Raw genomic sequence first — 144,179 nt, 5'->3', positions numbered from 1 at the left:
TTCTACTTACATTGTAGCTGTAGTGGTTTTTTTTTTGTTGTTGTTGTTGTTGTTTTACAATAAACTGTATTACTTCTATAGTGAAAAAAATCATCACTTTATTCCATTATGAAATGGAATTTACACAGAAAAAGAAAGTCACTGAAAAGTTTAAGAACCTACGTTTCTGGCTCACTTCAAAGACATCCAGAAACCCAGGGACTTTCTAAAACTATTCCAAATGGTTCTTCAGTTCACGCAGTGGCAGGGCTGAAGTGGCCAAAGATTTATCCTGAGCTGTCAGATCGTAAGGTCAGCTGAACACTCTCAGCCTTCCCAGGTCCCATCGGACAGTCACGGCCAACGCTTAGAAAATCCCATGGTCAGGGCAGTGCTCTGGAGGACGGGCAGAGCTCGGTGCTAGAGCACATACTTGTCATGTACAAGGTCCTGGGTTCAATCCCCAGCATCTCCATTGGGAAAAAAAAAAAAAAAAAAAAACCCCACCCCACAGTGCCTTTCTTTTTCTTTTTGATGGAGGTGCTGGGGATTGGACCCAGGACCTTGTGCATGACAAGCATTCGCACTATCACTGAGCTACACCCTCCCCCTAGAAAGATGCCACGCTAACTGCTCTGCTTGTATTAATGTATTTAATATTCAGAAGAACCCTTTTAAGAATTATTGTCTTCTCTATTTCACGGGGCAGGAAGTGAAGGCACAGAAAAGTTAAGTAAATTGCCGTAGGTTCCAATCGCTGGCCGTCGTGCCGCCAAGGTTAAAACAATGACTGATTCCACAGTCCTGTTCCCAGCTGTACCTGATACAAGACATCGGCCAGGATTAACTGAGCATCAGAGGATTGAAACGGAGAAATATGGGAGGATTTGCAGGTCTGCATGTACCCTGAAAACTCCAACCACCCAATGCGTCTCCCTTGTCCGCGGAGTCAAACTTCAGACTTTGTGCCGTCAAGATGTTCTTCCCTTGCTTCAAAATGGGAGTGCGTCCTGATCTGAAGGAGTCACTCTGCGAGAAAAAGCCCCTTCTCGTGATGGACCGCCCCTTGCCCCCCTCAGTTCTGTGACCGGAATCAGCCGGAACAAGCTCCACTTGCCTCTCAGGACACAGTGGTGCTGTTTTGGTTCTGTCTCATCCTTCACCTTTAAACCTCAGTGTCTCACAGCCGTCATTAGTCCTCTTCCCTTTTCTAGCCACCTTCTCTCCCCCAGTGATGCTCACCAGTTCTCTGCCTAAAAACAAACAAACAAACAAAAAACCTGCGTGCCGAACTGCAAACCCACAAACCCAACTTCCTACCTGACACTTCCTTCAAAGTGTCCAGCAAGCATCTCCAACCTGACGCGTCCACGTCTGAGTTGCTGACCATCCCTTCCAAACCAGCTCCTCAAACATTCTCTCCCGTTTCAGGAAAGGGACTCATCCTTGTTTCAGTTACTCAGCCCAAATTCTTCAAGTCGTCTCTGACTCCTTCCCCCTCTGTTACATTGCACATGTGAAGCCTCTTAGCTCCATCTCTGATACATCTCTAGAATCTGAGACTTCCAGCTACCCACACTGCCACCACGTGGTCCAGGCCACCGTAATGTCTTCACTGATTTATTGCGATAACCTCCTAATGGCCTCCAGAGTCCTGCACTCGGTCAACTTTATGTCCCCTCCCCCCAAGCCCAAAACACACACTAGTCTCATAAGAGCAGCCAGGAGAGTCCTGATAGATGTGAATCATATCACATCACTCTGCTGCTGAAAACCTTGCCTACAGCTCCCCATCTCAAGCAGAACATAAGCCAAAGTTCTTACTAAGACTTCCAAGGCCCTACACGATCTGGTCCCCATTACCTTTCAGACTTCATTCTGCTTAAAGCACATTGGCCTATTTAATGTTCCCCTAATTTACAGGTGTACTCCCACCCCAGGGCCTTTGCACTTGACCATCCCTCTACTATATATATATATATATATATATAATAAATAAAAACTAAATACTTGGCAGCTGGGGAAGAGGTAATCTTACTCCTTTAGCTGGAATGCCAACTGATAAACGTAGGAGAAATGGTAGAGTTAGAAAATCACCATTTTGCAACCATTATGATAAAAATTTATTTAAGCAAACATTACCCATGAATGCTTGGAGTCCATGAAAGTTTGGGGAATGAAGAATATTTATGTAGCCTTAAAATATTTATTTGCAAACTACTTACTAATTGTTGAAGTGGAAACGGCGACTTCACCCTGGAGAAACCTGGCAGCAGCATCAGTCACGGCCAGATGGTTACATCTGACGTCACCAGTAACGAGACAAACAACGTCAGGTGCCTTCTAGTGCGGTGCCCTGAGGAGGACGCGATGTTACTTCTGTTTTCCTATCTGACGCATGACCTGAATCCAATTGGAGGAAACCTCAGGTGAACTCCCATGGATGGACATTCTACAGGATCACAGGTGCTCTTTAAAACCGCCCACTTGCGAGAGAGAAAGGAAGACTGATGAGTGTTATTCCAGATCAAAGGACACTCGAGACACACGACAGCTACGTGTGATTCATAACCCTGGATATCGTATGCTAAGAAAAAAGCAGTTAACTCTATAGGATGGTATTGGGACAGTGGGTGAAATTCACACATGGGCTCTGTTCAGGACAGCATGCTTGTATCAATGTTGTACTTTCTGATGTTGGTCATTCCACTGGCTACATAAGAGAACATCTTTGTTCTTAAGAAAAACACACTTGGGTATTTAGCCGCGAGGAGGTGTGATGTCTACAACTACTTGCCAAAGATACGAAAAAGTAAAGACAGCAAATGATGGAGCAACTGAAGGAAAAGAATTACCAGCTGATGATTCTGAGTAAAGAAGACATGGACCTTTTTTTGTGCTATTCTGACAAATTCTCTGTGAACTTGAAATTGTATCAAAATAAAATGCTTAAAATTTCTCACCCTATGTCATTCAGAATAGAAAATTCTGACATTTTGCTTTTGCTTTTTTAAAAAATATTAACCCCCAAATCTAGGTAACTGGAAACAGAAATTTATAAAGTTTCCCCACATCAAACTATTTCTAGGTAAATCAATCTTTTGCATTTAAGCCCAATTAATTAAGCCAAAAAAATATGACATGTATCTTTCTTAAAATGTTGTGTGGATTTTAGATCAATTAAGTTCCAATATTGCCAAAATGTTTACAACAACAGTGCAGCAAAATTACAAACTAACACTTTTGAGTCTTTGCATGATTTTCATTATTGAAGTTTTATATTTGCTAAAATACCTCTTTTTATCGATCCATCTGGTATTTGTGGATACACCCGCATCGTGTTCTTTAGTTTATTAGTCCAAAAATAAAGCGATAATGAACATAAATTGAGCATCTACTTATGCCAAGCATGATGCTAGAAAAGTTACATACCATCTTATTTTTTGATCTTAAAAGGCCTGACAGGTTTAATTATTCCTTTATCCATTTGTAAATGAGAGAGAGAGGTGCAGAGAGGATGAAGGACTTGCTGACTTCACACAGTGTGTAGCTTGCAGAGGTAAGCTTCAAACCCTGGTTAAGCAGACTGGGGAGCTAGTCTGTTTTCTAGTACCCCATGCAGTATATGGTTTTTCTAGCACAACTAATAACTCTAAGGAGAAATTATTCAAAATGATCAATTACTAAATAAATTTTCCTAGACTGAGTTCTTGGAATAGTGAGAATGTTCTGCTTACTGCTCAGTCCTGTTACCTCTGTGCTGGGAAATGTCTTGGCATTAAGAGAACTGTTTATTAAAAAAATAATTTCAAAATATACTTTTATTATCCTAGAAGGGTCTACAATGCAGGGAATCCAGAAGTAGATAAGAGTAATTCACTTTGAAAAATTAAAAGGCTGGACTGGGGCAGAGAAACAAAAACCCAAATACTATGTATTTGATTTTGAAGTTGAGGTTTTCATTCTAGTTTAATGGAAAAAAAAAAAAAACTCACAACAAAGTTCAAAGATCCAGAAATCAAATCCTTGTAAGCGTTCTTTGTTTTGAGGTTCTGTACAGTTGATTTTTGTTACTAGGCCATCAGTAAGATAAGGAGCTGCATTGGCCTCAGATACAGGAGCTCTGTTCACGTGCCCACTGCCAGCCGGTGAGTCACAGAGTCAGACTGTGACATGCCCGTAGCTTGTTTCATTATTTAGATCATCACTTCAGGAAACACACGAGGGAAAACACACTCTCTGCGAGCCAGTCGTTTCAGCACGCACAGTGAATTTCACAGAACAGAAAAAGGTGCGTTTCTTAAGCAGCCTGGATAGCAAATCCAGTGGTTCTAGGCACGTCTGGAACACGTTTTTGAAAGAAACACTTGCAGAAACGGTGCTTCTCCTTTACTCCGAGTCTGAAAAAGCTGGCTGACGGCCAAACCAGAAATTCTGAAAACTGGAAATGTGATTAGTGACATTTGTATTGTGATCCTTGGCAAGTGTGCCCGTGGCCATGCTGGTGATTCTCAGAGAACACCGTGAATCACAGTTAAAACTGGAAAAGTAGCTATTGATTAAATACGATTTGATCAAATGCAAAAATCACATTTTAGCAACAGGGTGTTGCCCTCTCCCTAATGTACCTTCCCTTTCTCCCTCCTCCTGCTCGGCCACTCTTTCCTGCTTTTCTTTTCTGGGAAAGCTCACATTGGTCTCAGATTTCAGCCAGTATTTGAGAGGAAAACATTGCACACCTTGAGAAAAGCTTTTGCCACGTTACCAGTGATTTCAAGGCAACTTTAGATAAGAATCCAAAATTAAGCATGACTAACGGGTGTTGTGACTTTCATCTGGAAAAAAAATGCAAACGTAGAAGTGTTTTGACAGGTCTCACCACTTTATAAAAATCTAGACACTTCTCATTTGTCAGAGATGGAGGACTATTAAAAGCATTTGTCTAAATTACAGAAAGGACCGATTTAGTGGTTTTGTTAAAAAAGAAAAGAAGATAATTATGTTAAAATAAACTCAAACTCTTCCATCATTCTTTTTTATTTTTTTTTAATTACACTTCTCTCCTAAAATGAAGCAATTGTTTTGCTTTCTTTCTTCTCCAAAGGTTGGGTTTAGTTGAGGTTCTGGAAAAAACTTAGTGGTTTACCTGCGACTAAATAAGTTGAAAATTCACTAAATGTCAGCATAAAATCTTTTAACAAAATATTTTGCATAGGAACATATTTCCAGTTTCCATAAATCTAATCTACTAAAATCTAAAAGCCAGCTCAGAATTTTTCTTGGCAGATTAGTACAAAGAAAAATGAAAGCCATGGGTTTGTTTTCTTGCATGTCTATAAATGCACCATCTCTGCAGAGAGCCTGGTGAAGCCTGTTCCATCCACACATGAGAAAGAAATACAATTAGTAATTGTAATGGCTTTTACGTATGATGGAATTAAAAATACAGGTCAGCGTATCATGAAATGATCTAAGTGAATTCATGTGCACACAGCTAATTGTGTCTATGAAGCGAGTCAAACATGAGAAACGAGATCTCCTTGTTCTGGAAGACTAGATGGAAGATAAATCAACACAGAACAAGTAAAAAGTCATTAAAAACTTCCTCATTTGAGATGAATATATAACAAGAAATATAAAAAGAAAACAATATGCAAGAAAAATACTTCTTTATTCAACCATGTCCTCCAGCAACGTTGTGAGAAATTTCCCCGCTAAACCCAAGGAAAAGACTGAAGAAAGTAAAGTCTTAATGCCCCACTTCCTATATGTCGACTCAATAAATGTTTATTAAATTCAACCCAAAGTTGAAAATGACACAATCGCTGCGTTCCTGGAGTTCTCACGATGCAGGGGAAAGACACGCTCACACGTAACACACCGGCGTGTAAGGACCACCCTGAGGTGCTGTCCGAGTCCAGTGGGACCACCAAAGTGGCAATCATGTCATGCCTGGAGATGTCACAGAACATTTCATGAAGGAGGTACATTTTAGCTGAGTAACAAATGATTCCAAGGAACTGCCTAGACAGTTCTGGGGGAAAACACTTGCAAAGGTATGGAAGAGAGAAAGAGAAATACCGTATTTTGGAAAAATACATGTTTCTGCAGGGCCAGTGTATAAAAGGGAGAAAATAACAATTTACCCATTATATGATGGGTAGTGAGGAATCACTGAAATATTTTTATTGATGTTTTGCCGACAGTACATCAATTCACTGCTCATCAATAAACGTTTTTAAATGGAGAAAACATAAAGAAGAAAATTAAACCTGCTTTACATCCTATCAGTAAATCTGTGTTCTGCAAAGCCCTGCTTTGAACAGCCTTGTGTGCTATTGGTCCGAGCCCAGGGGCAGTGAATACTGTCCCCAGTCCTCCTGCAATCAATCACACACCCTCCACTTCCCGCCAGAATTTTCTCCACTTATTTTACACAATTTCCAGAGGAAAATGGATCAGAAATGTGGCTTTAAAATCCAGCCCTAGAAGGATATAAATGACTTTTTAATAAAACCATGTAAACATCCTGGCAGCCTACCCAGCAAAACAATTTCTATCACATCACTAGGTACCGGCCTGGCTGGAGGGCTAATAAGAAAGGCTTTATGAACAAAATAAATTGCCAGTGATTTAGAATTTTGACGTTGATTAACTCTGGTAATCAAACTGAGTGACTGCCAGTATATTCTTAGGAACCATTCTACATTAAAATTTTACTTTCTTTGTTCTTGTTCCCAAGTTTTTCAAATATAATTAGCAAGTCAGACATTTGACTTGCTTTTTGTTTAAAGGAAAAAAAGAAAGAAAATGAGAACGTAGATAAGAATATGTAAAATCAGACCCATATAAGTCAATATTCCTTTTACTGATGACTTATTTCAAGTCAAATCAGCTGCATCAGAAAAAGCATCATGAAAACGGGTTTCAGTGCAACCAAGACTCCAAATGGCACTGGATGCAGTGGGCCCTCCATCCTTTGTGGTACCCCGAGACTTCACTTAGATGCTTTTATGAACATTTCCCGTGTTAAAAATTATTTACCTACAATACCATTCAATGGCTATAAGCAGAGCATTTAATGTAGACACTCTAATTTCTTTAACTAAGTCATTTGGAGATTTTTTCATGTTTATTTATTATAAATATTTCTTTGTGTTGTATATTGTATATTTAAAGATTTGGCTGTAACCTTAATAATTTATTTACAGTGATCTTGAAATGAAGGAATTGTTAGGGCAAAGTGTATTTTTAAAGCCTTTGATACCTATTTTTTGCCTAAGAACAGGTAATAGACATTAATCAAACTTCCCTTATCAAATTCCAAGATCACCTACCACAGAAAAAATTTCTGAGAAGGGTGGAAATGAGAGAGCCAGCCCCTGTTTGACAGAACAAGTAATAGGAAATAGCATTCTAGTTTTTATTTAGAGAGTTTTAATTTAATATCACTTCTACCAAGTAGACAAAAGCCACCTCAATACACACCATGTTTTCTTCCCCTACATTTGTTTCCTTCCTTATAAAGAAATTGCCCCTTGATGAGAGCAAGGGAATAAGGAATAATGAAACTCATTTGATTTGATTTGCTTTTAAGCCCTTTAAATGTCAAGTCTATGAGTTATTTGACAAGGGATTAAAATGATATTAAAGTTGGAAATATTTTCATTGGAAGTGCATTTGACCTTATGAATTGATGCCTTCTTAAGCCTTTTTACTGCCACTCTTTATCTTACATACTCAGCGTTCTCCACTGAAATCAGAGAAGGCTGATTTAGAGCTAGGTCTTCAGTCTCATATGCACAATTATAAATTAAACCTTTTGCATTTGCCATTTGCTTCAGCATATTTTCATAGGCAAGGAGAAAGAGGAACCTATGGAAAGATAATTTTAAAAAATTTAACTGACTCCCTGAACTAGAGAGCTGGCAAACTCTTTTTTCCCTAAAGAGCCTAACAGTCAATATTTTCAGCTTTGTAGTCCTTAAGGTCTCTGCTACAAGCACTAAACTCGGCCCCAGCCATAGCCAAGACAGAAGCAGATGAGTGAAGCTGTGTTCTAATAAAACTTTATTAACAAAAACAGGTAGTGGGTCCATTTGTTTACCCTTTCCGCACTGAACTCTTGTTCCATTTCAAACTTTCCAAAAACTTAATCGCAACACTTTCTATGGACTAATGACCAACATTTGCATTTCCCATTTTGTTTTCTGGAATGATGCCCCCAATGTCATTTATAGGAAGAAAAAAAGAAAGGGTGGAGGAAAGGAAAGTAGCATTCAACTCTTTTTTTCCTTTCCAAACTCATAAGACTTTTCCTCCACTTTTACCCAAGTTGTATCAGAACAAATTAGTGTTTCCTCATGTGGAAAGTCTTCACCAACTGCATGTCCTGGTGGAATTTGTCGTCTTATGAGATCTTCAGTAGGTAGCCCCAGACTTTCCAGTCTGAACCTCTAGATAGTTCCAAAGTCTCCGAGTTGGAGAGTCATTGAGGTTTCCACTCTGGTCCCACTGGGAGGCAGGGTCTGTCAGAGCACAGAGCATTACTTGCCCTTTCTAGGTTTCACAGTGATACCCGTCCTTGCTCTGGTGCAACACTCTGTGTGTGGTAGAGAATATCTCTCGTATTTTTCTAGACCCACCAGAAATATGTCAAGACTTAATAGTGCAACATTTCTGACTAGTTTATACCACAAACATTTTTACTTTACCCAGAACAAGAAATTTGCCTAGCTTTGCGCCCTTAGGCACCCTAACACTCAAAGCTGTTACTCAGCTAGCTGAAGACTTTCATCACGAAATTTGTACCAAATGGATGGATATGCTCCAAAATGTCCCATTTCAAACATCTTGTAAACAATAAAATCCAAACTAAGTTTATATTAAGGAAATTACGAGCCGAAATAAATTTTGTGCCTAACTTAAATGTTCTACAATGTTTGACAGATAATGGAAACTGCATGAAAATAGAATGTTGTAATACTTAGCATAATTTCCTGATATTTGATTTTACCCACTTATTAAAAAATCATACTTCTTTCAGCACGTAAAGATTTTTTTAAATTGAAGTATAGTCAGTTACAATGTGTCAGTTTCTGATGCACAGCATCCTGTTTCAGTCATACATACACATACATTCATTTTTGTATTCTTTTCCATTAAAGGTTATTACAAGATACCAAACATAGTTCCGAAGTACCAAACTATATAGAAGAAATTTGTTTTTTATCTATTTTTATATATAGTAGTTAATATTTACAAATCTCGAACTCCCAAATTTATCCCTGCCCACCCCCATTTCCCCACCGATAACCACAAGATTGTTTACTATGTCTGAGAGCCTGTTTCTCTTTTGTAGATGAGGTCATTAATATCTTCTTTTTTCTTTTTTTAGATTCCACATGAGTGAGATCATGTCGTATGTAATGATTTGAACATTTTCCTCAGTTATGTTGGTACCTTCAACCACTCATTTTCTACTGATTGTTTGAGCATCTACTACTTAAAAAACAAAAACAAAACCAAAAAACTGCCAAGTGCACATTCCCTTTAGCTATCTGCCTACCTCTCTTGCTCTTCAACTAAGCATCTTGTAAAAGTTATCTGTTTTAACTTCCATCCTCTCGTATCCCATTGCAGTCCAGCTTTCTCTACTAGGACCACTACTGTCGGGGTGATTGGAGAATTTCTTTGTATTAGGTCTGCTTGGGACTTGTCACCACTTGTTGGTCATTCCTTTCTTGAAATACTTTCTTCTGCTGACTTCCACAAGTCTAACCTCTTTTCCTCTCAGATATCTTTAAAGTTCCTCTCCTTCTGCTTGCCCTTTAAATCTGAATATTTCTCTGAGGTTTAGTCTTACCTAGGCCATCTGCTTCTCTCACACATGCACTACTGGTGATTTTATCAACTCCCATCACTACAAATCTCAAATCTTTGTGCCAGATTTCTCTGCGATGCCCCAGACTTGTGTGCATGCCTGCCTATTAGACATTCCTACTCTGATGGCTTCTGGGCATCTTCAGCTCAGTGTATCCAGAACAGAACTCATCATCTTCACCTCTCTTCCAACCAGCTTCTCCCTGCATCTTCCCTCACTGGTCATGCCAGAAACTTCAGAGTTTCCTTTGATGCTTTTCTCTCCTTTATTGCCCACATTTGGTGAAAAATCAAGTCTCATTTAACCTACTTACTAATAATTTTTAGATTTTTCTCTTTTCCCAATCGCCCTACCCCTGTCCTCTTCCAAGTCACCCTAGTTACTCCCTCTGGTTAAGGACAATGTCTTCTAGCTCACTTACCTCCATCCTTTCCCCCAGGTCATTCTCTACAAAGAAGACCAAGAGCATGAATGGGTCTCTGTGATTTTCTGAATCCTTGTTCATAACATTTCAGTGGCTTTCTAATGCTCTTAAGAGCTCAGGGATGGCTCACAACATCTTTGCTATCTGTCTACCCTCCAGTTATTGCCATGCACCTCACACACACCAAGCACCATCCACATGGACCATGTCACAAGCATCCATAGCATAATTCTTTGACCATCTCTCCCCTCCTTCAGAAACATCCTTAGCTCTCTTCATCGCCTGCTTAGCTTTTGTTCATCTTTTAAGTTTCAGTTTATGTATCATATACACCAGAAATTCTTTTCTGACCTGACCCAGTCCCTTGGATCGGCTACATTTTCCTGTTGTGCTTTCCCAGGGCATTGCTTTCTCTAAAATTGCACATCCTACTTTATGCTATTACCTGTTTGGTTTTTAAAAAAACTTTTCCTGTTAAACTGTCAGGGCCATGTGGTCAAGAAACACTTTTGTCTTGTTCATGATGTATGAATACAAAATAATGAATGGATAAACTATCATATCATGGTCTCTGTTCTCATAAAGCTAATAGTTCAACAGAAGCAACAGATATAAGCAAATAAAGAAATAAATTAAATAAATAATAAACTCTTGATTAAGGAGAGATCTATCAAGTAAAACTGAGTGCTTTGAAATACAGAGTCCTGGAACCACTGAAGCATTTAATCAGGGGAGTGGTGTGACATGACACCATTTAAAACCTTTTTAAGTCATTTCTTTCTGCTACATGAAGAACAAAAGGACATAACAGTGGAAATAAGATCAGCAGACAAAAGGCTGCTGCATTACTCCAGGTGGTAGGCGATGGAAATAGGCAGTTATGTAACATTTCATATTTTACAATTTGGAATAGAAAAAAAAAACTGAAATAAGTAAGGTAAGGATCTTGGTTTTTAATTTAAAATAAAAAGAAAAATATAACTTTAATTTAACATAAAGAGAAAATATAAATATATATTTAACTTAAAATAAAAAAGAAAATGAAAAAAGAAAAATATAAATAATAATTTAAAACAAATATAAAAAATATAACTCTCGGGAAATCTTTGAATACCTGACAATGTCAGTTTTAGAGTAGTTAGTTCCATTCCAAGTTTTCTTGTTCCTGGAATCCAAAATTCTATCTTTAAAGCTAAAAACCAAGCTATGATTTATTTTTGCTTATTTTCCATTTTCTTTCACGTAGGATCAAATTTTTGGTGCTTATGGTGTTTCTGGAAAAGCCCCATGGAAGGGCTGCCTTCCCCAGTTGACAAGGCAGACCTCAAAGCCACAGCAGCCCAGGGCTGGGTACAATGACCCCCTGCAAACATACATAGCAACAGGCAACATTTGCTGTCTGTGACACCCTGGTTGTAAACATTCGTTTAGAATTGGAAGGGAAAGAGATCTGAGAAAATGTGTGACCATCAAAGTAACCCCTTGGAAATAAAAGAGGAACAAAGAGTAAAAAAGAAGACAGAAAAGAGAAAAATGAAGTAGTTTTTATTTGCACTATCTGCTTGCCATCAATGGAATGAATAACAGATAAGATACAGATACAAGATGCTTGGGGAAGAGCAGCACCTGTAGCCTTCACATCAGGCATTACAATATTAGGCTGTGACGCCCCCATTTTTTCAATGCCTTCTATGTAATAGAGTAGTACAAAAAACTAGTTCTGTACACAGAAGAAGCTGTACTAAAGAGCATCTTGCCTATTATTACACGAACCAGCATCCTAACCATTTCAGTTATGTAATATATGAATAGCCAACTTCTAATTAACTTGCACCATGTTGAGGTTATTCAATCCTAAAAAGAATATTTTCCTGATGCACATTTTCTTCCTGGCTCTGTGGAATGACCAAAGTAACTGCCATGACCAGGAGTTACAGGGTGAGTGGAAACACTCAAGGATTTAGAGGATTCACTGCCCATGTCTTCAATATTCACTTAAGGCAACCAGCAAGATTGCGTATCCCTTCACCAGCATGGTGGCCTGGAGTTGTTGACTGGGTGTAGCAGCTGATGCCTAACTGACCAGATCATTTAAAGATGGCATCTTGTCAGGAAATTCATTCCCAACATCCGAGCCCATTTCTTGTTGAAGAATTCTAGACATACTCCTTGGAAGTTCAAGTTCACTTGAATAAGAATCTTTCCCATCTCTCCCTTGAGATCCTCCTTGGCTAAATGAGTGGACTGATCTTCCTCCAGTCTGTAATGTCCACTGACTCATCAGCACCACCTCCACAATCCGATTTCTGGTCGGGGTGAAGGCGTGAATGAGTTCCTTCTGCCCTAACTGAATGGCAGGTGATGTCTCTGTCCCACCTATACGGTGCTTGTTGGAAAGTCTTCTTCTTGAATATCCGGTGTTCAAGGTGGGAGTTGGTTTGGTTTTTGCATTCTCCCTTTAATAAGGTTGTTCAGCCTCAGATATTTATCCCATTTTCTTTTCTCTCCTCATTCTCTTCTAATTCACAGGGAGGCAGCCAACACATTAGACTTCTCAACTGTCATCCTAACACACAGCAGATGAGCAAGGATTAGAGACTTTCCTGCAGGGGCTGAGAGCACTTATATTACCCAACACCAAACTGACCATTCTTTATAACCTTCTGGCATAGTCACCAGCTAGTAGAAATGATCGGTCCAATTTCACTAGAAATAGGGCTTGAAAAATTATAATCTCGATTCCTAATTATGTTTGGGTAGGAACTCATCTTAGACAATGTGGCCTTTATGTTGTTTGTAAGAACATCTTGAAGAGAGTAATCTGCCTGATAAATTAAACTTTCTTAGCTGAACTTCTACAACCCAATAAGTAAATGACTATAGAAGCCCCAGGGAGTTTTATCAAATAACACCGTCACTCACACCCTGGTGTCTGAGGTTTGTCTTTGCCTTGGATTATAAATTTCCTCATAGTCTATTGCAAATTGTTCATTTGTCAGAATGATAAAGTAAACAGGGCTTTCTTGCAGTGAATTTAATTTTACAATTTGCTCCTGGGATTAATCATTGATTAAAAGGCTTGCTGTGATCTTTGTGAGCTTTTTACATTTTATTATTATAGAAACCGAATAAACGTTTATCAAAGAGTTCTTGTGCTTTAGGAATAATTCCATATCGGGTTTGAATATGTCAATAATGCCTTTTAAAAAAAGTTTACAATCTTACAGCAAACAAACAACTGGTGTTGACAATATGCTTCTGCCCTTAACTCCATCCACAACTCCTATGCAACCCAGATCCAAGGTCACCCTCACTCTTGAAGAAATAAACAATCTTGGTGCAAATCCCCAATTTTACAGCCTCATAGTCCACGCTCTTCATCAAAACCTATGAATTCTGCCATTTTTAATCAGACCTTCTTCCTTCTCCCCTCCTGCGTCAGCCCAAGACTTCCCTATTTTTCCCCTACTTCATCACCCACTTCTCCGTGGGTTTCCTTCGTGCTTTCTGCTCTTCCTCCCACACGGTAGATCAAGACCTACCACGAAGCTTAATCACAGACCTCCAGCTCCCTACCAGTTTTCTTGTTCCAGGTTCATTTCTCTTTGGGATTTCCTTGTTCTGGTCAATGGTGCCAGAACTGGCTTAGAAATGTAGGAACTGGCTATTCTAGGCTAGAACGTTTCAGAGTCCCTGGCCCATCGTTTTCTGATGCCCACCTTCAGGATGAATACCCGGCACCAGCATGTTCTTGTAACTGTAGAGAGGAAGTGTTGATCGTAGGGATCTTGAACATTCTCAAAGCTAACACATCTCTCCTTTAGCCGTGATGCTCTCCTGAGTGCATCCGAGGGCTACAGAGTATCAGAGCCAGAAGGGATGTTGGGGGTTACCTTGTGCAACGTTCTCATTTGAGAGGTGAAAAGACAAAACCCACTGTCACCAGAGAACCTGGGATTAGAACCTGGGATTCCTCATGCCTCCTGCATGGCTAAGTCAAAAGTAATAGCCTGGTTCTCACCCCACTTCTATAACTAACTTACATGGTGACATTTGTACAATTATTCAACTTCTCTGAATCTTACCTTCCTCCATCTCTCAAGTAAGAAATTTTAACGCAGTGGCCTCTCAAGTCCCTTTCAACATTACTTTTTCATTGATTTATGTTTCTTTGATACCCACTGCAGGATGTCACCTCGCCATCACAGCCAAGTGGGTAACAGCCAGTGATTCAATGCGGAATAATCAATTGTCATCACTTCTTAGCATCATCCTATTTGGAGGCAAGAATTATATTTAATATTGAAGTGCACGAATGAGTTTTAGCTGTAGTACTGTCTTGCCTAAAAAAAAGATCGTTCAGTGTTCTTTGTGTGATACCGTTAAAGACCTGTGAACTGGTACTGGACTCTCGAATGCCTTACGGTCCCGGGAGCCAACTGATGACTCATGGTCTGTAATAAACAGATGGTACTAACAAAACATCATTTCCTTGGAGTTGTACGTACTGAAGCAACACATGGTCAGAATGAACTAGAATTAAGAATGGGGCGATGGGAATGTGGGTTCACAGCTCCTAGGGAAGCAATGCCAGAGCTGCCCTAACCCAGTTGTCCTTGTGTCTGGCTGAATTTCCAAAGACCCGTATCAGACTTGCAGGGGACTTCAAAGCCGCGGGATGAAAGGCATGTTCTTCAGTGGCTGCAGCGTGAGTAAGATTAACTGGAATTGCTCATGATAGCTAAATACAGCATCAGTATTTACAGTTCCATCAGCGTGGCGGGCAAACACTGGCCTCCCAAAGTTGTCCACATCCTAATCTTTGCAATCCTGGGACCTTTTTATGGTACAGTGCAACGGGAGAGGGGGCCTTAAGGTTGCAGATGGAATTAAGGTTGCTGATAAACTGAGTTTGAGGTGGGAGACTGTCCTGGATTATCTGGGTGGGCCCAATTACAACAAGCATCATTGTAAGTGAAAGAGGGAGTGAGAATTGTGAGCGTCAGTGTGATGTGATGCTGGCTTTGAAGATGCAAGAGTCTGTGAGCCAAAGAACGCAGGTGCTTGTGGAAGCTGGAAAAGGCAAGAGAACAGATTCTCTCCTAAAGCCTCCCGGAAGGAACACAGCCCTTCCAAAACACTGACTCTGGCCCGGTTGAGTCCCACTTTGACATCGGAGCTTTGCAACTGTAGGATTACCACTTGTGATGTTTTCACCCACTCAGTGTGTAGTACTTTGTAAGAGCAACGATAAGAAACTAACACGGTCAGCACACGTGCTAAATCCCTGCGTCCCTCTGTCCAAATGCACGATTTTTTATTTGCTGCTACATTGCAGTTTGACTCAGTTTACACATCCCTCTACAAACATTGCTGCACTGGTTGCAGAACAGGGGCCGTGATTTGGTTTTGTACCCTTAGCAACTAATGCTTATCCTGGATCGCAGAAGTTTAATAAATCGGTGGCTTTTTGCTTTCCCTGCGTGGGCCCTCAGTCAGCTGGTGATCACAGCTCCATCCGTAAGGGACTTGAGAATCTCTACCGGAGAATTTCAGTGTTGTAGTTCATCTCAAGCATTACCTCATTTCTCTTTGGATTTTACTCTCATTACAGAACTTTAGAGCTGGACGTGCTAACCTGTGTTCACTGCCCTCATCTGAGATGAGGTCAGAGAATTGCTCTGTTTATTATCGGCTCTACGTATTATTAGACCATGAGTCGGTCTTCCTTCCAAAGCAAAATGCCGACCCTGTGCATTCAAACTTGTGTTGATTGGCACGTGAGAGCACACTAGGGGGACAGCAAACTGTCAAAGTGACCTAACAGATATGAATGCAAGCACAACCTTGTCATCCAAAAAGAGCAGCCCGTCTGGGGCGGGGGAGGAATCTCATGAGTGCGACACAGGGAAGCGCCACTTGCCTAGGGTGAGGATTTATTTCTCTAGGGAAAGAGTAAGAAGATATTAAGTAGAACTTGGTTATTATATAACAAATCATTCTCCAGGTGCTTTCGTTTAAAACAGATGTACTTTCAAAACTAAACTATTGTGCCACTTTCTTGGGTTCAATCTTCAAGCTGTCGAAAAACAGAAATTATCTTCAAATACCTGTCTGCTTGCCAGTAAAGTATTTGGAAAAGACAACAGGCGGTCTAAACTGCACCATCAAAAAAATACCTTCAAGATGAAGTGTGTCCTGTCATCACGGACCTCAAATAGAACTTTCCCGTAGTGGGTGTTTGCAGTCAATCTTGAATTCAATTTTCTGTTCTGGGGTTGAGTCAGGAAGAACAGAACACATTCACAAGGTGTCTCGTGAGGTCAGAGATTGTTTTCTAAGAAATAAAATGAAAGTGTGCAGCTGGTCTTAGCAAGTAGTCTTCGAGCTGAAATGTGCACACATTCCCCCCCGCCCCCCGTCTTCCCCTCTCATTTTAACTCTCTCCCCCCACTGCAGGCTGCTTCTCTGCCCCTGTCTCCCTTTTTCGTTACTGGCAAAGTCTGAAGAGGGTTGAACTGACAAATGTTGTGCCTTTAACAGTCAGCAAATGCCAAACAAATAAATACCAATTTGACCCTGAAACATGCTAACATGGAAGAGACGGAAGTTTGAGAAATTGCTTTTGTTTCAATGGACGGAGGAAGACTGTCTGGTTTTTACTTATCATAAGATGTTTAGAGACTTTTCCTCTGCTTTTTCACGTCGTCACCGGCAGAACGTCTTCACCTTCTACAGAGACAGCTAGTTATCGTATATAACTTATTTGACTACTAGTTTGGGGCTTTCATATAACAATTAGCTGACACCCAGCAGGGCTGACTTCTCTTTTAAATGAAGCGAACACTATTTTATGGCAATATTTTATTTACATCTATTCACTGTGATCGTTTAATTACCTTATGAGCAAACAAATTCCACCAGAATTCAGAGAGATGATAAATGTATAACTTGTATAAAAATCAAGGGATTCAGAGTCAAATTTGGCAGGGGAAGAGGCAATCCTCAGTTAAAGTTAAAATAAGACAATCATGTTTTGCAGTTGCAGGTGACCATCAAGGTCATCTAATCAAACTACACTGGTTTATAATTAAAAAACAAAAACAAAAAAATGAGGCCCATAAAAGTCAAACGAGGAGCTTAGGGCTACGAAATTAGCTGCAGGCAGGAATGGAACTGAATCCTGTCCCCTTCACTCTCAGCCCAGTGCAGTGTCAATCACAGAATACGGTCTTTGCTGTTGTGAAGCAGAAGCAAGTGTCCTTGGTTACACCGAGCACTGGGAGTGGGAGGACAGAATTCCAGGTCCCCTGTGTGTAACTCCAGGGGATCGTGGTTACAGCCCAGTTCTAGTCAACTTTGGATGTGCCAGCAACCCAGTGAAGTCCCCTGAAATCATCTGAGAGGCATGTGAATTCCACCCTCCATCATGGGAATAAGCTGATAAGAAAAAAAAAAAAATCTATTATCTACATGGCTTCTGGACACTCCCAAATAGGGCCTGGCTAGCTGAAGAACAGAAAATCCAAAAGAAACCAGGGCCAAATAGGAAGGCCACAGAGTTGGTCACTCAATACTGCAAGATTTGAGTTAGAATTTTGTGATGACCCCAGGTGCCATTTCCACGTGAAAAAGAGGCGTTTGAATCCTTCAGTCCTTCTCTGTGCAAGTGCTCAGATGGTAACAGGTGACACTGCCCTGGGGGCATCCCTGTGACCTCCTCCATCTCAAATACCAGACGACATGAGAGATGGGACCTCAAGCTGTGCTCTTGGCTCTGTAGGGACCAGAAGGGAGACCACTTGTACACATTTCATAGAGATGGGAGGACAAGAGGTAGCCACCGGCTCTGAGCCCTGGAGGCCCCGGCACTGGATTCTCTCCCACTGTGTCAGAAAGCAGCGCACATCGCACTTTTTTTCCTGTAAAGAGTCAGTAAATATCCTAGGCTTCGCAGGCTGGATAGTGTCTGTCAGACCCACTTTTAAGTTTATTTCTAGGTATTTTGTTGCTTTTGATGCAATGGAGATGTTTATGTCAGGTATAAAATTCTGGGTTTTGAAGTGAAAACAAAAAAAGTGAATGAAGGGCCACAAATGGCAAAATAGCCTTCTTTCTATGGGCGAGTTGCATCCCATTGCATATACACGCTGCATCTTCTTTATCCGTTCTTCTGCTGATGTGCGTTAGGATGCTTCCACATCTTAGCAATTATAAATAACGTTGCTGTTAATAGCGGGGCGTATGTATCTTTTTGAATTAATTCTTATTTTGTGGTTGGCTTCATTCCTTTGATAACTGCGTAAGTATAAAAAGCTAAAGCTCTAAACGTTCTTAGAAACAACGAACAGTACTTATACGTAATTTTTTTAATGTGCAGCATATTGTGTATATGTACTTACACGCAGTATATTGTATATGTGTAGTCAGATTGTAACAATTCTACCCAATAAAACTGAAAAATGAGAAAAACTATTTTTTAAGATTTCACTTACATAGCACAGAGAACTACATTCAATACCTTGCGATGGCCTATAATGAAAAGAATATGAAGAGGAATATATATACGTATAACTGAATCACTGTGTGGTACACCGGAAACTAACACAACATTGTAAATGGACTATCCTTCAATTAAAATAAATAAATAAATAAATAAATAAATAAATAAATAAATAAATAAATAAATAAATATATGAAATGATTTAACTGCCAACGCAGAGTGGGAACAGCCCTCGACAAGAAGGGACTGAAGGAATGGGACTTTGTGCCAATTAAACTTTATTTAAGGACCCAAAACTTGAATTTCAAATACTTTTCCGGTATCATGAAATGTTGTTGTTTCACGGCTATCAAGCCACGAAAAGACATGGAGGAACTTTACAGGCACAGAACTAAATGAATCTGAAAAGGCTACATACTGTCTGATTCCAGCTATGCGACATTCTGGAAAAGGCAAATCTATGGAGATTAAAAAAAAAAAAAAATCAGTGGTTGCCAGGGGGCTGAGAGTGAGAGGATGAGTGTGTGAGGCACAGAAGATGTTCAGGGCAGCAATACTGCAATGGCGGATACGTGCCCTTATACGTTTGTCTAAACGGATAGAATGTACAACACCAAGAGCGAACCCTAATGCACACCATGAACATAGGGTGATGACGTGTCAGCGTGGGTTCATCATTTGTAACAAGTGTATCACTCTGGTGAGTGGTGGTGAGTGATGTGTATGATGAGGGAGGCTGTGTGCCTGTGTAGAGAGTGTGTAGGGAGTCTCAGTACCTTCTGCTCAGTCGCGCTGTGAACCTAACACTGCTCTAAAAAAAAAAAAAATTCTTAAAAAAAAATTTATTAACCTAGACATCAAAAGTATGAACTACAACCACGCTATCATTTCACATTCATCAGAATAGCAAATGTTGAAAAACCTGACAATGCCAAGTGTTACCAAGGAAAGCGTCTATTGGCAGTGCGTGCGATAGCAGGGAATCTGAAACAAGCTGAATGTTCATGAACAGAAGAATGGGTATCTGTCTTTTGTTTCAACAATGATCCCCTTCGACAATCAAACAAATGACCTAGTTCTACAGGTATGAGTATGGCTGATTCTTACAAACGATTATTGAGTTATAGAAAAATATGGTACAATTTTATTGATACAAAGTTTAAAGATGTGCAAAATGGTTACATATTTTTAGCAATACTTAATATATGTCAGAGTGCAATTGGGAAGGAAAGAGCCACCACAGAGCTGGTAAGTATTGTTCCCTAAGCTGGATGATCCAGACATGAATATTTATTCTGTTATTTTTTATACTGCTTGGCATAATTTACTTCACATTATTGATTTTCTCTATGTTTTATATATATATGTATCTGAAATATGTATATAAGTATTTATATATTTTCATAATATATCTTCTAGATAAATAAATGAAAAATTTAAATGTCAACATCTTGATTTGTTTTAAAAATTACTACTGTATTTTTAAACCAGAGAAGCTTTTTGGCCATGGGAGCTGGAAATACAATCTCCCTTGCCTTTAAATCACACTGCTCATTTTTCTCTATCTTTCCGACTTGGAACCAGAGACAACTCTGGGCATGTAAGTCTTAGCTTTCCACTGTGCACTTGTAATTACTGCCGAACCAAGTATCGTCTCTGACGGGCTCCCAATGCATTGCCTGAAGCTCATGGCTTAGGGGGTTTACTTTCTAAATTGTTCGCTCCAACTGCTTCTCTAAGAATCAAGAACACTTACAGATCTGAAAATGAAACAACCAGGAATTCTCCACTTGAGCGCTTCCAGGGCCAAGCCATCCTTCCCATCTTTCTCTCCCTCTTCCCTGTCCCCCTCCTCTTTTTTCCCTCCCCGATCTCTGTCCCCTTTTCTTCACATAAGAAAAGAGAATACAAGAACACAAGGAGGAGGGCGTAGCTCAGTGGAAGAGCATGTGCTAAGCATGCACGAGGTCCTGGGTTCAATTCGCAGCACCTCCATGAACAACAACAACAAAAAGATGCAAAGGGAACCTGGAAACAGGGACTCCTCACCCCTGGTCTCCGCGCAGCCCTTCTCCGTAGTTTAGGCCATTAGCTCGCCTACCTCAGATTTACTGTCAGGTCTCCAGGAGCTAGCTGGTTACTGGATGCTTTGTGGTCGTTCAACTCAGGATCTCGCCCCCAAATTAAATCACAGTTCACTGCTACGCACAGAGTTGAAAGTTGATATTTTTCCAATAAATTTGCACAAGTTGAGGTTTCTTCTTATTTTTCCAGTTGGTTCAAATGCATTATGGTTCAGTGAGTCATTTGCTCATTAGCGGTCCATGCCCTCCGGGGGGACCTGCGTGGCGGAGCTGCCCTCGCGGACCTCATTAGTGCTGCTGGGAGGCGGAGGATGCACTGGCGCCCAGGAAGCCTGCCCGCTGCATTTTGTCGTATTTTTTCCGCATTTTGTCCTATTTTTCTATGCTGGAGGTAGGAAAGAACTTATGTATTCCACTCTTTTCCATGATCAGGGAAATGGCTCAGGGGCGAATTCTGTTAAGACATTTGAATTTATTGCAAGTTTACCAATGAATCTGAAGGAAATATTTACATATGCAAGCACATAGCTGTTTTCGCAACCTTGTTTGTAAAACTGTGTCGCTGTGTTTGCAACATTTGAAAATAAAAATGGAAAGAATTGGAATTTAGATGCACTCTCTTCTGTATGACCTGTATAATAAAAAGGAAAGTAAAGAAATCTGCTGGATTTAAATCCACTTAAATTAAAATATGGAATGAATGATTCAAGCAGAAATCAAGTTTTGTTTTTTAAAGATGGAGAAGCACTTCAAAAACATTGGCACCTCAATTTTCTTTCGCAATGAATACATGAAAAAAATACTGCTGCTGACAAAAAATTAATCAGTTGATCTAAGAAGGAGATGGAAAATTCTATTTGAGCCAGATTTGAGGATTACCCCCCGCCCAGGAAGAACATCTCAGAATGTGCTTCCACTGGTTAGAAATCAAGAGGCAGTTTTGTACGTTGTTTGAGACAGAGGGCTGCGCATCAAATGACATATTATTGACCATTTACATAATCCAGATGGAAGCGTCATCCTGGTGGGTCACGTGACTCCTTAGAAGATCAAGAAGAAATGTTATCTTTAAGGCGTTGTCTTGCTGGTGCTCGGAGAATGTTGTTCTTTATGGTGGAGCAGGTGTTCCTCCTGATGGGACAGGTTTGGTCAATGTATAAAGCAGACACATAATGCACAGTGGGGGAGAGTGGGGGCCGAGGAGCAGGGAGGAATTTTTTTATGTTTAAATTTTTCTTGAGGGGGAGGGTGTAGTTCAAGTGGTAGAATGCATGCTTAGCATGCACGAGGTCCTGGGTTCAGTCCCCAGCATCTCCTTCTAAAAATAAATAAACCTAATTACCTCCCCTACCATGCCAAAATAAAACAGATAAATAATACAATAATAGAAATAAATAAAATATTTAAAAACTAAATACATTTTTTAAAAGCTATCAAAGTAAAGGGAAAAAATCAGATTCCACATTCAGGGTTTAAATTAAATCAGAACAGAGTCTTCAAAACTTTTCAGTGCTGTACTACTTAGAACAAAACGATCCGTTCTTGAATCTGAGGATGTGTCTGAGAAAATAAAATATGGAAAAATAAAATACCACCTCCACCCCTCGCAAAATCAGGTCATCCTATTGAATCTCCTTGAAAGGGACTCTACCAGGTCTTCCTCACCAACCAGATGGCTGCAGAGGTTCAAGGATTTGAGTCTTGGCTGTGCATCTCACAGCTGAAGGAATTTCCACCTAGTACCTTGTTCTGGACACCAGATGGAGACCTCGAAGTCAAACTGACTAGGAAGAAAAGTAGCCAGCATCCAGGTGGACTGCTTTCTCCCAAGACCCCAGATCAAGACTTCATAGTTTAACCAAACATGGAAACATCTCTTCTCTTTCTTTCCTTTACCTCTGCCATTGGCCTAGAAAGAAAATGCCATGCCTGTATCTCTTAGGCCATCGTGAAAGGGGTAAACTTTCAGACTGCTGGATTGTCTTCAGAAACTCTGATCCGTCCATGATGCTAGAGACCCTCGGTCTGTTTTCCTGCCTCTGGTTAACAACGCCAAGCTTGGTGAACTTCGCCTCCAAGCTTTACAAAAAGAAAAGGACACAAAGCCAAGGAAACTAGAATGAAACTGCCCGTGTGGTCTAAAATCCTCCTGGCATCCACGGCTGTCACTTTTTCAGTCCCAGTGCAAACGGGAATTACCAGGAGGCATTCGTGATTCAGGATTGGCTCCTCTTGGTAGGGCCCTGCTTCCCTGGCCGACACAACCTGCTGCGCATGGAGGGGAAGTTGAAACTCAGTTACATGGGATCACTGAGTGGGGAGGAGTATGGCTTAGTGGTAGAGTGTGTGCTTAGCATGCACGAGGTCCTGGGTTCAATCCCCAGTGCCTCCATTGTAAATAAGTAAATGAATAAACCTCCCACACACATGCCCACCCCACCCCCACCCCCGCCAAAAAGGAAAAGGAACAAAGCTCACTGAGCAAGCCAGCTGGCTTAAAGAGATGACTTAAACGGGGTCTTTGTTTGACTTACTTGATTTTGATTGATTTGAGTCCCAGGAGGCCGTGGCCTTCACGTGCACTCCAGACCTTGGGAATTACCCTGCTCATAACAGTCATTGTCGTCTGCCTGGAATGCTGTGTTCTCTTGTGTGCACGTCCACAGCCACTCACCACCAAGCAAACAGTCTCCCTAAGGCTGGAACATCAAAAAATGAGCAAAGAGAAAGACTGACTTAAAAATTGTGAGCCTGAATCATGGCCTGTGAATATCAAAGAGATGAAGCAAAAAGCATCGCAACCTACGAACACCACCCAAGGGTCCACAAAGCCTGCAGGAACTTCAGAATGGCAGCTGGAAATGGCTGTAATGCCTTACAGTTTAATCACATCTCCCAGTTAAGCTGAGTCTGTTCAAAGAGGGGCAATTGTTCAAAAGAAAAGAAAAAAAAAAAAAAAAAAAAGACAGACAGAAAAGAAGCTCAGAATGGGGTCATTTGCCCCACAACAGCAAACCAAAATTTAATATGCAACCTAATTACACTGTCAGCCTCTCCCAGAAATGTGACCTTTAACCAGTCAATCTGGAATTACCTGATCAGTACCAGCGAGGTCATCTGCATGACAGAGCCCCGCCCTCCCCCCAAAGGAAGGGGACCTTGCCTGGAACAATCCACTCTTTGTTAGAAACTTCCTTTTCCCACCCCTTTCTGCCTATAAAAGCTCCTCAGAACGGCTTTCTGCTTGCTAGTTAGGATGCTGCCTGACTCAGGAATCCTTGAGTAAAGCTAGTTAGATCGTCAAATTTACTCGGTTGAATTTTGTTGTTTTAACACAACAAGTGCCTCAAAACCAGTGCACTGTGTAAAAGGGGCTCATTCACTTCAGGATGAGTCCTGTGATATTTTTTCTTACATCCCAATATCTTTATTCATTCATCTGTCAACAGACACAGAAGTTGTTCCCATATCTTGGCTAATGTGAATGATGCTGCAATGAACATGGTCGTAGAGATGTCTCTTTGAGATACTGATCTTATTTCCTTCGGGTATATGCCCAGAAGGGGAACTGTTGGACCATTTGGTTAGATCCATTTTCCATTTTCTGAGGTTTCTGCACTGTTTCCCGTCATGGCGGTGCCAATTTATATTCCCGCCAACAGGGCACAAGGGTTCCAAAAAGGGCTGTGTCTTGAGGTAGACAAATCAGGCCTCAAAACTGGGTTCTACCTGCTCCTGATGTGAACTAAGTCATCTCACCTTTCTGAATTCCAGTTTCCTCGTGCGTAAAAAGAAATTTTCATCATAGGGTTGTGAAGATTTGATGATTTGATTTGATTTCATTTTACAGTGCCTAGCCCAATGCCAGTCAAGCACTAGTTCTTGAAACAATTTTGGATTTTTCTTTTCCTTTCTTTCTGCCACTTTGCCTGATTTCCACTCGCTCGTGAATTTGGTAGCACAGAGACGTCGACAGAACTTTGGCACAGAGAGCCAAACGCTTCTCAAGGGTCTGGAAACTGGCATATTCTAACTCTGCTTTAATGTTGGCATTAATAAAAATGGAGTAACTACCTCTTGCTATGTTGCTGAGATGCCAGAGGTGAAGTTCAGTGTGATGCTGTTTAAAATCTAATTGCATAGGGGAGGGTATAGCTCAGTGGTAGACTTCCTGCCCAGCACGTGCAAGGTCCTGGGCTCAATCCCCAGCACCTTTATTTAAATAGATAGATACATAGATAGATTGATACGTAGATAGATGATAGATGATAGATAGATAGACCTAATAAATAAAATAAATTAATATATATATAAAAAGACCCAATGGAGGATTTAAAGATGGTTTCCATGTAAACGTCAAGTCGTGGCAATCAGTCACTCTGTGAGCACGCTTGGAAGAGAACGCTCTGACTTATCTGTTACTATTTTAAAGCATAAAGGACTGAAATTTGCAGTAAGATTAGTTCCAAGGAGCCTCCTCTTTACGATGCTCTGGACAATTTCTTTCGCACAAAGATTCAGGCCATTTCTCAGGAATGTGCTGCTTTGGGTTACCACTGCTGAGCACAAGTCAAGCTGACTCCTACAGTGAAACATTAATCTAGTCCCCTGGTGCTTTCCCTAAAAGTATTAAAAAAAACAAGTCACTTAAGAATTGTTGCTAGGAGGTTCTAGAGAGCAACTTCAAGAAACAAAATGCAACTTCCAATCAGCTGAGTAAGGGCAAAGCTTTATTCAACTATGATGATATTTAACCCTGGAAGTTTTGATGTATATTCATCTTCATCAGACCTAGCAGCCAGATCCTGAGCTCCAGAGCCAAATTCTCTAAATGTCTGTTGCTATCTGGATTTACATATATCCTGCAAAAGAGTCACTGGAATCAAGGGTAGATTTTTTTTTAAGTGGAAAAATCACAAGCAAAGAAAAAAAAAAAACAAAAATGCAAGGGTTGAAGGAATTGGAGACAGTAGAGTGAAGAGGATTGAAAAAAATTATCGAGTGCCTTAACCTGTGTCGAGTTTTGGGGGAAAATATAACGGAGGGGAGATAGGATAAACAGTATACACCCTGGAGGATCTGTTCATTACTGACCTCCGTTAGCCTCAGTGGCCCCAGAGAATTTTTTTCAGGAAACTTTCTAATTTCAAAACTCAAGATTGTGCTTGTTATCAAAGCTAAGGAAAAAGTAAAAAACTGACAAACACTGAAGACATTTTAATGATGTCATTATCAAACAATGATAGCCAGCCTACCCATATTATTCATGAGTTAACTATTTTATTACTGACTCACAGAACCACAGAGAAAATAAACAGTCTTGTTCTTCTAGTGAAAAGCAGACCTTGCAGACACACACGTTCCTCAGAAAGCTTGTTTTGCTATTTAAACTGAAGGTGGGTCTGCAGACATACTACCACGTCATGAAAATCAGAATTCTTAAGGCTTGATGATGTGGATAAGGTAAATGAGACAATATCAGATTTTCCCCTCGACTACGGCATTAAGGACATGTCCTTGTTCTCACTCTACTGAGCTAAGAATATGCTGTGAATTAGCACCTACTGAGGTCAGCCACGTTCACAGCAGGTAGGATTCCCTGAGCACCTGCTCTGGGGCGGCAGCAGTGCTAAGCCCTTTCTTCTGTGTCGCTCTCACCCCTCAAACCCCACAGCGGTGCTGCCCTGGGTGCCGTGCCAGCCTCACCGGGGATGTCTCATTACCCACATCTTGGTCCTCTGTCCCTGCCTAGCATCCATAAGGTTTAGACGGCATCGCAGACTAAGAGTTGGACCATGGGTTTGTTCTGATGCCTGACGCATGTGGAACTTTGCTTAACACTTCTGTGAATATTCAGTAGTCAAGATTTTAAATGTGTCTCTCCTTCCTGAAGAGCCCCAGGCATAATTCCCATTGTTTAAGTCCATCTGACTTTAGGACGACATAGAACAGTAACATATGCAAATAAATACCCCAGAAATATCCTTGATGACAATATATAGTTAGAACGAGAGCCATGAACGGGTTAAGTCCATCCATTAACCTCTACAAAGAAAAACACAGGGGCCCTTGAACCTTCGTATTAAGTCAGTGTTTCAATCTGTCCCCAGCAAGGAAATTTCACATCCAATCCAGTAAGGGATGTAGAGATTTTCTCTCAGCTTTTTGTTTGTTTGCCTGTTTGTCTGTTTCCCCTTTTCTTTTTTTTTTTTTCCTGGTGACTTTTCTTTTTTTTTTTTTAATTGAAATACAGTCAGTTACAATATGTCAATTTCTGGTGCACAGCTTCATGTCCCAGTCATGCACATACATACATATATTCATTTTTGTATTCTTTTTCTTTAAAGGTTATTACAAGATATTTAATATAGTTCCTTGTGCTGTACAGAAGAAATTTGCTTTTTTTCTATTTATATATACATGTTGGTTAACCTTTGCAAATCTCAGACTCCCAAATTTATCCCTTCCCACCCCTTCCCGCAGTAACCATCCTCTGAGCTTTAACAAGGTGAAAAGTTATTGAGTGTGTTGAAATGCGGTATCGCACCAACAGCCAAATGTTGCTCCTCTGTCTCATATCCTGGATTGCTTTAATCTGTAAATCTAAAAAAGGAAGGCTTTTTCCCCAGATAAGAAATGAGGAGTAGCTGAGTTTGGTGTAATTATTAGTGGGAGGAGGCAGAAGTAAAAGAGCTACTTAAGATTTCTTAAAGCCGTTTAGATTTTGAACCAGAAAATTTCAATTGCCATCACAGAGCTGCCTGCTAAACTTTTTTTCCCCCTTGAAAATGATCCATTTTCATCCAGACTGTCAGCCCAATGTTTATTTTACGAAGTTTACTCTGCCCAGGGTCTTTCGCAGGTGTGTTATTTATTGCAGATTTTATTTAACTTACAGCAACACTGATTCTTTTTAATGATTGCATTTGCAGCTTCAACCTTGCTAATCATCAATAATGTCTATCATTACAAAATTTTATTTCCTGAAAGCAGAACCAAATTTGTCCTTTATTTTCTCAGCCTTCCCCTACAAAAAGCAGAGAACAAAAGTCCAAACCTCTACTGCCATCTAGTGGTGCCTTTGAATTTTTCAACTAAAACATCTCTCCTGCAGCAAGCCATGACTAGCATTTTAAAGTGTTATTTTTTCTCTTAAATTGCTAGAATGTGTTAATATTTTCATCTGAAGCAACTACAGATGAAAACTTTAAAAAATAAGTATACGATTCTATTATATGTACATTATTGTCAATAATATTTTTACCACTGCAAAAAAAAAAAAAATGAATACAGTAAAAGCCCATTCCAATCTTCCTACGTTGGATATGTGACTTCTTTAACTTTCTGTTATGAAACAGAGATTCACATGAAGTTGCAAAAATAGCATAGAGACGCCCACGGAAAAACTGCCAAACTCTTTTCAGAGCGGTTGTACCATTTTAGATTCCCACTGGCTGTGTGTGAGGCACTCAGTTCCCAGCATCTGGCCTTATTACTGTTATGTATTTCAGCCATTCTGACAGGTGGGTAGCGAAGCCTCGTCGTGGCTCTCAGGTGCGTTGCCCTAATGGCTAATGATGCTGAACGTCTTCCCATGTGCTTACTTGCCATCTACGTCTTCTCTTTGGGAGAATTCCTGTTTTGCCCATTTTCCTTCCTTTTTCTTTCTTTTTTTCTTTGCTGTTGACTTTTGAAAGTTCTTTATGTATTCCGGATGTAATTCCTTTGTCAGATATGGCATTTGAAAATATTGTCTAGCTTGTCTTTTTGTTCTATTAACAGAATCATTCACAGAGCAAAAGTTTTTGTTATTTTGAGGCAGTCCAACTTAATCAAAAAAATTTTTTATGTCTCATGCTTTTGATGTCATGTCCAAGAACTCTGCCTAGCCCTGAGTCCTGAAGATACTCCCCTTTGCTTTTTATCTAAACGTCATATAGTATATAGCACTGTATGTTTAAATTTCTGATCTATTTTGAGTTAATTTTTGAATACGGTGTGAGGTTTAGGTTAAAGCTCCCTTTTTAGGAGGGTCAGTGGCTGTCCTTCGTTCACTGAATTATTTCTATATCTTTGTCAGAAATCCGTCGAAGTGCTTGCGAATAGCATGCCTTTTATCTTGCTTTATATAATTAAATACATTTCATGGCACAGCCCATAGCAGTCTTCTGGTGAGACTAATATAAAATTACTGAGAAGAGATAATTTTCTAAAAATGAAAAGGGAAGTTCAATGACACTAAATGACCTTGGCTAGGAGCACACAAAAAATTATTTAAGATGAGGAACGGAATCTAATGTAATCTTAACCTCAGCAGCTGAATGAAAACCTCATTTTAGAGGGAAAACTGTAAAACAACTCAGCAGAGAGCAGATCTTTGAAATGGTTTCCGTGGTTTAAACCCTGGAGGGATCCTTTACAGAACCTGGAGGCCCCAGCAACTAAACATTTAAATTTCTGCATTTTTCATCTTCAAGATATAAGTAATAACCCATCTCTCTCCTTGTGCTGCTGTGAGGCTGAGTTAATAAATGCAAAATGCTTAAAACAGTGCTTGACATATTAAGAATGTAATAAATGTTAGCTATCATTAATCAAGTCTGACAATTCCAGTGGCAGCATGAATCAAATCTATCATTTGAGATGAGCTACATTCAGCCTAAACCTTAAGCAAGTTCCCTACGCTAAGTCCATATTCCTCCTTATAAGATAGAATGGTTGCAAGGAACAAATGAGCTCAAGTATAAGGAGATTGTATCACTGTGTTCAGTTACCCCTTTAAATTCTAAAATTTAAAATGCTAGGCATCATAGTTTACCATCATCAAGAACAGTAAGTATTATGTCCATCAACAGATGACTGGATAAAGAAGATGTGGTACATATATACAGTGGAATACTACTCACCCATAAAAAAGAATAAAATAATGCCATTTGCAGCTACATGGATGGACCTGAAGACTGTCATTCAAAGTGAAGTGGGCCAGAAAGAGAAAGAAAAATGCCATATGACATCACTTACATGAAGAATCTAAAAAATAATAATAATAATAATAATAAGGACACAAATGAACTAATTATCATTTTGATTTGTTGAATATGTGTGAGCACATCTGACTGTCCTTTACGACTGGATTACTGCATTCTGCTGATTCTTATTTTGCAGCTGGCTTTATTCCTTTGATAACTCTGTAAGTTTAAAAAGCTAAAGATCTAATCTGCTCTTAGAAACAATAATCAGTACATATACGAAAACTAAAAAAAGTGCAGTATACTGTTTATGTGTATTTACATGCAATATAATGCGTATGTGCAGTCAAACTGTAATCATTCTACATAATAAAACTGGAAGAAAAAAAGAAAGACTGAATAGCAAGTGTTTCTGGAGCCCTGATGTGTGTCTGAAGTGCTGTGTTGGCTCGAGGGGTACAAAGCAGTGAAAACCATCGTTGTGCTAGGTTGCACCTTACAGTCCACGAGCAAAAGCAGGCCATTCAGAACAGAGGAGGGAGGGGAGCTGCAGCTGGCGGGGGCTCAGGAGACTAACCAGGGTCAGTATCCATCAAGCCCAAATGTAGCTGGAGTGCTGGGGAGGTTCAAGTCCAGCAACTTTATTGGTTTTTAAAGACGGGCCAACATTGAGCGAACTCCTAAAAATGGAGTTTGCCTGCTATTCGTAAAAGAAAGTAACACACAGTAAGGACATCTTCTGCTCTATCAGCTTAATTAGCATCCGTGAGAATTCATCACCCACAAAGAAAATTCCATATGGTGCGTAAAAGCGCTGTGGACGCGAACTCCTCAAGAAGATGATGATCTGATTCATTCTGCTATTATTTTCCATGTATCATTATTTTGAAAGAAAAGTGGAAGAGGCTGCTAGCCTGCAAGCTGGAGTCTCTGTTAACATCCCAGAGTAAGCCAAATCGCTGCCCAAACCACCACTGCCTCCTGGCAGCTCTCCCATTCTCAGCAAAGAGAGAGAGAGGGACGTCGTGTTGATTCAGCCCACCTCACTGACAGCAAACCCCTCCCTTGTCCAGAGACGCAAGATGACTCAGAGAAGCCCGCTGAACGTGTTGTCAGCAAAGCCACAGCCTGCACAGGGAAGTAGTCGCCGGATCAAAGGCACAAGTGGCTTAGCAAGTTGAAGATGAAATGGGAAAAAAGAAAAAAAGAAAAAAAAAGATCGTGCAAGAAGTAAGTAGATTCAACTTGGAAATCAAAATCTCCTCTTGACTTCGTGACCACGCTCTCCATCCTAGGCTATTAACTTTTGTTGAAAAATAGTAACGACATTGTACTTTCTCATAGGGATTACTTTGTGGTATATTGAATTAAAGACAATAAATCTTACAATTGTAATTTACTTATTTATTTTCAAGTTCATGTCCGTGTCCTTTCAAAAGAAAGCATCCCAGGAACTTAGCCAAGATCTGAATGGCTTCGCTGACGCTGACAGATTTCTGACACAGGAGCAGGAAAGAAAATTCGTTCACTGGAGCATTGCAAACCCTGAACAATTCTGAAACTTCGGGAGTGACCCCACATGCCCACGCATCTGTTTCTTTTGACCAGTGACAGCCTGTCTCTCTTTTTCCTTCGCCCCTAAAGGTAGCCTATGAGCCTGAGGAGGTGTGATCTTTGCTAATCTGGGTGGAGAAAGGACGTAGGAGCGGGGTCCAAGGTTGCTCTTACCTGTGGAATGAAGGAATATTGTTTGTCTTTGGCGTTTTGAAGCTAGCTCATAAAGCAAGAGTGTCTGTACAAAGCCGTGCGGTGAGCAAACTGTTGGCGTGTTGAATTTTACTCTGACAACTTGAGTGTGTTTAGCAAAACTACAGGCACCAGTAAAATTCAATGAATAGTAGGGGTCCAGGTTTGGTTTTCTTCTTTCTGGAGTTCTGAATCATCGTTGAAGCAGAATTGTCAATCTCTCAGGCAATACATGAAGTGATTTTATTCCTGCAAAGAAAGAAAAACAGGTGGAGAAGTATATCAAAGGCAACTGAAGGAGAGCATGTTGCTTGAAGAATTTAGCTATTATTAAAATAAAATCACATTTCTCCAGGATAAAACAAATTCACAAGTGGTGTCAGTGAGAAACAGCGCATTAGACGTCATGAGAAGAGAACACAGCAAGGGGCGTTGATTGGCAAGGTCAAGGTTCAGGAGGGGTAGCACTTAAGTGCTGTCTTGAGAAATGGACTGAATCTGGGAAGTTCAACTGCAAGGAATAAGCAAGGTGCTTCGCATACAGGAGAAGGAAAGCTGGTGTGGGTCACTGCCAGTGAGCCACTTTGAATGTGTGGGATGGTCATGTTTTGGTTTTTTTTTAAACATTTTTTACTGATTTATAATCATTTTACAAAAATTATTTATTTATCTATTTATTGCAGGGAAGAGGTAATTAGGTTCATCATTATTTAGTTTTTTGATGGCGGTGCTGCGGATTGAACCCAGGACCTCATGCACGCTAAGCATGTGCTCTACCACTGAGCTCTACCCTCCCCCCGGGATGGTCATGTTTTGAACAAACAGACATGAAGGTAGTTGAGGCCAGACAGCCAGGGTCCAGAACAAAGGTGAAGGACTCTCATATGATTTATCAGTTTGAAAAAAAAAGAAAATCACTGATGGCTTTTCATTGGAAAGTGATGTCATTAAAGGAAGAGTTTGGGGAAACTAACCTAACATGGATATTCGGGTTTCGGGTTAAATGAGGGTGGGACGAAGCTGGAGACAGGAGGCAAATCCCAGAGGAAACCCCCTGGAGAACTTCAGCTCCCACACACCCTCTGCTGAGGCTGGTCCCTTCTCTGAGGCACGCAAACAAATACTTCTTAGAAATTTAAAAAAAAAAAATTAGCGAACATTTTATTTATACATTGGAAGAAGAATTTCCATAGGAATTTCTAGGGGGCCCTACATTTCAGTCATGAGAACTCAGGCTCCAGTTACTCACACTTGATGGCACAGCCTTCTCCATGCACCTTTTTTTATGGGGAGAGTGAAGCCTCAGACAAAAACATCTTCCCCCGAAGTCAAATTCAAAATAATCAAATGCCCAAGGGGCAGGTTTTAGGTGGCGTGCCCTGATCCTCGTCACAAGTACTGAGACATCTCTTTCCCCACTTTGCAGATGGCACATCTAAGGCAACAAAAAGTTAGAAAATTTTCTCCAGATGACTCTGGAACCATCAGGAACCAGTTTTAAAATGGGGCAGATAAACATTGGAGCAAAATATTTCGAAGCATCATCACTCAGGCTTAACCTTTGGCAAAAAAGCTGTGAGATGCAGTTTTCCACACGGAAGTCAGAAAACCTCGTCTTCCCCTTCCTGTTGTTTGGGGCTTTCCCAGGACTGCCTACGCCAACCCGTCCACCTGGAGCCTAGAGACATCCTTAAGCCCTTCCCTCCATCCTTCTAAGGTATTAGTCAAATAAAGCCATTTAGTTAGTTAAACAGGTTTAAAAAAAAGGCGAAGAAAAGTAGCTTTAAGATAAGAGCTGTAAATATCTAACCACCCCTGATGGTTTATAACGCTATTTTGCTTATCTTTTCTTTTTTTTTCTTCTCTTTTTGGCTGGGAAAAGGGAAATAAAGAAGAGGGAGTGTTTAAGGGAACGCCAGGAATATCACAGCAGCAGTTAACTAGAACATTCTTCGGCTTTTATTGTGTCGATCACAGCCTTCAAACCTGCCATTCCACCGTCCTGCACTTACTGGCTTAGACATCCTCCTCTTCTAGACTGGCGTCTCCTAGTGCAATTGGTTTTTCAAAAACGTATTTGAGGAATCATGAAATAAGCATGTCTGTCCTATTTCAGTGAAATTACGGAAGAAAGTTCCCCAGTTTTCTTCTACAGCTTAATACTCCACCGAAGTAGTTGTTTACTTTGGTTGGATGAATCAGAGTGAGCTGGTCTTGAGTCACGGTTATTAACATCCAGCTCCAAATGGAAGAGGATTTCTAGCTCATAATCTGACATTTGTGTTTCATTAAGGTTTATCAGCTTATCCCCAAAGAATGTGAACCCTCCTCATTTAGTAATAGATTTTCTCTAACAGCCTGTCATGTGCCTCCATTGCCACAAAAACTGTTAAGAGTTGTTTATTTTCCATGATAATTTCCTTGATTGATGTGTAGCCCAGAGAAGCAAAGTGGGCTGCCTAGCTCATCACTATGATTATCAAAATTTTCTAGATTTTCAAGATTTTCTAGAAAGAGCACCCCTGCTGCCAGCCAGAGCACCGGGAACGGAGCTGACGACTGACTAAGGTGCACTGAGTGAATCCTGTTTTTAAGTGCTAAAAATACACACGCTTTTCATTCATTTCAGCCATGGGCTTTATCCTCCCTCCCACAGTGATAAAAATTAGTCAAGGTCAATCAGAAGTCAACCCCAAATCTTTGACCAGTCGTGCAGGTGAGGAACGGGTACTTTTCTGAGTGACTTTTCCCCAAAACAAAGGCCAAAACATCCATTATCTACCTGGGTTTTATTTTTTCCAGATATTTTCACTAGCTCATCCTTTATGATTGCCTCCAGCTTCCTTAATTCGGACTCCAGGCTTCTCATCAGTGAATCCTCGCCAGTAAGTCTCCCTCGTGGGGAGCTTGTGGTTACTGAGTTCCTTCAGAGGAGGGCTGGATTGTCCCCACGGTTCCGCGGGGCACCAAACCCCACCTGGAGCATCCCGATGCACCTGTGGTGGTCCTTACACGTTCACAGGGAGCTCTCTTCTCCAACGCCTCGTTTTCTGAGCTAACACGCAAAGGCTGCAGAGCAAGTGATGCAGATGGAAAGGCTTTTGGTTAGAGCATTCACCTGCACTTCCCAGCATGGGAGGCAGAGCTCAGCCTCTGAGCATCACTGTCGCATCCCGGGAGGCTCCCCCCTTGCTCCTGGGGTGCACTCTGGCCCTGGGAACACACTTCTCCTGGAGGATGACTGGGCGGAAGCCAATCAGAGCAGAATATTACTGGGCTGATGTTGTTTATCACTGAGTTTGATGTGGGAAAAGACAATCACGACCTAAGGCTAAAATAATCTCCTTCCCAGGCCGGCTTGGTCGAAGACAAACTCCCACCCTCTTTCCTTCCTACACAGACAATCTTACAGTCAGCCTCACACTTACATCTATTTTTTAAGGTACAGAATGAGGCTGATTATTCTCCTGCATCAGAAAAATCATAATAGATACACCAACATCATGGGCAAAATTTGGGGCTAACGTTTGGACCTACTCAGCAAAGGCACATTTATGATAGCTGATGAACAACTTCTGACCATTGCGAGAGGCAAAGATGCCCAAGTGAACAGCCCTTTGTGGGATGAGGTTCTGTCTGCCTTTGACAGACGGACGGAAGAGGATGCTTCAGAGTCCACAGGGAAACAAAAGCAGTGTTATCCGGCTCAGGGACCACCACGGCCGACCCAGACATGTGGGCAACTCACTAGCGCCTCCAACCGTCTCCAAATGTACCCTCTTTGCAGATGCTGTGGCTCCGATAGCTTCAGCTGTATGTCCTTCTTTAATAGATCCATTGTTATCTTGAAATGAGACACCAGAAACACATCAGTTTTACGTCCCTCACTCACCTGGAGTTCAAAGTGTTGCAACAGTTCGTTTCTTTTCTGTAAAAGATTGACCCTGAGGTTTCCCTACATGAAGAACGTATGTTGAATAGTCAGGGGTTCTGAAGGTTTAGCTCATGAACGAAGTGTCCATGTTAACTGCTGTGTCGGGCTGGAATCACCTGCCATTGGAAAATAAACCCATACAATAGTTCAGAGTGAATCCTGAGTTTTGTCAAAAATCTGTCCCTTTCAATGACAGTGAGAATGACATTGAAGGAGCCATTCTGCTCCTGGCTTTGCAGCTGTGTTTCCTACATACCCTCTAAAGTGGATCTGTGGAAGTAATCAAGGAAGAGCCAGTCCCCAGTGACGGAATGAAAAGATGACTCAAGAATTATTAGTTTATTTTGTTTGGTTAGCTATTAATCAAAAAAGGGTTCCAACCTGCTTTACTGATAGATCAAAACCATCCGTTTTGACTTAACTCTTTAATTTCATTTCTCGGAAACAAGGCACATGATTCTTTCTGAGGAAGATCACTTACCGGTTGAAACGGCATTAGGTTTTCAAGCTACTGAATTACATTAGGTCCTCTGCTAGAGTGGTTGACTGAACAGTTCAATACCAAGCTTGGGGAACACGGGGACACTTGCAGAGTCAACAGTGCTGGCAAAGCTACCCCCCTCCCCGGCTGATCTGAAAATAGCAAATTGCAGCTCCCATTTTTTGAAAAACAATGTATTTTCACATTTGGAGTAAAGCTTCCACTTATTTTTTTTTCTTTTTCAAATGTTCATCTTAATGAATTAAATCTGAAAAGGGGGGGCTATATTTTAGGGAACAAGGCCATCAAACAGACTCCAAATGCAGGGGTGGGAGGGAGGGGAGGGTATAGCTCAGTGGTAGAGCGCATGCTTAGTATGCACGGGGTCCAGGGTTCAATCCCCAGTACCTCCTCTAAAAATAAATAAGATAAACAACAAGTTTCTACTGCACAGCACAGGGAACTATATTCAATACCTTGTAGTAACCTGTAGTGGAAAAGAATATGAAGAGGAATATATGTATGTACATGGATGACTGAAACATGATGCTGTGCACCAGAGATTGACACAACATTGTAAACTGACTAGACTTCAACTGAAAAATAAACATACAAATAAAATAAAACTCACAACAATCCTAAAAATAAATAAATAAATAAATAAGAAAACAAACCTAATTATGACCCACATACACACACCAAAAAAAAATCCTTTAGAACCAATGGTATAGCTAAGATGAAGCCAGGAATCATTGTAAAGGAAAGGATGAGGGCTCTGAACGTTCAAATACTAACAACTTGCCTTTATTCAAGTTGCACGTTGTGACACATTGTGTAGAGTGCTAGCAAACGCTTCCCATAACGAGCACGATCGATCAGAAACATAGGTACACAAAAAGCACAGATAAGATCGTTGTTATGATCCTGCTTGGGGAAGAGTTGCCTGAAATTAGATTTTGAGCTAGACATCGCTCTATCAAAACGAACCGTAATTTTAGCAGTTGTTATAATAGGCATATATTTTAACACTTATGTATCTGCCTGTATGCATGGAAAACAAAGAAAGAAGTTACAGATGCTTCTCATACCCCCATACGCCTCCTTCACCACCGCCACCCCCCTGACCCCGCCAGCTGCGTTTTTCCGCAGCTCTGTGCACATGGATCTGCACACATCTTCCCTCTGTTAAGCTGTCTCTGAAAAATCAACTATTTTGGTCAGAAAAGGAATCAGAAAAAAAATATATAGATGGAATCAGGGCTATAGACCCATGAGATTACTTAAGCAGATAAATCTGATGTGTGTACAGAAATGAGGCATAAGATGAATTTTCTGTCTTCTAGGATTTGTCCAATGAGGATAAAAGATCAGACGGTGCCTTAGTCTTAGCTGTCACATTCAGTTACGGCTCAACCAACCTATTGTCACTTCTTAACATTCTATGCATTATACAATTATACGTACATAAAATCCAAAGCAAATAGCTAGCACAGAAACCATTGTTTTATGTTATTTTCTGTTCTATGCAGCAAGGTTTAGGCTAGTGATGTCCTCCGATGCATGCATGTGCCTCCCTCCCCCAGCACTCCTGGGGTGCCAGCCTCTTTGAAAAGACATGCCAGGGAGCCGTGCTTTTTAGCCAGCAATCCTGAACTCTATGAGATCACCATTTCATACAGAAACTTTGGAAGAAGTCAATAAAGCTTGGCAGCGTACTGTGGGCTTATTAGAGAAAGCATGCAGTGATTGTGAAGACCTGATGACAATTCTGGGTCCTCCTCTTTGAAGCATCTGTTTTCATTTATTTTCAGTTGTTCATCTGCTCTTCATTCAGGAAGGATTTTTAGTAGCTTAGACTTGTATAAGCAGTTGAATAGTTGAATCTACGTGGACAGTTAATAATATAGTCAATGATCAGAAAAGATTAAGGCAGATACTTATATATATTGCAGTTTCCCCCTTTTAATTGTAGCCTTATCACTTTTATCTGTTCTGGAACTTACTATGAATAATAATGTCAGTTTCCGAGGCAAGCGGCCGTTCAGCTCTCTGATTCTCCACTGCGAGTTCTTATGTTCTGAAGGCGTGCAGTCCTGTGCCACAGAATACACGTGGGCTTTTACCCTGGAGTGTCTGATCAGCTGTCACAAGTAAGGCATTATTTTTATGTGAAGGCAAGCAAGATGACTATTAAGTAGAGCGCTAAATCCATGTTTAAATAAAAGCCTTGGACCACTTCAGGCAATACCCTTAGACCTCTAGGGCCACACTCTGTTCTCAGCCACTTCTCATTCATCCATTCATTCTTGAGCAGAACACCAAAGGCACAAGACATGAAAGAAAGTCATTGGGAAATTGGACTTCGTTAAAACGAAAAATGCTTGCTCTTTGAGGAAACACCATTCAGGAAATAAAAGCAAGTTTTCCCCCAAAACAAGGAGAACATATTCATGACACATAGGTCAGACAAAAAAAATTTGTATCCAGAATATATAAAGAACTCTTACAATTTGATAACAAGAGAAACAACTCAAATGCCAAGCTGTTTCCCGAGGTGGTGTACGACTCATCCCAGGAGCAGATGAGAATCAAGCTACGTTTTAACTGTGTGATCTTTGGCAAGTCACCACACCTCTCTCAGACTCTGAAATAGTGGTAGAATGCAGACACAGTCACAGTGAAGCTCCTTCCAAGACATGGAGTCTTCCCCCCACCCTTTGAAACCTGGCGAGCCTTGTGATTTGCGTGGACCCACAGAACGTACTAGAAAAGACGCTGAGCTCGTTCCAAGCCTGGGCCCCAAGAGGTCTTGGCGTCTCCACGCTGGAGCTCTTGGGGCCCTGTGGGTATCGCGTGAACAAGCCTGGGCTGGTGGACAGAGGAGGAGAGAGGCCTGGGGTCTCAGCGAGGGTCTTTGTAGAGCAGGAAGGCTCCAAATGACTCACAGCTGATGACAAGGTCACAGCCCACCTGGACCAGAACAGGTAGTGAGGCCCCACCCAAGTCACTATCCACAGAACTATGAGCTCCATTCAGAGGTGACAGTTTAAGCCAGTCGTTCTGGAGGTAGCTTGTTAATCACAGTAGGTGACTGGCTGAGATATCTCAGCAGTGAGCTGGTATAAAACAAGTATCTATTGTTTGTTGGGAGATTTAAATGAGATGATATACGCAATCCACTCTGCCCGGTCTGAGTGATCTTACTCAAATGTGAGCAACTATTCGTGTTATTATTGATAAAGATGATCTTGGGGGGGAGGGGGCCTTTTTCAAAAGCCGGGCACTTCACATGGCTAATGTGTTATCTCCAAGCCTACGAAACGGCCCACTTTGAAAAAAATATTTTCATCACGAGTTACAGGGCTACACTGGCTGAAAATTACTTTTTCTGACAAGAAAGGTGGAGGCCCTTCTCCAGACGATGGCTATTCGTGGAAATACGCGGCTGGTGAAGAGAGGAAGAAACATCATGGTTCTTCTCCATCCTAATCTATTGACTCAAATGCTTCTATCATATGAAGTAAGCTTTTTGTCTTGTGTGGCATCAAGTTGGACCAAACAGACGTAAGGGAGGGAAGGAGGAGCGTATGGAAATAATATCGAGACAGAGGTTCCGAGAGGACCACACAGAGCAGCTTGAGCAGAGTCATCTCTGACTGTTGCTTCCACGTTAGCTGGGACTCTTTGCTCCATTCTGTTAAATGTTACCACAAACAATGGTGCTCATTTAATCAAAGATTCACAGTTTTATTTCAATGCCTGTTCTCTTCATGTTCCCAATCCCCTCAAATATAAAATATAAAAATATATATTCTAAAAAATATTCCTAAACATATAAAGACTGATCAAACATAACACTTTTTAAGCTTCCTTTCATTTTTTTTCCACATAATTTTCAAATTTTTTTTACAAAGTCTTTCTAAGCAGTGCATTAACTGTTACACTAACAAGTGTTAATGTAGTTCCTGTCTTTCCCCCAAAGGACTATAAAACTGCAAAGCTTTCAGGATTTAAGGCAAAGATATAAATACTCGACCCAGGTGTTTCTAAGCCACCTTCCACAATCTCCAACGATGCTCTGCTTGAATAGCTCTGGCAAGATGTTTCTGAGCGTCGCCTGTGTTTGTATCAAGTTCTGTTACGTCCAGAATAAATGCATAAAATAAAGCAAAGCCTGCTGACATATTTATTTTCAGGATAGTTCTGTCATACGAACTTTATAATCATATTTGAAAATCCAGCTGTGGAAAGGTATGTGTACTAGATAAATGGCTATTGGGCACTTGCCAGACCACAAAATTGAACTGTATATAGTCAAGCAAAACTCTAAACCGATGTTTGAGCAATTCATCCTTCTGAGTTGAAATCTTCAATTAATCACCCAATTTCTGTCAATATCAATATAACCATTCTTTCTATGCCTATTAAAAATTTTAAAAGATAACATTTTTCTGATATCTCCCTAAAAGCAATTTCTTTTCTGGCTTGTAAAAGTCATCTTAACTAAAGTGTTTCTATAAATATATAATGTCCCCTGTGCCCAGTGTAATCAATTTTTCACTTTCAGTGAATTCCAGAGGACTCTGTCCTCCACACGGAGTCTGACTCGGCATCCTGGGGGACTGTTCCAATCAGCAAATGTTACAGAGACTGTCTCCCTGTGTTGCAGACTCAATTCTGGGAAGGCAACAGGTTCACGCCTCAGGATTTTTTCCCCTCCAATTAGGAACAAAATTGTGTTTATTGCCCCCCAAATACAGTGCTTGAGCCAGACTTTATGGATATGCCCGACTTGAATAATTTTCCCTTTAGGCTGAGACCCACTCTGATTGCAGTCCTGCACACTGGGTCGACATCTGAACCCCAACCCTAAGTGGTCGTAATTACTGCACACATCGCCGGAAGGTTTTGGCAGTTTGAATGTGAAGCCCATAAAATCTCTGCCACTTTGAGACCCAGAACACTTGGGGGGATATTTTCTGCTTGAAATATGGTCATAAAAATGAAAGTGAATTTTATTTGATGAAAATGATGCGGGAAAAAAAAATCTTTGTTAGCAATTTGAAAAACCACTCAGTGGGGTGAATGGGACCAAGACATGCTCTGCGGGGTCTGTGGGAATGTGTTTACAGGGGTGCGTGGTGCCCAGGCTGTGCGCTCAGGGAAGCAGCAAATGGCCTTCCTCCTTACTGTCCCTTCTTCCCACCGCCCCTGCGTCCTCCCACCGCACTGTCGTGTGCGTGCAGCTCAGAACACACCACCCACACGGGAGTAGGGAGCTTAGATACAGAGACGTGATTTGTTTTCTTCTTATTGCCCAAGCTTATGCGGAGCGCTGTGCCTTTAGGCTACCAACCATGCAAAAGAAACCTGCGCTGTGTGCCCTGCCCAGCTCTGTCCCCAGCCCATGTTCACATCTGGCCCTTTCGTTATTCTGGATCCATGACTTGACTTTATCTCCGAGTGGACCAAAGAGATGATGGGAGGAGACTTAGCATGGGCTGCGTTGGTGCTTCCAGAACATCTGAATATTTCTCTAGGGAGCTGGTACTAATTTTGTATTTTTTTCCTTAAGTCAATCCAAGTATTAAAGTTGATGAGCAGGTCTTCTATTTTAAGAAAGCATGTATTTTCCTGCCTTGCACCCCCGTGTACCACGTCAAAGGGTTTGGAAGTTGTAAGCCCATGTGAAGAGGATGGGTGAGGGGCTGTCAGCCGGGGTTCTCACACACTGGTGGGAAGCGGAAATCGGAGGGACAGGTGTCCCGATGCGGCAGGGAGGAAACAGTCCCAGGGAGGGGTACACCCCGCCACAGAGCTGGGGCTGAGGGCGCATCTCTGGGTTCAGGGGATGAGCTCCACTAAAGCATCCAAGTGCAGCAAGAAAAGGGAGAGAAGCGGTCCCAGAAATGCAGACTGAACCCAGGAGAGGGGCCAGGAGAGACCGGGACCAATGGGGTGGAGCAGGCTGAGCGCAGCCGGCCCGGGTTGGAACGAGGGGAAGGGACACTCTATAAGGGAAGGTTCTGGGAAGAAAACACATGGCAGATTAAAGCTGCACATGCACACAGTAGTAGAATGGGCAGATGGGAGCTAGCGTGCTGTTTCTCCCCCTTCCACACTAGGCGGTCCAGAGATAATGCCTAAAGGAGGCCAAACAAACTGAAACTCACCGTGTTCATCCATGCACAGACAGACACCAGAGAAGCGGTCAAGATGGTCAATTTTTCCCCCTGGGAAGTGGGGCTCAGGTGAAGAGCTGCAGGGATAAGAAACTGTGGCAACCGTCTAAATTTTTTTTTTTCCACAGAGGCACTGGGGATTGAAACCAGGACCTCGCACATGTTAAGCATGCACTCTACCACTGAGCTCTACCCTTTCCCATCTTAATCTAATTAAAAAATTAATAATAATAAATATAATGATGAAATAATTTAAGTAGAGATTTTACAAGCTGAATATACTCAATTGTGTATACTTAAAGGCTCCTGGAGAAGAGTATAACTTTTTTGGACATGAAGTCAGAAGTAGATACGAATTCCCTCAGCTGCTGCATCCCCTAAAAACATTTCCTGGGGAAATAACACGTATCATCAAAGAGATACATGTAGAAATGTTTATCGTGGCACTTTTTATATTTAAAAACTTTATAAACCAGCAAAATGCCCAAGAGAAAAATTACTCCAGAGATTACGGCATGATGCTTGGCACATTGAAGGTCAAATGTTTGTTAAACTCCTAGGAGAGAATATTGTGTAGTTATTAAAATTCAGATTTTGCATTTGAAAACATATATAATGACATGGAAAATGCTCATGAGTTCCATGAAAACAATAAAAATTATATCTAAAATATAATCTCCATTTTTTAATAACCCACATAATCCACATAAATATACATATAGACAGAAAAAGAAAAAAAAAGATATACCAAAATAGTAACAAAGGATATTTCTGGGTGCAATGTTCTCTCTGTATTTGCAGAAACTTTCAAAATGAAAATAAAGCAAACCTGTGTTACTTTGAATAGGTTCAACAGTGAACATGTTATGTATTTAGAATAAAAGCAGAAAAGATTCGTATATTTTTACACAGTCATTTTAATAGGATGTGCGACAGCTGAAACTATAACAAGTATTCTTATCTAAAAAATTTAAGTTTACATATTCTCTTTGACCTAAGGGGAGAGGATGTTATTTGTAACTCATCCAAACGCATCTTTTAAAATTTAACAAGACAGTTGAGTAGTCTATTTTTACCATAAATCTATCTTGAGCAAGAATGTTGATAACTTGAAGGTTAACATATATTCATTAGCATTTTTTTTTTTACTAAATCAGAGAACAACATAATCCAAACAGTCTTATCCTTTTTCTAAACCTAAAAAAAAAAAAGAAAAGAAAAGAAAGAAAAGAAAAAAAAACAAAAACAAAAACCCAGGGACTACCTTTTGAACTTTTTCCCTTCAGTTTCTCATAACATAACAGTCTCAGTTCCCAGGAGTGAAGTATATTCTTAGAGCTGTAAAGTGTGAGAACATTATCCTGGAAGCAAAATGTTATTGTTAAACTACCAAATATATTTTAACGTTGACTACTTTATAACTTTTGTAACTTTGAAGATACACCAAAAACAATTTAAAAACACATGTCTCCTTTAACTCTGGCTTTTACAACTTAAAAGCGACTGAAACTGTGCTAAGAGGGGAAGAGTAGCGACTTTTCTGAAAATTCTTATGGCCAATTCTTGTTAAAATGCAATTTTTTCCTGTTTGAGCAAAGTGCTTTCCTGTGTCTTTTCCTACTCATCTCAATTCACTTTCTTAATGAAAAGTATAATTGGCATTACTCTTTATTTGTTTTGTTTTTTTGAGGGCAGAGATAAATTAGGTTTATTTATTCTTTTTTTTTTTTTAATGGAAGCACTGGGGATTGAACCCAGGACCTTGTGCATGCTGAGCATGTGCTCTACCACTGAGCTCTACCCTCCCCGCCATTATTTTTTATATCCGAATTCTAAATGCTAATGATCTGCTGTCAATTTTTCTAGATAATTTCAGATTTTAAAAGCCATTTTAATGTTTTTATTTTTTGATATGTTTTTTTTTTTTTGTTAAGTGATGGTTTGGGCTTGAAAAGCTAAGAACAACTGCTACCTTCTAGCTTGAGTTGTATAACATTTTTTATATGTCAAAGTATGATGGTTTAAAGAAATCATATTTAGTGAATAGTTCTTTGCCATATTTAGTGAATTGTTTGCCATGAGAAAACAATAAATGTTTGTTTTTTCCTAAAAATTACACACAGTTTTCTGGATATAACAGTATACACATAAGACCTCTCTCCTGGCTCATGAAAATGGGAAGTCCACAGGTGACCTGGCTTTGGAAGATGCTTCCTCCAGCATCTCAAACAGTGTCTTGCCACATACGTCCCTCTGTGGGGTCCACATGGCAGCTCTTCACTCAGGCAGACAAGTGTATGAGCTCCAGAGGCACATCCTCATACTGCGCTGCGCACAGTGTGACTCTTCTCCGGTAGCTACTCTCCCAGAAGGCCAAGCTCCTCGCCAACAGCTGGGCTGTCTGCTCGCCTGTCAGTCGGTGTCTAATAAGTAGAATGAGTTATAAGGTGAGTGGGCACATTCCTGAGTTCCTTCGCTTGAAGCTACACGGTCCGGAAAGGGAAGGTGTGGTTGCCTGGGGTAAATACCCCAGGAAGGGAGGTGTGAGAGTGGACAGCAAGTAGGCATCTACTGTATCCATCACCATTAAACAGATTATTCCACAGTAGTCAGTCTTCTGCTTCCTCACTTTTCAGAGAAATCAAACAAAACCAAAAAACCCGATTCTATGAGCTTTAACTCCAAAACCAAAATGAACAATGTTTTTGACACAGAGAAGTTAGGTCTCAGACAGATGAATCCACAAAGGCTGCCTTTTAATATCATTGGGAGAACAGAGAAGACAGGGGAAGTCCCGTGACAGTTCAGACCATGTTGGGTGGTACCTGGACAAAGGGCTGTGTGTGAGTCCTTCAGGAGAGCTCAATAAAACTGCTGCCAGAGACACGCTACCTGGACTCTGCGGGCAGATGTCCTGTGGGATGGTGGGGGGTGGTGGGGCGGGGGGGCACTCACGCCCTAGCTGCTCCTCCTTCACACGCACCGTGGCTGCCCACAATGGCCGTAGCCCCAGCGCCCAATTCCCACTCCCTTCCAGGCTGGGAAGCCTGCATGGCCTCAACTCTCTCCACCACCTCCTCCTCCTCAGTGAGATTTCTGGGCTCAGCTATGTCTGTGGTTCCCTTTACCCATCACATTGATGAGCCTGCAAGTGCCCTTTCATGCTTCAGCCAGTGCAAGGTAAGCCGCTTGTGCAGTAGGTGCAGGATGCTGGGGATGCCCTCCAGGTACCGACAGCCAGCATTTCCATCTGCCTATTTGCTGCCTTCTCCGTTAACACCCAATCCTCAGGAAGCCGCCATCTTCCCAGCCGGTAATTGAAGTATTGTATGTTGAGATTGTTTTTTCTTTTATGGCTTGTGCACTTTGTCTTAAGAACGACCTCCCCACCCCAGTTATAAAAATCATCATCTCTTTGATCAGTGCAGCTCTAATTTAGTTCCCTCCCATTTGATTGCAGTCCTAGAACTTTCTACTGAATAAGCCACCCTTTCCCCACTAGTCGGTGATGCGGTATTCATCACATGTCTTGCTCCGTGCAGTCTGTTAGGAGGCGCCCCACTCTGCTCAAGCAGCCTACTTGCCTGCCCTGCACTCCTGCAAATGCTTACCAGTTATAATTACTATTATAATGACGACAGTTCTATGATAATTTTAAATATCTTGTAAGAAACCTCTTTTAAAAAATAAAGATGTTGAAAGCAAAAATAATGACAATGTCTTGGGGGGCTGTAACCATATGTAGAAGTAAAATGCTTAACAAAAGGCTTGAGGGGGAATGGAAATCTAATGTGACAATGCTCTTAGGCTCTACCTGAGGTGGCGTAATATATAAATAATAACAAATAAAATAAAATAATAAATACTAAACAAAAAGGAAGCCTCCGAGTGAAAGGCAAAGCGTCTTAAAGGATAAGCAGAAATCGGCCAGATGGAAGGGAAAGCCACTCTCAGCAAAAGGAAGTGCGCAAACACACGACTTGAGGCCAGTCCACGGAGACAGTCAAAAGGCACTGAAGGAGCAGACGTAGGAGAATTCTGGTGCGGTCCACACACGACTTTCAGGGTTTCCACGCCAATTGAATTGAAGAGCTCGGCCCCAGGATGTACTGAGTTGATTACACTCCACGTACCCAGCAATTTAAGTGAACCGAAGGGTTACAAGCTAGGACTTACTCCAAAATATCCAGCCCTCCTATCACCCTAATTCCCACTGTTCAGGTTTCCTGGGTAATTGAAACAGGGATTCCCTCCTTTTTCTTCATACCATCCATAATATACAATTCAAATAATGTATACATTTGGGATACTTACTGAATAAGTGCGCTGTTCTTAATTTTAAAATGTTGACTTGAATACTTTGCATTAAATTTCTTTAATAAAAAATTTCTATTAGTGATTTAGTGGACTTCAGAGAAAAATGAGACACACGTACTATCCAGTCCCCATTCCGACAAGTGTTAGACATAAATAAAAGCCATGATAAAATAAATATGGATTTTAAAAAATCCCCTCCGTCCCCAAGAAGTGCGCCCGTTCTCGGTGTTGCTACTGCTGTCTTTCTTCACTCTTGGCGTCAGCAGTATAAGGAACCTGACATTTTCACTAGATGAACCTGGGGATTGTTAAAAAGTATAAATTAAATCTATAATGTTATTTGAGCTCAGAAAGTGTTGTAGTGTGTAAAATTGACAAGGTTCTTTCAGTCTTTAATGCTTCCCCGAGTGCCTGTCAAGGATGTAAAGCTGGGAGTAACGAGCGGCATAAAATGCAGCTCCGAAGTCTTGAAGTTTTATTTTTCAGGGTCTGTATCACATGTTAAAACATGGCATTAAAAATGTTCGAGTAAAACAAACAAACAAATAGAAGGCTTCGCCCAGAACTTCCCCGCAGTTGCCATCACTTCTCATCCCCCTCACGCACCGCCGGCGCCCCCCTGTGATCTCCAGCCAGACGAGGCCCCGCAGCACCGCAGGGGCGGGCCCCACACGCGGCCGCCGCCTTTGAGGCGGAATAATAAATAACTTTCAGTCCGCTTGTGGGAGAGTTCAGGGGATGGAGTTAGTGAGAATTCCAGTAACTGTGGGTTTAATTATGTAGCTCCAAATAATCTCTCCAGGACTCCCCTCCCTCACTTTCCCGAGACCTTCAAGTTAATCAAAAGGGGCTGGTTTATGGTTACAAAATACTTACCAAATTGCTCAAGAGAGAGGACTTTTTCTACTATTTCTAAGAGAGTTGGATTAATAAATAATTTGGCTTCCTCTTCAATAACTTCGACGAAATCAAATTTGCTTTTTTTTTCCCCAAAAGATTACATTGTCGAGGTAGCATAGTGAGAGTCTTTGTAAGCGGAAACGTCTGGTGTTAGGAGTTGCTTTTATTCGTTCCTGCTTAAGTTGTTAGATAACAGTAGGAAAACATTTGGAGTCCAAATTTCCACCTGATAATATAAGTCATCTTTTACGATATTTTCATTAGATACTTATATTTTGCACACTTATGTAAATTAGGAGATTAAAAATGAAATCATATTAACTGTGTGTATATGCACACTACATAAAGGAAAAAGGAGAGGGGGAAAGATAAAGAGAAAAGAAGACTTTTTCTCCTGTCTTGCACAAGAGAACTTCAAAAATGCTTCTTTTTAAAATTGCAATTGAGTTTTTCAAAAGGGAAAATGTGATCCTATGTTTTATGGGAAATCACGTTTTAACAAAAGGTAAAACACAGGCATCTAAACCACAAGGTGGCACTACAATTCCATGCTGATGATGAATTGTTACAAGTTTGACAAGTTTCTTTTATGACTGTAAATATCTATCTTGATTTATAATTTTTTTGTAATTGAAAAAAATAAGGCTAATGGGATTCATCAATTCTAGAAATAGTTACTGAAACTACTAAATTCAAAGTTGTATGCTAACTTCCAAAGTTCATAATTTTAAAGTATGATGACTGCCCCGGACCCGTGTTAGAAAATTAAAGTGCTTTCCCGAGTGTTATTTCTACTTGGTTTTAACTTAGTGTTAGTGTTTCATATGTGACAAATATCAACTTACGTTTACATAATATAAACATATGAATAAGTTATCAGATGATCTAAATAATAATAATTCTCTTTTTTTCCTTCCAAATAATGGAACCAATTTTCTTGAAGATTGCCCGGACTATTATCACATCTTTTATTTATAGTTAAAAAAGGAAATGACCTAGTAATTTAAAATGAATTTCATTTTTCTCACCTAAGACTTTTTCTCTCTCTAGAAAAATACACAGCTTCCCGTCACAAAAAAAACACAAAAACTCACTGTGTATCTTGTAATACTGGGCGGCCACCATCTGTGTCTGAGCTGCTGGTCTTAAAATGTGTGACGGAACAGAGTAAGAAAACACTCAACACAGCCTCACGGCTGTCCAACCTGCTCCCAAGCACAAAAGGAGAAGCGTGCCCTGACGTCCTCGGCGTTAACTGGAAATGTGTTCTGCCTTTTGACTAAGCATGAAATAGTCGTATTTTTGTTTTATTTAAACCTCAATGAGCATTTTGAACTTCTCATTACAACAAATTCATCAGTGCAGATGTCACGATGGTATGCACGAGAGCCTCCCGGGGACAATACGCAAGTCCCAGGTGGAGCGTTTCCAACAGGATGTAAACCGTGGTCCTCAAGCCTTTAAAAAACATGTTACTTAGCACACTGCCAACAAACGTCAACACAAAAACAGTGCTGGAATGACTTCACTCTGTAAAACAAATGTCCTGGCACAGAAGTGTTCCTAAAAAGAGTAAACCAGTATAACCATAGTGCAAAAAATGGAAGCATTTATTCAATACTGAATGAAAAAACTAATATACGAAATGGAATTCAAATGCTAATACAAGTATTACAGTGTCTTAAAACTGCCTAGAGAACTCTTCAAATATACAACATGTACAGTAGCCAGAGTCCTAGAGAAGTTCGTGCAGAAAATTCTATAGTGAGTGATTTGGACATTTCAGTAACTCTGCAGTTTCTTCAAACCTGAAATACAATAAATAAATAATATATTAAGTAAATAACTGATTTGTAATGAGGCATGGAATCTAGGTTGTTGAAATTATGCTTTTGAGCCTAAAATAAATTTCACTGCTTATTTATAGGCACAGTTACTGTGAATGATGAGTATTCTATAGCCACATTCTATAGTCAGAAAGTTATGAGTTAATTCGTGGAGCATAAGTTATTTCAGTACATCTCAAATTTCAAAAACAAAATTATAGTTTTTAAAGTAGTAGGCTGCATGATAATCCTATGCCATTTCATGTCTTATTTCCTTTCAACTGCTTTTGAGACAAATCATGTAATTTCACGTTTTTGTTAGATCAAAGTTCCATATTTAGTTTTTACCATGCCAATAATTGTCTAAAGGACTGAAAACGTTATAGCAATACTTAAATGTCTCCAAACCACCTATCTACATAATTTATTATTTTCACAAAGTGGGTATCAAAAATAGACAATTTCTTGATGAACTATCAACCAAAAATGTCTCTGCACTCTTTAATCTGCAATTAATTCCATTAACAACGTTTTACATCACTTGCTGGAAACAAAAACAGTGACTCATCTCGCAAACACATAACGGTGGGTGGATTTATCATCCACCGGGGTCCTGAAGGAAATCCCACACCTGACTGAGGGACCTTCAGGGTCTGAAACACGTATGCATGCTCTGTGTGCACTGAAACCTGACACAAGCCCCTACAGAGACGCGGATTTCTGTTGCCCTTTTCTGTTACTTACATTTTTTTCATCCTTTCCATTTTCTGGATTGTTGTTTCCTTTAATTTAAAAAGCAACAAATTTAGGCAATTTCTCAAAGCAAACCATAAAGATGGTCCGTGAACACAGAAAACACAGTCTAAAACAATGCATTAAGTTCTGTTTATTTATTGCAAAGAATCTTTATGGGATTAAGATTTACAGTTTCACTGTTTTTCTTGCCAGTGGCACCTACGACTGAATCTAATGCCTGCTCGGCCTCCCGACCTCGGAGGGGGAATCATCTATGTCGGCGCCAGTTCCTCTTACCTCGGAAATCTCTCTCAAACCACAGTAGTTAACGGTGGAGGCCCGGGGAGTTGAATCCGACGACACTGTGCTGTAGCCAGAGGACAGAGGGACGCCTGCTTGCCTCTCCCCTTTGCTTTTTCTGTCTGCGGAGAAATTAACTTGTAGATTACCTTGTCCTTTCACAGTGGAGTCAAGTGTCTAACACTTTATGTATAGAGGGCAGAAAACCAAACATCATCTCGATATAAAATGGAAACTGGTGTAGGAGGTCCAGATGAGTTTTTACTATTCTTTCAGGATAATGACCTGCATATGGAGGTCTAGGTATTAAAAACTGGCCAATAAAAATCACAGAAGGTGATATTATCTTCATCATGACAGTAATCAACTTAAGAGGCAGGTTAATGTATTTTTAAATATAAGCTGTTGACCCATGTGTATTCTTGGTGGCAACTATTACTAAAAGTGACTATACGTACTTTTTAAAAATCAAGAAACATTCCACCGAGTTGACATCCATGGAAAAAAATGCTTAAAATTCAGGGTTCACAGACTGACTTTCCTAAAGAACTGAACAACTTTCCATTTCAGGGTCCTGACACTCATTCAACATGACGGCAGTCTTTCCTACAACCACATCAATTACAGAACGTCACAGGTAAGACGACCTCCTGTGCAACCAATCCCATAAGCCCTGTGTTTAGTCACGGTGCATTTGGCTGCAAAAACAAGGCCAAAGAAAAAAAAAAATCAGGCACCCGTTTAAACTGATTTACACAGTTTTACTGTAAGCCTACACAGACAACCTCAACTAGGGAACAAAGTGCAGCCACAGGACTTCCCTCTCTCACGGAGCCACAGTCTCTTCTGTCTACTTCTCTCTCCTGTCTGCTCCATTCCTCCACGTACCCATCAGCGTGAACTGCACAAAACCCATTCCCAATTTACCATGATCCTACAATCAGACTGGTGAATTACTGCTCACGACACCAAAAGAAAGGCGAGCCCTCTGAGTCCAAGCAGCAGTAACAGGTAAGGTGTGATGGGTGAGGCTTTATAAATTTGACTCTTCATTGATCAAGGGCAGGTTATCAATTTTTTGAGACTATTTCCACCTTATTCATAACCTATCATCCATTTCAGATAGTGGTCTCTCTGCTCTTCATCTAAGTGCCAGCACAGTGTCTTAAGCTCGGTGTTTTGTTACAAGTATACTCTGTAATGTGATATTTAAAAAATACTAAGTCCAAACAGGTGAAGTCAAACTTGGAAAAGGCAGTGCTTTGCAGATAGCAGGCATTCAGTATTCTTTCAGTGCATAAAAATTTGATTTCTACCATATACAGGCACTGGGGATGGAAGCACAGACATTATGTTGGACAGACCATAAAATAGTCTTGCTCTCAAGAATCTTAGAGTTGAGCTTTCAAATTTGTTGAGTCATGAATGACAAAAGTAAAAAAGCCAACTAGTACTCAATCTGAAATCTGTAGTCTCTGATAAATTTAGTGCCAGCAATAGCATCCCAAATAATTATATTTAATAACCTAATTATTGAAATTGTTCTCTGGGCAATGAAACTGGCATGTGCATTAAATATGCAGTGGTGAAGGGAACACTTTAAAGCTAATAGGCCTCGACTCAAATCTGTTCCATCATTCAATGGCTGTGTGGCCTTTGGCAGTTATTCAATTTCCCTGCCTCAGTTTCCTCCTCTGTAAAATATGGATAATACCACTTATCTTGTATGGCTGCTTTGAATTTTTTTGTTTTTGTTTTGTTGTTCTTGGATGGCTGCTTTGAGAATTACATTTTTCACTACAGCAGGTAGAAGAGTGCAGGACCACAGTTGGCATTATAATGTGCTGACGTTAAATGGTTATTTATGTAGTAGCTGAAAGACTGAATGATGTTAAACATGCACGAATTTTTAAAATTTAGCTTCATTATGACTTCTCAATTGGACAAAATATCTCAAATATGACTTAATTACAAACACAAGACAAAATTCAGACCTTTGTCTTTCCAGAAAGTGTAAGAACCAAAGAAATAAAAGCTGTCCCTGAAGAGCCAGCCCAGAAAGCCTGTCCCTGCTGCTCAGTCACGGTGAAAACGCCAGGAGCCTAGTGCAGTGAAATGGCATGGAGAAGATGTGCCCTCCTTTTCGGTCCTTCTCATTTCATCATCATCAGCGAACTGCTGAAATGCAAGAGGTCTGTAAAACTTCATAGGTTACTGACAAGTGGGTTTTTCCCTCTTACCTATACTATTTACATATGTGAAAGCTATCACTTAAGTTTGCATCAGAAACTCCGGCGGTCCATTTTTATTATTCTAAAGCATTTTGCAATTAAAGGAGTAAAATACCTCTAAAAGACTGCAGTTTTGTACCCTGGAATTTATTCAACCACTCTGTCACGTAAGATACGTAAGCTGGCTTTTCTAGCAACTCCTGGCTTATAGTCTGTAAATTCAGCATTTCCTTAGTTCCTAGGAGCTTTGCAGTTTCTGAAAAGACAAGGCTTCAGGATATTAAAATGACCAAATATTATAAAAGCCCTTACCATGTCACCAGCGCGCCGAGAACTTACCCAGACTGAGAGCACCCATGTTGCTGCTCAAGGCACAGTCTTCGCTCATTTCATTAAACCGCATGTATTCATCGTTCTGGAATAACACAGTGTAGCATTTAGGATCAAATGCGAAGAAATGTTTCCATTTTATACTCTTACTGCTAAGCATAAAATATAAAGATGACATAATAAATGTTTAAATACTTCTGATTATTTTATTTACAAGCAAAACATAAATATCCCTACGTATAAAAAATGATCTTTTAAATGTAGAAGGAGATAGAAGACTTGAATGTACTAATTCTAGGCAGGAAAGAAAAACTAGGACCGGAAAGCAAAGGGACTGTCTGAAGGCTCGACTTACAAGGCTGTCAGGTGACCTTACCTGCTGAAGGGAAAAGCCAGAGCCACAACCACCAGCACCAAACGGGCCGTGTCTAAACAGGATCTCATTCCATCTAAACGTTTCCCGTAGCCTAGACATTCTCTTATTTAGCCATCCCAGAGAATACACGCATAACGATGAAGAAAAGACATTCTTTGTTGTATCTGAGATCTTCCATAAATGTGGAGGGAAGAAAGTACCTTTTTAGATAAAAGCATTTCTGTTTCAAGAAGAGTGACACGACTTAGAAGATTATTCCAGGTTTTTTCATTCACCATCACTTTGCCTTTCATTTTTTCTTCCAAAGATTCCAATCTGCTCTCTATGCAAGTCAGTTTCTTAAGTTTTTCTTGGCATTCAGCAAGCGTAATCCGCAGCGCGGTGATCTCAGCGCTAACTTTCATATCCTAAAATGATTAGAAACATTAAAAATATTACATAAACTAAAATTCCAATAATTCAGTGTCTCCCATTTCATTGCATTGCTTCAGCAGTTATGGCTGGCAGGACAGCATGAGAGTCAGGGGGCTGCTTCTGGAGGCAGACCACCTGGACACCAACACCAGCTCCTGTGAGACGCCCTGATGACTCAATTTCCTCATCTTCCAAAAAAAAACAGGTGATACGAGTGCCTACTTCATTTGGGGCTTGTAAGATTAAACGAGTTAATGTGCATAAAGCTCTCAGAACAGTGCCAGTCAGTACAAATAAAGCCGTAACTAGCTCCTTGTCACCACACGAGGAGAGAGCCAAGAGGAAACAACCGGGAGGCGGCAGCGCATCCAGCCTGTCCGGTCCGCTGTCAGCAGGAAACAAGCCTCATGGCCATCTGGTGGTTTTTATAAATGCCAACTGTATACAGAGATGTATGGAAGTCACAAGACATAGAAGATAGGAAAAGCAGCTTTAACAGGAGCAGCAGAGACTGGACACTGTAATGGTGTCTGTGGCTATAAAGGAATAAAAATGACATTCTGAGAGAGAGAGAGACAGCACAGAGGACAGCAAGGGCCCAAAAAGGAAACGGAATGACAGTGGTGCCCCCCCCCCGTTCATCAACATGGGGATAGGTGGTGAAGAGCCCTCGCTAAACAAAGTAGCATATCTTTTTTTTTTTAAGAATCAATGTAGGCAGGTTTTATTTCCCCCCGGGCTTCAGCCCAGATCAGAGAAGCCGACTGTGCGGCCATCGGAGAGCAGCTACGAATCACTGCACCCACGGGGGCCCTTGCTCCTGTCACTCCAGGTGTGACACCAAGAGCTCGTCACCGCTTCCCTCCCTCCTGCTCAGATCTTATGTCAACCTCTTCTCAAATGCTCAAGGGAAAGAGCTTTTTATTTAGTCTTTAGTGACAGAGAAGCTCTTTTTGGTGGTTGAGGGAGAGTTGAGAGGAAGAATGGAGGAGATGGTCGGGGACACGTCACTTTCTGTTCTCCAGCGGGTGATGGGCAGTGCTCCGCTGTCTGCGTGGTCACCTTGTAAAGGAGTGTATCTTCATCTCACACGAGGCTGTCAATTCCTTGAAGCCAAGTATTATGTCTTACTCATCACTGCACTGGCCACAACATCCCGCCTAGTGCCCTCGACCTTTAATGACCTTCAGTAACACTTACTGATTCTTGGGTAATAGTAACAAAGGTAGCATGTCGTGATTGATCATTCAGAAGGCTGGAAGTGTTCCAAAGATTAGATGCTGAAATGCTCATGTAAGTCAAAGCGAGAAGTACTGACATCTGCTAAAGAAGTCCACAGTTCTTACCTGCTGCTCACAGTTAATCTCAGAAATCTCTAATTCAGGAATCTCTATTTCAGGAGCCTTTGGGTCACAAGTGTCAAATGCTTCATTAACATGTGTTACTGGACTTGCATCTTCAGGAAGGTTGGCGCTGCCTTCGCTGTACAGGTGGCGGATCACCACGGCTTTCTTCTGCACAGAGACAGACACGTCACAGGGGCGCCCGCGTTCTCCTCACACGGTTGTCTTAAACATACACCGAGCAATTTTTCAAAAGAAACATCCTCTCTCCCGTTTAAGACTTACAGAACTTTCAACTACCACATATGGGAAGCCCAAACAAAAAGCACTGGCTTTATGAGTGGGTCTCATGACCCAGCCCCTCAGCCCCAACACTGAAACAGAAGGCTGCGTTCTTCAGTTTTATCAGCTCAGACTGAGAAAGTCCTTACAATGTATTTAATTCTAAGCACGATGATAAAAAAAATCCCTGTTTATATAAATTCTAGTTGGGAAAGGACACCAGACACAGCCCTCCCTTCCATGTGGCCCTCATGACGTGGAGCCAACAGGCATATTTTTTAAAGTTACTGACATAAGAACCTTTTCCTTACAGTTAAATGTCACTATTTTTTATAAAGGCATAAAGTATGTAGATTCACAGATTCTGTCTATATAACTCATATTTTGACTTGGGGAAAAATAATTCCCTAGGTTTTACTTCAGCCAAAAAACACTCACATCCTCTAATTACACACTGACTATTCATCTGGTAGTCCAGCCTTCAGTCTCAGAGGGTCTGCCCGGGATGGAAGTCAGCTAGAAGTCTATTTGCCATGGTAAAATCATATTTTGGCTTCATTTTCCCTTGGAGAGAGAAATCTGTCCCTAAATACACCTTCAAGCCACAGGTGCTGGGAGCAGACAAGGGCAGGGAAGAGCTCTACCCACAGAGAGAAAGTACTTCACAACCCTAACCCAAAACCAGATTATAGATTTAAGGGCCGTCACTCCTTGGGCAATTCACACTCCCGGTACAGAAACGCGAATGTATGCAAATCATGACCCATCACCGGGAGGGTGCTCCAGGAGACTAGATACTTCATTAAGAGTAAATGTTCATGATCACAACAGGCAGAGTTAGGGGTTACAAATTTAAAGAGAAAGCCTGTTCACTTGTACATTTCTACCCTCTTCTTATACCTTTGGGAATGTTCCCAGACAACACATGACACGCACTGTTAAACCTTACGCGCTAATGTCTGAGCAGAGTGTCGTATCAGATGCTAGTCCGAAAAGCGAACCTTGCACACTGGATCAGTTAGGCGGGCAAATCTGAACACTGCAGGACACATCCTCTTTGTACTGCCCTACCTTTCCTGACGTCATAAACCTGCCAGTGACATCAATGCCAACAGGTTCGGTGGCTGTCTTCTCACCGCTGGTACAAGGTTCTGACTTAATAGAATTGATTTTTTTCCTTTGTTGTGATGGAGTCTGAAAAAAAGGTATTAAGATGTAATAAGCTGTGTGTGACGGCATGAAATTCAAATGTTCGTGTGAAACGTGACTGCCAAATGATGCGAGTCTAACGGGACCACATGTCTTTTGAAAACTAAGAAGTGATGAAAAGGTACCATGTTTGAACTGTTAGTTCAGGACTAGCAGCTCCAAGTCACAAACGTGTAAAAGCAAGTGACTAGCATTTAAAGCAAACATCAGGCACGTCAGGTTACCCAAAGCTGTGAATAACGCAGTATTGCACTGTGCACTTATCTGCTGACTAGGGTACTGGTTTTACACGGTAAAATATAGCCACGCAGTGTAAGTTAAAATCATTAATAAATTTACCTTCTCAACACAACTCAATTCCTTGTGCTTTTTCATCACACAATTCAAAATGTCACAAATAATTTGGATTTTCCATTCTGCAAATCCACACTGGAGAAACTGCTTTTTTGTCAAGATTGGTTTATAATTAAATTGATCGCGAAGAAGCTGTAAAGAGGAAATAGATCAATGTAATAATCGGGAACAATTTCTTTCAAAAATCCAAAATGACAAATGACCACGTGATCAGGGATGTAATGCCATTTTTGAGAGGAGAAGGGGGAGGATGAAGCTGTTAAGTAAGGGCGCTAAAGAGATGTGTAGGCGTAGTGTGGGTCATGACCAGGAAGAACAGGTAGGCAAAAGGTAGCTGGGATGTACGGAGTATGGCTGGCTGTCCAGAGCGATGGAGAAGGATAGCTAATTGTCAGCAAGCTCAAGTATCCTCATAGGTACTGGAAAACCTCAGCTCGCTATAGAAGATCACCACACCAGGTATCAGAAAACCTCAGTTCTGTTTGCTTAGAGAAATCATGACTTGATTTTTAAACAAGTCAGTAGACTACTGAGGTTCAATTTCTCATTTGCAAAATGAGAGAAATAGATTAAACTGGTAATTTTCAGAACTTTCTCTGGAGAACCCGAGGATTTCTTAGACGTGCCTCTCGGGCTTCCAGGGGAGCTTTCCGGGGTGAGAGGCAAAGAGAGGGAAGATGAGACAGACACCACATACAAAAGCTACCATTTCATCAAATGCAGCTTTCTAGTTAAAAAAGAAAAAAATGAGATTTGATTTGGTAAGTGGGCTTTGTATTTTTTTTAAAAAAGTTAAGAAAACCACAGTACTCCAGCAAAAATTAATGATACAAAGTAAGGTTTTCAAAAATCAAATAGGAGATTAAGTTCAGGACACACAGTGCACAAGTGCAGACAGCAGGGTAGACAGTGCGACAGGGCCTCAGACCTTCAGGAGCGTAAGTTGTTCCAACGTAAGTTGTAGTTCCTTCTTAGAAACAACTAAATTACCTCACAACTCTATGAACCACAAACTTGGCTCAATAAAACCACGTTTTTTTTTTTAATAAAACCACATTTCTCCATAACTTCTGCCAATATACCAAATTTTATTAAAACTCGATATAAAAAGGACAAATGACAACCAATGACGAACGTTTACCAGCTGCCATATTTATTAGTGTATGAAACATAAAGCAAACTTGAATTGCATCTTGATTATCGTAGGGATTCTATTTATTTATTTATTATACATTTTTTTTATTGAAGTATAGTCAGTTCACAACGTTGTGTCAGTTTCTGGTGCACAGCACACTGCTTCAGTCACGTAGGAACATACATATGTTCGTTTTCATAGTCTCTTTCACCGTAAGTTAGTACAAAACATTGAATAGAGTTCCCTGTGCTGTAGAGTATGGACTTGTTTATCTATTTTTTATATATTAGTTAGTATCTGCAAATCTTGAACTCCCAATTTATCCCTTCCCACTCCCTTCCCCCCCAGTAGCCACAGGTTTGTTTTCTATGTCTGATAGTTACTGTATTTAAACAAGATAAATGTATATGAAAACACTCTGTCAACTACACATGCTGCATATAGTTCAGGAGTTATGAAAACATGGACCTTAAAAGAAATACTCAGTGACCTGTGAAAGAATGACTGCTCCATGAATTCACAGTACCTTATAGACGGTATCTATAAAGCGCGAGTCATTCTTTGCTATGAGCTCCACGTTGGACTCCAGCAGAAGTTCTGCTACGTAAGGCGAGTACGAGGTGAGGGAATAGCTGATGATGGGCAGGGATGCTGCGGTGTCTCCTTTCACCAAACTGTCAGGAAAAAAAGAAAGAGATGCTTAGCGAGCATAATCCCACCAAGTCAGGTAATCAGGGAAGCGTAAGAAACGCTGTCAAGATGGGCCGCTCCCACCATCATCACTAGGTGGGGCCCAGACCCTTCAGGTCCTACCAGCTGCTCTAAGCCCAGACAGCCACGTTACTGTGAAACAAAGCTTACACTCACTCATTGGTGCCACAAGCCTATTTCCCACAGTATTGGCTGAATTGTCAGAGCCTAGCCTGGCGGGGCCATTTCCTCCTCAAAAGAGAGCAAACGCACTGCCCCCTAGGGCCCAAGGCCACCCCGTGGCTTTGCGAACGCATCTCACCTTCCCTCACCTGCTCTTCACCACAAGCCTGCAAAGGCGAAACACCGCCAGGTCTAAGTTACAGATGAGGAGCGAGGCTGGACCAGGCCTGGACCGTGACGAGCTGGCCAGCTGACCGTCCTCCCGACAGCCGGCACGTGTGAAACTGCACCTTAGCAGCTAATTCCTCCAGCCCACAAAGGCTTCCCCCTCTTCTCTGTCATGTGCCAGCCATTCTTTTTTCTCTTTTTTTTCCAATTTCTACTGCTTTTATTTTTTTGTATTTTTAGTTTTTTTAAAAAAAATTTGGGGGGGAGAGGTACTCAGGTGTTTTAGAAGAGGTACTGGGGTTGAACCCAGGGCCTTGCGTATGCTGAGCATGCGCTCTGCCACTTGAGCTACACCCTCCCCCCGTGCCGTCTGTTCTTTACGAATCAGTCAACTCTCAAGTCTTCCCGGATGCCATTCTCAGCTTCCCGACCCACAAGGACCCCCCCACCGCAACGACTCCCGGGTGCTCAGCACCTGGCACCCCACGCTCTGCCTAGAGCCCGTTTCCAGTCGTCCACACACGTGCACACATTTCTCAGAGTGAAGTGCCCTCACTGATTCTCTCACAACAAGGCCCCAGCGTATTTGTTTAATGGAGGCAATAATGTACTTAAAACATTTGCTTTCCACAAAATTCATACTTGTACGTAAATCTCTCCATCCCCGCTCCATTTTTTTTTAAATAAGGCAGGGGACAACTTTGATGATAACACTATATTTTGGGTTTTTTTTAGGACAAACATAATTGTTTCTCTTTTATGTTGACAGTTATAATTTACCCAGTGAGGAAACTGCTCGGGCAACCTTGTCTATATGTGAGAAGGTTCAAAACAGGAAATGAAAAAACACTTTTTCACAGCAAAATCTGTCCATCTTATGCACAATATGAATAGAAAGCCAGGTCTGCATTTAATACCTCCTATGTTAAATGATCTCAGAACCCTTGGTTATCTAGTTTTTAAGGACTTCACCTAGAAAGAGTAAGAAAAGCAGAATATAAATTGGCACACCAACACAAAAACGAGACGTCAGTAAAAAATTTAAAAATGGGAAAAAATATAAAGAATCAAAATACGTGGAGGGTGTATGTGTATGTGTGTATGTTGGGTCGGGGAGAGGAATCTGGACGTGGCAGCAAGTAGCATTACCTACCTCAGATAAACCCTCAGACATCACTCGGTTATAAGATAATCTAAACTTGTTCTTAATGTGACTCTGGGGTCAATGAGAAAATCAGATGTTTGAATGCTACACTCAGAAGACAGGAGGAAAATCAGTGTATTTTAGAATTATTCCTGTTCAGAATGTCTTTTAAAGTGTTGATGCCTAAGGTGGGAAGAAGAAAACTTGGCTGCTCAGACTGATTAAGGCCCTGCAAGCCTGGGGAGCAGGATTTCCCTGCCCCGAGGAGTCAGGATATGACTGGTACGTCCTCCGGGGATGGACCATGGAAAGCCTTCTGCTGCTCACATATGATGCCTGTAGTAACGGTCGCCAGAGGCAAACGTCCCCTCGTCCTCGCTACCCTTTCACCTGCAGCCTTCCCTTGGCTAGCTCTCCCTAGCACACAGTTCGAATAGCTAGGATTCTACTGGGTAGTTGGTTTAACCCAGTTTCACTCACCACGCGCCTGATCCAGACTTGTCCCTTGACACGTTCATTGAATACATATCTAATTAGCTTCTGAGACGTGCCAGGTACAGTTCTGGATGTGGGGGACACGCAGGGAACTCAACAAAAGCACCAGGCGGCAGGCTGCACTGTAGCGGGAGAAACATTTAATGCCTCACTGATCCCAGGCAGGAAGAAAAGGGGCTATGAAGGAACAGGGGACGACGGGAGCGCCAGATGAGACCGGCAGAGTCACAGAGGAAAGGAATGCTGCTATATCCTACAGAGGCACGTAAGGCATATTTGCAAAGTGGAAACTAAAGGAAAAGGTTCCAAGTGGAGCTATTAAATAAGATAGCATTAAATGAGATAGCTTAATACCATCTTCAAGCATGGAGTAAGTTGTTAAAATAAACCTATTACCTAGAATCTTCTAAATCACAAAGGAATACTATCCAACTGAACGAGAGAGGGTGATAAATTATAGAAATAATGAAATCTATTACACTTCCGAGAGATTCAAATTTGTACAAAGACCACCCCTTATATGCTTCTACTTCTAAAAGTTGTTTTAAATCTCTTGTGTTGGGATTTTTCATTAATTCATACTTAGAAACAAATTCCTAACTGCTTTCTAAAATACCTTCATCTCAAGGAAAACATTTAAAGGACCCAGCTAAAGCCTGAATTTTTATTTAGATGTTCCCCTCATGTCACAGACCACCTCGAATCATTCCTGAAAATAACACAAAGAAGTCTTCTGCTGTGGCTCACCCGACACAGTCCACCTCTCGAGGGTAATTCAGCGAACGAAGCACCTGTTCCAGGTTCCGTAAGCTTCTTTTTAAGTCACCTGTTGCCATTCTTTAACAGTTGATCCAGCTCCAGCTTAGGAAATTAATTTTTCACCTAAAAAAAAAAAATCAATGAAACAGTAAGTCTTTGCTATTTGTTAAGCTTCTCTAATCTCTTTCGTTCATATCTCACACACAGTTACCACAGCTATCTTAGCTATGTCTCCCCTAATTTACCTCCCGTACTGGTCTACTACTGTCTTGTCTTTAGTATCTATTCCTGCGTATCAGGTGTGCTTTTCCCTTAAATATTTTTCATCAGAAAAAAAAGTCTGCCCCTACGTTCATCTTTTTACAACGTGACTAATAGTCTATGACACTCTCCCAAATACTTAATTTTGAATAACAAGGTACCACTTGGGGTGATATCACCATAAAAGACTCTCCATCAATGACTATTTTGGATGCTTATAAAGGCTACACAATAAAATCAGGGAGAAATGGAGACAGAGAAATTTAGCTCAGATTTCATGATTATTCCCAGGGCTCAGAACTTACACAGCTGCAAATCAGATGCTTTGCATAAAAAAATAAAATAGATATTTTTGTAATTAGAGAATATAAACCTAAAATATTACATATTTAAAAAAGAAAAAAAATAGATGAGTTAAAAAATTTTCGGGATTCAGCTGGTTAAATATGGCAGATTATATGCATACTACTTCATTCCCTTTTTCTAAACACCACTAAAATGAAAGCGTCCAGTGGTCAGAGCTGAGATGATTTGAACAGCAAAAACAACAAAATTAGAATAATTTAATACATTGACAAATAATGAAGACAAGCCTTGTGATTATTTCAATACATATAGAATAGGTATTTGATAAAATTCAACATCCCTTCATGCTCTAATTCTTAGGACATCAGCAATAGAAGGGAACTGCCTGAAGTTACCTGCAAAAAATCTACTGTGAACATCATACTTAGTAAGGAAATACTGAAAGCTGTCTTCCTGAGACTGGGAAAAGGCAAGCTTGTCCACTCTCACCATTTCTATTCAACATTGTGCTAGAGATCTCAGTACAAAAATGCAAGAAAAAGAAATGAAAGGAGTAAAGACTAAAAAAGACTAAAAAGGAAGAAATAAAAAAATAATAATGAGGAAGAAATAAAAATGTCATTAGTCACAGATGACATAATTGTATTTGACAAAATCCAAAAGAAACAAGTGAATTTAGCAAGGTTGCTGGATAGAAGGCCAATACACAAAAATCAATTGTATTTCTCTGTATTCCCCAAAGAACCAGAAAATGTTTAAAAATACATATGTATAAATAACTCACTAGCCTCAATAAATATCAAAACATGTGACTAAATCTAAAATAGATGGGTAAAACTGCAAAACAAAAAATAAGTAAATAAATAAAACTTTACTGAGATAAATAAAGAAGCTCTAAATAAGAGGTCTACACCCTGATCAAGGATTTGAAGACTTAGTAAGTTGATCCATAGATTCAATGTATTTCCTCCATCCCATGCCTTCCAAAAACTCCCTACAGTTTAAGATGGAAATTCACAAGCTGATTCCAAAATCTACATAGATATGCAAGAGATAAATGATAAATAACACAATGTGAAAAAGATCAAAACTGGAGGATTTAACCACTGGACAATAAGACTCATTATAAAGTTAAATTTACAATTATTGAAAAGGTGTACAAACAGACCAGTGGAACAGAACAGAGTACAGAAATGGACTGTGTGTACATCAACACTAGATTTATGACAAAGGTAAGGACTTGCCCTGGAGAGCGGATGGTCTTTTCCAATAAATGTTACTGTGTCAAATGAATATCCAGATGGAATAAATAAACCTTGACCCCTTGATGTAAAGGGTACCTCACATCCTTCACAATTAATTCCAGGTTTGTTGAAACTCTAAATGTAAAATGTAAGAGAAACAGGCTTTCTGGAGATCACAGAGTAGAATATTTTTATGATCTTCAGGTAGATAAAGATTTCTTGTCTTATGACGGATAAAATGAAACACATTAAAATCACTAACTTTTGTTATCGAAAGACATCCTAGGAGAGTGGAAAGATAAGCCACTGAGCGGAAGCTGATGCTGTCATTACATAAAACCAACACAAAGATTACCTAAAATATGTAAAGAACTTCCTACAGAGTAACAAGAAAAAAGAAAGACAACTCAATAGAAAAATGGGAAAGAGATTTGAAAGGGAAAGAGACTTGAACAGGAACTCTGCAAAAGAGTAAACCTGAAAAGATACACAATCTCATTAACCATTAAGAAATTACAAAATAAATCCAAAACGGGAGGCTGTAAAGCATCTGTAACAGAACACAATGTTGTGAAAGGGTAAGTTAACACAATTACTTTAGGAAACTTACTGGCAATATCTACTGACATACACCGGGCCCATGAAACAGGAATGTGACTCCAAACAATACAAATAACAGAATATGGCTGTACATTTATGTGCACCCAAAGACAGGAACAAGACTTGAGATTTTAAATAAAATGGCTCATTTTTTTAAATCTCAAAGAAAATAATACCATGGAATTTTATATATATATACAAATATTATATTATATATATATATAAAATGTTTTTTTAGTAGAGGTCCTGGAGATTGAACCCAGGACCCCGTACATGGTCAGCACACACTCTACCACTGAGCTATACTTACCCCCACCACGGAATTATATTTTTTAATGACTCATTTTATTGCATGGGGTAGGACTTTCATTAGATTCTCAAGGGAGGCTATTCCCAAAGGAGGGTCATAAAATAAATGGTTAAGAACTTTTGCTAGAAATAGACAAAAGGCTTCTAAACTGTAAATCTAATCAATCAGCAAGGCACAGCTCAATGACACAATTAAAAATATCTAGTATTTGTAACTATCCATGAAAATTTCATAAGGGGAATAACACACAATACCTTGAGTATTGAATCCTCTGGGATTGAAGCGCCTCTAAAACGAAGTCACTGACATTAAAGACAAAACAGAACAATCCATAAATCAGGACCAGTGGAGTTAGCATGATCTTTTCCCCTAGTCAACATTCCAGCAGTTGCCTGGATACAAATCACCTTCTTACACACCTTCCCTGTATCTATACATAACCAGAGGTAAATCAGGCTGAGGATTTGCGAAGTCCAAACTTTAGTAAGCTTTCTATTTTAAGGCCCTGGCCACCCATTTCTGTATCCTTTCCTCCTCTTAAAGGGCTCCAAGTCTCCTTTCCTTTAGCAACATGGTGAAAAACAGGTTATTGAATATACTTTTAAACACTCACTCATGAGTCTGAGTCAGTAGTTTTCAGCCAGTCAATTACTTCAAAAAAACATTTACATTTTTAGGCAGAGGGAATTTCAGGTAGTGTCAAATGGGAGGGAACTGGAAAAAAGAGGAGGTGATCTTAAAATCACATTCCACAAAATACTGGCCAAGAAGGTAAAGCTTATTTAACATCTTTTAGGATGACTGGGGGGGGGGGGGTGGATGTACATATGGAAGCAGTTAAAGATGACTTCCCAAGACCGGCCTTTATTTTCCTGGGGAAGATGAAGTGGGAACTAATCTAGCTGTTGACTGCAAAAAATATAAATTCTTGGGTGATGCCACTGGCCAATACAGTAGGTCGTAGCTTATTTTAAGTTCCAGACCCATGTATCTTAACACTTCCAGGGGCACCTCTTCTCCTAAGACATTCTATAACTTTAATATAAATTTTATCTCTTCCTGCAGACTTCCTTTAATCTTTCCAGATGTATTTTCCATCTTTGCAGTACATGGAATTTTTGTTTTCTTTAACACTTTACAGTCTCTTTCCATCCTTCCTTTCTCTGAAGTCCTGTAACATATATCAATGTCTAATTATTTCTACCTCTGGTAATGGAATTTCTGACAACAAAGTATGTCCCTGGAACACATCCTCTTCAGTACCAGCAGAATACTTTGAAGAAGAGTAAGATACAAAGTACAGCTGGGATCTGTAGGTGAAGGAGATAAGTGATGAAACAGGATAGAAAAACTAAAGGGATTAAAAAAAATAAAGAGTATTACAGAAAAAAAAATTACAGCTACTGCTCTACATTTTCATGAAAGGCTTTACTATTATACAACTGAAAAACACTAAAAATTAAGACATTAAAAAGCCAATCTAGGACTTACACACATTTTACTACAGTGCTTTTAGAGATGAAAAATGACTTGCTTTTTAAGAAGTCGCTTAACTTTATTGCGTTATAACCCTCACAATAGGAAACTAAAAGGAAAAAAGCACATACTGCTCAGCTTGTAGTGTAGATTCAGCCACTAACATGGCCTCAATAACGCTTCCCAGCTTCCACCAGAGTTCTCTGCTGCCACTTAGATCTGCCCAACTGAACTTACTACAGGAGATAATGGAAAATGATATGAAATAGCAGGTTAAGATTTTTAACCTACTCCAACCTCACTGTTGTTGGAAGTCATTTAAACGATGCCTTCCAATGGAATGCCACTGAACTCTGGTTTTTGTTCAGAATGAAGCAACTAAACCAAACTAGTGTAATGATTACGATCGATGGCTAAGAGTTTGAGACAGCTCAAATAACGCTGGACATCATCAAAACTAGAGGGGGAAAAATGGGGGAAACGGGGAGCAAAGGTCAAGGTCACAACTCTGTGGGATAGCTGTGCTCACATAGAAAACTATTAAAAGGTCTGTGAATAACTTTAGAAAAATTATCTACTATGGCTATAATTCTGGAATCCACATTTCAAGATTGATTTTTTTTTTCCATACTGAGGGAAACACAGGAAAAGTGGAGGAACACTGAAACGCTAGGGAAATGCAAAGGAGAGAAAACATGGGCTACTTTCGTCTCGCCCTTCTAGTCAGTATTTCCGAGGAGCCGGATCGCTCTTCAGCTCAGGGGCTGCAACGGGAGGAAGCAGTCTGTGACTTCCCCACTCTAAGTCACAGCCTAGTCCCAGAGGATGAGGGGCCGCGGTTCTGTGAGTCCTCCCACGCTGTTGTTTATCAAAAGGATATCCCAGTTGGGTCCATGGGCAAGGCACGTCTAGGGCTCTCCTCCCCCGACTTCATTTAAAAGGAGGAAGGGCCGACCTGGTCATTCGCCCCCGCCCGGAGCCTCGGTTAGGGCAGCGGAGAGAGGCGACCCCTGCCCAGCCTGGGTCGCAGCCTCGCCAGCTCCCCCGGGCTCACCCCGCAGCGGCCCAGCAAAGAAGCGGGCTCTGAAGGCCTCCGGATGGCCCCGCGCAACAGGCAGCAGAGGCGGCAGCATGTGCTACCCGAGAGCCCCGGCAGCCCCGGGAGCCCCGGGAGCCCAGGCTCCAGCAGCGAGTCCCTGTGGCCCGACGCCCGCGCCCGGACGCGCTCCTCGCGCCGACCGTTTGTATTGGGAGCCGCGGGTGGAATCCCGCCATGCATCGCGGCAGGCCCCTCCAAGCTGCCGGCTCTTCCGCGCTCCTTGATTCCGCGCTGCAGATTCCACAGCACGTTTGTCCAGACCCCAGGGGAGACTGACCCTGCCGAGGGCCTTCCCGGCGGCCAGTCCGATCCCACTGTGCAGATTCGAGGTCTGTCCAATTTTGAGGCTCTGCGAGGATCGGACTGAGAAGTGAGAAACAGGGGCGCTGTGGCGAATCGGGGGCCAGGGAGATGAAAATACTTCTTCCTGGAGGCTTCGAACCCTAGCGTCACTTCCGGCAACAATAGGAAACGTCAAAAACTCCGCGGCTCCGGCAGCGGCAGCCTCAGGCGTGCGGAGTTCCGAGGGGTTCGGAGCTCTGTCTGGGCTTCTTCCCGCCGTCTCCTCCGCCGGCGTGAACCAGTAAAGTGGGAACCGGCTTCTCCATGGCCTGGGCACCCGTTCCCGGCTGAGCCATTTCTTTTTGGCTAAAAGCCCCCGCCCAGAGGCCGAGTCGTCGCGGCGGCGGTGGGGATCGCAGGTCGCTCAGGTACGCACGCCGCTCTCGGTATTTCAGAGCTCTTGCCTGTCTTCCCCCTACACCCCTACTTTTCTTCTCGGACATAGAGACAAGCCGGTGCTTGCCAGTTGGCAGAAACTTGCCAACCAGCCAGACTTTGGGACCAATGACAGTGCAAAGCATCTTGAGTGACAGCGGTGATGGCTTATGAAAATGAGGGACGCGCGTCAGGAGGCGGGAGTAGGTGTGTTCCTTGCGTTCCTAGGCCACTGGGGTGTGGGTCGGCTGGAGACCCCAGCTGTGACTCGGCTTCGTTCTGAAGTAAAGCCGGGAAACAGCCAGCAGGGCTTTCTTCCAGCCCAGATGTTGCTTTTCCAGTAGAGGGGTGCTTTTTGTTTGTTTGTTTTGTTTGTTTTGGGTGCATGGGCACCGTTTTGGGTTCTTTACCGTACTTTCCAGGAATATGAATGCAAATACATACAGTTAAGGTCAGGGTGGATTGCCAGTTGCTTCAGCTGTTAAACGTTGGTTATAATTTAGCAAATTCTTAATCTGTCGTCACTTGTTTGTTTCTGTGGGACTGGCCTCTAGTTTCTTACGTGGTGGGTGCGCAATTAAATGTCGTTGGATGAAATCACAAATAGATCCCCATCCCCAGTCATGTAAGTATTTTGTTTATTTTTAAGCTCTTTATGTATCTAATAATAATTGAATCTACTTGGTTTACCAGGTGGAATTTTTATTTTCAAGGATCCTAGATATTTCTCTCCAGATCAATATATCACGACCTTTATTACTGCTAAGTGATGCTAATTTATGTTTTCCATTTCAGCTTTTCTTTTTTTTTTTTCTTTTAATGTTTGGAGTTTCATAACCATATTCCTGAGATAGGAGGGATTCCCCTCCTAAGAAAATGGTTTACAAAATTGAGCAGGTATCAGAATGAAAAGTAAATTTTATTCTGTTTTTTAGGTTGAGTAGGAAACTTGCCATTTTTATCCAGTTATCTTGACAGTTTGTCTGAGACGCTGGATGCAGTATGGCAGCTGGCGTTCCCTGGAGTGAGCAGTCTAACAGCACCCAAGACTCTGTAGTCTTTATAACCTAATCTCAAAAGTGGCATTCCCATCCCTGCTGCCATATTGTATTGTCAGAAGTGCGCCAGTAAAATCCAACTCAGAATCATTGTGGAGAGGATTACACAAGGGCGTGAATCCCAGGATGCAGGGGTCTTTGGGAGCCATCGTAGAGGCTGCCTAACACAGATACCCAGGCTGATAGGGGTAGGAATAACTGAGCAAAAATATATCCAAGAGAAACGCCTGATTATAATGAAATAGACAAACTTACACAAGGATTATCTTTCTTGGAAGGTTTTTGGTTTGTTTTTTGGGGTTTTTGTTTGTTTTTGTCTTTTTCTCCCTACTAATTACCTGAAGAAAAGCTTATTATTTTTCTTGGGACACTTTGCTTGAGGGATGATGTGTGTGAGAGGAAGGTTTATGTTTTAGTATCTCCAGGGGCAAAGCATATCACAGCTGGAGGTTGTGTGTTCCTTACTTACTGCTATTTCTTATGGCTGAAATTGTCTCAAAATAAACACGAGCAGAGATAGCTTGTAAGGTGTAAAGGAGTTAGGAAAAGTTACAGGTAAGCCTTTCTGGTGAAGAAAGAATGTGGCAGTCTATGTTGGGAGCAGAGCAAATAGGGGTGGGAAAGGTGTGTCTGAGAACAGAAATGGGTCTTGTGTGTTTGTAAGCATTATCAGATGGCAGGTACCACCTTCTCTCAGCGTGACCTAGACGCACATCACCATCGCAGCTTTAGACAGTGAATCTAATCAGCTTATTGGAAACGAAAGGTACAGGCTTTCGGGTTTACTGTGACACTGTTTTGGCTGTGACCCACTGTAAAAATTGCCTGTGCTTCTTCCAGGTTTGAAAGATGTTGTAAATCCTTCATAAAGTATTATTCAAGTTTATCTTTTATATCTCAGGTGCTTAACACCAGCCTGTGTCCATTCTCAAATTGTTGTTAATTTGGCTTTTAAGTTGGTGCTTCGTATCAGGTTCATGTACTTCATTTATAGTAGGTTACGGCCACTTAGCTAACGTAGTTTGGGCCCCTTCAACATCTGCCAAATTTTAAACAGGTCCTTTTGGAAATAACCCCATTGAAATACTTCCATCCACAAAACATCTTATGGTAATAACTAAATAAGCTAAAGCATATATCATAATTTATTATACATGTGATCAGTTTAATACTGAATGTTTTGTGTGTTTATTGTGCTTTTACATAGATGAAAAGATAGTCATTTTCCTTATTTCACAGTATAAAAACATTGAAGTACCAAGAAATTATCTTTTCTTTGATCACAGCGCACTGAAATTAGTCATTCAAATTTACAGTTTTATAGTTCGTTACTTACCCAGCTGCTGTGTACAACTCTTGTTTTTTTCCCTACGTTTTGATTCAGATTTGGAAACTGGATAGTCCTCTGGCTGACCTGTGATAATGTGTCAAAATCATTAATATGAAGTCTGTGAAATGTACATCTAACTTGTATTACCTTTTCATTGAATTATTTTTAATGTTGTAAAACAATCTACTTCTAGAAATTTATGTTCCCCATTTCTTTATTTTTTCTTCAACATTTTGCTTTTCTGACATTTATTGATGTTGATTCTACAGTAAACTAAAACATCCTTTCTTGAATAAGTTTGATATTCGATTTGGGGCAAGTGCTTTCTGTGATGTAGAGATGAGAAAAGAGATTTGGTTTTAAGTTTAGGCAGCACGTTTGGGGAGCTGAGCCCTGTGATCAGCAATTTGTATTTTTCAAGAGCAGATTGCAGAAGGTTTCATAAGCTATTTGAAAAAAGGAACAAGATTTCAGCCAGTGAGCCAGGCTGGGAGAGCTCGTCTGCTCATGCTGAGTAGTGATTTGTGGAAGCCACGAACATGGGGGAAAAGAGATGCTTAATGCACACATCCATCTCCATCACCTCTCCATTTTAGGTTAATTTTTAGGATTTTCTCATTTTTATAGAATTGAAGAGTTTTATAGCTAAAAGAGACTTTTAGGGATCAAGTTTAAAATCCTTGTTTTCCGAGTGAGGAAACTGGGGGTTTGAAATGTAAGTGACTTGCCCAATACTCCCAACTAGTTACAGAAGGAGCCTGAATCAAGTGTCAGTCTCTTTTCATTGCTAGCTGTTTTCTCATCTCATTATTGACTTTCCTCCCATTTTGGGCTGCCATCAATATTTATTTTATTTTAGTACCTTGTCTGATTTGTTATAAAAGCAATTCAGTGAGAAGTACAGTTTCTGTTTTGTTTTTTAATTCCACAGCCCTCGTAGGAATGGCCACTGTGGTTGGTGGGCACGGAGCGTGGTGGCCCCAAGGAGGGGGGTTGGGATATGCTGCCGTGGCCGCTACTGATTACAGTTGGACTGAGTAAGGAGTGAAGTCAGAGAAACAGCGCGATTAAAAACAATGCTGGTGAGAAGTCTGATTATTTTATTTTAAAGTTAAAGCAGATGGTGGAACATTTCTTGCTAAAGAAACTGAAGAAATTAAAGAAGTGAAATTAAATAAGCCCCAAATTCTCCACTTTCTGGTTACATTTCAAATAACACATCTTAATTTTTACATTTGTTTAGATGCCATTTGGTACCACTCGTTGTAAAATCAAATTAAAGAACAGGAAAAAACCTTCAGGAAACAAAGTAATATTGTAAATCTTTTTGAATTAAAAAAAAAAACACCCTACAAATGGTATGCCTCTTAGTAACAAAAACTGCTCTTGCAGGACCAGATCTTTAAATTTAATGAGTAGGGTTTTTTTTTATGTGTTTAATGTACCCTGTGACCTCTTAGTACTTAGCTATTTCCCCTTTCTCCTCAGAAAGACCTCCTTGTGGACTTACCCTTCCTCCATTTCTCTACGGTTGTTGGCCTTTCAGTGTTAGAAGTGTGATTGGTTATCAGGTTTTTTCTTTTCTTTTCGTCCCCCCTCTGCTCAGTCTGTTCTAAACGACTTTGGTGGTCTGTTCTCTTGGAAGTCGAGAAATAAATGCTAGGCTGCCAATTTGATTATAAGTGTCTCATAGAAAGTATTTTCTCACAGAATGTCCCATGCTCTTGTGCCACTGAATGATATCACAGGATAACACTTGATGTTTTTTTTAAAACCTAAAGTAATCAAAAATCTAGTTGTTACTTTCTAGTTGGAAAACAATTGAAAATTTCCAAGAAAATATAAATGAGTGAACTGCCTCATATTTAAGTCTTAATAGAATTTGCACTTTAGAGATAACGCTCTTGGTACATGTTAGATCTTTATCTGAGAGGGGAAATTTCTTATTCATAAATTCTGCTGTTTAGACACTTAAGAAATACTGAAGAAAAGTAACCATTCATACTGAGTATTTAATTTAGCTTATTCATGTCACTCATCAGTAACCAGTGACTTGACACTGCTTGCTCAGGAAGAGGCTTTGTGGGATCAGTTTGCTTCAAACAAAAGCGTGTAAAGCAGGATGCTTTTTTGAGACCTCCAGACTGCTTTGTGCTCTTCTGGTCATCTGCTGCGTGTCATCCACCCACCTAATTGGTGTATGAACCATTCTTTTTTTTTTTTTTAACTTATACGTTTGTTTGTTTTAATGGAGGTCCCAGGTGCATGCTAACCATGTGCTCTACCACTGAGCTACACCCACCCCTAAACCATTCTTTATTACATATAGTCTTTTCCACAGCATGTGCTATGTGAGTGCTCAGTGCCATAGAATTACTGAAAGCAGTAGTGCGGTATGTTCTCATAGAATAGTACTTCATTTGATGTTTAACTTGCTGCATAGGAATGTTTTGATTAAAGCTACTTAATATATTTTACAGATAATTTTATATTAGATGTACCAACAGCCGTTAATAAAGTAATCTCTGTCATTCTTTTGTGGACATACCTGACTCTTGAAAAGAGAACAAGATACTGCAAGTACCATCAGTCAAAAAACAATTCCATCTCTTTAAGAAATGTAGCCATCTACTGGAAGTAAATAGAAAAGTATTATTCTCATAAGTGTTAATAATGAACTTGATAGAGTTCTTGGTAATTAATCTAATCTGTTCTGCTCTCTGAGGGGAAGTGCCTTTGTGCTAGTTACAACAGATTCATGTCGACTACAACTGTATTTCCTTTTTTAAAAATGAGAAAACTACATCCAAAATCATGTCGGAGAAGTGTAGCCGTCCCTTAGATTTTTGTATTAGAAAGAAGTGAGTGAGTCAGGACAGAGACACTGCTTTACCAGTTAAAATATGCTATCTTCATGAAGGCTCATAGCAGTCCTGTGTAATAGGAGTGATTCCCCCATTTTTTAGGCTGCCGAGGGTCAGAAACCTTGTCTGAAATATCTAATAAGGTAACACATGTGGTGTACTTGAAACTCCAATTTTAGATTCACCCTCCAGAGTAGCAGTGTCAAGAAAACCTACACATTTCTCTCAAGCAGACATCATATAGCCCACATTCTCTAATCTCAGCATAATAAAACTAGAAATTAATTTTAAAAACCAAAAGACCTAAATATTTAGATTTAAAAAGTCTCTCCTAAATTATTCAGTCAGTGTGTAATTAAAGTACTATTATTAATGTTGCTGTCATTTTAATAGAAATAAGAATATATAAGTAGGAGATTTAAACAGCTTACTGTGGTATTTAAGATATTTTTAACAAAGTAGATCATTATTCTTAGACATATTGTAAAATTATTTGAAGCAATCCAAATTAAATCACATTAGTTTATGTATTTGGATTTTTAATGAGTAATTAAACCAATTTTATTTGATATATTTTGCATTTATGCTTTTTTTTTTATTAGACCATGTAAGAGGCATTTATACCTTTTGCATTTTATACTCAATTATTGATACATCCTGGGTAAATAGTCAAGCATTTTTATAGAATTTGTATCTTTAAGGATTTAGTCCTTGATTCTGTCTTCTTTGATCTTTATAGGAAATTCCATGAAGTCAGAGATGATTCAAAGGTGATAGATTTTTAATAGTTGGATTTTCTTGAATCTAAAATAATTACTGTTTGTCAAATGACACTAGACTTGCTGTGTCCTTCGTCACCCTCTTTAGAGTGTTTATATCAGGGCCTTTAATTCTTGAAAGCACTTTATTGAGGTATCATTTACATACCATAAAATTCACCCATTTCAAGTGTACAATACTCTGCCCCTTCCCCCTTTTTTGAGTTAATTGTAGATACATATGCATTTGCAAGAAATATACTGAGAGATCTCTTGTGGTTTGTCTAGTTTCCCTGGGTGGTAACATACTGCAAAAGCACAATATACTATCACAACCAGGTTGTTGACATTAATCCACTGCACCTGTCTTGTTCAGAATTCCGCCCCCCCCTTTTTTTTTACTGACACGTATATCTGCATGGATGAAATTCTGCACAAGTTCACACATCCAGCATCACAGTCAAGACACTGAACAGTTCAAACACCACTGGGATCCCTCATGCTGCTGTTGTATAACTACACCTCCCTCCCTCCCGGGTGGTGAAGCTGAACATCTGTCACGTGCTTCTGGGTCATTTGTACATCCTCTTTGGCAAAATACCTGTTCGTGTCTTATGTTCATTTTTTAATTGCATTGTTTGATTTTTTCTACTGTTGAGTTTGAGAATTATTTATATATTCTAGGTACTAGTCCTTTGTCAGATATGTGGTTTGCAAATATTTTCTTAGTCTGTAGCTTATGTTTTTGTCTTCTTCACATGAGCTTTCAAAGAGCAAAAGTTTTTAATGTTATTGAGGTCTGCTTTATCAGTTTTTATTCTTAGGTATCATGACTTTGATGAACTCTTTTCCTAGACCTAGATCTCTAAGACTTCCTGCTTTGTATTTTTTAAGAGTTTTATCATTTTATGCTTAGCACTTAAGTCTATGATCTATTTTGAGAAAATTTTTGAAAGATGTGAAGTTAAGGTCAAGGTTTATCTAATTCAGTTTTTTCTCATTGTTTACCATTCACCCAGTCAACAGATATTTTCTGAGTACTTCTTAGGTCTAAGGCACTGTGTTTGGTACTGGATTTTTCCATGTAGCCTATTGTGCTGAGCCAGTTCCCCATCTTAGTACTTACAGGCAGTTCTCGCTTTACATGGTACCATGTTAACTGAAGCGTGTGCATAGGAGAACGGTGGTCTTGCTGTGCACAGTCCCGTGGAACTGTTATCCAATAGTGAGCAGGTGTTATATGAGGCAATAAATAATTTTTATTTCTTTTAATAAACAACAATAAAGCACAATATGATAGATGAGTTCCAAAGTTGTTATTGTCTTAATGAACATGTGTTTGAGTAATTCGTGTTTTATAATCAAGAGATATGCTTAAAAATGCAAATTTCAACAATTGTAACGTTGATTTCAAAGATCTGAGAAATTAACATGCTATTCTCCAAGCTCTTTATAATTCGATTTCCTGGGGATGTGAAGATGTCATAAAGATCTATAGAGGAAGTTTCTTCTTGTTAATCAACAGATACATTTTGTAATACTGCCGGAAGGACCTCTGACATGTTGAATCTTCCCACGAAGTCTTGAAGTTTTCATCTCTAGAAACATACAATAGTGATTAAAGTTGACGGTCGTATTTAGCTGCAAAAAATGTGTCTGTGTTATTACTGACTGATGACTAAATACTTGACATTATTTGCCAAACGAAGTGTGTCAATCTAAGGAAACTTGGTTTCTTCTAACTTTGTACGTTTACTAGTTGTTATTTTTTCTCCTAGCAAAGGTAAATGACATCTCTCCAAATTCACAGATCCTAAATTAATGAAATTTAGAATGAGGATTATAGCTACTCAGATAATTAGATTTAGAATAATCAGGTGTACTCTGAAATGGGGGACCCAAAATAAGGCTTATCATCTAAAGGGGGTTGAGTGGGGACTGCAGAACTAGCTGTGGTAGATTACCTGTAGGTTAGATCCTCTCAGTGGTAACCCCTCTAAGCCCCAGGGGAGAAGAGTTATTCGCTGTTATTTTCTGACGGGGATAATGAGGACCACAGACTGCAGGCTAATCAGATTCTGTGCCAGAGTTTGAACCAGATCTTTTTTTTCACATCGAAGCCTGTGTGCTTTCCACATGAACAGCAGCCCGCAAGAGAAGTTGCAGCAGGAGCAACAGAGGAGATGAGAAGCAATGATGGGGGTGAAAGAGTTGAGAGGAGCTAGTGATGGGGGAACAGACGGGAGACTGCCTTTGCCATCTGTGGATTCTGATGGTTCTGGGCATAAGGTTTGGTGTCAAGAATAAAAGCTTGGAGCTCAGAGAGACAGACCTGAGTTTGAATCCGAAAATTTCCATTCGCCAGCTCTGAGACCTTGTGCAAAGTTGTTTAACCTCTCTGGGTCACTATTTCCTTAGCTATAAACTTAGAGTAATATCAACCCATTAAGGTTGTTGTGAGGATTAAAATGGGATAATTAACATATTAATTAACTTCAACAGTGTTTGGCATAGAGTTAGAATTAAATAAATTGTGGTTTATAGTATAAAATAATATTGTTTAATGTTTATGTTATTAAATATTATGTAAACAATATTGTATACATAATATTATGTATGAAAGGAGGGACACATCTGGGAATTCCAAGCCTTAAATCTGCACAAGGGGTATTTTTCTTCTACTTTCTTTAAAAAAATTTTCTCCACCCTTTAAAATAAATATTTCTATCAAAACTGGCAAAAATAATTTTTACTGAGTATTTTGAGGTTTGCTTTGACAGAGATCTCCTACTCTTAAACTGCAGTGCTGAGCACTTAGCTCCTTAGTGATGGTTTTCAGTCTGGGGACACTAAGCATGTAGGACAGTAATTCTTAAACTTAGTGCACATCAAACTCAGACACTTATTTTCAAATTCGCATGCTTGGATTCCTCAACCAGGAGATTTCTGTTTACAGAAAGTTTGTAAGATTAGTAAAAATCACTAGTGTGTACCTTTTACCCAGATTCACCAATGTTAAACATTTTGCCACACTGTATCATTCTTTCTATACAGAGATGGATGTTTCTGGTTTTCAGAACCATTTGAGATGAGGTTGTGTACATTCTGCCTTAATACTTCAGTGTGTTTCCGTGAACAAAAATATACTCTGACAAAGCCTCTGTGCAGTTATCAAATTCAGAAAAGTTCACACTGGAACAGTGTTTCAATCCAGTCCTCAGCCTGTATGTCTAGCTTTTCAATTATCCCAATAATGTTCTTTATAGCTCTTTTTCCCCCCAGTATAAGGGGCAGTCCACATACTGCATTTAGATGTCATGGCTTTTAGTCTCCTTCATTCCGGAATGGCTCCTTTCTTTAGCTTCACAGAATTGGTGATTTTGAAAAAAACAATTCATCTACAGACTCCGTTTGGCTTTCTCTGTTACTCCTCATGATTAGATTCCAGTTACACATTTTTGGCTGGAATCCTGTGTCACTGATGTTATGTCTTCCTCAGGGCACCACTTCCAGAGGCACGTGATGTCCATTTGTGTCTTACTGGTGAATGTTACGTTTGAACATTTGGTTAAGTGATATCTAATTTCTGAATTTCTTTTTGTAATTAATGAGTAATATGTGGGGAGATACCTTGAGACTCTGTAAATCTTCTATTATCAAACTCTAGATTCAGCACCCACTGATAATTCTTGCCTGAATTGTTTTTTCTGTGATGATTGTAAAAGGATGATTTTTCTAACTCTGTTATCCCTTCTGTCTTTATGAGTCAACATTTTCCTGTAAGGAAGAACTCTCCTTTCTTCTTTATATATGTATTTATTATCAGTGTAGATACACACATGGATTCTTTTTGTATGTGATGGATTGTAATCCATTCCTGTCCTTATTTACAACAAACTTTATTGAAAATACAAAACTTTGTGTTTTTTTCAATTCAAAACTCTTTGCATATTCAGTGATTTCATTATGTAGCTCATTTTTTATGACTGAATAATTGGCATGAATGACAAATAACTAAAGGAGATGAAAAATTGTGTCTCTTCGGCAGGAAGAGCGTCAAGATAATTGAAGTATCATCGAGTAAGTTTTACTAAAGTGCTCATTATTTTCACTCTATGAGAATATTGTTTCGTCAAAACAAACTAGCTAACATTATCATTAACTGTGGAGTGAACTTTGTATGCAGTATCTCATTTAATACAACAGCTCTTTGAGGTGTATATATTATTTCGTAATATGCAAATTGTCACCCTAGCAGTGAAGAAGTCAAAGCTCAGAATAGTCAGTAAATCCCCCAGGTGCTGTAAGTGGTGACCAGCGGAGTCAGGACTTGAACTTCAGTGTGTTCAACTTCAGAGGCCACAGCACCGTGCTTCCTCCATGACTTGCTTCACAACTTCTGCAGTGGGTCTCGTGTCCTTTGAAGAGTTTTATCACTTTTCTGGCCGTTCTGCCCACATCCCACACCACTGCTGCCTTAAGGAACATTGGGAGTGTGATGGGACACTGCAGACTTCCTTTCCTTTTTCTAAGGGCTAAACTTACGATATTCATCCTTCTCGAGTGGTTTATCCTAATCTGTTCTTGCCCCGAATCAAGAACTGCTTTAAAGAGAAACGTCCCACAAGGGCAATTTGCAGTGTCATTTAGCAGTAGAAGAATAGAAAATGCGGTTTTCTTTGTTCGAATTATGTGCATATGAGCCTCAAACCCGCACCCTCCCCATCCCTTTTTTTTTTTTTTTTAATCCCAAGAACCAGCTGCCAGCTTTACTTCTTTCTACCCGCTGGATGCTATCTGAATCACATTAGCCAGTGCTCCACTTAAGCGGTCCCTGTTAAAGTCCAGAGCCCAGGGAAATCACCCTGACTCTGTTCCCTAGCAACATCCCTGAGAGGAGCAGCAGCTGCCTGACCATATGCCACTAAAAAGATGTTGCAAGGGAAGTGCATATACACTGATGTTAAATGCCTCGAATCTTGAGACTTCAGCCATCATAGTTTCCATGTTTCAGTATTTACCATTAGTGGTGCAAATCCCAAAGGAAAGTATAATTATCTAAAATGACAACAAGTACTGGATGAGCTTAGCAATCAATTCAATTTCTAGATATTTTCTTGCTAAGATAAACAAAGAAATAGCCATGATAAAAACACCTTTCTTTATGTTTAGTCTTAAATGTTAAAGATTTGTGTCAAAATTAAATCGTGTTTACGTTGTCATGTGATGTGGCATATTTAAACATTAAGCAAACGTAAAACTCCTTACCAATTTTTGTTGGTGTTCTGTATTTTTTTTCTGTGTTAATTTTTACTCTGTAGTTTTGCCTTTTCCAGAATGACATATAATTGGAATCACACTTCATGTAGCCCTTTCTGATCAGCTTCTTTCACTTAGTAGCATGCATTTAAATTTCCTCCATGGCTTTTCATGGTTTGATAGCTTGTTCCTTTTTAGCATTAAATACTCCATTGTCTGGACGTACCACAGTAAATTTATACCTTCTCCTAATGAAGGACAACTTGGTTGCTTTCAAGTTTTGGTAATTATGACTAAAGCTGCAGGTTCACGGGCAGGTTTTTGTGTGGACATAAGTTTTCAACTTATTTGGGTAGGTACCAAGGAGCATGAGGGCTGGATCATACAGTAAAAACATGTTTATTTTTCTAAGAAACTGTCAAACTGTCTTCCAAAGTAACTGTACCATTTTGAATTCTTACATCCTTGTCAGCATTTGGTGGTGTCAGTTTGGGATTTCAGTCATTCTAATAGAAAATAAGAATTTCATTATGAAAATTTAACCACTACTTCACGAACTGCTACAGGTATGCTGAAATGTGTCATAGGTGGGAATCTTTTGTGGTTTCTTAGCAAAAACAGATTTTCCCACATTTAAAAATTATTAATATATTTCTTCTCTTTGTGCCCCCCCCCCATCCCTTTATAGCTTAAGCTGTTGGATTTCCAAGCAGCTCACAGTAAGGAGGAAGCATGAAAAATTATCCTGGACTGTTTTTTCTGTTTTGATCAACAAGTAGCCTGTTACAGTGGCCATTATCCAAGTAATAGCCAATAATTCAGTAAATACACGTGCCTTTTAAAATATGAAAACGTAATCTTTGACATTCTTTAAAATTCTACTCAATTTCAAATCATTTCTAGCTATTTGCAGAATTTCTGGCACCAGTGCATCTAGGGAGGAATTGCTTTTTTATTTCTTTAATGGTTACTCCCTTTTGTAAACAGCCAGATACGACAAAACCATATTTTAAGTTTAGGTCATCCTATGAATTTTATTTTAATGATTTTATATGAAAATCAGTTCTTTCCTCCGAATTTTAAAACCACATGCGTATTAGTAGTCAATTTAGATTTTTAAAACAAGACTATTTGTTTGGAAAAGAGATCATGAAAATGATTATTTGTATTAGTTAAAAGTTCTTCCTGATTTCATCTTTTTTAATGAATTTATTTGCCCAGGAAAAGTTACTTGTTTTCAAAGCCAAGATCAAATAGGAAGTCTTGGCCAGTGGTTTTCTAAATATTTGTACATGAGGAAGTCCAACATTGTAGCAGATAAATGTGGAGCTGCTCAGGTTGGAGGTCAAGTGGAGGTGGAAGAGACTGGAACACAGCCTCTCCTCCAGCCTTTCCCCAGGTACCTCCTGAATCTGTAGGGCTATGTGGAGAAGAACTGGAAAATTCATCTAAATAATGATTTTTACTTAAAGCAGCAGCAAAATCGAGTAGTCACTACTGAGCTCTGTATCATGGAGTTCTAGGTGTCTAATTTATAAGGTTTCTGAATTAGACTTCAGGGCCTACGTTACATTTTATTACAGCCTGCAACTTAAGAGCAGACTGGCAAGAATTAAATGAAAAGCCTGTTTCACAGCTGCCACACATCTGGGAATTTGGTTAAAAGGGGCTAGCTTAGCTCAGCCTGAGTTGTGATAAAAAGCAGGGTGTAGAGGTCTTTTAAGTGAAGTCCTGTGCTCTGATCAGAGTTGTATTTAATACTGGCCCATAAGTCCACATAATTATAATTTGTAAGAGTCTTTAGGATGTCAGTAACTTTTAAATCTTAACCCTGTGAAAAATGATTATGTCACCTGGGGGCTTTAAAAGTGGTTAGCAAACTGGGGTAAAGGTGGTACTCAAACCAAATATCTCTCTGTCCGAGTTTTAGACTTCCGATGGTCCAGCTAGTCTGTGTAACATGCTGCTCCACTTAACCTGCTGTAGTGAAGGATGTCCGTCCTGATAAGTGAATGCTGCAGGTCAGACCTGACCTGCCACAGGGAAAGGCGGATGTCTGTTTTAACGGCGCCTTCTTTCTTCTGGCTCTGTCCCAGGCTTGCAGATGGGTCAGGGGCTGTGGAGAGTGGCCAGAAACCAGCAGCTACAGCAGGAAAGCTACGGAGAGCAAGGCTACCTCAGCAGAGAGCAGAGCAGGAGGATGGCGGCCAGCAGCGTTTCCAGCACCAGTCATCGCAAACAGGTCCAGGGCGGCATTGATATATATCATCTTCTGAAGACAAGGAAATCTAAAGAACAGGAAGGGTTCATTAATTTGGAAATGCTGCCTCCCGAGCTGAGCTTTACCATCTTGTCCTACCTGAATGCTACGGACCTCTGCTTGGCCTCCTGTGTTTGGCAGGACCTGGCGAACGACGAGCTGCTCTGGCAAGGGTGAGTCCGGCTGCCGGGTTTGGTTCAGGTCTCTCTCAACATCGTCTTGCCCAAATGTCTTTTCACCAGTGCTGCTTGTTAGTATACACTTAACAGGTGACTATTTCATCTGCTTCTTTTTCTAATCACTATTTTTCAGTGAAGTGGGCAAATATTAGAAGAGCAAGATCATCATCTGCTTGCTGAAGTGAAGGTGGATTATACGAATTTTAGGAGCTGTTTTACCGGTTTAAAGTTAAGCTGTGAATCTTAGAACGTTTACTGCAGTGAAATCTGTGGAACCAGAATGACTCCTTATGTCATATATATTTGAGTCATGAAAATATTACCAATCACAGAAGAATCATTGAAGCTTGGGTTTTCTAGCATTCTTTACCAAAGCTTATTTGAGTCTCATTATTTTAAAATGAGACTTCCTAACAGTATAAAACAAGTTTTTTGAGGCTTCAAACAATTTCTCAGTGACGATCTATTGAGAGTCAGTTATCTAAATAGCCAAACTTCAGTACAAATGCATTACCAGCGGGACATCCCTACCTCAGGCTTCCCAGTGCTACAGAATTACAGTGTTGACTATATAGTCCATTCTCAGCCTCTAAATAAATAAAAATCATCTGTCTCATCTTGTTTTTCTTTTACTATCTTATCATTCCTTATTTGAACTTTGGGGAAAAAAACTTTAAGCTTTTCTGAACTCAGTCCGAATGTATTCTTCATTTGGGATGTAAATCTGGGAATTGTTCATTTCTGAAAGAAATGCTTCCTTTATTGTTTACCTCATAATTATGCCTGTTTCTGTGGTGCCTGGATTTTTTTCCTTAGCAATACATTGCTTCTATTTAAACTAAAGGCTTATTTTTTTTTTTTAATTTTGGATGTTGAGAGGTTCTGTTGCTTTCACATATTAGGTTAGTAATAAAAGTCAAAAGCCATGTGGCTGAAGAGGCTGGTAAAATAGTGATTAATTTTCTAAAGTCACTAAACTCATTGATTTAAAATCGGTGATTGTATTTGGTTGGTAACAATATTGCAAGGATGTAAATTAACTATTATGAAGATACTCCCATGTGAAAGTACATATTTTACCCACGGTCCTCATAAACTATGTGTTATAGACTGAGGCTGTAACTTTTTCTCGTTTTCCTGTAAGTTGTTTGTGTGTGAGAAAAGACGGAAGTGTGAGCCAAAAATCAATAATGAATATCAGAAAGTGAAACTGTTTTAATGTTTGTCTCAGCAAGTAGGTACTTTTGAGCAAACACACACACACGCAGATTTTGAACAAAAGAGTCATTAAAACTATCAAAATAACAATTTCAGTAGTCTCCGTGTCTCTAGAGAAATGCATTTGTATTGAATTATCTGCAGTATACACCCCACATTTCAAGGCATTGTAATTAGATAAAGCACTAGCTTTCAAATAACCACCAGTAGCTCGTGCCTCTGCACGGAGTTGGAAACAAGTATCCCAACATGTAGAAATAGCGTTTTTTGAGGTGTGAACTGTTAGCACTTTAGTTTTTTAGACTTTTTTAAAATGACCATGTATAGCTGTGAGAGCGAAGACCAGTGTTTTAAAGCCAGATCTTAAAAACAGCTAAGCTTTAAGTCACAGCTTTTGGTTTATATATTGAAGTTATAGCATTGCAGGCAATTTCTCCCTCTGCCCAGCAGTCTTTCCCCCTCATTCAGTTTTATTTTGCAACAAAGCTCATAGTTACTTAATCTTTTTTGAGCTTTTTGGTTAAGATTGTGGGCTCAGGATTAAGCTCCTTCGATTCAAATCCTGCCTCTACACAAATTAGTTTTGACCCTGGGCAGCTTTTTTACAGTGTCTGTTACTTTATCTGTAGCACCAGCATCATAGGATTGTTGTAAAGATTAAGCAAGTTAATACTATTAAAATGCTTTAAATGAGCGCCCGCTATCTAGTAAGCACTTGGTGAATGTCAGTTATCATCAGCAGCATCATTAGTTTATGTTTAACTTCAGGTAGGACTCACAAATATTATTAATCTTGGTGACTCACATTTTTAAGTGCTGTCAGAATTGCTAAATTGAAGACATTTGTCTATCACACTCTAGTAAACAAAAAAAAACAAGTATAAAATTAAACGTTTTAAACTGTAGAGCTGTAACATCCAATTTTATATCATTTCACATCACCATTTTATCACGTGTGTACATGTTTGACTTAGGAAATTCAATATGGTCATGTTTGCTTGTCTGGTTTTATCTTTTACAGGTTGTGTAAATCCACATGGGGTCACTGTTCCATATACAATAAGAACCCGCCTCTGGGATTTTCTTTTAGAAAACTGTACATGCAGCTGGATGAAGGCAGCCTCACCTTTAATGCCAGCCCGGATGAGGTAAGTGAAGAGCGTGAACCTCATTGTTACCTTGCTGCAGCCTTCCCGTGTAACGGACTTGCAAGTAAAATGACAAGTCACTGAACGTGACCTTCCAGTCACTGCTCATTAGCTGGGTATCTGAAGTTACCGCCGTGTGGCTCAGTCATTTCGCTCTCACCTTGTCCTGTTCTGATCTCTACCTGCTCACGCTGTGTGCCAGCTCCCATGACACAGAAGCAGTCCCCTCCCGGACCTGGCTGAGCCACCTACACCACAGGTCCAGAGTGCAGGACGTGCTCAGCAGAGCTCACCTGCAGCATTTCCTTCGTGTTATTGTTTCTGTTTTGTAATGATGCTGATTTTACCAGAGATACAGAGGATTTTCTAGTTGGTGACACATTTAAATAATGCCTTTTTAACAGTCTAATTCCCTGGTGACATAGAAACACATTAAAGATTCTGTTATAAAGTAGAACAATTTTGCATTAAGTATTTAATTCTTTTTTTTAAGATGGTAAGCAAACACAAATGGAGAAAAGGGAGAGTAGGAAAAGCAAAAAGAACTGGTTAAAATTAATTACTTAATGATTTCTTAACACAATATATGCGTTATCAAAGTGTGAAGACAGTTCTTTCACTGAATTCCTCCCCTTCCCCCATTCTTATTTTAATATATTCTGGAATGGTTCAGATTTTCAAAAATCTTATTCTTAGAAATCTAATGGAAATTAGGTAGCACTCAGAACTGTTACTTCTGGGTGGATTATTGCCTCTGGAAAAATTTATTAAATTTTATTTTAACTTAATTTTCAGAAACCAACTTTTTTTCATTTGTTGTGGAGGTATTAAGGACTCCTTAATTACCTTAATACTCCGTAATTAAGTTATTAAATCATGCAGTCAGTTTTTTTAAAAGATCTTAACTTTTGCTGTGTTAGGGAAATGTTTCTCCCGTGCAAAATATTTGACCATTAAACGTAAATACTGGTTTTATAAGTATGAATCATAAATGTATTGCAAATTTTTCCTAATACCTTTTATCATAAAATACATTTGCTTTGACATTATTTTTGGTCAAATCCATGTTTGGTTCCTCCTAAATATGTAGCAAAGTAAGCATGTTTTCATCGTGCACTGGCAGGCCCTGCTCCGTGTAAGTTAACGTAGTTGAAGAATGGTGTGCTTTCAGAGACGTCGTTTTTCTCATTTATTAGAGTTAGACATTACTTGTTGCTCATTAAAACAGTCCGTATGACTAGCGTTTAATAAGATAAACATGTGGCATCAGCATCTTGAGTTAATTGAGTGATGATTACTGGAGAAGAACTGAGGCAGAATAGTGCAGTGTTTCACTGTAGACGCGGAAGAACGGGGAAGGGTGGCCGCCACAGGGCCTGTCTTATTATGCCCAGTCTATCAAGGTGTGCTGGCTCCAGTCATGAATTCTACCCGTGTTGAGTAAAACTGTCATCCTCAATTCATATCACTTGCAAATGTTACATTCTAAGGAAAATGTAACTGGGTAAGTACTGAGTTGTAGGTTTACAAAGTCAGAAACGTTGGGTGTTAACTGCTGACGCTGGTGATGGTAAGTAGTCCGTCCTTGCTAAAGGAGTACCAATTTTTACAATAAATTAAAAAATATCCTTTTTATGCAAAGATGAAACTGTGGACAGGCCCTTATATACTAGAATATGTTATGGAAAATTTTACATACCTAAGTTGGAAAAGATAGATGTTAAAATACATTTCCATCTTTGCAGCTATGTTTATCAAACTATAGATTTCCTGTTATACCTCCTCTAGAATGTTTGGAGGAGGGGGCAGAGAAAAGAGACAAAATTAAAGTCCTCTTTTTATCTGACAAAGAAGTTTTTTAAAAATTAAGTCAAATGTTTACTAAAAGAGGGGCTTCAATTTACTAATTAAAATAAGATTTTTAGATCTTCAGATTTTCACTTATCCATCCTACCTCCCATTGTTATTGAGAGTTGGCTGTATTTCCTTTTTCTTTGCTCCTTGGCCTGACTTAAAGATATCCTGGAGCATTCTAGAAGTGTTGAATTTGCTGTTTTGAAAGGGACACATAGTGCTGCCAGGAGGCATGGAGCTGAACCATCCAAAGTGCCTTGTGGCTCCAGAATTCTGCTCTGTGCTTTTATGAACAACGCTGACCCAGCGGGTTTCACCTGATAACAAAAGAGAACTCTCTCTTTGCCAGAATAAACTTAGGACAGAAATAGGCATGGAGGGACACTGGAATATACTTGTAGGTGCAGGGAAATGAGAAGTATTTTAATGACTATTCCATACTTTCTTTTATTGACTGATAATCAGTGTCAGTTTTGTTGTTTATCCAAGTCAAGCCTTCAAAATTGAAATCATGTAATTGAAAGAGTTATCCTAATAAATGTTTTTATACAGAACTCACCTATATGAGTCATCCTTTGGCCAGGTTTTAGAATGACTCTTGCCATGATGTTTTAGTGCTAGGAATCAGGAAGTACTTTATGGAGGTTGATTTTTTCCCCCCTCACTGGATCACTGTCATCAGATGTGTTATGCTGGGTTCATTGAAGCCTGAGAAGTCAGTTACTTTTGCTGATATGTTTAAATGTAAATGGTGTTTATTGTAAGTATCTGCGATAAGATGTGTATATGATTGTTTAGTATTGTAACAAGTCTACTTTTCCATAATTTCTAGTTCTGTACTTAACATTTTGATAGCAAGCGCCATTAAAATATTATAAAAATAAGAATACTTACAGCCACAGGGAACAAGATTCTCCAAAGGACATCGTTCATGTCACGGATATGGGTAACCACACCCCACAGCAGCTGCTGGCAGTGGCTCATGGGGTGGGGGAGAACTTCCGCTCAGACTGTGGTACGATTGTCTAGCACGCTGCTGTTACATGCATGACATTGTGATCTCAGCTGGATGTAAAGTCTTGACCTGGTGCATGAGCTTGTGTACTTTGTGGCAGGTGACCACATCCTAGTAAAGGAATGTGCTAAAACCCATCTGTTGACATTAGGCTGTATCTCCCCTGCATGCACAAGTTGTGTGTGTGGTCCTATTCCACAGCAGTTTTATAATAAGGTAATTTTACTGATGAACCAGATTTTACCAATCAATGTATAAATTATACATTCCTTGTGCTGCAATTAGTATTAAACATTTTCTTGACATAGTTATTTTTAAATTTAGAGTCTGAAATTGGTAGTGAATATGATTTAGCCTTAATAAATTATAGGCTTATTTTTGTTTGTATAAATATGTTTATGAAAAGTTTTTTTAAATACTATCTTCATTGGGTTTGGGTAAAAGAAGTCTTTTTTTTTTTTTTAAACTATATAAGCACCTTTTCCCTATGTTCATACAGAGAGACCTATTGTATTCATTTTATTAGATTGATCTGGGATAAAATCTATCATGAGAAACACTTTTTAACATTTTAAATTTTACCTGAGCATATATGTTTGAGGGAAATGTGTAAGCAAATTATTTTCAAGATAACATTCTTTTTGTTGTTGGACCAGCAAAAATATAAACAGGAAATTTGTAGAATTTACAGAAAAGAACTCAGGACTTTGTGTTCAATTTTTATAATATCTCATATATTACATCTTCTTGACTTTTTGCTCAAATATACAGCAGCAAAATGTTTATTGCCGTTACTTCATAGCATAGAAACTGTTATGAAAAATAACTGTATTCCTAGAGATAGAAAGCCTTGATATCATCAGAGTGTACACATAAGCATTTCCCAGGTGTATGCTTTGAAATAGTTATTCCACAGGATAATGGACGTTGTCAAAAGATTCCCAAGTCTAATAAGTTTGGCCATGATAGGTTATGATTAATTGGCTCACTTACAGAATAACTTTCCAAAGTCCCTGACATATTGATGCACATTGTGAATAGCTAAGAGGAGGGTGTCCTGTGCTGAATTATGCAAGTTGATTTGACATAGTATCTTTTTTGCAGGGTGGGGTGGGGATAAAGTAGCATTCCAGGGAACACATTCTAAGGAGTGCTCGTATGGATCATCTGTAATCTTAACTGTGTGCAGATAAATATGTGCTCCTAAATGAATAGACAAATCTGGACTGAGTGATTGAAATACCTTGTTCACTGACAGCTGTCTGATGTTGATTTTACCTGTAATCTTCTTTTTATTGAAAGTCTATGGATCTGTATTTATTTGTTCTCTTTTCTTTGGTATTAATTACAAAATAGTATTAATTACAAAAAAATTGGTAAAACTGAGAGCTGAGTCTTGACAAACAGCTTTATTCGTGTCCTGTATCTGATGGTAGTCTTGACATATTAAAGAAAGTGTTAGTTTGGAAAACAAGGGTAGGATGACAAACTTGATAGCAATATTGTATTCAAATAACTACCTGTAGACACTGATTAAGCTTCCACGTCAAATAACTTGGGGCAGGTCGTTCATTGTCATGTCCTTGGTATCTCGTTCTTCACACTAACTTCATCAAACTTCAGTATCTCTTGCCACAGAGGGGTATTGCTAGTGAAGGTTGACAGGCCACTAAAGATGCTTTTTTAATTTGGCAAATGTACTGCCTTTTGAGGTTAGTTCTCTAGGTCTAGAGATTTGACTGTGTCTTTCCACTGCAAGTAGATCAGTCAGTATCTCGGGAATAAACTTAAGCTGTAGGTTGTGGAACCTGAGCCAGGTGGACCATAAGATGCTTGTGCTTTGAGCAATGCCTTGTAGCACAGAGAGAGAGAGAAACTAAAGTTCCTAAATTCTTAGCTAATGTTGTGAGCTGAACTATAATCTAGGAATAACTGGGTCCTCACCGCCCTTCACGGTGCTGCTCCACTCAGCCAGCACGACGTTTTATGACCTCCCTGCAGAACCCGCTTTCCCTGAATGTTTCCTCCAGGGTGTCTGTGGCTTGAAGGAATGGAGAACTTAATATGGCTTAAACCATACACACTTATCTACTTCCCAGGACACCAGGGATAGGTGTCCCAGAGTCACATCAGGGATACAGGGTCTCATCCTGGGACCTCGGTGTGTTGACTTCTGCCTCTCTGGGTAACAAGAGGCTGCCACCGCTCAGGCTTATCGCAGTCTCGTCTGAAAGTCACCCTCAGCACAGAGCAAGGGGACAGACCGACTCTCTCCTCCAATCCCTTATGCATATTAGGCAGAAAAAAAACCCTTTCCAGACCGCTTCAGTGTACTTCTGCTCACTTCATATGAACACAACTGAATCCTGTGAACACCCCTAGACCAACAGAGAACAGACTAGAAAAAATTCTGTGATTGGCTTAGACTTACCATGATTTAGCAACTGTGGCTGAGATGCTAGAAGCAATGAAAGAGAGAAATGGCCTTTGGGCACGTGTTCCGGCATCAGCAGTACTGTTTTCACAAGTGAGCCACTTGGAAGATTTGTGATTTGGCTTCCCTTGTTTTGAGGCTCTGCTGGCTTAGAGATCTTAATTCCCAAACAGGAATATCGACACCAGAGGCACGACAATTCAGATTGCTTGCGGGGACCATCTTCCTGCCATTTTAGGATCAAAAGAAAAACAAACAAACAAATAAAAACGAAGGTAGTAATTATGCTGTGGTTGCAGTGAGTAAGCCTGATTGCCAGAAGGAAATAGTTAATGCCACCTAGTGTGGAAGAACAAAAGGATATATGTGGAACCCAGGAGATATCTTAGAGTTACCTCTAGTACCACTATATCCTGTTGTAAAAGTTATTTTTCAAAAATCACAGTAGCCCTGAATGGGCAGGGTTTAAATCCTATCACTTAGACTCCACACTCTATCAGGAACCTCAGCCTGCCGAGAAGGTGTCACTACTCGTCAAGAGTTAGATATTCATTATTCCAAGCTAGTCACGTTACTTCCATTCCCTTTGGCTTCCGTGACATCCATGTAATCCAGTTCTGACCTCCGAGATTAGAGGAGACTCTGTGCAGAAAGATTAAGTTTTAAAAAGAGACACAGGGAAGTAGTACTGTATCTGTACGTGCACACTTCCGGACATTGGTATCTGAGGATGTAGTGGCAGGAACACCTGCAGCTATCTTGTAGCCGTGTGGTTGGTCTGTAAACACACCGAGAATAGCACATTGGAAGGAAGGAATTGGGTCTGTGATGCCATGTATGAGCCTAACCCGGAGCCATTGTATCTGGAACTTCTTATATAAGGCGGTAAATCCCTGTACATTTTTTAAATTGGAGTTCCTCTTGTTTACAGTCAAAGCATCCTAATGCTACGTCATCATCATCATTACTGCTCTTACCCACACTCGTAGGAGTTTGAGATGTAATCCTGAACAAAAATTCTTTTCATAAAAATAGTTCTCATTAGCAAATTGATTAATTTTATCTCCAGTTTGCTGATGAGAATTTAATTAGAGCAGAAAGAGCTAGTTGACAATGGGAGAAGTTCCCCTCCCAAAGTACAGGTTCTCCTCTAAAAAAGATTATTTACCCAAAGGAGCTAAAATCCTCAAGTTCATTGGCAAAGTCCTTTTCCCTTGATCATCATTAGAGTCAAAGTGCAAAACTGTGCCTCTCAGACACCAAATATTATCCTCTGTCTAGGTGGGTTAGTAACCTTCAACCTGGTACAGCTAGTCAAGTCATACTAAACTGGAGGCCATTCACTTTCTTGAGGGCAACGTGATGTAGGGGTGTGTGTGTGTGTGTGTTTCTGTCTTTTCAGTCTGATTCATCAGGTATTGGTTTTATGGTTAAGAAGACAACTTTATCCTGTGTCTATTAGGTTAAATGTATTTTACACTCTGCCCTGACCCTACAGTATCTTCGCCACCCTCCCTTACCCTTCCTTGTCTCCAAGAGTCATTCCAGCATGTGATTTAGAAGCAGTCCACAGAAGGACATTTGTAGACTCAGTATAGACCTTCCAGAAGCTTCCAGGAGAATCAATTTCCCTGGCCCTTTTCTAGTCTGTATCTAATTGAAACAGATTCAGGTCTAGGGTGTTCCATAGTGTGTTCATCACTCAGCCCACCTGAAGGGTTTTGCTTTCGTTTTCCTCAGTATGTTACGGGAGATAACTTGCTATCTGATTAGTGTGAATTGTCTGCAATAAAAGCAAACTGAAATTAGTGCACATTGTATTGATCTAGGACTTTGAACTAGAGGAAAGAATAAGATGAGAATATTTTAGCATATTCATACTATACATATGAAATGCTAAAGTGAGCAAATGTTTTCCTTTGTTTGAATTTTGTTACCAGTTGAGATCAGTGTACCCAGAGACTTTGCAGTGTTGTATGAATATTTTAAGTACATTTTAAAGAAAAATCTGTTTGCATTTTATTTCCTTATGATACCCTGTCTGACCACCTTGGCACCTCTTACAATGTTCTTCCTTATCTGATGTGACCACAGACTCAGGGAAACTTGACATCACTGCCTAGATTTAAGTTCTCAGCATTAATATCCAAGTTAGTTGTCTCTCCTACATATCTTTCTTGAATTTAAAATAGCTGCTACCAGTGTCACAGTAGATGTCAGTCAAAGACAAGTGCTTTATTAGAAATCGGAAAGACAGTTATTTCTTCAGCTCTTGGCTGTCACCAGTGTATAGCATCCATCAGTGTAACTGCAGCTTTTGCAATATGGAAGTACTGTATTGTAAATACTACATTAAACACAGTTTTTTGACCAACTAATTGTAGTGTACATTTATCCATAAGATTATATAGCTTTCCCCTTTCATATCATAAAGTTTTTAGTGATGCCTTCTTTATAATCAAAGGCTTAAGATCTTTGTGAACCACTTATTAGCAGTTAAATACATCATCAGAATAACATGTTGCTTTTTATTTTCGGAATGGTGACTTCGACTTTGGGAGTTTATAGTGTGAGGCATTTACAGTGTACTGGTCCAACTCACAGGTTTTTGCTATGTTATTTTTTCTTTTGTTACGATTTTCCTCTTTTCCCCCCTATTTGAATTATATAATCCTTACAAGTTTACAGCTTCTCTTCAGCGTCAGCTGGAAGCTTTGTACAGATAGATTGAAACATTCATTCAGCAGATATTTGCTAAGTGTCTGTCTATTACTGGTAACATGACTTTGACCTCTGGCAAATTATTTACACTCTCTGTGCTTCAGTTTCCCCATCTCTAAAATGGGGACAGTAGTGGTACTTATATCATGGTGGTGCTGTGAAGATTAGATTAAATAATATGTGTTAAATGTTTAGTACTTCCAAGTACTCACGAAAATGTAGCTTTTTATTTATACAAGAGGCACAACTGCACACATCACCGTACCTGCAGCCGGGCACTGCTCTAGGCTTGTGGGTTCTTCCTTTCCTGGAACTTCTGGATTGTGGTGGCTAAGTAATTGACACCCGAGTCATGGTCCCTCATGAAGTGTGTATCAGTCACACCAGCATCTTCCTCAGATGGTCATCTGCTTTGCTTTTAATTTTATTTTCTGACATGTGATGAGCAGTCTTTGTATATATAGTACCTTTTTGGTTCAGTGATACTGTTTAGTTTAACCTTTGTGAAGACATTTTAAGCAATTAATAGGGGATCCAAAATTATGTTCAAATTAAAACATGTGTCTTGGCTCAAACAGTGGCAGGACGAACAGACAACCTGGATTCCATGAAGAAGTATGCACATGTGCTGGCAGGGAAACCACCATATACGTCCCAGCTTCTCTCTTGTCTACTATTGTTTAAAAATCTTGTTTAAAAATTGATTCAGAGCTGTTAAAATATATTTATAAATGTACATTCCAGAGTCTAGGTAGTATGATAAAATTGCAATTTTTACATATCAGAGTCGTTAAGTCATTTAAATAGCCGTGTGTGTGTATGTATATATGCACATAGTGCAAACACAGTATTTGCGTGTGATTTTTTTTTATAAAGCAGGGATTCTAAATTAACTAATATTGGTGCTCACATATGTCACTTTATCATTAGTTTGAAGCAGTATTCATCATACCTTAACCTAATAGTTCTATCTCCATATTTTGATTAGAATGTTGTCTTTTTCTGATTTACAGACAGATTAGAGATGGGGCTTTTTCTAGAAGCTTACCTCACCTACCAGCATATTTGTCAATACTAATTACAATAATGGTTGCCATATTTGATTATTATAGTAATTTATCGTTTAGGAAGTGACTTCATCTTCCCATGCGTTGATCCACCCCAGTTACAGGCGTGACTCCTTTCGGGGGACAGCTATTAGAACTCACAGGAGTGGCTCTTTTCTGTTCGCAGTTACTAGAACTAATTAATAGGGACTTTTTATTGTTACTTGAAACCTTAGATAACATGGTTCATGTTATTTTGTCTAATGTCATTGCCTTCTCTTCCTGTGAAAAAGAAGCAGAAAGATCTCTCCTGCGTCTCTCCTCCACTTTCCCTGGAGGTGACTCCATTCGAGGTGAATCTCCGTTTTTCTTTTCATTTTCTTTGAGCTGTCCCTCCTTTATGTGGGTTTCCTGCTGACATCTTACAGCTACAGATAATTTAGGGTTTCTGTGTGACTGTTGTTAGCAATTCCTCAGCATTGTGCCCTTTCATGCACGAAAAGTCCTCCATTAATTGCTCCTGGAAGCTGAAGTCCTTGCCCATTCAAACGAGGTCCGGGAGGAAACTGGCGCCAGCCCATGTATTCCACGCTCGTGCCTTTCCATCATCCTTCAGACAGGGCGTGGTGTTCGGACCAGTGTCAGTGACGAGCCAGAGGGAACTGGCCGCTCTGGCGCTGTCTCTCCTCCTTACAGCTGTCACTTCTCCCCGTGAGCACGGGCAGCGTGTGCTCTGTCCTTCCTGGGGAAGAGGCAAGACTGAAATCTGCAGCTCAGATCTCAACCTGGCATCAACATTACCTTCCCGTTTCTTCCCCAGTATTTATTACCCCCTTTCCTCTTACTTATGAGTCATGTAGAACCTTCCCGTGACCTCAGGGCCCCGCAGTAAGAGGAGGGCACCTTAACCCCTGCTGCTATTTCCAAATCGGACCGCGGGAGTGCTCGTCCGACCTGCAGAGGGCTGCCCTCTGTTGTTTCTAAAAATACCATTTTTTAAGAAATAATTAAGATTTTAAAATAAAAGCTTTTGTAATATATATTGTATCTCCTTATTTTTACATTACTTTTAGTATGAAAATGTTACATTTCAGTTGTTCGTGTCTCTGGTTAAAATGTGGACTTGAGCAGATATAAACTCCTCTACATTAAAATAGATACACAGCAAGGTCCTACTGTCCGGCACAGGGGATATATTTAATATCTTGTAGATAAGCTGTAATGGAAGAGAATACGAAAAAGAATATATTAAAATATTAATTCGGTTCTCATTTTGAAGCAAAAATTAAAAATCTAGATTGAAGTATTTTGTTTTACAAATATTCATTGTTAAAATTTAAGGACTTTTTCCCTGAAAACTTTCAGAGTACACTTCCAAATGTCCTTTGAAAAAGAAAGTTAAATGCAGTGTCCAGTTTGCTTTCTAGTATATAATGTTCAAAGGACAGGTTTTAGTACCTGGAAAGGAGTAGCCACGGTACTGGAGTTTTTACATTTTCTTCAACGGCAAATTTGAACAAAACTAGCTAAAGCAGATGTTTTAGCAAATCTCTGTGCTAAGTTGTTCTTTAGGAAAACACATTAAGGGTGCTCCCTAGTATGTCAGTGTTGTTTTAGTGGTGATTTCTTTTATTGATACCAACTGTTACACGGTATTCCTGCCAAGCGCCTGGGCCCGCCGCCAGTGCTTTCAGTACCAGTAGTCAGCACTTTTTTTTTTTTTTTTTAATTATGACTTCATTATTTAGAGCAGTTTTAGGGTCCCCGCTAAGGGGGGTTTTGCATTTGGCTCTGCATGCCTGGTTTACCAGAATTCACTTTGTTCCCAAATATATTTTTTTCTGGCTCTAAACATATATATAGTAGATTTTGCTTTTGAAGTGTACTATGTATAATAATGATTTGATTCAGAAAAAGTAGGCTTTATTAAAAGAGGAGAGAACACACGAGTATTTATGTAATAGAAGAAAAGAGGGTAGGTGTACCTTACAGCAGGGACTGCTGGCGGGGGGCCTCCTTGACTGTAATCAGAAACTGGAGAGATGCGCTATGTAGGTGGCTGAGCGCCGACACAGCCCTCTCGTCCCTCTGATTCCTTCTTAATATTGGGTTTAGCTCTTTGTGTATATTTTCTTGACTTATTTGTCTGCTACCTAAATGTTACGTCTGAACAGCTTACCACTCTGATTTGATGTTTTAAATCTTGGTGCTATCATTCCCACAACAAATTTTAGTGACATACTCCATGGAGAATGCTTTACAGAATTTCTTGATTTTTTTGTCTTTGAGTCACTGAAAACGTGTTCCATTAAAGAAAACCTCAGCACAGGACGCGATGAGCTCATCTCCATTTCTCCTGGGTTTGCACTCTGCTTGGCACTCCTTTGTTTGCTACTCGTGGGTTCCCTCCGTCCCCTTGCACACTGCCATAGAAATCTTTACCGTTTTCCTCGAGGATCCGAGTCAGCTCTCTTTTCCAACTCTCTCCAGGTGGCTTGTCCTCCCTAAAAAGAAAAGCAACATGCACTCTGTGTTTTCTTTTAATGCACCAGTCTCTGAGCCAGTGCCAGCATCCTGTCCTCCAGGCTTGGAAAGCATGGGAGACTCCTTCTGTGTTTCCAGTCCTCCGCCACCCCCCACCCTCTACCTGGATGCTCCAGTTATCCCCCTCTCTCTTGTCTTTTGCCCTTTAATTTTGCCATTTTTTCCTCCTGTCTACTAATCCATTTTTCAAGTGAGTAGGCTCTACTCAGCCTCCTCACCTTGCTCATTTGTTTGCTTTCTGCTTGGACTTAAGTCCCCATTACTCTGTGTAAAGGGACCTCTTGAAATTCACTGTTTTTTAATTTTCTTAAAGCAAAACTCTTCTACTTCTCAGTGTCTATCACTGAAAACGTGGCAGTGTGCATCATTTTGGGAAAAAGTTCTGTAGCTTCCGTTAGCTTAAGGTCTTCACTCAAACCACACACAATGTCTGTTCCTTTTTCCTTGTGATGCAGAAGATGTCACAAGTTCTCATCTTTCCAGATGTCTTAATGTCTTAATCTTTTCCTCCTTCCCAAATATGTTCACCTTTCCTCATGTGGCATGACTTCTAGTCAGGTCCAGACTTCCTTTATTCAGATAGTTGTAGTTTGTGAATATGCGTCTAAAATGTGACACCCAGAATTGGACATTTTTTAGTGAATCATGTAGATGACAGTGAGCTACAGCCTTTTTCTGGAAAGTATGTTACTGTGGGCTAATATCACTGTCCGCGATTTCTTCTGCTTGTGACACACCACCCCTCCCCACACACACACACACTGCTAAGAGTGCTAGTCCTGTTTAATACTCTGTATGGTCTCATGATCCCTCTGTACCATTCTTCCAAAACTTTATTAAAAATCAAAAAGGAAATGACCAGCAATTGTGTGATGCTTGCGTAAGGTGAATACCACTGTCAATGTATAGCTAATAAGGAGCATCCAATGATACTAAGATGGCATATGTCACATAATTAGAGAATTGTATACTATTTAATGGATCACATTAGTGTTTTTATATTTTGTATAATTTTTAAAATAAATTAGAATTAGTTTTATATCTCTTAAATATTGATTTATATGTAGGCATGAATAAAGGACCTATTAATTACTGCTTAATTGACATCCCTTTGTCTTTGAATCACTTGGATTAAAATTAAGCACTGGAAATACTTCTGTTATGTTGTTACGCTTTTAAATGGAGGAATTTTGGAAGAAGTCCAACTTGACTTAATTTTGCTAAATAGATCAATAAATATACAGTCAACTCTCGATTGTTCAAACTAATGGAGGAAAGGATGGAAGAGGCATTCCAGTTTCCTAGTGCCTGCCCCTCAGACGGCTGCTGAGAGCCCCCTTTCAAACAGATTCTTTGCCTTTCCATCTTGATCATGCTACGTCCTCTGGCCTGGGGTCCAGGATGCGTTCTGGAATATGCTCACCATTGAGCTGACAGAGTTCCACGTTACCATATTCTGTTCTCTGTATGCGTTTTGCAGTCACTGCTTTAGTATACGTATAACTGAAAAATTGTGCTCTACACTGGAATTTGACACAACATGGTAAAATGACTATAACTCAATAAAAAAAGTTAAAAAAATGAAATCACTGCTTTAGGACTGCTTTTGTACTTTTAAAATTCTTATGAGGATTTGATAACATTGCTAATAGGGTATTATCCTAATGGCTCATAAAATTAGTTTTATATAAAAATCTTATCTTTGAAGTACAGTTTACAGATAATTATAAACTTTCCAAAACATACCCTCATGGTACCAAATTGCTTTAGATATTTAATATAAAAATTTTATGAGCAAGGTTTTATCCTGAGAGGTTTTATAACCAACTCATAAAGAGTTTTTACAACTTCCAGCTTCTTGAATTCCTAATATATGCAATATTTCTGAGTACTATGTAAATGTTTGTAAAGGGAAGAAATGCTGAAGGAATTTTTATGTGTGAAAATAGTGTGTTGCGTGTATATGATACGTCATTTTCTCTACCAATTAACTGTACACGTTGTGCTGTTATCCAGACACAAGCATTCATGGGGATGCATGTATCTGGGTAACTGTGTTGAAATAAACACACTTGCCTTTTATTTCAATAACTTCACATTCAAATCCACACAAGGCATTTATGAATGTGACCTTCATATACATGAGAGAACATTAGTTTCAGTGTTTGATTTTTTTGTTGCTGTTTGATTGTCGTTGGTTTAAATCTAAAGTAGAGTGCAACCTTATGGGTAATGCTTCTCTGGAAAACTTTGCATGCAGAGAAAAGGAAATTCAAAGATAAATCCTATGAAAAACATTGAAATTATTTTGTCTTACTGTGTTTAGCTTCAGTGTGTATCGGTGCTAAATTCTGTAAGAATTTAGCTATGCCTAAAGCCAAAATGTGTACAACCCATAAACCAGTCTGGAACTCTGCCCATTTTAAGTTAAATAATTATTTCTTTCCAGAATAAAATCATTAGTCTTTTATGTGAAGAATTCTTTTTTTCTCAAGAAGCTATTTCCTTGGAAAGTGAATTACAGTATGTATCTGAGTTCTGAGAAGTCGTATGTCCCATCAGGCAGCTGAAGTGTCTGTTATAAGGCTTATTTTCAAAGTGTAGATAATAGTCGTCCCCAACCACCTCCACCGATTTGGGTCAGATTTCTGGAGAGGTAGTTTTAGCTGACGTGAGCCAGGACATTGAACTTGGATTTCTTTAGGAGTCTTAACTTTGAATTTCCTACTTTTCATTGCATGTAAACTATCAACCACAAGTAATAGTTTCGGTTCAAGTTCTAGCTTGTACTTTGCATGTTAAAGCTATAAAAGCCTATTAATGCTGGAAAAAGCCTGTAGCTGTTGTTGTGCTGTTGCCTCGTTGTTAAATGTGTAGGTAAAGGCTGATCGTATTTACATAGACTTGTCTCTCTGCCTTAGGGGGTGAACTACCTTATGTCCAAGGGCATCCTAGATGATTCACCAAAGGAGATAGCAAAGTTCATCTTCTGTACAAGGACACTAAACTGGAAAAAACTGAGAATCTATCTTGATGAAAGGTAAAAAAAAAAAAAATTTAATTTTTCATCAGAAATGAGTTAAGTAGTGCTTTTAATGAGTTAAGTTTTACTTTAAAAACTATACCACATGGCAGTCAGCTAGTTAATAAAATTGAGTAGAAACAGGGAAAGGAGTCCTGTATCTTGCAAATTATCTTGTGAGCTTTAACTTGTTGATGAGGAAGTTACCATCGTACAGGTTAAAACAAACAAACAAAAAGGCCCAGGCGAACACAGAATGAAAGCCCCACATCTTTGTGATAATGAACCAAAATCAAATATTTTTGAGGAAGTTGCAGCCCTTTTTCTTAATAACTAGCCATACAATCTAAGTGCCAGGGAAATTAAAAGCTCTGAATTTTGAAATTGTCCATATAAAAATCAAATAGACAAATTGTCATGAAGAGCAACCTTACAGATACAAGATGTGCTTATTTGCATGTAAACTACACAAAAGCTTCGTGTACAAGTTTGAAGAGTCTGAAAGTGTGACTTAATAGGATGGTTTACAGAGACGATGCTCCGTATGCTGTTCTGACTTGATAGCCATTCATCTGTACTCGTTAATTCTGGGTATCAATGGAGATGAAAATATTGGGGAAATATTTTGATGTGACATCGCTGAACTACCATTTAAAAAATTTCAGATCTCACACTATAAATAACAGCTCAAAAATGTGTTGCCCTTTCCATTGTAATTCTCTTTTTAAAAAAAATTTCTCAGGATTTTTCAACAACAGTTTATATTCATTATAGTCCAGAGAGATAATGTTGCTAGAGAGAAACTCCTGTCTTTGAGGAGTTTCCAGTTCAGCTCATTGATCATTGAAAGAAATTTCTTACATAAAGATGGTGTCATTCACTCTTTTTGTCTTTAAATGCTGAGTTCCGAGGGATCAGCCATTTTCCTGTAAAGAAGCACATCTTTCTGTAAATATTTGATGCTTTGAAAGACATATGATCTCTGTTGCATCTCAGATCTACTTATAAGCCTGCCAATGCGACATGGAAGGAAACATACACAATAAGTAAATAAACGAGTGTAGCTGTGTTCTAGTAAAACTTTGTTTATAAAGGCAAGCAGTGGGCCACAGTATTTGGCCAACTAGCTGTAGTTTGCCTGTCCCTGACATAAGCAACGGGTAGAAATTAAGATTATGCTCATATAATCATGGTTGAGTTCAGTAAGGATTGGAGCATATTATAACAAAATGTGACTGTTAGAATGCTCTTGATTTTAAAAAAATTATGTATACACACATATGTACACAAATATTTATATAATTGCAAATAACCTAAATGTATGTGATTAGAATTGTTCTATCCATAAGGTGGGATACTGTGCACTGCAGCCATTGCAAAGGATGAGTTAAACCTATGTGTAAAGACACAGAAAGCTGTTCACAATATTATGTGAAACAAGCAAAAGCAGATTCTAGAACAATGTATGGTATATGTGGACACTTTAAAGAAAGCCTAAATAAACAGTTGTGACCTCTGGTGATGCAGATTGGTATGGAAGGTGAAGAATCTCCTTAAGATAAAGAATTCTGTTGCTCATTTGGATTTAGCCAAGAAGTTACTTGAAAAGAAGTTGCTGTTTTTAAGACTGAAAAAGTCATTTTTTTCTTAATTCTATAATTATAATCACTAGTTTCTAAAACTTGTTTTGTTTTTCTATTCACAGAAGATTTTAAGTTTAAAAGTTTTAAATTTCAAAAATATTCATACTTCAAGGTAAAAAAATTATAAGACATGCTTTATAGGATTGGCTGATCTGGTAATCAACAATAAAGTATTTTCATCCAAAAAATAAATAATTTATGATTTTTCCTATCATTTTTTTGATAGAGCAACGTTAACTAAAGCTGTACCCTTTTCTTTTTCTACTAGGAGAGATGTCTTGGATGACCTTGTAACACTGCATAATTTTAGAAATCAGTTCTTACCCAATGCACTGAGAGAATTTTTTCGTCACATCCATGCCCCTGAAGAGCGTGGGGAGTATCTTGAAACACTTATAACAAAGTTCTCACATAGATTCTGTGCTTGTAACCCTGATTTAATGAGAGAACTTGGCCTTAGTCCTGGTAAGAATGCATATAGTGAATTCCTTCCTTGGCCCATTCCCATCTCCAGGTGAAAACAGCCGTAGATGAGACATTTTTCTCACAATGGGGAAAAATGCTTCCAGTAATTACAGATACTTATTTTACTGCTTGTAGCAGTGGCTGCGTTAGTTTGTCACAGCCGTCATGTATGTGTGGTAAATATACTGTGAGTTAGACTTAGCTATATAGATTCTTTAAAATTCATGAAGTATTGGATATTTTATTAGTCTAATTAAATACTTGAGTTAAAATTTTTTTTAAATTTTGAAGCTTTTTAATAATACACATATTACATAGGTAACACCTAGACTTTTTCTACCAGAGTTTGTTTTTAGTATGACTGGTTTTCATTATTTGTGTGTAGGATACAGCCTGTCACCTACATAATTTTTCACGTGCTATTGCTTTGTTTATCTCTTCATATCAAAAATGTCATTGTGCTTATCTTATTAAGCCGAGATTCCAAAACGGTTTCTTACCACAAGAAATTTGTTGAACATGCTTATGCAGGACAGTCTTTATCAAGATTGCAAGATTCTGCAATATAAACTCCACGGGAGCAGCAGATAGTGGTAGCAGGTATCATGAGGGTTGTCATTGTTTTAACGGGAAACATCAACTATCACCGTGAACAGTACAGAGGTGAAAATGTTTTTCTTGCATGGTGCTCAGGCTTAGCAGTCTCTTTCCTAAAGATTTACTTTTGAGATTAATATGTGAATTCTGCAGTACCAGGTTAACGCATTTTCTTGTCATGAAAGATGCTTTCAAGTTACATTAGGTTTTTATAAAAGTATACATAATTAAATACGTGCCTTTTTTTTTTAATGGGAAGGTGTACCAACGGTGCAAATGTATCTTATGGGTAGTTGAAGGGAATTACCACATTTGAAAGCAAGTGGAAAAGAAAGCCAATTCTGAAGTTTTTAAGTTTAGGATGAGTCCAGCGTCTTCCTGGTTTGAAGACGATGCTCCATGTGCGGTGTTTCTGCTTCCTTCCAGATGGCGTCTATGTGCTGTGTTACTCTCTGATCCTGCTTTCCATTGACCTCACTAGCCCTCACGTGAAGAACAAAATGTCAAAAAGAGAATTTATTCGAAATACCCGCCGTGCTGCTCAAAACATTAGTGAAGATTTTGTGGGGCACCTTTATGACAACATCTACCTTATTGGCCACGTGGCTGCATAAAAGCACAATTGCTAGGACTTCACCTCTTAACGTCAAACTAAAACTACCCAAGGACTTGTTCAGCAGATACGGGGCTTGCTTTAGTGCTGGGCATTCTAGCCTCTGTATACAATCAAGCTTGAGTGTACAACCTCTTTTTCTTTTACTCTTTTCTTTTTTTAGTAATTTCCTTGGGGAACTAAAGAATTTTGCAGAATTTTTCTTAATTTTGCTTATCATGTTTTGCACAAAGCGGAGCCATTGTCTGACCCAGCTGTTTAAGAATGTTCAACTGACATTATAGTCTAAAAAAGATGGTATATTTGTGCATTAGATTTGCCTGAAAAACTTTATTCATTTCCATTCTTTTTTAAAATACCATGTAATGTGTACATATTTAACTAAAAAGATTTATAATCATAATTATTTTATTGTAAAGATTTTAACTAAAGCCTTTCCTTTTTCTCTCAAACTGAGTTCTGAAATTTATTTGATTCCAATGTGAATTTATTACTGACTCCATGAAAGTTGGATCTGACTTTGATAGAAACCAATGCCAGCTTCTCTTTCCTTTGAACTTTGAAAAGAGCATCAATTTGTGACTATGCAAAACAGGCACTTAGTTTTATAACATAAATTCATCACTTCATTTTTTTAAAACTTCTGCATTAAGTATCAAGTCCTTTAAACCATTCAGGAGAGCAAAACATGTTCAAATCTAAGGTTTCCACACCTAAGGACAAAATGTTATTAGAACTTACATCTGAAGTAATTAGTCGGATCTTCCTGTTCTCCTCATCTTGATGATTTCTGTTCAGAATCAGTTGGGGAAGGAATATTGTGAATGACAGCAAACAGCTTTCATTCATTCATTCAGTAAATATTTACGCAGGGCCTGCCGTGCGCCAAGCACTGTGCTAGGTCCTAGTGAGACCTGGACGTGGGCTGTGCTTTCACACGTGTCACATGTTGGGTGATGAGAGGAAGACTCCTGCTAGACGAGGAGCATATGTATGAAGTACATCTTAATTAGTGCTTATTTAATAATTAAGACACTTAGCATTGGAATAGTAAAGAACAGTATATTTACACGGTAAATCACATGGTCCCTGGAGATAGCTCTAAGCGAGAAGCATCAGCCTTGGAATGATGCCCCTTGTGGTGGGCAGAGCTGCTAGTGTGTGTGTGTGTGTGTGTGTGTGTGTGGCCTCCTGGCTTCCAGATCTGACCCTAATATTACAACTAAAGAACATACTACAGAATTTTCAAAGACAAAACAGAAGACAATCAAAACAACTTTTAAAAGTCAAAGGGACTTCTAGACTGGTAGTAAACAGTTTCTGAAGCAAATATCTAAATGTATTTCATAATTTTGAATTCCACGTGCATAATTTTGAATTCCATGACAAAATAACTCTTAATAAGGCTGCTAATCAGTGAGTCTTCACAAGTGTGTACACCTGTGTAAACAACACCCACATCAAGACGTGCAACTTTACGAAACCTATTTACAGTTACTGTTGTGCCTGTCCCATAAAACATAAACTCTGTAGCCACAGGGGCATGTTTACCCCATCCCCCGACTTGTGCCAGTTGTGCTGTGTCTTGCGTATAGCGTATGTTACAAACTCCACAATATAATGGCGTATTTTGCTTTGAACAGTCACATATATTTTGAATAAATTAACAGAAAATGCTCCTTTATATTTACCCACATTATCATTTCTAATACTCTTACTCCTTCCTGAGGATCCAAGTTTCCTTGCAGTGTCATTCATTTCAGCCTGAAAACTTTAACATCTATTACAGTTGAGGTCTCTTGGCAGTGAGATAAGTATCAGTTTTCTTTTATATGAAAATGTTTTTATTTTGGTTTCCTTCTTGAAGAATATTTTTGTTGACAGGTTTTGGGGGTTTTTTTTGGTTTTTTTGTTTTTTGTTTTTTGTCTTTGGCAATTTAAAGATATTATTCCACTGCCTTCTGGCCTCCATTGTTTCCACTAAGAAGTCGGTAGTATTCAGTTGACTTCCCCACTTTGTGCAGTAGAGGCGTCCCTCAGTATCCATGGGGGATTGGTTCCAGGCCCCCCCAGGATAACACAATCCGTAGATGTTCAAGTCCTGCGTGTACAGTGTGGTAGAGCACAGGCAGCCCTGGGCCTCGCAGCCTCTCAGATTCTGTCATAAGGCCTGAACTAGGCACATGGCAGAGGGTATAGAGAGGAGGCATGAATTTAAACACACACACACCTGGAAACTGATAGGATTTAGTGATTTGGGAGAAAAGTTTCTAACAGGATCTGGTTGTCCGCTAATCAAAGGAAGCTAATAGGAGGAGCAATCAATGGAATGAAATGGAAAAGATAATGATTCCAATTTGGGGATGCTTTGAATTCGAAAGTATCAACAGACACTAGAGAGTCAGACTAGAGTTTATAAAATCAGGGCTGGATACATAAGTTGGGGGGTCAATAGCATTTGGAGTGTATGAGGTGAAGCAGGGGAAAGACACTCCTCAAGGGAATATGGTGAGTAAAAAGGAACACGGGAAAGGCAGCATTTTAGGTTTTGGTAGGTTAAAAAGAAGTCAGAAAAAAAGAGGGTTTGTTAAAACTGTAGAAGGGCCCGAGAAGGAGGGAATCCCAAGAGCTAGGGAAGGGGAGTGTCAGGAAGGATGCTGACCTGGGCATGAGCCTCAGCCTGAGATTTTTGTCTTCCCTCATCTATACTCAGGCCTTTTTGAGTCTACCTTTTCCATTTGGGGCTGAGTTCTTTGAGGCTAGAAAATCATAGTAGTGCTAATGGCTTTTGTGTTGTCTCTGACCAGATACCCTCCTACTCAATGTGTAATCCGAGCTCTGCCGAAACCCACAAGAGTTCTTAGGCTCCACTGCATCTGTCGGTCCACACCTTCCTTCCCAGTAAGAGCTGTGCTGTGTCCAGCCCAGAACACACTGACTGTGAGCTGCTGGTGCGTCCTTCCTGTCTGTCATCACCACTTATGTTTTTAAAACACAATGCCGATTATATTTTTTTAAGATAAGAAAGGAAAGGGGAGAAAATGCTTGAAAACTCTGAGCGCCCTCCAAGTTTACCATCAGCAGGACTTTTTTCTAATTACATTCTGTTAAAACGAATGCTCTCTAACTTCATCTGTTCTGCTTTCTCTCTGGAAAACTTGTAACCTCTCCCCACTCTTTACCTGTTGAAATAGTATTTGTCCTTCAAAGTGTTCTCAGATTCTTCCCTCTCCAGGGCAAATGTCTCAGTTCTTGCAGGTGGAAATTTTATTCTTCTTGGCCCAGAGCAATTTCTCAATAAACCTGAATGAATTACTGTAGTCCTGGTTTAGTTTCTGTATAAGTATGTAGAAAGATGGCTTTAGTATTTGCATCTCAAAAAAAAAAAAATACCCAGACCTTTCAGGTGTACACAGTTTACAAATCAGACTGTGCTAGAGTTGACACTTTAAAAATTACTAACACAGATTCAACCTATGTATTGTTCTAGATGGAAATTCATCACTCTAGGATGTCTAATTTTAAGTATTTGGATAAATCCTTGTAACTTTAAGATTGTCTTTTTTTTTTAATTTTAAGAGTTTGAGTCATTGATGTTACTGCTCTGAAATGATCTTTCCCGTGGTTGACACTATTATTAATTGCTCTGGTGCTCAATCAGAGTAAGCACGTTCGGAAGTCTATACATTTAAAATAATAACCTGTTTATTCTAATTGGAGTCTGTTTTACCTGTGTTTAAAGTGAACTTTTTCTTAAATATCACTTAATAACGAAACTGCCTCTACAGTTCCTTTTCAAGCATTTGTAAGTGAATATGTCCACTTTGGGAAGCCATTCTAAGGAAACAATCCAAAACAGAGGAAAGTCAGTACCCACACTCTTAGTCACATTGTTGTTTTTCATTAAAGAAAACAAAAAAGATAGAAACAACTGGAATGCCCCAAACTCTCCCGGGAATGTTCTAACATAGAACAAATATTTGAGAGCATACTGGGTACCAGATATTACGCTGAGCACAGGTTAAGTAAACCGGAATACATCCTCATGACATATTACTATGATGCCATGATGTTTATGAATAATGGAAGTTGTTATAAATAATGATAAACTTTAAAAAGAATTTTAAATTATACACATATACACACATTACAGTTATGTAAAATGAAGCAAAACCTATGAATGGAAAGAAGAGACTGGAGTATTATACACCAAAATACTATGGACAATGGATTTTTTTTTACTTTTTTATATATTACTCAGGATCACAAATCTTAAACAGAAAAAAATAAATTCATTGAAGTATTCGGAAAACAAAGATAAATGGTGTTCCTAATTTAACTAGTATAGTTTCCCCTCAGAATGTTTCCATGTATTTTTATTCAAAATTTGTTTTATTTTCAAAAGACACTTGGTTGATCTGTTAAATCATATCTGGACAAATGTTTTGTTTCTGAGCTTAGAAAAGTGGATTGTTTTATTTTATTTTTGTCTCATCAAATTAAAGACTAGCAAGAGAAAGATACCAAATCGTTACTGAGGAAATTTTCATTTGTTTAGGAACAAAAATGGCTTTCTTCTTGGCCCGGTTGGACAGGAGGGTTGGATTTAATTTAAAATGATTAATGAGATTTTGTCAGGCCCCTTGACTTTACCCCACTGCAGTTTGTCAGTACAACAACCTGGGAAACCAGGACGCCACTCTGTCGCCCGAAACCACTCTCCGGGGGAAAAATTAACTGGCCGACCTAGTGCCAGGTACACGTCAATGGCATTGTCTCTCGGGCACTGACAGTTTAAAAGTCTCAGTCGGAAAATGTGTGTTTTGGGAACACACATACCGAGGATGTTTTCAGTCCCTTTGCAAGTGGTTAATCACATTTAAATGCTGAAGTTGTTGATGTTTTCCAAGTGAAACGATTTTAAGGCAAAATCTTTACTAATATATCCCTTCTCCCTAAATTATTTTAAAAACTGAACAAATAAGGATTTCCATGATCTTGGGCCACTTGTTTTTCTTGTCTTTTTTATTTTCTTCACTTAAAAAAATTAAGGTGGAGCTTTTTTTTAAAAAAGTAAAATAATTTTTCACTTTTGAAACTACTTTTTTCTTAACCATTAGTCTGACCTAATTTTTTTATTGAAGTATAGTTGTTTACAATGTTAATTTCTGCTGTACGGCATAGTGATTCAATTATACATACATGTATTCCTTTTCGTATTATTTTTATTATAGGCTATTCTAAGATATTGAATATAGTTCCCTGCGCTGTGCAGTAGAACCTTGTTGTTTTTCTATTTTATGTATAGTAGTTAGTATGTGCAAATCCCAAACTCCCAATTTATTCCTCCTCCCACCCCTTTCCCCCGTAACCATAAGTTTATTTTCTATGTCTCTGAGTCTGTTTCTGTTTTGTAAATAAGAGCATGACCTCATTTTATAATCAAGCTCTAAGTTTGTGATCAGACATAATACACCCTTTTTCACTTAGGTACTTATGTTTAAAAATGTTCAATGATATAATTTGCTAAAACAAAATTCCTAAATGTGGCTAGTTATTAGGTGGTAAATATAATATTATTTTGGCTTTGTCGTTGAATTAACCACATAAGGAAACAATACTAGCGTAGGGCTATCTTTGTAGAAATTGAACATAATGTGTATTTGCCAATTTCTATCCAAGCCAAAAATGCACAGCGAGCGGCCTCATGTTAAACAGTATCAGGGTCGCTGTCTCTTCTGAGCTGTGCAAACTTGCACAACACGGGGAGAAAGGCGCTCCGCCAGAGTCAGGCTTCCAGGGCTGGCAGCTTCGTTCCTGTGGGAGAAAAGCGCAATTTGAAAAAAGCACAGAAAAGCCGAGAGGCCCAGAGCAAGGCTGCTGCTCCTGCCGAGAGGACGTCCCAGGAGCGAGCCGGAGTCACCGTGCGTGCGCACTAGCCCGACCGTCGCCCGTCACGCTGCCCCACCGTGAGTTTCTTCCAAAGCATTTCCAGTCCTGAGGCCGTCGAATAGTTTCTTGCATTTCTAAAATTCTCAGAAACTAAATACACTATTGTCAGCGTGTGTGAACTTTCTTGTTATTGCAACTGAGGTGCACCATTGCATATTTTTCCCCTAAGGTAGGCAACTGTGTATATGAAGGAAGTAATTATTCACTTTGGAGATTTTTGTTCTTACTGACTGCATAAATTTAAAAAAGATACATATTTCTCTCCTTCCCTTAATTAAACTCCTTCCTTTAATCTTAGAACAACAACAACAACAATTTTCCAAAATGCCATCCAGAAACCATTAGGGCCATTGTCAACAATGAACCAGAGAAATGAGAAACTCCTGCATGAGGCCAAGCTCACGCTGGGTCGGGTGAAGTCTATGCAGACAGCACTCCACGGCAGTGTTTATTACTACGATAAATCTGTGTTTGTTCGGGTTCTGCTTCTGGCTTCAGGTATCTGGTCTTATCAACCTAGCTCAAGGAAATCTATTTTTCATGGCATTGATTTTTAAATCTAGAACTAAAGGAAGTGTTACCATGCTGACTTACCGAACGTGACGAGTACTTCCCCTTTACCAGCCTACAGAAGGTTGATTGATGATCATGGAGCCAGAGAGACGGAAGTTACCAGAATATCGAATGCTTTATGTTTTGCATCAGACTGAAATAGCCAAAAGCATCTCTCTCTCTCAGTAGAGATGATTTTATCACACATAAAATTTGGGGGGAAAATATTAAAAGTTTAAATTAAAAGTAATTTAACTTTTAAAATGTAAAATTAAAAGTAACTTTTAAGAAAGCTATAAAGGACATAAGACACAATAAGCACCCTGCCCCCGACCCCATACCCTCCCACTCCCAGGGTCCCACCGTTAGCTGTTTGGTGCTTGTGACCTGGCCTTTTTCAATGAGTGTGCATGTGTATAAGTGCATGCATGTGTTCAAACACTGGGATGTGAACACGATGGGGTTGGCACACCAGCAGCAGTTTCCTCCCTTTGTACAAATATATGAAAAAATTATACACACTCATTATAAAAAACAGATCAAACAATGCAAACGTGCACCCCGAAAGAAGTACATCCCAGCCGGCTGGCGACCTGAGACCTGTATCAGTGAAACTGAACCACAGCTCCAACCATGATCAGAACTGCATTCTGAACACTCTGGAATAGGAGGGAGTCACGAATGTTTTGGGGGGAGCAGCAAAGAGCAAACTGTGCCAGACCAGGTGAAACTCGTTTGGCTAGTGCTCTGAACAGAATGTGTCCCACCCCACACCCCAAATTCGTATGTTGAAACCCACCCCCCAGTGTGATGATATTCAAAGGTAGGGCTTTGGGGAGGCAGTCAGGTCAGGATGATGGAGCCCTCATGAATGGAACTAGTTCCATAAATAAATACATTAATAGATTTTTAGAATGTGACACCTTTCTGTCAGGTATCACCAATGTTTGCTGCTGTGTCTCTCTTTGTTTTAGGCTACGTGGAGCGATGGTTTGCCCCTCTCAGGAGTTTCCCTTTTCATTGACTCAGAATGTCTCTAATACTTTCATTATTTTCCCATTGATTTATTAAGCAGGCATGGCCTGCCCTCCTAAAGTCATTCGGATGCATTTTGTGTTTTTCTCATTATTTAAGGGAAATCTCATCTCTCTCATATTCAAGTTCACTGTAGCCTCCAAGTACCTATAACATGACTTAGCTGTAGGGCATTGGATTTTACATGCACCAGTTCAGGTGAAACGCGTATGGCTAGTGCTCTAGACTGACTGTGTCCCACCCCCTCCAAAGTCATACACTGAAACCTACTCCCCAGTCTGATGGTTTTCAAAGGTAGGGTGAGTGTGAAAGGGCAATGAAGTTTTAATTTAAATATTTAAATGAGCATTTAAAGATGGCTCATTTTGCAGGTGGGAGGTTAGCTCAGTGGTAGAGCATGTGCTTGGCATGCACGAGGTCCTGGGTTCAAACCCCAGTGGCCCTTTTAAGGGAAATAAATAAATAAAGATGGCTCATTTTGCGCAAGGAAGGAATTAACTATGTGCTCTGAAAGAACAAAAATGAAAAAAACAATCCCCTGTTGTCAAGGGCTCCAGTGGGAGGAAGGTAGTCATAACCACAAACAGCTCTAGATTACTTCTATCTACCACCACAGCTTTGCAGAGGTCTGGAGAAGTTATGTGAATTTTGGAGGTTCACATGACTGTTCATAGACATCAAGGGAAGCAGACCCCCAAGCATATTTGGTACATTACTAACCACAGTGAACTGCAGAAGAGGATGTGTTAAAAGATCTTTAAAGAATAAAATCAGTATTTTAGAAACAGAAGAGTGAGCAGTTAATACTACCTCGTGGAGTGTGAAAGGACAAATGTCATTTCAATACGTGTAATCCTGGGTGGGGCTTCTTGTCCGATTGAAACATACAATGTGTCAAGTCACGGAACAGTGAGTAATCCACTGGAATTGGCGGGAAGATCTGAGCAATGGTTTAGTGTAAGAAAGTACTGGAGAAAGACAGGTGGGACAGAGAGTATGCTAAAATGGAGAGCTGGTACTTTATTTCTGGAGGCGGTTGGAGATGTTCACAAAGATGTCATTTCTGATCTGTGGTTTGGGAAGCTCTTTCTCAAGCCAATCAAAAAGGTTAAGTAGAAATGCAACAGAATGTTGTATAAAGAAACCAGTGCAGTGGTTACTGGGATTGTGCAAGTGAAATATAATAGAAATCTGAACCTCAACATCACTATTGGAGTGGAAATGAGAGCAGGCAAATTTGAGGGTCATTTTGGAAGTAAACCCTCTTGGCAAACAACTGAATGTTGGACATAAGGATAGAGTTAAAAATTACTCCAAGAAATGTTGCTGTCATAAACAGCGAGAACAAACGTGAAGGACAAGTTTACTTGGGTTGGAAGTCAGATGGTGAGTCCAAGGCATGTTATTAAAGCACTTTTGACATTTTTAGATATTTGAGCACACTTATCAACTTGCTTATTCAGCAAATACTTCCTTAGACCCTCTACGCACTGTGCTAAGTGAGCGTGACAACGTTAATATTTGTATCTATGCCTTGGATATAGAAAGATAGCATCCTGTTTCAATTTAAAGAATCTTATGCAATACTATTTTAAAACTAAATAACCAAGGTCCTATCTGTTCAGAAAAGTTTCCTCTTGCCGATCCACGCCGTTGCAGAAATACAAAGGTTCCACTCATCAAATATTCTCTTTTTTTTTAATGAATAGACTGCAGCTGACCTTGTAATTAGAAGACTTGAAACCAAAATGATAGGAAACCAAATTAAATCTCACCCTGAGGATTAAGTCCCCGCAAATCCACTATCGCTCCACCCTCAACCGGAATATTTCTCAGTCTCTAGAAACTCAGGTTTAGTAGTTTTCACAGATCCCGGAGGTTCAGGGTTGCAAAGCGTCTTCAGGTGATGGCTCGTGTTCCTCATTTCCTCACCAGGAGGCTGTTAGAACTGCAGACTCCAGAAGAGCCAGACTTTCGCTCTTCTCTGCAGTCTCGCCTCTTAGACCACGCTGTGTTCTTCCAGAAACAGGGAGAGGGACTCTGCTCACGGGGCTTCACCATCATCTCTGAGGCCTTCCTGACTCTCCTCCACTGATTCTGTCTTTAGCCTCCAGTGCCTGCATTTCCCCCAAAGCCCTTCTCTGCAGGCAAAGCGGCCAGACCTCTCTGGGGCACCAGCCTCACCGATTTCTCAAACAGGCGCACACTGGGCTTAGGACCACCCCAGTGCTCCTCCTCCCCTCCAGCCAGGCACCTGCGTCATAACCTGGGGGACTCAAGAGTTTATTGTCTAAACCAGGACACTTTTGAGAGCGCTAAAATGCTAAACCAGATGGTACTTCAAGACGACGGGCGTAAAGTAGGAAGTGTGGTGGCCCTCCCTGTGACTGTAACACAATGTGATAAATGCAATAATAAAAGTTTAAACACTTTGCAGGAGAAACATTTTGAATGTAATGCACCGATGGGTCAAAATTTGTTTCCAATCAAAAACATCTCGAAATTATTTTCCAACCGGCATCCATGATAGAAACCACGCCGGGAAGCCGGGGGTATCTGCATCGCGCCGCACACCAGAGCTCTGGCTCCGGAAGGAAACGGGCTTTCAGCTTGCTGGAAATGTATTTTGTAACTTAGAATCCCTGCAGAGGAGTTTATTTTAAAGTTGGGTCAAAGCCATAAGGAAGTGCGTCTCAGAAACCTCTGGAAAGATTAGGGAGCTATTTAAAATCAAAATTATGAATAATGTTGATTTAATTTTCACAAGTACACACTGAGAAAGGAAATGTGACTTTACTTAAAAGTCACAGGCCAGAGTCCTGAATATACTGACTACAGTGACCCATACATGTATCTGCATCTATGTAAATACACCCACCCATCCCTGAGCAGATCTGGAGAAGCCCGTTCCAAAGCAGAGGAAGCAGCAAATGCAAAGGCTTTGAGGCAGAAGCAAGGTTGGTCCAGGTACGGCGGAATGGAAGCTTCAGGAAGGAAGACACCTGTTTATTCAATTTTCTGTTCCAGGCACCTGAAAAGTCACAGAAGCCTAAGAAACAGCGAGCTTGTTAAGTCGTTAAGGAATGCACGCATGCGCGAGTGAACGAGTGGCCCCGCCCACGGGGGGTCAGTGTGTGACCGGCGCAGAGGGCGTGTCTCACAGGTAGTAAGGAGTCCGGGTTCTGCTCAAGCGCATGGGAATGTTACAGAAGGGTTTAAAAAGAAAAGTGATGCGATGTGATTTATGTTTTTAAAGCAGTCATTCTGACTGCCGTGTGAGGAATGGATAAGAAGGTGGAGAATAAAAGTAAGGACACCAGTTATCAGGCTTTTGAGGTTGCTCAGATGGAAGGTCGCGGAGGCCTGGAGAAGGGCGGTGGCAGTTGAGATATAAAAAAATAGAATGCTCCTAGGTGTTTGGCTTTATGGCCTGGATAGATGATGGTGCCACTTACTACGATGAGGAACACGTTTAGGAAAGAAATCCAAAGGAGTTCAGCTATTAACCTAGAAAAACGTACAACTCATTAAGGATAGAGGGTGCTACGGAGCGAGAGGGATGTGGCTCAGCAGTAGAGCGCCTTCTTAGCATGAATGAGGTCTTGGGTTCAATCCCCAGTCCCTCCATTACAAAAGTAAACAAGTAAATAAACCTAATTATCTCCACACATCTTCCCCTTCTCCCCAAAAAGGAAAAAAAGAATAGGGAGGACTGTTTATAATAAAATATTTTTAAAGTTTTTTTTTAAAAATGTTGTTCTATTCTTTATTTCTTTTTCAGACCATTTGTTATTAGTGTATAGAGATGCAATTGATTTTTTTTTAAAAGGAGTATTGGGGAGTGAACCCAGGACCTCATGCATGGAGGCACTCTACCACTGAGCTATACCCTTCCCCCAATAATAAAATATTAAGTTACAAAACCTAATCAGAATGTATACAATAATTATAATTTAAAAAAAAAGAATATGTTTGTATATTGAAAAAGATGAGTCAAAAATGTGGTTATGTAAAAACTTGGATTTATTGAAGGCTTTGTTGTCTTTTAAAATGTTAATTTTACTCCACATGTTATAATACTGTTTGTGGAGTAAGAAAGTAAAATTCTAGTAAAAGACCATAAGTCTATGAGAAAAGTCTAAAATGATTGCCATCCAGAATAAAATTTTGGTATAATAAATTCATTAAAGGATGTTGTAATGGAATTATCATAAAACCACTAAGCAGTGTATTCCCAAGTCTTGAGATTCAAAGCAGAATTAATGTGGATAATGGGGGAGAGGGAGAAACCAAATAAAAAGTCAAATAGCAAAAAAAGAAGAAAAGGGAAAAAAGGAAAATAAAGAAACATTTTAAAAAGAAACAAAAAAACAAACAAAAAAGTCAAACCCAGATTATTGATATAAAATTCCACTGGTCAAGTCCTCAAGAGAAGGAGATTCCATGAGGTTCCATGATAATCTATTCCATAACTTGTAACCTTAATTTCTTTAGAATTTTCCCCCTTTTTTCTAACCTGAAGTCCCAGTCTCCCAGTGTTTCCCTTTGAGGCTCTTCCTTGTCTGGGGTCGGTAGGAGGGGGTAACAACCAGTTGCCACCTGTAGTGTTGGAGCACTTTGTACACTCCAACACTATTTAATGATGCAGCCTTTTGTTCAGACAGGTGAATCCCGTTTCAATGAAAAGCATATTGAGAACAGATTGTTCAACAGTAATACCACACCACGCCGTTGACCACATTAAGAGATATGAATAGATTTTAAACAAATGATTTCAGCATGAAATTATCATCATTACCAAAAAGTGAAGCTGTTACAATTCAGCTTTAGGTGGAGCCCCCCAGAAATACAGGTGTAAATTGATGCCCAGTTGTGTATACTGAAAGGACTGAGCGTTATCCATGTTTTCACGTTCCATCAAGCAGCAGTTACCCTAGAACTCCACAAATTGCACAACCACAGCCACAGCCACAGCCACAGCCTCCAGAAGACTTAGCCACGTTTGCAACTGCTATATAAAATTATCCTTCCTTTGAGGGGAAGGGTGTAGCTCAGGGGAACAGGGCACACTTAGCAGGCACAGGTCTTGGCTTCAATCCGCAGGACCTCCATTTAAAAAATAAATAGATAAATAAAATAAAATGTAGACTCTTGAACCCCACAAAATAGGAATTTCTGGGTGGGGTCCAAGAATCTGCAATAAAAAATTTTTTAAAAAAACTTTCTTTGCTTATTCACAACTGTTATCAACGCCAATGACCAAACTGATGAACTCGACTGTGATCCATGCGTTTCAAATAGATCGAAAAATACCACGGCCAAAGTCAAAATGCAAGGAGAAACTTGTCAGCAATACCTATTAAGATGTGAGCGCTCTGCTAACTCTGTCCTCGGGAAAGGAACTCACAGACTTGCTGGAGAAAGTGTCTTTCCATACAGAAATATTTATCAACAACAGTTCATTTTTAGGTTGAAAGAACACTCATGTGGAAACAGAAAAATCGCAAATTCTTCATTTAAATCCTCTGCCAGTGTTTCTATATACTATATAAGCCATTTTTCAAAGAAGGGAAGTTTGTTTTTTTTTTAAGTTCTTTGGAAGATCTAAAAATGAATGCAGATTCCATTTCATTTGGGGCTAGTGTTTCAGTTCCAACCCGAAAAAACAATCTGATTAAATGAAGTAATTTTATTTCTTCAATGTTAAGTATGAGCTCTTACTTAAGGGGTCCCTGAAAACAAAAGATGTACGTGATTGCATGTATGTGTGTGTTTAGCAAGTGTGTTTGACTGTTCGTCAGCATGAATGTTGTTCTAAGATGTTAGTGTTTTAGACAGTAACTCCCCTAATTAGCAAATCAAAGTCTCATGCCTAAATTTATCTGTGTAAATGTGAATAAACTTGACGCAAGGCTTCTTGGGGCCCCAGGCAAAGCCAAATGTTCAGACCCTTAGGCCGATGTCTGTATCCTACACACCTGAGGGCACAGAGAAATATGGGGAGATAAAGAGAAACATTCCTTTTTGTGTGTAGGTCAGATTTTTTTTTTCCTTTGTTGTTTTCATTTTGTTTTTGGAGGGAGGTAATTAAGTTTATTTATTTATTTTTTAATTTTTTTTTTTTAAAGTGGAGGCACTGGGGATTGAACCCAGGACCTCACGCATGCTAAACGTGCGCTCTACCACTGAACTACACCCTCCCCCTCTAAGTGGGTATCTTCCAGATGGCCCTAGGGAAGACCTCGGGCTCTGATTTCCTAGAAGACACCCACCCCCAACCCCGGCAATGAATGCTTTGTAAGCCGAACACAAGATGCATTCTGACCATTAGCTGTTAACTGCAGTGCTCAAAAAGAGACACTGTAAACAAAACATGAATGGAATTTTCCGAGATAGACACTATTCTTTGCACCCAATTTTGCTCCACATTAAGCCTTCAGTTTTTCACACTTTGCCACCTAGTGGATAACCTGAAAACTACAGGATTTTTACCCCCGATAGTGATTAATTTCCATACCCTCCAGGAAGAATTGCCTTGGGTCCACCCAGGGCAAAGATTTTGTTTGTGTTGCGCCCCGGTGCTCCTGGCACAGTGCCTGGTCCTTAGTGGGCCATCAGTCGGTAGCTGTTAAATGAAGGATGAGTTACCCCTGGAGGTCTGCTCCATTTGAAGACTACCAATCTTATGGAGAATGTCCTGGAAGGAAGAGTTACAGTACGGAGCTGGCGAAGTATGTACCCTAACTGAAATGAAAGCTCCAAATTATTTCGAAAGTAAATGGTGGTCTATGTTCTTGGGTTAGAGAAAGGTCTATATAGCACGTTAGGGACAGGAAGCATTTTCATTGCTCTGTGTAGACAGGTAATCCAGATGAATTAATTTAGAGAGCCTACCTTTCCTTCACCTCAAGTGCTCCAAACAACTAAATTCACCCTGGAAAATGCCCTTTCTTCTTTGCCTGGAAGCCATGGCTGGCTTTCTTCTTGCTTTGGGCCGTGATACTTGCTGTTCCCTTTTTCTGTTGCTAAAAATGATGGAACCCAGTTAGCCTTCTTTTTAAAAGAGATTGCATATGCATATGTACGAATGTATCTTTTTCTTTTTCAAAATAACATTTTAGGCTTCTGCTTCAGTGTGCCTAAAGTGTTAATGTCTCAAACATATTGCTTCTGGCATAAACATTGGTAATTTTAAAAAGCAGAATAATGGTCATAACCTTTTTTTAATTGTTGATTTATTTTTAAAATTTTTATCTTTTTCCTAATGGAGGTACTGGGGATTGAACCCAAGGCCTTGTGCATGCTAAGCAGGCAACCTACCACTGAGCTACACCCCTCACCTTGTGACTGTAACTTAAGTAGAGTTTTCCTCTAGTGTCTTTTTGATTTTTGAGACTTTCTCTTGAAAATATTTTAAAAAGCAAAACATACGACTATGTTTTAGTACCTTAACATATAGGGTAAAAAAAGTTTTTAGGTAACCCACCTCAAATCTCTTTCTCAGGAGAATTATTTCCATTCTAAAGTCAGCCAAATATGTTTCCATATAACATCTGCTAGTAGTTCATTAAAATAACTTATTCTTTTTGTTTTCAAATCAAGCTGATCTTAGGTCAACAGTATCTTAACATGTTTTAATAATATATTGTTGAGATATGAACCTCGTGTTTTTTTAGTGGAAACCATATATATTCATTATATAATACTCACTTACGTTCCATAGAATAAAAACTCTCTCCAGAGTTCTTTTTTTTTTTTTAAGTTACACTCCATTTATTGTTATTATAAAATATTGGCTATATTCCCTGTGTTGTACAATATTTCTTTGTAGCTTTTAAAAAAAAATTGAAGTATAGTTGGTTTACAATGTTGTGTTAATTTCTAATGTTCAGCATAGTGACTCATTCATACATACACATATGTATATATTCCTTTTCATATTCTTTTTCATTATAGGCTATTACAAGATACTGAACATAATTCCTTGTGCTGTACAGTAGGACCTTCTGTTTATCTATTAGTTTTAAACACATACTCACACACATTCAAATAAATATTAAATCCAAAGCAAACAATGACTTTATTTTGACAGAATCAATGGGAAATACAACCTTACATACCCAACTTACCAAAAAGCAGAAAATTTTAAAAAGTTAGCTTTAAAGAAACCTAAAATTTTTTAGAATGAGAAAGATATAAGTTATGAATGACAATACTCACGTTTCAGACTTGAAAAGTGGGATTTGCAAAACAACTGCTTTCCAATGTGATTTTTGCCCCTCTCAAAACAAAAGGCTTAAGTATTACTTTTAGAAGTAAAATCACTTCTTACATATTTGGGTGACTGAGTATAACATTCATATGTACATACAAAATAACAGATGCAAGATAAACAAAGTTTTAAATAACCTTTAAATTATTTTTTAGTGTATGTGAAATGATTTGTTTTTCTCAACTGTGTCTCAGGATCCAGGTCTATAACATTTACTGGAACCAGTTATCTATCTCATTTTCACAAGGTCCCGGGAGGCAGTAGTTGTACATTGTAACTGCAGCCTTCACGGAGGCAAAGCGCTACCGAGCCCTGCACTGTAATAGACAACACGAAACAGTCACAATTTCAGTTCCTGTTACATTGACAAGACTCTTTCAGGTAGGAGATTGAAACGTTCTTTTATTATTATAAGGTTAGTGATCACTTTAATGGGATAAAAAAATTATTCCTGCGGCACTGGGGATAGGAAGTTTGGCATGTGGGTATGTAGAGAAGATTTCTTTCTTTCTTTCTTTCTTTTTTTTTAATGTTTATGTTGTTCAGAAGCTCTCTTTAACTGAAATAAAGCTAGCTCTCTAATCTCGATATTTACATAAAAGCTACATACAGCCTGACTCAAGAACTCAATGTATACTCACTTTTTTAATCAGGAGAAGGTAGGTCGTTGATTTTCACAGGGTGAGAGGTTTTGTCTTTTAACATCAATAATACAGTATTACTTGCATTTGTCCTATCAGTGTGACTAAAAAAACTCTAAAGTTAGTGGACTCACCTTATACACACAATGTGTAACATTTTAAGAATAAATGAGAGTTTCAAAATTAACTTTTCCTAGCTAGAATGCATGATTTATGTGGGAAAAGATAGTGACAGTCACACAAACACACATTCACACATGTAAATTATGGAAACTAGAAAGAGAAAAAAAAAAAACCCAACCAATAAAATCTCTAAAGTTGTCAAAAGACTTTCAAATGGCCAGTTGCTTCAGATTTTGTATTTTGATATAATTTGCTGTTTAAACAAAAAGATCTCTCATTTGGGAGAAGGATTTCTTAAAGATAAAAATAAATCATGGGAAGTAACAATCCAATATGTCCTTAAACTAAACACTAAGGCCTCCATTTCGCTACAAAATACATAAAATGTGTGAATTATGTTTCATTAAAATGTAAAATGTATAAATGACAGTTTCATAAGGTCAGATGTGAAAAGTATATAAATTATATTTTATTAGAAAGTTTAGACAGCATTTTAATCTTGACTTTAATGATTTCTTGCAAATATTCATTCATTAATTTTCATTCCACGTCTAGGAATTAAGAAGAAAAAATTGTTTAAACCGAAGAGTTAGTTGTTCTTTCTTGGTTTAAATGAGGGCAAAGTCTGATTTCACAGAGTGGAATGTATTATGATAATTTCTAAAATACAACAACCATGTTCTTAGGGTTTGTGTCTGTACCAGATAGTTAAAAACATTTTGTTTCAAAACTGTATGTTTAAAAAACCAAATGTACTATTTTGCTGCCAGGTGTTACAATTCAAAAGGGAGCAATATTTTTTTTTCTGCAGAGTAAAGTTTTATAATCACATGTCATCAATTTCAGAAAAACTGGGGAAGCGACTAATTTTACTAAATTAGAAACATTATTTCTTCATCATTACTGTTCTCATAAAAATTACGTGAGCATTTTGTATATAGTTATCTTAAAATGTTACGCGCGTGCTTTTAAATAGTTTTAGTTCCTTTTTAACTTTCACTTTACCGGTGTTCTGGCACGTGACTCGCACAGAGTATTTCCGACCTTTTTCAGCATCTTAGGTGTAGGAGCGGGGACCCCAAACGGCTATCCCTTAAGGTCTCTAACGCATTTGGAGTAACACTTAGGAATGAGGGAGGGCTGTCTCCCGAGGTTTGTTGAGCCAGACCGTTCTCATCTTCTCATTAGCATCTTCTGTGACTTCCACCAGAAGTGGGCAAATCGCGTGGCCTTGGGAGAGTCTGATCGCCTGGGGTGGGGGGAGTGTCTCTGCAGCCCCTTCTCCGTCCACTTCCCTTCCCTCCAGGTGTGTGTGTGTGTGTGGCGGGCGGGGCAGGGGGCTGATACAAACAAGAGGCATAGCAGGGACCGGGGCCCGATTCCTCTAAGATCCCGCGCCCCCGTCTCCGCCGGGCGTTAAGGCCTGGCTGCCGCAGCCTGGGGCCGAAGGTCTTCCCACTGCGGTCCGGGAGCCCAGCGGCGCGCGCTTTCCCCGCGTCCCTGCATCCAGGGCGGGGTTGGGGTGGGGAGGGCGGTGGGTTCCAGTCTCCCGGCCTGAGCCAGCGAGAGGAGCCGCCCACTATACCTGGTTCCAGACCGTGTCCACGCCGCTCTCTGGAACCAAGCGGACCACAAAGTTGGAAGAAACTGGGCGACTCGAAAAGGGGGCACCCCCCCCCGCCCCAGCCTCAAGAGAAAATCTCCCCGAGACCTGGGGGCCTGACTTCGGTTTAATTCTTTGTTATCTTTCTTGGTCGGGGCTCCTTTGTTCGGAGCTGGTTGTAAAACGAATTTTCGGACCCCAGGGTTGATGAAGGAAGCGGGAAGGGGCGAGCCGGCATCCACGGAACCCAGGCGAGGTCCAGCGGTCCCGCCCGGGGCCTGCCAGGCGGAGGCGGCGTTCGCTTCGCGGGCCTGGGAGCCCGCCGCCTGCCTGGGGGCGGCAGCTGCTGAGGACCGCGAACGGCGAGGGAAGCACACAGTGTCCGTGGCTTAAAAAAAAAAAAAAGTATATTTGCAACCGGATGGAACCGGTCTCGCTGCTTCAGAGAGAGCGCGGTTTGGCCGCTTGCCCGGTGCTGGGGCTACGGCCACAGATGCTCCTGGGTCTGGAGTTCACGTCTTAAATGATCAGGGACAGTTATTCTCAGAGCAAACGTCCCTTCCCCTGCCCACCCCCCACCGCCCCATCAGGGCAGTTGGGGTTGAAATCTGGGTGTGTGTGTGGGGGGGTCCCACCATCGGTGCGGGACCTGCACCCGGAGCTCAGCGAGGCGCGGACGCCCGGGACCCGCAAGCTAGGCCCAGGGCGCCGGAGCCCTCGGGTGACACGTCCGGGAGCGGACTTGCCTTCAGTTAACCGAGGGGGTTGACATTGAATCTACCGAGCAGGAAAAGCTGCATCCCCGCGCCCTGGGGCTGTGAGCATCGTTAGAAAGGCCGAGGAAAGGTGTGCAGGTTGAAGGACCTTCCTTCACGCAAATCCCAAATCCCGTCCAACCATCCGGGTTCACGGCCGGCTTGTGTCCCGGGCATAAATCACTGTCAACCCCGACAGCTGGCAGAGCGATCTCGCTCGCACTGGCCACGCCAGCTCCAGGCAGTTTAACTGCCTCGGCTCAGCGCGAAACTCCAGATCCGCAGGCACTTGTCCCCCAGTCTTCCCACCCAAGTCTCCTGGGCTCCAAATCCGCGCTCGCACTTCGTCAGACGCGCAAAGGGCGCTGGGGAGAAGGTTCTAGCAACGGACTGCGTCTGCTCGCCAGGGCCTGATTGTCGTCCGGCTGTCAGCGCAAGAGCGCATCGTCAGAACATGCGCGGGGAGCCCTGGGCGCATCGAGACTGAAGTGACACTCTCAAGGTCACATACAGCCCTAGAAAACTGTTGCTTGATCCTAAGTTCCTTGATTCCCTGCTATCGCCGCCTGGCCCCTCCACCGTCCCGACTCTCAAATTCATTGTCTTAGAGATGTCGGGACCCCAAGGGTGCCTGTAAAGGAGGAACCACTATTTGCTGCCATTGCAATTGATCAGTGTAATTTTCAATGTGATATTTCCAGATATTGTCCCAGGAATGTGCTTCACATCTTTTCTCATCCTACGTCACAAATTCAGATAAGAGAAATCTCAGGCGATCTTAGATTCCGGGGTCCTAGACCCCCAGTTCACCTCCCCACCACTCTGGCCGCGGGGCGGTGGGTTACAGGCGACGCACACGGAGCCAGAGGACGAGAGACGTGGGGGACCAGGGGTGGGCGCGGGCCCAGGGAAATGCTGAGAGAGGCAAGTGGTCAAGCAATCAGCTTTCACCTCCCCACAAGCTATTAGGGAAGGGACTGGTTTTCGTCCGGCAAACTCTGCCCGCAGGCATTCAGGGCTTGACGCTATCATGATTATTTTTTCACTATTCGCATTAATTATTTTAGGAAAGTACACCCACACCCCTCCACCCTTTGAGTAACGGCGAACTCCATTTCAGATGCTCTCTGTCTCTGCAGCTTCTTTTTTAAATTCATACATTCATTCATTCATTTATTCATTTAAATCTGGATTGGAAAGTTATTAGTTCCCCAAAGCATTTATTTCTGAAGAGTCCACAACGTGGTGATCTCTTTGGTTTTATTCTCATTCAAATGAGGCCTCTCTCTCTCTCTCTCCGCCTCCGTCCAAGAGCAGAAGAGAGAGAAACCCCAACCTTCAACTGTCAACTGTTTTCCAAACACGAGATTAATGTTCCCCAGGACTCGGTGGTAATGTGACCTTTCTGTTTTCAGATGTGTTTTTCAACATGTAATCGTTTGTTTGTTATGTCTCTCAGTGCGGACTCAGGAGAGCTGGGATCGGGAGGGGGTTGCGGAGGGGGGGTGGAGGGTGGATTTGGAGACTGTTTTTGTTCCCTCCTGCACACAGGAAAGCTCAAAGCATTTTATTTTTATTTTCCAGAAGATAATCTGGAAAAAAAAAAAAAACCACTACAACACTGATACGGAAAAGAAACCTGAGGGCTTGATGAGGAGCTGTTTAAAGACAGCACATCCCCAAACCAAAAGCTAATACTGTTTTCTTTTAAATGAAGGGGGCTTCTGGTAATTCTCTTGTTAATTCTCTTCTCGATCTAAGCAGTTACATGAGATATATTGTTTTTAATAATTTATCAAGCTTCTAAACTTATGATTCATGGCCCTTTTTAGATTGTTATACAATTAAAAGTTTTAAAAATCTAAGACAGCAAACCTCTGATACGTGTGGATGTCACTAGATCTTCTAAACCTTATTTCTAATAAACTTCCAAACAATATATTTGTTAAAAGAAATTTACTAATAACTAGATTTCTAAGTAATAGGCTCTGAATCAAATTAAGAACAATGTACTTGAAGTAGTCATTAGAAAACCAGCGTAGAAAAATTGGATGACTGTTTCTAATCAGTCAAAATATCAAACGAGCAGTGAGAGTTTAAAGCTGGTCTGAAGAAATACCTAAGGAAACAAAATCGCTATTTGGTTAAAACATCAACAAAACCCACCAGACGTCATACTTCAAAACGGTATTTCACTCTGTGAGGCTAACTCTTAGTAGAAAATGTTTTATCCCAAACGAGGATTTTAAAAAGCCTCACAGCCAAGTCAATTGCTGTCACTAGAAAGATGCCAGTTTTGAAAGTGCCTTCCTTCCATAACATATTACTAGGCTGCTCTCAGGGTTGGTAACTTGAGTATTTCACCAAGAACCAAGGGCTACATGCGCTCCCTACTTAATAGTTTTTATTGCTGGTACCCACCTCACTAATGACCCACCGCTGCCCTCCACACCTTATTTCTTCCTTAACCCTCATCCCCCTCTTCCTACTCGCCCTTTCTTTCTCCCACCCCGTTCAACTTAAAGAAATCGTGATTCCCAGCCTAGGAAGTTCTCCTACAAAAGGCTTTGTCGTTTGACTCCACGCCTCCCACCCGCCTCCTCTCACTCTTTCCCTTTCTCGAAACGACCCTTGGTCTCCAGCAACGACGGCTGAGCCGCACTGCCCGCAGCCAGGCTCGCGGCTGCCTGCCTTTACAGGCCCTTCCGCGATTTTATGATTGGTTGCTGTGGTTGGCATGTTTATAGATAATAAACAACTACTCCATTTCTTGCCTAATGAATTACCCCACCCGCGTGTCAGTTTAACGCCCGTAACTAGCTCCAGCATCGCCGAGAGCCCGTGAGAGCGGGGACCGAAACCACCCAACCTCGCCGCCGCGCAGCATCCAAGCCGAATAACGCAAGGTCGGCAGAGGCGTGTTTTCCATTTTCCGGTTCCTCTCCCCCGCAGCCCCCGACCTCCGCTCCGGCTCCGCTCCACCCGCTCCTCTCCCCAGCGGTGGAAAGAAGGCATGAATTCCAATGGACGGATGCTTTCTTGGCGTCTGAAAACCAAGGCGGCGATCCGGAGCCCCGGCGCACGCGCCGGCCGGCCGGGGGCCGCGGCGCTGGGGGCCGCAGCAGCTCGCATTTGGCCGGACCAGCCCCTTCGGTCTTCGGCAGCACACAACCTAGAAGCAGTTTGAATCGTCCTGGTTCCGAAGGAGATTCTGCCCGCGGAAGATGCAAAAGGCTGCGGTTTGCCAGGGCGCACGCTCCCGCGCCCCCGCGCGCCCGCGGCCGAAAGGGACCGGCTGGTGGCTGGGAGGGGGGGAGGTAGTCGGAAGGGCACAATCAGGTTAAGGCTCTGCAATCTCGTCTGAAACAAAGGAAATATATGCCCAGACTCCCAAGAGACCTGGAAAACGTGGAGGATCTGCCAAAAGCATTCCAAGAACAGAGGAGACCAACGTCTGGGGGAGATTCTTTTATACATATTGCGGCAGCTGCACACGGCCTCTGTCGGTAGCGGGGGGTGGGGTAGGGGGAGCAGGGGCTGTGACCATGGTGCCTGGGGTCCGGGACAGGGTCTCCAGAACCGAACCCGGCATCTCCTCCGTCGTTGCGTTGAGATAGTCCGTCGACTGTCTGGGTCTGTAAGCGACCGAGAGAAGGCTGGTGCTGGCCCGGGAGCATCCCCATTGAGGAAGGACCCGAAGCGGGGAAGGCGAGGATGAGTCTGAACCAGAAGGTCCAAGGTCAACAGTTCTCTTACTAGAGCCGCTTCCGAAACCAGTTTACCAGTTAGTTGTAATTCGGATGAACACACTTCCTTCACTTACTAGTTTGAAAGTTCTGCAGTCTTGCGTTTATCCATTGAATGTTTTATGTCACCTTTCACCTGAGCCCCCAGTTCCCAGGATTTCTCCTCTCCAAGAGCCCAGGGAATGGTCCTTAGGAGGCCCCACTCCCCCCACCCCCGCGACAGGGCCCCCAACCCAACGTGTGATTTGGCTTCCCTTTGCTATAAAGAGTAGGTGGAGATGTTGAGTCAAAGAGTTTATCTTCCGGGGTGGCCAGTTCCTCCCAAACTGTGGATGGAGAGCATCTCCGTCCCAGTCTCTTCTTTCTTTACTGGTTTTCGTTTGTACATCCTATTGTTTCATGGCGCTGGGGAGGGCGGGGTCTTGTAATGTTCTATCAATTAGCTATGGATTTAATGCCTACTGATCTAGATGTTAAGGACACAGCGATTTAAAACAAAACACCCCCCTACCTCCAAAAACCCCCCAGCTTTTCCTGGAGCTTCCACTCTGGTGGGGAAGGATCAGGTTTGCATTAGGACTCACTTTGGGCTGGACACTGAGAGGATGTGGTTTTTTAATAGATGTGTCCATCATAGTCCCAGCCATCAGGATGGAACCTCTCTCTTTGTCACCTGAGAGGTTTCTTTATTGTGTACACTCATATTACGTAATAAATCAAATCACACTGCCTTCCTTTCCCCAGTCTCTCTACAGGTTCCCTGCACCTTACCTAGCAGATAGCAATGCCTTTCACCCAGCCTCCAGCCACCAGCCCCCAGCCCCCAGCCCATTTCCGTCTGTGTGGTGGTGTCGAGGAGGGTACTCCATGTCATTCTCAAATAGTGGTGGTCTTTTTTCAAGCCATGGAGTCAACAAGCTAATATTTTTCATGTCCTCTGGGGAATCTTGGCCCCATGGACCTTAAGTGACGCCAGGCCAATTTCAAGACAAAAAGCAGATCATGTTCCTGGGGGGCCAGGTTTTCTCCCTCTGCCTCCCAGGAACCTCACTCCCTCCTCCCCTCCGGGAACAGAGGTGTTGCCTGGGGAAGACTTAGGGACTTCTCAGCAGCAGCCAGAACTGGCAGGGGTTTCCAGGCAGTGTCTGATTTTGCTGGAAAGTCTTTCAATCCCTCTCTTTTCCTCAATGGAAAGCCTCCTCCTGGAAAGCTGCTCTTGCAGGACCAGAGCAAGGCAGCCTGCAGGGACTGAGCCGTTTTGCCTGGGCCTGGTGCTGTGGGCAGGGATGCTGATTTAACTGCCCCTGGATGAAGAAGGGGGTTGAAAAGTATCCCACAAACGAGAACCGAAATCAAAACAAAGGCAAAGCTTCCTCCGCACACTGTTTGATTAGTTTCTCTGGCTTTGTTGTTTGATTTGAACCTGCCTCATAAGAAATAAAAATAAATAAGAACACAAAATGTTGACGGTTCTCCAGTCCTGAATGTGTTGATACAGAGAGAAAAGAAAAGGAATCCTGGTTACTTGATAAAAGGAAGGAATAATTTGCACAAATGGACCTTTAGAAAAAGACGTCAAGGCAGGAAGAGACTGGGTACCTTGGCAGATGTGCTGGGAATGGGGGCTGGGGGCTGGGAGTGAGGGGCTGCAGGGCTCCCTGGCCGTGAGAACCTGGATGGAGCCGCACATCAAACAGCGGCGGGGAGCAGGGCTTGATTTTACTTGATCATCAAAGGACTGGGTACATCGGCAAGGCATCTCTGTCCGCGTCCCAGGTGGTGCTGAGAACTTTAGAAGGGTGTCCGGGCTTCGGTGTGGCTTTCGAACGTGAGGGACAGGAGGCTGTGTAGAAGAAAGGGCTCCTTCCTGAAGGAGGGTACAGCCGTCCCTTGTGTCTTGTCCGTGCTACCTGCGGTGGAGAAGGTGTGCAGAAGAACGCGGGAACAGCCCTGGGCCCTGCGGACTTGGAGGCGCGAGGGGATGGGAGGCAGCGAGAGGAGGAGGGATTCCCTTCTCAAAGGTGGTGCCTGGAGAAAGTTGGGGTCTAAAGGGCTGTTCTTCAGCCTCACGCAGCATCGTGGGTGACTCAGGAATCTCAGCCTGCAGAAAGGGGAGAGTGCATGTGAAACCACCTCTTCCACTGTAAAGGCTTAACCGGCAGCATCACTATGTGTATCTGAAGTTTTAATGTACAAATGTGGGGACAGTGGCTAAGGAAATTTCTGGTAGGGCTCTGGTTTCCTTTCACTCAAGTTCTCTGCCACCTCTCCTTTGCTTCCACTCTCATCTGAATTTGCCATTTGCTGAAACTTTACACACTTTTTATAGAATACACACTTGTTTGCCTTCTTCCTTTGTAAAGTTATGCTGCCGCCAAGCATGGCTTTAGAATTCAGCGTGGCTCACTCTTGATTCAGAAGCACAAAATTACTGTGTGTACAGAGGTATGCTTAAAGGAAACTTTCTCCAGGCTGTTGGAGATGTGGGGTAATTTGCTCTCAGTGAGTGCAATGACTATAACTCAATTTTACTTATCCCTTTAACATAATGGAAAAACTAGACCTAGTTGGCTTTCCCTTCCTTCATTTTACAAATTGTGCGAGTTAAATACACTGGCCATACCTTGCTGCAGGGAGAATATCATTTCAGGAATTTACAGCATTGCATTTTACCCGCGTACCCTAGGCGAGCTTTTATCAGTGACTTCCTACGCAAAAATAGCTAAACCTCAGTGTGCATAATGAATTTTGTGCATGGAGTTGAGAACTTTCTGGCCTGAATCTGGAGCAGAATAGAGGGGCTTTTGAAAGCAACAGAACTTGGGATGAATATATGTTAGGCATTATTGGTGTTGGTGACAATAGAAGCCCTTTGGAGTAAAATTCAATTAAAACAAATATATTTACCGTTGACATGATCAACAGAATAAAGTACACGTGTCAGAGAAGAAAATCTCCACTGGTCTGGAAGTCAGAGCCCTGCGGACCCAGGGGAGGACCAGAGGAAGACTGCCCCTCTCTCTTACTAGCCATCAGCCCCCCATCCCCTTGGCTCACAAGCCCCAACTCTCAAAGACTAGGTTCCCTGTCATCACCTTCTACTGCTCAGGTTCTATTCCTTTGCTATTTGTCACCCCCACCACAACTTACTAGGTTTGCTCTAGACCCCAGTAGGTCCCAGGAGTTACTAGATAAATGTATTCATATGTTAATGCTCATGGAAGGCTTACAGCCTTCTCTCGTCCAGTCTATTCTAGTTCCCCTACAACTGATGTTTTCAAGGCCTTAAAAAGGGATGGGACCAGAAGTGGGAATTCTAGGCAGTTTTGCCACAAGGGGAGCTATTTCGGGAGATCGCTAATGAAGGCCTTTTCAACAAGTAATATCTTGTCTATCTGTGGGCTGAACTGGCCTGAGGCCACCTCCAGTAATGAGTGAGTTCAGTCACCCTCTAAATTAGTAGTGAAATCCCTTCTCCAAATGGAATTTTACTTGGAAACTCAATACATGGAATAAATACAGGGTGGTGATGGACCTGCTCCCTGAAAACTAGACTGGTAGCAGCCCACCTTGCTCGTCTCTTTCACTTCTCGCTGGGCTCTTGGGAAAACAGTTTGAAAACCATGATTTTGCCTGTGGTCGGTATGGAAGATATAGACATAAGAAACAACTGGGTGCAAGTCGAGAGAAGTTGTACACTTAGAAGCATCATCAGTGACCACGAAGGACAATCCTGTACGTGTATGTACTATGTACAGAATTAATAGATTCCATATTCTCAGATTCATACATATATTTATAAACAACAATTACTGGAAAGAGTTCGCTTTTATATCTTCCTTGAACCCGAGGTCTAATATTGTCACCATCTGTGGTGAGAAATGTACACGAAAGAAACACGATGCGGGGGCTGGGGAGGGAGCCACTGGGATGAAAGGCGGTGAAATTCTGGAGAGACTCTCTCTGTTACCCTCATTCACTGCAGGTCAGACTGCACCCATAGCAGCTGCAGAAGCAATTGGGGACCTTATTCATAAAATCAAAGGCACCAGGCCAGATGGCAAGCCACCAAAGAAACTGAGGATGGAGAAGATTACAAAATGCTGGTGAAACAGGGAACAAGTCCTTACGGGGGAAATATACATCCCTGTGTTTTTGCTAAAACGTAGAAACCAAATTGTGTGTGTGTGTGTGTGTGTGTGTGCAAAATCACAATCAATACGGTATACAATAAAAACAATAAGTGTTGGTTAATTAGAAAGTTTATCTGGGAGAAAAACAATTTTCTTAGTAGAAAGTTTGATGGGCTGTTCAGGCTGCTCTGTCCTTTTTCTTGTCTTTCTTCATAATCTGTATGTAATCCAGAAACAGCCAGTGAAAGAAGGGAATCTCTGCTTCTGTAATTACTTCCTGTAAACTTGACAACTGCTGCCCCAGTCCCATTGGCTGTTCTGCTTATGAACAGACCACTCTTTCAAAGCCAGCATCTTATTCTGGGTGCACTTCCTTCCCTGGTTATATGTCACGCCTAACAAACCTGAGTGCTTCCAACCCACGTTACCAGTGTCTCAACACCTCACTCTGCAGTATGTGGAACAGTTAAATGTGCCTTCATTTTCTTAGCTGGAGAAAGCTCAAACCCTAGATGATCATATACATACACACCCCAGTTCTGAAATAAAACCCAAAACGAAATTGATCAAACGTGAGGAGAAATAAAATAAACCCAATCTTTGTGATGATGGATCAGAATTGTGGAAACCTACTTAATCTCTCTCACACCTGAATACGTCATAGTTTACTATGAATTTTATTTTTTTTATTTTAATTTTTTCTTATGTGGTCTTCAGCTACTTTAATTTTTTTTCTTTACTTTTTTAATTTTGGGGGCAGGTAATGAGGTTTATTTATTTATTTTTAATGGAGGTACTGGGGATTGAACCCAGGACCTTGTGCATGCTGAACACTTGCTCTACCACTGAACCAATCCCTTTCCCCCCTGAATTTTATACTTAGGAGACGCCCCGGGGTAGAAGGCACAAAGGACTCCAAGTAAACTTGTGAAAATTTTGTGTGTGGTTAGTTGGGAAAGAAATAAGCCAATAAAAAAATAACAATAAACCAGAACTAAGTTACAATTTTGGAGATGAAATGAGTTACTGAAATTCTTAAGCCTAAAATATTAGTGTTTTCCATAGAGTTCTGAGGAAAAAATTTCAGATTTTAAAAAGCACCAGTCCTTTGTATGGGATAAAAATAATCTAGATTAACTTTTTAAAACTAGAATTTTCTGTATTGGTTCAGGACACTTTTTTCCTAAGAAAAATTGGGCCTTTATAATTAATATTTAAACCTTAGGCATTGAGTGAAGTACAAGATTAATCAGAAAGAAATAATTCAAGGGACACGTGTGGGGTATACATTAAGGTTCTGTCTGGTGTAATGTGAAGTAAACGGAGTATCTGGCACTATCTTGTCAGTCTGATCCATTAAAAACAGCCAATCCGATAGATAAAGGCTCTTTTAACTAATGCATTTTGAGGGATTCTGGCTTATCTGCTTCATCTCTTCATGGACCAAATAAACGGTCTGATTACAAACACACACTTAAAATTAGCCCTGCTAGGTGCGGTGTGTCGCTCTGAATAAAACTTACTTTGATTCTAATGCTTGACTCTTGGTATTATTTTATGCCTTAGTATAGAAAGCACATTGAGGCTTTATCATTTCTCGGTTTGGTATATACGTTTTGTAGAATTCTAGGAAACTGGGGGGCACCTGGGGAGCAGTAACAAGGTGGGTGGGCTCTCGTCATCTCTAATACGTGCAACGTGAAATGGAGAGGGGTGCAATTATGAAACAAAAATTTCATTTCCAGGCAAACATACCTTCAGTGAACTTGGAATGATGCTGCGGGAATGAAAGATTTCTAAAATGAAACAGAATTGTCCATTGCAAATCAGTGATTTTTGTTGATCTTTGTATCAGCAGATGTATCAGAAGGAGAGGAAATATGGCAATACGTGCTCGTATCTGGAAAGCATTAAACTCTCGCGGTGAAACAATGCACATCTGCATGTGTGATTAGTCATGCTTTAATTTCCCTTTAATGGTGGTGTTTTGGGAGGAAGTGTTTGGAAAAAACCCTATTGCTTACATTTTTATCCTTAATTGAGGAGGAGGTGGTGGAGATTCAGCCTTACCATTGAATAGTCCATCCCAAACTTGAAAAAAATAATTGCACAATCAAGGAATACTTATGTGACAGATTCTTGTATAAAGAAGTCAAGGCACACGGTCTCCATAAACAGGAAGATGATATGTAAGTGAATAACATGTTAAATATCTATTAAGGAGATAAATAAGATACATATTTGCTTGGTACAAAATGCTGAACATATTGAAAGGCAGCACATTTTATTTGCTTCTACTGAAATATCTCTAGAAGGGTACATGAGAAGCTGACAACCTTGGTTACTCCTGGGAGAGAAACTGGCTGACTGAAGGATGGCGTCAGGAGAGAGATATTTTTGGGGAGTATATACTTTTGCAGCCCTTGATTATTGAATACTGAGAAGGTGCTACCAAAGTATTCTAAAACTAACAAAATAAGAGAAAATCGATCATTAAGTTCATGGTTGGTTTCCAAGACAATGGTTCAAGTGGACACCATTATACTTGGAATCTTTTGTTGGACCCTGATGGAGACATAGTAGTTGGACTGAATAGTGAAAGATGGATACTACTTGGATAGTCTGAAATGAAGAGGAAGCATTCTAGGCAGGGCAACAGGCATTAAGCAGAAGTCCTATGAAAGAAAATATAAAATACGTGGGCTTTTAGTAGGTAGACTGGGATGACTATAAATCATTTGGATTGGAGAGATTACGATACAGATAATGAAAGCCTCGAATGCCAGGATAAGGAGTTTAGACTTAGTGATACAAGCAGAAAGAAGATTTGGAAAATTCTAAGCAGAGGAAATTAGTCTCCTAATAATGTGCAGTGCGGGTTGAGATGCAAGGGGTTGGAACCTAAGACAACATCCCAGGCAGAGAGGTTGTGGCGTAGGTGGTAGAGTGAGTTTGTAACGTTTAGATGAAGGAGACAGAGACTAAGTCCCAGTGACTGGAGTGTGAGGAGGGTCTTCAAAGAGACTTCTCATCAGCCTCAGATCCTTTAGGGTCAAAGAGAGTGAGGGTTGAGAAAATGCTCTGGTATCGACTGATTTGTGAGTCATTGCTGAGAAACTATAGACCATGTTTTGTTTTTTAAATTGAAGGCTATACTGAAGGATTGAAGGATAGTTGATTTGCAATGCTGTGTTAGTTTCAGGTGTGCAGCAAAGTGATTCAGTTATATATATATGTATATTTATATGTATATGTTCTTTTTTCAGATTCTTTTCCACTACAGGTTACTACAAGACACTGAATATAGTTCCCTGTGCTATACAGTAGGTCCTTGTTGTTTATGTATTTTATATACAGTAGTGTGTATCTGTTAGTCCCAAACTCCTAACTTATCCCTGCCCCATCCCTTTCCCCTTTGGTAACCACAGTTTGCTTTCTATGTCTGTGAGCGTATTTCTGTAAACCATGTATTTTTTGATGAGTGTAAGTTTTCATGTAAGTGGAGGGGTAGAAACCAGATTTTGGGGAATTATGGTGAAACAGGTAAGAAAAAAAAAGAAGCACTTATCCAAATTAAACAATCCAATATAATCAATGCTTACTTACTTACTTACTTACTTTTTGAATGTGTGCCATAAACTGTATTAGGCCTTGAGGATGTAGCCTAGGACAAGACCACTTAATCTCTTTGTGGAGTTTACAGATCTCTTGAGAAGACAGACAGGAAACAAGTAATTAATGATACACAGATTATGTGCCCTAGAAGGAGAAGAATGAGTCCTTGGGAAGACTGTAGTGATAAAAAGAAGGACAGACACGGAGAAATAGCTGGAGGATTGTGGCAGAAACACATGAAGTTTTATTTTTCCAACTGGCTCTGTGTGTCTTGGAAGGCATACTGGGAGGAGTCCATGGTGAGGACAGGAGCACAGAATTGATAGTACCAAGTCCTTGGAGAGGCAAGAGGAGATGGAATGAAGCACAGGTGGAGAGGTTTACTTGTGGAAAAGAAGGACATCGATTTTTTGAGGCTGGAGGAAGAAAACTATAGCACAGAGATGGCGCCGTTCAGAGGCCGGGAGGAGGCACGCTGGCAGAGGGCAAGACTGGGTGCCTCATCCTTGGAGTAAAGTTGCGGCTCCTGGAATGTGGGTTTCAGATAGCCTTTGGGGGTGTATGCGGGCATTAACTGGCCTTTTTTTGTGGCCAGGGTAAAGGCTGCAACTCAAGGTGGTGGGGAGGCAAATGCATGGCCCGGTTCCATGGAACATGGGGTGTGAAATACTTGGACGTCCATCCACACAAATCTCCCACAAACAGGCCTTAATGGAAACCATTAAAACCTACACCTACAGAACAGAATAAAAGGTATTTTATTATTTTTTTCACATTATATGAAAATAGGGTGTATTATAAAGCTTTCCCATAGTCAGCAGCTCTTGTGTGGGAAAAAAAGACAATAATTTTAAAAAGGATTGGGTGAGTCCATAAAGAGCTTTTCTGCCAGTTTGGGAATCTCCTTCCACGGGTGGGATGCAATCCTCAGATGCTGGTGGCCACGATCCTCCAGATGAAAGGATACAGTTCAGAGTGTGCTGGGTGGCTTTGGTCTGAGGTGTTCTGGAAGGAAAAGAACTCAGAAGGTGAGGTTGTTTGGGGGCATGAGTCAGGGGACTGAGTCCTCTGGTTTCTGTTCCCAAGCCCAGGTTCAGATCAGAGCAACTGGAAAAGAAGAAAAAGCCTTTGTGACTGATGTTCCCCAGTGATAGCCAAGAACTGAAGTGTCTGGGAGGGTCGCACCAGCACCTGCTCTGGGGCGGCCGAGGGAGGCGACGGCAGAGAGAGGCAGGGTCACCCTGCTGTCTGCTGCAGGAGGCGCTCCCCTGGACCGCTGCTCCCCGATGACCAGGGGAGCCCACCTTCCTGTCCTCTTGAGCCAGAGTAGACAGCCCACGTCTCCACAGGCCCGGGAGGATGAGCAGAGGAACCCCAGGCTGTTTGGACGATAATCAGGATTTAAACTAGCACATTGAACGTGATGAATAATTCGGGGAGTGTAATCCAGATTTGAATATCTAGAAAAAGGGCAACCTTTGGCTGGAGACTGGACAGTATAAATCAAGCAGTTTACTGGAAGTACAGTGTTGATAGGGTTGCGGTAATTCATGAGTAGATACACTAATGAGAAATGCTACCCAGTGTGTTATCACACACTCTCCCTGCAAAAACCTCTCTTTGCCGTTTGGTGGTGAATGCATTTCCATTTCATCAAATGTATTGTCTATCATTTTATATCACGTGATAAACTGCAGCTAAGTACGAAGACTTACTGCAACTTAAAAATAGATATAATTCCATTATTGCCGAATTTTATGGGGCATCAGAAGTCAGTCTGCCCCTTGTTATTTTTTTTTAAATTAACTCTATCAGATAACCTAAACCTTTAAAGCCATATATCCTATTTTAATTAAAAAAAAATTCTGGTTGTGATCATTGCATAGAATTAAAATCCCATGTAAAATATGGGAAGAAGGGAGGTAAGGGGAGGTCATATAGTGTTACCTGATAAAAGGAGACAGTAATATTTAAAATGAGGTAAGTGTTGCCCCGATTTATGATGTATTTTATCTGCGGGAGAAACCATAGTTTATCGTGCTGTCATTCAGCTTGAATCATCAGTTGTATATCTTTGACTTTCTGAATGTAACTGTTGAAAGGAAAAGACCTTCAGCGATGTGAGCTAGACGCAGATCAAAAGCTTAAAGCAATTTTGCTTTGCTCGTTCAAATATATTTTTATTGAGACATATTTTGTTGTCATGCATGCATAAATATTACATAGCATCAGTTACAGACGGTGCACCCCAGACTTGCTGGGTTTAGTTAACAGAAAAGTAAAGAATTAAAATATCCTTATAACTTCTGTAATCTCAAACTCTTTGTTCTATTTTTCTCTTTTTTCCTTAGCGTCGAATTTTGCTGGAGCCATCCGTATCCATAGGGAATTCCCCTTGAAGGAAGTAGAAGTAAATTCGTGATGTTAGATTCGCAGGCTAAGTTTAACAGTAAATTTAAGGAATATAAATCCTTACAAAATAATAGTAAACACTAATGAGAGTGTCTAGGAAGCTGATTATCGTTCCACATCCTACGTGAGCCAATAAACAAATCTGTACTGTTAGTTTTTGTTTTTTAATTTATTTTTTTTTCTGTCACCATGTTTATATTTCTTTGTTGCTTTCAACTAGTAACACTGCACATAGTCAGGAGACAGTTAAAGCTTGTTTACAATCAAGACTTCGATAATAACTCGTTTGTTTGAGTTAGGTCCAGTTTTTTACTTCAGTTTCAGATTTTCTCACAATATTAACACATCCTTCCCTTTAGGTATTTTTAGGAACCAAGAAAAACATTTTTTTTTTCCTTCAGCTAGTAGAATAGATTTTTATAATTTTTAACATTTTCTTTTTTAGGAGTTGGTTTTAGTTTAGAATTGAATAATAAGAATAAATCATTAAAAATTGAGACATTAGCGTTACAAGGAATGGGGCTGAATGAGAAATAATACGGTCTGAAGACAGGAAGGAATATAAATTCTTTAAACAGTCTTGGCGGACATTAATCCCAAAGGATTTAAATTATTTGATTCAGAAATATTCAGGAGAAAAGACAAATGAGAACAAGAGGAGACAGTCTACTGTTTGTTCTAAACTTTTGAAATCTATTGTCTTTTCAGTTTAGTTTTTAAACACTGCAGTTAATAAAGGAATGGGAGGCTAACTGGCTTTCCTGTGTCCCTTTTACCAACCTCTTTCTTAAGAATAAATGCCTAGAATTTGCTTGTGTTCACACCATCTCCCTTATGAGTTCATGGTTGGAGGTTTTAGGAGGGAAAAAAAAAAAAAGAGAATTAGGGCTCATAGATTAAATGTACTGATCCCTCTCTCCAAAAAGCATGGGCTGCTTCTAAAATGTTGGTTCCTCGCTGCTGTCTTCTCACCTCTTTGTCGAGTGGGAGAATAACACAGGTTTTCTGAAAAGGATTTAAACAGTGACCAAGCAGCCTCACATTTTGCGCTGGTGCAGCAATTCATACAAGGACCTGGGAGGCTCTCATGTACTTCTTGGTATTATTTAGAGCAGCAGCTTGGAGGGTTCTGATGGCTCGTGTGTCCTACCCAGGCTTTATTAGAATGTTTACAAAAGGACTCACTTCATAACTCACATCCTTCCTTAACCATAAAGCAGCAAACATATGACAGATGTATGTCTTTTCTGCCTTGTTTAGGCTTCATTGAAAGTTTTTCCTTCTTTCTTTCTTTCTTTCTTCTTTCTTTCTTCCTTTCTTCCTTTCTTCCTTCCTTCCTTCCTTCCTTCCTTCCTTCCTTCCTTCCTTCCTTCCTTCCTTCCTTCCTTCCTTCCTTCCTTTCTTTCTTTCTTTCTTTCTTTCTTTCTTTCTTTCTTTCTTTCTTTCTTTCTTTCTTTCTTTCTTTCTTTCTTTTCTTCCTTCCTTCCTTCCTTCCTTTCTTTCCTTTCTTTCTTTCTATCTTTTTCTTTCTTTCTAAGAAAATCATTAGTGGAGGGTCATCTCACGTTAACATGCATTCTTTTGTTTGCATTCTTTTTTTTTTCTAAACTTGCTTAAAAACTGCCTTTTCATTAGGTCCACCAGAGGAGATACTGTATAAGTTTCTGTATTTAATTTAGGTCACTATGTGAAATTCACATTTACTACACCCTGTGGTAATAAAATACCTTTCAACATTTTCACCATATTTTATACTTTGCTTGTTCAAAGACATTTTTTTTTCAAAGTCTCTTTGCCTTTTTTGGGGGGAGTAGGGTACTTCAGCTAGGTGAACATCTGATGGTCTATCTTTTTTAAAAATCAAAAAGCATCTTATAAAAACTTTTGAAAAGACTAGTCCCAGAATTTTTTACACTTAAACAGGAATTATAATGTGTACATCCTATATATGTACTGAATAAAAACCAATGCATGAGGGTAGATAGAGTAAGTGCTGAAACAAATCTTGAATACTAGACTTCGTAAACAAATGAAAACCCATTGATCAAGAACAGATTTATTTATTCGTGATATTTTGTAAATAGCTGCTTTGCGGCAGAAGTTGCATTAAATATTTTAATTTTACAGCCAAAACAACACTACCAACTATTTTGCCTTTTTGTTTTTTAGAAATGAATTGAATAGACCCCATATGATAAAATCGCACTAAATCACATTCCACTCATTTATCCAGCGATGGGTTTAAGGGGCAATTAGTTAGTTCCTCTAATTAACACTGTTAGTCAAATTAATAACAGCTCAGAGCAAAATAAGTTTATTGAAGTGACTAAAATAAAAAAAAAAAAGAAAACACTTTCTTTTGTGAAACTGTTTAAGTCCCTGCTGCAAAGGAAGGAATAGAAATTTTTTAAGTGAGAAGTTTCTGCAGTATGTTCTCAATGCCAGGCTTCAGTACAGTTCCCTGTAAAAACTTTTCTGTTATATTGGTAATGTGTTGAATTCTAACGGACTAAAATGTTTTCTTATAGAATAATTATAACATAGCATCATTATAACATTTTATCATGTATTTCAAATTTTAATCTAATTGGATTTGTTACATTTCTATATATCCTACGTTTTTGAATCATAAACAACCATTTCTCAGAACATGATCCAATTTTGACCTCAGACAATTCAGCTGGCATTTCCTGCTCTGCCTTTTTCTTCACCAACCCAGTCTTCTCCTTTTCATCTCTGCATTCTCCATTTTCTAAGAAATAGCTTCGCAATTTTCATCATCATGGTTTCATTTATAAGGCTTTTATTTTTCAGATATATTTTAAAGTTTCTTCCAGTGAATTCTCCTTGGATATAACAAAAAGAGTCAGTTTATATTTTTGGAGCTGCTGGCTGGTTTAGAAGGGAGTTTTTCTAAATTTTTTCTAACAAGTTTACTAAGTACATTCCAATTAACTGAGCCCTCCAGACTTCTGATAGCTCTTTAGTACCAGGGAATAGCATTTCCTGAATGTGTTCATTTAAAGCAAACAAACATTTTAAAATAGTGAACGTCGTTAATAAGAATAATAAGATGGTTACAGTGATTGTGATGATCACATTAATGTATTTCATTACTAATTTATAATTACCTCAAGAAGTCTTTTTCTAAGAAATTTCAGTTGCATTTACTTAAGAGACATATAACTTATTTATAGCATATGCACTAATACTATAATTCAATGGACTTATTGCTGAACGTTTTTTTGTTTTGGGAATTAAAGAAGAAAAATTCTATCAACAAAAGTGATTTTTTAATTTTCCCCTGATGGATGCTTTGTGTGTCATCAAAACTTAAAAAAAAATCACAGTAACACTAGGGAAACTGGAACAAAATGATGATCTGCAAAGAATCTGATTTTGGAGGATATCTTCTAATACTTTTGTTAAATAGTTTTACATTTGTGGTCCTTATATTCTAAAAATACAAAAAAAAAAAAAAAAGAACTCCAATGAAACCCTCCCATATTTCCCTATGGCAATCATCCATTTGTGCTTATTAATTTATCCATTCATCCATCCATCACCTACCCTGCTATCTATCAAGATCAATCATCTGCTAACGTGAAAAATCTATTCAAGTTTTTCCAATGTTGTGAAACCTACTACTTGCATTTTACTTTAGTAGTGCTACGCTAGAGAGAAACGTCACTAGGCCTTCAGAATTCAGGCTCATTAAAAAAGTAAAAATGCTTCTATTTTAAATCATATTAAAATTACTCAGTTTTTAAATAACCACTATAGAATATTTGCAACAACCAGGCGAGGTTCTAATTAAATTATTATTAAATTTATAGTTAGGACCTGATGTCAAATTTAAACTAACTTCAAATCTAGATCCCACAAAAGGAAAAGTTGCCTGAAGCGAATCGATTATTATGGGGCTTACTGTCTTTTCCTAGAAGCCAAAAGCTGTCACGTGCTGACTGTATCGTTTTCTTATTCTGTACATTTTTCTCATCATTGAACATAGATGCTGTAGAAGGAATGGCATTTTATGAACCGAAATCAGTCGTTGGTGAAAGATGAAAGCTTTTGTCAACTTTCAGTCTATTTAATAGTTGAGAAAGCAGTTGTAAAAGTGCATTATCATTTTGAATGTTCATCACGCGACTTTTTGTGGCTTATGAAACACTCAGCCTTTCTGCCTGCTGCATTGCTGCAATCCTTCCGTCGGAAGACGGGGCTGTGAAAATCTGCAATAGCCTTCAATGTGACTTGATGAATAGCAAGAGAGCTTAGTGGAAATGTTGAACTCCTTCATGATTAAAAAGCAAACCTTTAATGTAGTTTTTGTTTACCATGTCATAAGTGCAGCGTTGGAAGTTACTGCCAAAGAGTCATTGGAACAGGCATCAGGAAGGCCATGTCAGCCAGCCAATGCTTTGAAAATGATTCAGTTCCTCTAGTCTTATGACTAAAATAATATCCAGTGGCTCCAACCCCAAGCCTGGTTAATACATCTGTCCAGAACACATAATTACTCGGTCATAACATTCCCCCGGCCACCAGCCAACAAACCAATCAGCATTTCTTCCTAACTTACCAGAATTTTTGCTGTGTCAAACTGTTTGATCTCTAGGTAGTAAAAATGCAAAAAATGGAAGGACACTGTGCTGGAAGGTTTTAATTTAGAATAGTTTCTCATGGAAATTAAATTTGAAGAGAAACATGTTTTTGTTGTCATGACTGGAGTTGAAATTTTAATTTGGTGTCCCTTCGTGGACCATGTCATTTATTTTTTTCATCATAAGCTAATTTTAGTCATTCTAGTGAGAAAATATTCTAACAAAATAACAGCAAATATATCTCCTGTGACTATTAAATATGAATTTTTATTTCCCAAAGATGAACCAAAATAGTGGCAAAATTTTCTTTTTGGTTAACATTAATACCTAGTTTTATGTTTATGTGTGGATATAGAATTCCTCATATCTTCAGAGAGAAATTATGAAAGTATCTATGTATTCCTATATATGTATGTGTGACTAATTGTTAATGAAATTATTTAAATTTTTCTAGATTGAATTACATGATTTCTGCATATTTTTCCCAGACTCATCTAAAAATGTTTTTTTAATGCATGTTTACACACTTTTATTAAATTTGCATTCTAAGATATACACAAAGTCAGCATTTAACAAAACTTCCTATTATTCCAAAAGCAGTGGTTTTTTTTTTTTTTTTTTTGAGGGGGAGGTAATTAGATTTATTTATTTATTTATTTATTTATTTATTTATTTATTTATTTATTTATTTACTTACTTATTTATTTTTTAATGGAGGTACTGGGGATTGAACCCAGGACCTCGTGCATGCTAGGCATGCACTCGACCACTGACCTATACCCTCCCTCCTAAAAGCAGTTATCATTAAACACGGTGATTGTATAAGTCAGTCAAACAAAAGAGCAAATTTTCTTATCATATCATCTCTTGTTTTCAAGTAGAAACCTGAAATATGATATATTATTAGACTAGGAAGAGAGAATTTTATTTTATAATAATGATCACTTTTTAAATATTAGACTTTACATTAAAATAAAGAGGTACTGTCAACAAAGCTCTTTTTTATTCTAATATTTAAAAAATTTTTTAATTCCTGTGCAGTAAACTACATCTATTTCAGATGTATAATTTGATGAATTTTGATAGATGTCTACACCTGTGAAACCACCACCACGCTCAAGATACCCAGCATTTCCATCACTCCCCAAGAGGTGCAAATCTTAAACTCCCCATTTATCCCTTCCCACTCCCTTTACTCCCTGGTAACCATGAGTTTGTTCTCTATGTCTGTGAATCTGTTTCTGCTTTGTAAATAAGTTCATTTGAGTCTTTTTTTAAAAAATATATATTCCACATATAAGCAATATCATATGATATTTCTCTTTCTCTTTCTGGTTTACTTCACTTAGATTGACAACCTCCATGTCCATTCATGTTGCTGCAAATGGCATTATTTCATTCTTTTTTATGGCTGAGTAGTATTCCATTGTATAAATATACCACAGCTTCTTTACCCAGTCATCTGTCGTTGGACATTTAGGTTGTTTCCATGTCTTGACTATTGAAAATAGTAGAATCTCTATCTTTTATTTATTCCAAAACTACCCCTGGACAAACTTAACCTTCTAGTCACATCAAACAATAAAAATGAACATTGGTTTAAACAGATTTGTCTAAACAATGTTTTAAAATGGATTTCCAAAATCATTTTTTGTGCTGTGAAGTTTCACTGGGCTGTGAAATTTGAGCTTCGTTAGACCAAATAAATAGATTTAAGCCACCAGAGAATGTGGGGAAGAACATTCCTGACAGAGGGGAAAGCATGTGGGCAGAAGTGTAAGTGTGAAAGCTAATGGCTCGCTCGGGAAAGCAGAAGAAAGCTGGTCTTTCTGGACGGCAAGGGCAGGTGGGAAGGCAAGGTGAGGTGAGGCTGATGGGGCAGGAACCAATCTGCTTGTGAATGCGCAGACTCATTTGTGAATCTGCAAAGTGGGAGCACAGATACTGGGACTGGTCCTTTGAAGACATGACATTGGAATTGTCCAAAGGGGGTTGATTTTTGGACACATGAAAATATTTTCTCAATTATTTATCTTCTGTCAACTTCTTCCTGTACCAGGTGTAGAGGGATCCTGCTCCTGGCTTCCTGGTTGGTATGACTTGAAAGAAGTGTAGAACTAGCATCGCTTCCGTAACTCAGGCACACGCTGACCTAGGGAGCAGGGCCTGGAATGAAGAGAAAAGATAATGTTAAGGGAACCAAATTGCCTTTCCCGTGGCTGGTTACTGAGCTGGAGAAAGAGCGCAATCAAGGTCTTTTTGAACTCCCGAGGGGAGACCAGAGCGTACACGGAATACCACCCCCCCCCACACACACACACATACATGCACGTGGGGCTGTCTGCCCGGTCTCTCCGGACAGGCTGCGGCATCACTGGCCGGCGTGTGCACGCTCGCGTTCACGTTTAAGGGCTGGCCTTCATTTCTCATTTCATTTCCCATGTGCTGTTCATATGTCAAAACCTTGAAGTGCTTACCAAGAGGCTGTAATAAATAAGAAACGTGAACCATCTCTAAGTCATAACAGCTTTCCTTTTTTAGTGATGGATGTCATATAACTCCAAAGGTGACGGCGCTTCCACCAGTGTGGATACGGTTAACGCAGAACGGGCTTTCGCTCCCATTACAGATCTGCGTTTTTGTGTTGCAAGCAGAGCTAGTCTGTAAAGGACTCTTGTTTGAAGGATGGATGTAGCTCTTGAAGTGATAAATAAACATAGGGATACTATCGTGCAAGGAAGAAACCAGAGTATTCGTAAATTACTACCTCTCTGCTATTGATAAACTCCCTACGGTGATTTCAGAGAGTGGATATCAAATACGGAACTTTCCACTTTGAGCTGATAGAATTCATGCTCTCAGGCAGCACTGCCCAAGAAAAACACAGTGAGAGTCCTCCATGCAATTCTGAAATTTGTGGTGGGTTAATAGCCACATGAGAACCAGCAAAAAGAAACCGATGAGATTAGCTTCAATCACATTTTACTTAACCAAGTACATCCACCATATCATGCCAACATTTAATCAATATAAAATACTACTAATATATTTATTTTTGAAAAAATTAAGTTCTCTAAATCCAGAGCGCATTTGACATTTGCAACATATCTCAGTTCAGACTGGTCATATTTCAAGTACTCAAAGGCCACGTGTGGCTGGTGGCTACTGTATTACATGGCAGAGCAGTCATTAGAGGCATGCTTGAAACTGATGGATGCCACTGGGTTTTCGTCCTTGGACAGAAACATCATAAAGACTTTCACCACAGAAGTCTTTCATCAGATGGTTCATTCATTTGGACTTACTGTGTTTGAGTCCTTAATTCTTCTTAAATTTCTGAATTTCCCTCAGGGATAAATTTTGTTCAGCCTGAAAAATATTTTAAATGTCAGTCTGCTGGAGACACATTTTCTTAGTCTTTGTTTTCTGGAAAGTGTCTCACTGTCATCTTTCTTTCTGGAAGGCATTTTTGCTATGCATACTTGTTCTAATTTAGATTGTTTTTTTATTGAGATACTTCATGGCTTTCAGGATTTTTTTTTTTTTTTTGGTTTGTTTTTGCTTATATTGTTTCCATCGAGGTGTTGGCTGTCAGAATTCTTTTTTCTTTTAATTGCTTTTAAGATTTTTCTCTTTGGATTGGTCTCAGGGTCAGTTTTTTTTTATTTTATTTTATTTTATTTTATTTTATTTTATTTTATTTTATTTTATTTTATTTTATTTTATTTATTTTTAATGGAGGGACTGGGGATTGAACCCAGGACCTCGTGCAGGCTAAGCACAAATCTACCCCTGAGCTCTACCCTCCCCCCACTCAGTTTTATCATGATGGGAGCAGGTACTGATTTCTTCTTAGTTTTTTTCTATTTGTGCTTTGAATGCCCTCTTGAAAATGTGGCTTGATTTATTCCATTAGTTTAGAAAGCTTCTCAGTCATTTTCTCTTTAAATTTAACTGCTGTTCTGTTCTTTTTCTGTTCTTATTTTAGGACTTCCATTACATTCATGTTAGGCGTTTATACTATGGCCCTTCATAATTCTTTTTTTCTTTCCTGAATGTTTCACTCTTCAGTCCCTCCATGCTTCATTCCGACAATCTTCTAACCAACATCTCTGTTCACCAATTCTCTCTTCAGTATCTTGAGTTTCGTATAAAAGCTGCTCACTGAAATTTTAACTTTGGTGATTGCTTTACTGTTGTTGTTTTGGAACTTCTATCTTAAAAAAACTGACTTTAGTTTTTTGCTAAAATTTGAAGCCTTAATCTTTTATGTCCTTGAACAGAATAATAAGCTTAACTCCAAATCTGGAGTTCCTGTGGGTCTGTTTCTTTTGTTTCTTGCTGCTATTTTTCAACAGTGTTGTTCTCTGCCTGTTTCCTGTCCCATCCCCTTGCCCATAATGTTTACAAATTGCCCTTAAAATATTCTGGAAAAGAGGATAATGTTATAATTTCCAGACAGGATTTACTTGTTCCTCCACCAGGAGTCTGGGAGCAATGGTGAGATGTGGATCTTTTTTTTTTTCCCCTCCTGATTACTTCTTATTTTATTCATTTTTAAAAATTAAATTATAGTTAATTTACAATGTTGTGTTAGTTTCTGGCGTACAGTGTAGTGATTCAGTTATACATTTACGAATTCTTTTTCATATTCTTTATCATTATAGGTTGAATATAGTTCCCTGTGCTATACAATAGGACCTTGCTGTTTATCTATTTTGTATGTAGGAGTATGTATCTGCTAATCTCAGACTTCTAGTTTGTCCCTTCCCCCATTTTCCCTTTTGGTAACCGTAAGTTTATTTTCCATGTTGGTAAGTCTGTTTCTGTTTTGTAAAAGAGTCCATTTGTATCATATTTTAGATTCCATATATAAGTGATAACATATGGTATTTGTCTTGTCTGACTTACTTCACTTACTGTGATCATCTCTAGGTCCATCCATGTTGCTGCAAATGGCATTGTTTTATTCTTTCTTATGGCTGAGTAGTATTCCATCGTATATGTATATATGTGTGTGTGTGTGTGTATAAATTTGTATACACATATACATACATACAACGACTTCTTTATCCAGTCATCTGTGGATGGACATTTAGTTGCATCCATGTCGTGGCTGTTGGAAATAGTGCTGCTCTGAACTCTTAATCCAGTTTCTTGTACTGAGATGGTTTAAGCTGAGCCATAGTGCCTTCAACTGCCCACACCCCTCACTCTTAGCCTTCACCCTTATCACCGGAAAGGGCGTCCCTTCGTGTCCCAGCCAGCAGCAAGGGGATTCAGCTGGGGACTCCCTCTGGAAGGCTCCGGGCTGTT

The 144,179-nt window shown here is 40.0% G+C and overlaps 2 protein-coding genes across 11 annotated transcripts; one reads left to right on the top strand and one right to left on the bottom strand.

Annotated features, from left to right (window-relative positions):
• Positions 1-48,693: 48,693 nt before the first annotated feature.
• Positions 48,694-66,838, bottom strand: CEP44 (centrosomal protein 44). Of its 10 annotated transcripts, XM_014567536.2 has the most exons (14): positions 66,628-66,835; positions 65,705-65,809; positions 65,302-65,407; positions 64,352-64,399; positions 61,365-61,499; positions 58,464-58,611; positions 56,788-56,934; positions 56,311-56,433; positions 54,961-55,128; positions 53,401-53,607; positions 52,834-52,909; positions 50,261-50,385; positions 49,973-50,010; positions 48,694-49,210 (listed from the first exon to the last, which is right to left on the bottom strand). In XM_014567536.2, exons 5-14 carry the CDS (start codon positions 61,451-61,453, stop codon positions 49,162-49,164), a joined length of 1,170 nt encoding a protein of 389 aa, XP_014423022.1. In that variant the 5' UTR covers positions 61,454-61,499; positions 64,352-64,399; positions 65,302-65,407; positions 65,705-65,809; positions 66,628-66,835; the 3' UTR covers positions 48,694-49,161. The 10 variants fall into 10 exon arrangements, 9 of the variants coding, with proteins under 9 accessions (XP_014423022.1, XP_006194608.1, XP_032327068.1 ...); XM_006194546.3 differs by lacking the exon at positions 65,302-65,407; XM_032471177.1 differs by lacking the exon at positions 65,705-65,809.
• Positions 66,839-67,135: 297 nt separating this feature from the next.
• FBXO8 (F-box protein 8) lies at positions 67,136-101,869 on the top strand. The gene is made up of 6 exons (XM_006194544.3): positions 67,136-67,382; positions 80,755-81,091; positions 83,337-83,463; positions 97,999-98,117; positions 100,011-100,207; positions 101,231-101,869. Exons 2-6 carry the CDS (start codon positions 80,763-80,765, stop codon positions 101,416-101,418), a joined length of 960 nt encoding a protein of 319 aa, XP_006194606.1. The 5' UTR covers positions 67,136-67,382; positions 80,755-80,762; the 3' UTR covers positions 101,419-101,869.
• The last annotated feature ends 42,310 nt before the right edge of the window (positions 101,870-144,179 follow it).

The sequence above is a fragment of the Camelus ferus genome, chromosome 31, assembly GCF_009834535.1.
Source record: "Camelus ferus isolate YT-003-E chromosome 31, BCGSAC_Cfer_1.0, whole genome shotgun sequence".
In the NCBI taxonomy this organism is placed as follows: Eukaryota; Metazoa; Chordata; class Mammalia; order Artiodactyla; family Camelidae; genus Camelus; species Camelus ferus.
Note: the sequence above shows the minus strand (reverse complement) of the source record. Positions and strands in the feature narration are given on the sequence as shown.

Bases quoted from the DNA above. Each gene is read 5' to 3' on its own strand.
- CEP44 (XM_014567536.2), bottom strand. From the start codon at position 61,453: ATGGCAACAGGTGACTTAAAAAGAAGCTTACGGAACCTGGAACAGGTG. The intron at 58,612-61,364 runs GTGAGCCACAGC...TTTTCCTGACAG, and splicing joins CGAGAGGTGGACTGTGTCGG to TTTGGTGAAAGGAGACACCG. The intron at 53,608-54,960 runs GTAAGAACTGTG...TAATCATTTTAG, and splicing joins AGATTAACTGTGAGCAGCAG to GATATGAAAGTTAGCGCTGA.
- FBXO8 (XM_006194544.3), top strand. From the start codon at position 80,763: ATGGGTCAGGGGCTGTGGAGAGTGGCCAGAAACCAGCAGCTACAGCAG. The intron at 81,092-83,336 runs GTGAGTCCGGCT...TATCTTTTACAG, and splicing joins GACGAGCTGCTCTGGCAAGG to GTTGTGTAAATCCACATGGG. The intron at 100,208-101,230 runs GTAAGAATGCAT...GCTTCCTTCCAG, and splicing joins AGAACTTGGCCTTAGTCCTG to ATGGCGTCTATGTGCTGTGT.